This window comes from Rhipicephalus microplus, chromosome 6, assembly GCF_043290135.1.
Source record: "Rhipicephalus microplus isolate Deutch F79 chromosome 6, USDA_Rmic, whole genome shotgun sequence".
In the NCBI taxonomy this organism is placed as follows: domain Eukaryota; kingdom Metazoa; phylum Arthropoda; class Arachnida; order Ixodida; family Ixodidae; genus Rhipicephalus; species Rhipicephalus microplus.
Window position 1 is genome coordinate 174743217 of NC_134705.1, and position 103602 is coordinate 174846818.

The 103602-nt window shown below is 47.2% G+C and overlaps 3 protein-coding genes and 1 non-coding gene across 4 annotated transcripts; 3 read left to right on the forward strand and 1 right to left on the reverse strand.

Moving 5' to 3' along the window:
- The first annotated feature begins 12873 nt into the window (after positions 1 to 12873).
- On the forward strand, positions 12874 to 58552 carry LOC142765667 (uncharacterized). The gene is made up of 7 exons (XM_075867062.1): positions 12874 to 13227; positions 49482 to 49715; positions 50772 to 51039; positions 54049 to 54244; positions 55463 to 55839; positions 56919 to 57158; positions 57667 to 58552. The coding sequence occupies exons 1-7, from the start codon at positions 13224 to 13226 to the stop codon at positions 58178 to 58180; spliced, it is 1833 nt and encodes a 610-aa protein (XP_075723177.1). The 5' UTR covers positions 12874 to 13223; the 3' UTR covers positions 58181 to 58552.
- Positions 44794 to 44916, forward strand: LOC119168800 (U6atac minor spliceosomal RNA). Its single transcript, XR_005109489.2, has one exon. It is a non-coding gene; the product is annotated as a U6atac minor spliceosomal RNA (small nuclear RNA).
- A 9441-nt stretch (positions 58553 to 67993) lies between the features above and the next one.
- On the forward strand, positions 67994 to 89563 carry LOC119168299 (uncharacterized). The gene is made up of 3 exons (XM_075867061.1): positions 67994 to 68718; positions 83748 to 84067; positions 86451 to 89563. Exon 3 carries the CDS (start codon positions 86554 to 86556, stop codon positions 86872 to 86874), a length of 321 nt encoding a protein of 106 aa, XP_075723176.1. The 5' UTR covers positions 67994 to 68718; positions 83748 to 84067; positions 86451 to 86553; the 3' UTR covers positions 86875 to 89563.
- Positions 77027 to 79313, reverse strand: LOC119167110 (uncharacterized). The gene has a single exon (XM_037418532.2). The coding sequence runs from the start codon at positions 79284 to 79286 to the stop codon at positions 77736 to 77738; it is 1551 nt and encodes a 516-aa protein (XP_037274429.2). The 5' UTR covers positions 79287 to 79313; the 3' UTR covers positions 77027 to 77735.
- Positions 89564 to 103602: the final 14039 nt, after the last annotated feature.

The window sequence follows — 103602 nt, forward strand, 5'->3', positions numbered from 1 at the left end:
AAGTCTTGAAAAACGGCCGTCATCAGAACTATGGTTGTGGCGCCACCTAAGTAGGAATGTTTTCAATAAATTTTCACGTTTTCGGAGCCTATAGGCAACAAAAATAATGTAAAAAGTTTTAAAAAAGCGTAAACGCACCTATAATTAACCCTACGTAAGTGACGCCGTTTTTTAGCAGATAACTCCTTCAATACAAGGCACAACCTTTGAAATTAAAAGCAAACACCAAAATTGCCGATTTCACAGGCCAAGTACAAAGACCCTCATTTCTACGTAGGTAGCGCTGCCATAGATGACGGGCGTTTCGCGCTCATTCGGCAGGCAAGAGAAAACACTGGCATGCACCGAGCTTCCTATTCACGCCTTTAGGTGTCGCCCCTGTCGAAACGGTGACAGCCACGGAGGAAGGGACTTTTCCTTCCTCCGTGGTGACAGCGCACTGCCGGCGGCGGCAAACAAAACAAAATCGAAGCCTTTTTTTGACGATTTTATTTCAAGACTTAAGAGATGTACGCATAAAGAACTTCTCTTACGTTACCGCCTTCCAAGTGCGATGAACAAATGGAACCTAACAACTGATAATCTGCGTATATTGTCTAAAACAGAAATGTTAAATCGGATGTGCTGGTTGTGTTGTAAATGAATGTTGGGTGATTTCTGTAATGGTTATTCAGTTTTTATTCTTTCGTACATTGCTTTGTTATGAATATTTCTGTGTGTATTTCAGAGTTGTCATTCTATTATTTGCTGTCGTGGGCCACATGCGTGTTTCTTTTTGTATTGTCGCTTTCCGCTGCCTGTAATTTTTATATTTTTGTAAATTTGTAGTTTAGATTTTTTTCTGGGTGAAGGGGCCAGTCAAGGTGTGAAATGCAGCTTTTTTCCCTTCGCACCAAACCACGTATACAGTGTATTTTCGTGTACTTGTCACGTGGTTAAATAAACTCAAACTTTTCATTTAATTTTTGGCATTAATAGGCTTGAATAGTGCGAACGCGTAGAAGATTGGGAGGTGACCCACACTAGCTGGCAGCGCGAAGCCGAAAACAAACAGTCGCACCGCCCTGCTCTTGAAAGGCACGCGGATACATTGATATTAGTTAAGTTTGCCGAATACTGTCAACGAGGTGTTACGACAGCTTCAGCTAAATAAGTGCAGGAACGTTAGCGGTACACCTTTACTTACTGAAGCGAAGGTTTCGTGGAGTGCGATGTATACATCAGTGTGATGCAGGGTTCTTGTTGCTGATTTGTTTTTCTCCCGGGCTGAGCCTCAGAGAGTTTTGTTAATAAGGACAAAGCCGTTCGGTTTCCAAGAAACACACAAAAAGTTTAATTGAAAAGTAAAAAGGCAAAGATTCCTCACAAAACAAAACACTTAATAAACAGTTGACTGGACATGACGAAACACATCTGTAAACACCCAACAAGAACGTTCAAAGTCAGTAACTAAACCTAACGTTCGAAAGAGGCTGAGTGATGGGAGTAGCGCAAGAGTATCGGTGCAGTCTCACCCACAAGTTGGTTTTCGGCGGTGATGAGAAACCGGAACGCCGTGACTCCTGCGTCAGTGCGTGGGCTGGACGAGGACGAGGGAACGCTGGCTGCTGGCGACACGTCGAAAAGCCCTACCAAATCGTGATGGTTTCGGCTTGAGGAGCGTGGACACGTCGGAGACGGGAGAACGCAGGCTGGTGGCGACGCGTCCGGGAACTAGGGTCGACCTAGTCAAGCAGCTGGGCGCACAGCTCGGGCCCGGAGCCCGACGGCTGTAGCTCGCCTGCCGGAACCAAAGTCCGCAGGCCCTGGAAAGGAGTTCAGGACCGGATGGCCACGGTCCTTTGGAGCGGGAACCCGACAGCAGGAGGCCCCGGCCGGTGGAAGTCCTGTAGGCTCGGGTCCGGAACCCAACGGCCCATCTTCAGCGCCCGGTCCGGTGACGACCTTCCGCTTGCACTGCCTGCCTCGAATTCCCCTTGCTCTGGTCCCCCCAGGCTCCTGCTTCAGCTCTGGCCCACTTGTCTCGTTCTCATTGGAGATACTGCTGTTTCGTGGTGTCAAGCCATTGGGCCTTGAAATCTCCGTGTTCGCTGCCCATTGGATGTTTTACCTTTTGTCTACTTCACGTCCTGCCACGCATCCTCGTGCTTGACGCTCTTTAACGTCGTCATTCTTGTTTAAGCAGCACCGCACGTGCACTCTGGTATTTCTCCTTTTGTTTTTTTTTTTTCCGTGACGCGCACTTTTCGAAGGCGCGCACTTTGAACGCGCACCACACATCACATACGCCCCCCTTTTATTCAAGTTTTTTTTTTTTTTAGAAAAAAAAAACTGCCGATGAGTGCGCGTTCTGCACTACGTCACAATTAAACCACATATTTGCACCACGCAGTTCAACACATCACCGGGCTACAGTTCGCTACATCGTCCAAATGTCCACACTTAAACTTTAGATTCACCCAATTGCATTTAAAAGTTCTGAAACCCGGAATAAACCTTTTTACTACAAAATCGACTATGGACAAAGCTACTTGTGTCCGCATCTAAAAGTCGAAGTCCAGAAAGAGCTACCGGTTTTCTAACCCTACACTCAGGTTATCGCGTCCCAAACCAGACGCACTGCCCTTCTCGCACGTTTCGAAAGTAACTGTGGCAAACATGCTTTTATGCACTTTCGCTGAAACGCGTGTCTGCGCCCCCGCCGGCCACATGAACGCTTACCGGTCACAGAGGAACAGGGCGCGGTCTCGAGCCGTCGGCGTCGACACGAAACGCACTGAGACACGAATGTCCAAATGCCACAATCTCTCACACAAATGCTTTCTTTTAGTTCACCATCTAATGAACACAAGCTCGGGGTGCCCTCAGCAAGCCCAAACGCTCCGACAAGCGTGTGAGGTTCCTGGATTCTTGAGAAGGGATGCCGTTGTGCTCGGTCATTATACAGCTCATCTTGAGTGGACTTAATTATAGGTTCAAAACCAATCACGTTCTCAGGTTCAAGACCCTGTCTGGCATTCTCCATACCTACTATCGAGCCCACCTCCGATTCGATACTGTTTATTTTGAAGAGTGCTTCAGCACTCCCATCGTGTTTTCTCGGACAAATAGCAGTTACGCTATCCTGTGAACTAGAATCCCCTCTCTCTCTGAGTGAGATATACGTATGGTCTAGGACCATTGACGTGGTGCCTGCTGCTACCTCTGTCGGTACAAAACAATCAGTGGCCACTATATCAGAGCCTTCATGGCATTCGCTGCCGTCTTCCCAATGACGTTCTAGCGCTCCTTCCATGGAGCTATTGAGAGGTAGCCCTACCCCTTCCCGAAATGTGCTCGGCCTCTGCGACGTTCTGATACACACCTCATTCTGAATGGAGCGTCTTTGTTCCCTGCTATCGAAGCTTTGCTCCACAACATTTTCCACAGCTTCTAGGTCGCCCATATCCAGGCGCTCTTCTTCATAGGTGCTTGGCCTCTCAGAGGTCCCCAAGCAGCTAACGGAAGTAATATGTTCCCAGCCAGAGGAGCTTTCCGTCGCTTCAACAAACTCCTCATGACTCCTGCCTTCTTGGCTGTCCACCTCTCTGCCTTCCTCTATCTGAGCTTCTCGCTCCGAAGTAAGGCTGTCGCGAGGCTCGAGGCCAACCTTGCAGGAATCGACTTCCCTCCAGCAAACGCTGCTATCGGAGCAAACATTCACCGCTTGCTCGACCTTCTGCATCGCCAGCTGCCCCCTTTTCGCCATCGCAAGCTCGAGTCGCCGCTCGAAGTCCACCCTCTCTAATTGGAGCTGCTGCTTCAGTATGCGTGTCTGACGCTCTAGCAACACTTTATTTTCACGCGTTACGCGCTCTAGCTCCTCCTTCTTAGCTCTAAGCACCAATTCAAGCTTTTCCTTCGCCGCCTTTCGTTCTGCAGCCCGTTGCTCACGCTCCCTCTCCATCCGCTCCTCGTACCATACTCTAAACTCCGCTCCCGTCAGTCCCATTTTATCCGCCAACTCAATTAACTCCCACGTGTTCGTCATCGTGTTAACCGCGTCAAAAAATCTACTGGAAAAACAAACGACTTTGTCCTGTCGCGGACGCCAATTTGTGATGCAGGGTTCTTGTTGCTGATTTGTTTTTCTCCCGGGCTGAGCCTCAGAGAGTTTTGTTAATAAGGACAAAGCCGTTCGGTTTCCAAGAAACACACAAAAAGTTTAATTGAAAAGTAAAAAGGCAAAGATTCCTCACAAAACAAAACACTTAATAAACAGTTGACTGGACATGACGAAACACATCTGTAAACACCCAACAAGAACGTTCAAAGTCAGTAACTAAACCTAACGTTCGAAAGAGGCTGAGTGATGGGAGTAGCGCAAGAGTATCGGTGCAGTCTCACCCACAAGTTGGTTTTCGGCGGTGATGAGAAACCGGAACGCCGTGACTCCTGCGTCAGTGCGTGGGCTGGACGAGGACGAGGGAACGCTGGCTGCTGGCGACACGTCGAAAAGCCCTACCAAATCGTGATGGTTTCGGCTTGAGGAGCGTGGACACGTCGGAGACGGGAGAACGCAGGCTGGTGGCGACGCGTCCGGGAACTAGGGTCGACCTAGTCAAGCAGCTGGGCGCACAGCTCGGGCCCGGAGCCCGACGGCTGTAGCTCGCCTGCCGGAACCAAAGTCCGCAGGCCCTGGAAAGGAGTTCAGGACCGGATGGCCACGGTCCTTTGGAGCGGGAACCCGACAGCAGGAGGCCCCGGCCGGTGGAAGTCCTGTAGGCTCGGGTCCGGAACCCAACGGCCCATCTTCAGCGCCCGGTCCGGTGACGACCTTCCGCTTGCACTGCCTGCCTCGAATTCCCCTTGCTCTGGTCCCCCCAGGCTCCTGCTTCAGCTCTGGCCCACTTGTCTCGTTCTCATTGGAGATACTGCTGTTTCGTGGTGTCAAGCCATTGGGCCTTGAAATCTCCGTGTTCGCTGCCCATTGGATGTTTTACCTTTTGTCTACTTCACGTCCTGCCACGCATCCTCGTGCTTGACGCTCTTTAACGTCGTCATTCTTGTTTAAGCAGCACCGCACGTGCACTCTGGTATTTCTCCTTTTGTTTTTTTTTTTTTCCGTGACGCGCACTTTTCGAAGGCGCGCACTTTGAACGCGCACCACACATCACAATCAGCCAGCGCTGGACAGCTTCCGTGCTCCGGGAATACCTGCGTTGTGGCTATGGGAACTACGTACCTTGTTTGCACATGAACACTGATGCTTGAGGCATGCATATTGTTCACTGCTGTTCATGCTGAAACGTCACTTGCGTGGCCTTCATCTATGTAAACATCGATTGACTCGCAATAAAACAATTTATAGCTGCAAGCTTGTGTGATCAGCGTTGTCCTTTCGCTCGGCCTGTATGTGGCATCACTCACTACTCACTAACGCAAGCATGCAAGATATTTGTGAGCTTCTAGTAAGTGGTGTAATGAATCGTACTCCATGGAAACAAGATAAATTGAGAGCGGGAGCTGCTGCAACGAGCAGGGGTCAGCCACTTGACGCAGAAGTGTCGACGACGTTGTCGTCTGCTATGCGGCAGCCCTGCCGCCATATCGAAACGACCCGGTGGTTTTTAAACCTGTTTCATTTTATACGCAGCTATAAATTATACGAGCAATATTATTAGTTATTATTTGTTCAAAGAAGCTATTTGAGTGCAGAAGATAACAAAAACTTTTTCAGTTATCAGTAAAATTGTAATTCTCCTAATTTTCCAGTCTTTTTAAGACTACCGCCAGAATGAAGACAGCGCTCAGAGTTATTCGATAATAACTCTGGACAGCGCTGTCATCGCGTCCAATTTTCGGCCCCATTGGTCCTGCCAAACCGTGGAAATTGGGTCGCCATGCTTGTTTTGGTAACAGCCGATGCTGTGCATTTTAAAACGAATTGATATTGGAAAGTGTTTTCAAATGACGGGACAAGCGGGCCCCTCGTTACCGTTCGTAGAAACTTAATGATAATGTAATGCACAGATCATTACATTACATCCGAAAAATTCTTCAGTGTCTGCCACAAAGAACGGTGGCAAGCTTTCGCCGCCGTTGTCGTAGAGCGAAAATCGCGGAGCACTTGCAGTCCACGTGAAACGAAACCGCCATTATCGGCGGTTGCGAGCAGGGCGAAAGGAACGATTTTTTTTTTTTTTCGCTGCAATGGCAGCATCTCAAAACCACCTTAATTCGGGGATACCGAAGGAGGAACTATTTGTAGTGCAATGAAACCCAATCCTATTAAATGCTTATTCGGAGTGCTTTTCCTGACTAACTGGAAGTGACTGAATGATGAAATTGGGTGCGTTTGGGACTCCAAAGTACAATTTTTTTCCGTTAGGAGACAGAGGGCCGAGGTGAACTGCCGAGCGTTGGTCAGAGCGCAAAAAAAAAAAAAAGGAGACAAAAAAAGTAGAACTTTATACATCTGTAACATAGCACCAGATTACTGAGGAATGATAACCAGCAAACCAATTAAACACAGACGTCGCATATGAAAAGGTTGATGTTTTGAAAAGCGCGGGAGATTCAGTGACATTTTAAGAACTCGCCGCGATGGTATTTTGATTATAGGGCTCGACTGCTAACTACTGGAAGGTCGCGGGGTTGAATTCCGGCCGCATTTGTGGACGTACGTTGCGGAACCCCAGGTGGTCGAATGTTCCGGGGCTTATGGTCTCTCCGAGTAATGTAATGGCTTTGAGACGTAAGACCACAACAATTATTAATAATTATCGGTGACACTTGTACGGTTGCCTAGTAACACGCCACGCCATGGCTCAAACATTGCGACTGTGGTTATAGCAACGCTGCGGCAGAATAATAACAATAATAATGATTGTTGCTATATCTGGTATGTCCAAAACCATGAAATGATTATCGGGGTATACGTAGTAGAGGATAGCTCCACAGATTTCGACCATCTGGTGTTATATATAGTGTATCCCAAGTATCTCGCAGTACGATTATACACACACACACACACATACACACTATATATATATATATATATATATATATATATATATATATATATATATATATATATATATATATATATATATATATATATATATATATATATATATATATATATATATATATATATATATATATATATATAACTTCAGGGTGTGTTGCAATGACTGCTTGTTGTGTATGTATAGAGTAATATCATCGGTATAGGCAGTTACTTTAACTTCAGAGCAACCTGAGAGGGGTAAGCCACGAATCTGTGGATCTGGTTTGATAGTCCTTAAAGAATGGTTCTAAGGCTAGGGACGAACAGGATGGGAGATAGAGTAGAAGACAACCTTGACGGAATCACCGTGTAACCTGGAATGGGAGGCTCTCACGCGAATTTTTGAGTAAGCGTACATAACATGAATAAGGCGGTCGAATCAGTCAGGAAAACCGAATGCTATTAAGACGTTGAATAAATCGACGTGTTCAACAAAGCCAAAAGCCTTTTCCTGCATGGTCTAAAGAAACCAGTAACCCCTGGACGTATCGTCCAGTGGCATACTGTATTATGTCACGCGTGAGCCTGGTGTGGTTATGAATGTCCCTGCCCTGAATGGAGCAAACTTTGTGGGGAGCTACGAGCGATGGAAGAGACGGACTGACGGAGTGCGGCGCACCAGAATTTTAGCAAGGAGTTAGTAATCAACATTGAGAAGTGTGATGGGGCGCCAATCTTCGGGCCGCGTGGATTGGGAGTCATTTTTGGGTATCAGTGTGATACGGCCTCTGCGGAAAGAATGCTGGAGAGAAAGATCGTAGAAACGGCGCCTGATGACACGCGACATAAATGGGCCCAATAATGGGTCAAAACTCGGTGCAGAACTCAGGAGAGAGGTCGTCGTGCCCAGGAGCCGAAGCCTTTTTCATTGCATCCAAGGCGTCTTCAATTTCAGAGTCAAATGGCGGCGATAAATGAAAATCAAGATCTGTGTTGCAGTATAACGGGGTTAAATTTTGTAGGAGGCGATGCAAAGAACCCCCTGCTGCAGAACCGACGCCGGTAGCTGACTGAACCATAAATTCAAAGTGGCGCGAGAAAGGGTTCGTCTCTTTGCCTTCGAGCACTGCTGTTAATAAGCCTAATGCAGTTAGACCCACTTAGTTTTATTACACTGAAAGGCCTCCTTGCTCGATTTTATTATGCTGCTTATTTCTGCAGTCCTTTCATATAGCTTAACACATAACCTGCACGAAAAAAAAAGTGTCGGAAATAAAGAATTTATGTTTCACTTTCATCCCGTAACTAATAAGCGGCTGCGAGATAATGAACATGTCTGGAGGATCGGCGAAATACGTGTCAGTAGCCGAGCCCCTTAATCACGTGCAGCGTTGCGGACTGTCTCAAAGTATTTGAAGTACTATTCTCGAGTTCGTACTGTCGTGTTCTGTGCTACTACGTTGACGAATACGAGAAAGTGACTGAGACATCATACATTCAAGGTCGGGAGAAGATCACGAAGACTGTTGATGTAGTCAGTTGCAGAAGGGGCTACTTATAGTTTAAAGAACCCCCGATAGCAAAATTGTTGTGACATTTTACTGTAATTTCTAAGCCCTCTTTGTGGTAATGCCAAAATTGAATCGTAAATTCTCCACAGCACATACGATAAGTAGCGTCGTTAATTGTTTCAATTAAAGCGTCCATTCGAAACGACCGCCGAAAATCGTAGGACACTAACACGCCACAGCTGGGTAGCGCCTGAGATCACGTGCGATCGAGCTTCGGTGACGCAACGCGCAGTTTTCAAATAGGAAGACCCGTGCGCGGCGAAGAATGAAACGATAAGGGTGGCTTGAACGCGTCCCCCTCAACATTCCTGGTGTAAGCACCGAAAACCATCTTGAAAGCAGTCCGATAACATAGCCAAGGGGCACAGAACAACAGCAGTCGTAAGGGGGCAGTCTGGGTTTCACGCACGTCCCGAGAATGTTTGTGCGAAGTCGACAAAGTCTCTCTCTCTCTCTTTTGATGAAGCATTGATTGATTGATTGATTGATTGATTGACTGACATGTGAGCTTTAACGTCCCCAAACCACCGTATGATTATGAGAGACGCCGTAGTGGAGGGCTCCGGAAATTTAGACCACCTGGGGTTCTTTGACCTGCACGCAAATCAGAGCACACGGGCCTACAACATTTCCGCCTCCATCGGAAATGCAGCCGTCGCTGTCGGGATTCGATCCCGCGACCTGCGGGTCAGCAGCCGAGTACCTTAGCCACTAGACTACCGCAGGTGGCCTCTGTCTACGTCATACTAGTGACGATGTCACGAGGTGCTGAAAACTCAGATGTGCCCTCAGACTTACCTTAAGAGTATAATCCTAAAGGCAACGTTCGTTAGTCACAATCGCCCCACGCATGCAAGGCTATCGAACAACACAAGCATCTCGAGTTTCCGAATTTGGAGTCGGGGGTTCTTTTAAGTTGCCCTGCGCCTCCGTGCTTGATACGCTGCACAATTCTTCTGCCCTTTGAAGTAGCTTTACCTAAAATCTACACAATTAAAAGTACGCCGAAAGAAATTCATTTCGTCGTTTAACTAAACGACTGCTAGACAATAAAAACGCCTAGAAAATCGAACGCGTGTCTTCGGGCTCAGTAGCCGAGCACCTTAGCCACTATTTCGCAATACGAATTGTACGATGTAGTTTAAAGTGGTATACGTAAGCTCTTACGGCCATATTCCGACTACGGGTGTGTTTAGAAAAAGTGGGTAACGATTTAGAGTATTATAGGTACCCTACTATGGGAGAGCATAAATCCGTTCTGGGGGCCTCACACGTGATCAGGCCACGGCGAAAAAAATCGACGAAAATCACGCCGAGACCAGTGGTTCCACAGGAATGTGTTTGGAAGAAATGGTTAGAGTACTTGGCACTCTACTATGGGAGAGCATTAAGCCGTCCCGTGGGCCTCAAGCACGTGTTTAAGATAATTTTATTTCTGAAAGAAACACACATACACAGAATACATTCGTACATGTTACATTTCTCGTTCTCAAGACATTGCTAATATATCCTAATATACATTCAAATGCACAACAGGAACTGTTTGTACCTGTAAACGGAAATTGTAACGTGCACAAAGAAAATTATGCGCAGGGATACGTACACTTCATGAAAAGAAACAAAAAATATCATTATAAAATGCGTATGTGAATAAATAAATACTTATACAATGCAAAATGCAGGTTCAGTGAAATCACAAACACTATAGCTTATACCTTCTCAGTAATGAAGGCAAGGCATGGACACTTTGTTCTTTCCGAGAAATAAATCGTCTTGACCACCGCAGGAGGAAAGCTTCAACCCCAGAATGAATAACTGTTCGTTCAGGTGTGTTAACATCATGGTTCTTAAGCGATGTAGCAGAGGAAACATGGTCCTCTGAGGGCGTCCCCGCTGGCATGCCAGTCCCCTCCGCTTCCGCAATACATAAGCACCAATACACATTATCAACTCAACAAAAATGTCTCTGCGCCGCGACTGCCATTGCATGCCGACTTGAAACATGCTGGTCACCAAACGCCAGAAAGTACGCGCCACAGGACATTCGTGAAGTACGTCATTTAGAGTTTCCGTCCGGCCACATTGCGGACATGAGGCGGAGGGCGCCACGCCCCACGCCGCAAGGCGGTCGGCCGTTGGCAACGCCGGCCATTCTCTTAACCAAGTGAAGTCTCGGACTTCAGCGGGTAGGATCGTGATTTTCATGAACCAGCATCGACTTTTGAGGCATTTCTTGCGCTGATCATCGTTTAAAATTTTTCACAGCAATACATTCACATATTTCAGTGGGTGACATATCCATGAGTGGACAGTCCGGTAAGTTATTTTGCAAAAAAAAAAAAAATGCAGAGTTTTCACCACGTACATGTAGTATAGGTCGGCGGCCGCTCAGCCGCCGGTCCCGTCTCGTCTGCTAATCCATGCAAACAAACGACGGGAAGTTCTTAACAGGTACTTTGTGAGCTCTTGGCCTCGGCATGTCGTATTTGAGATGAGTTCCCATGTGATTCTCAAGGCGGACGCGCGACGCATAACTTCAAAGTCGGGAATGCCAAAACCTCCCATTTTTGTTGGTAGGCGGACTAGTGCCCTGGCGACGCTTTCCACATGGCCATCCCAAAATAAGGAGCCACATGCGGTTGCTACTCTTAGCAAAACTCGTCGAGGTGGCCGTGCGATTTTCGCTACATAAAAAACAAAAGCTGCTATTCTCCTCTTGATGAGATACGCACGTTCAGTAAAAGGTAAATGAAAAGTTCTCGCAATCTCAATACGCTTATCCACTTTGCGCTTAATTTCATTCCAGGTGGTACGGGCTACTTCACCGGACGCAAGGAAGCTTCACCCCCAGAACCTTTACGTCGTCTACCCAGTGGACTCCATCGGGAAACTGTTCAGCGAAGCTACCAAAGCGCATTGCTTTACTCTTACCTGGATTGAGTTGTGCTCCCGAGAGGCTGCTGTAGGTGTGAAAGAGTTGCAAGAAAGCCCTGTAGCTATCCCTATTCCCGAGAAAAAGTGAAATATCGTCGGCATAGGCTGCCACTTTCACTTAACTCAGGTCAGGAAGAGGGAATCCACGTATTGAACTACAGCTGTTGATCTGTTCTAGCAAAGGTTCGATACAAAGTACAAAGAGAAGCGCAGAGAGAGGGTGTGTTTATAAAAAGTGGTGAACGATTTGCAGTACTTGGTACTTTACTATGGGAGAGCATGAAGCCGTCCCGTAACGGAAATTGCCTGTGGTAAGAGTAAGTTGTTAGCGATTTCGAGTACTCGGTACTCTACTATGGGAGAGCTGAGAGCCGTCCCCAACAAACCATCCGAGAAAGCTCGCTTTTCCGGGGGGGGGGGGGTAGAAAAAGGGGGTAACGATTTAGAGCACAGGGTACTCTACTATGGGAGAGCTTTAAGCCGTCCCGTGGGCCCGCTATAGCATCATAGCAACTACATGCGGTGCATTTCCGTGACTCACATGATGGATACACGTTTATGAAGCCAAACATAAAACGTTACAGTTTATTCAGGTCTCCCTGAGAAGCCTCCATTCACGATCTGGTTTTACCGCTGAATTATTGCGTCTACTCATATATACTTATTTATGAATTTCCCAGAAAAAAATACCACAACCAAATATTTCAAGTTTTCATTTGATCCTTTAATGAAGCGTTTGAAAAAAAAAGAACGAAAACGTCTCAAAAAATATCCGCGACTTTTGGACGCAGTAACCGAGCCGCAAAACGGTGCACTTCAGGACTGCGACAGATTCGTGCGGCGGCCGCCATGATTCGCGCCGCGCCTCCTACGCTCGCGGTGATCAGCGCCGCCGCTGCCTCCCAGCTCGACGCTTTGCGCGCACCGAAAGAACCAGTTGAGGAGGAGGAGGAGGAAAACAGACGGGTTGCGTGGCGGGCGAGGAAGAAATCCCATTCAGGAAGGATGGGGAGCGGAATCGGGGAGGAGAGAAGGAAAAATTAGGGAAGCAGAAGAGAGCGAATTGGTGGCGCGTGGGGACATCACAAAGAGGAGGAGGAGGTTGGAAAGCGCGGCCGCAAAGGAGCGAGAGGTGGCGAGAGAGGGGCAACGGAGGGGACGCGATTCCGAGACGGGACGTCTCCGCGGGACGATCATCGTATTAGGGTCTTTTCTCTTTTCGGAGAGTTGCCTCCTTTCTCGAGCTCGATGCGGCACAACCGCCGGCAGCTTGCGCTCATCCCGCGAGTTTGAATATCGGCGTGTGGCCGCCCTGCGCGGGATCATCCACTTTTCGGTGGCGTGCCCCGATACAAGACGAGACAGGTTGGTGTCCGTTCGGGAAGCCAGGGGAGAACGGCTGTGCGAGAGAGTCTACTGAGGTACAGTGGAGGAAATAGCGGTGAACCCCGGTGTCGGACTCGCCGTCGGCCAACGCTCCATCAGCCCTGGCGTAGCGTTGGGTGTTCGTAGTGCGAGCCCTCGATTCGAGGCGCTATGTGCCGCGCCGCCCAGGCGGGGTGTAGGGAACCCTGTGTCGCTGGGACTGAGCGTCCCGGCCCCGGACAGCGTTCCCGAGGTGTCGCCGTTCGACCACCGTCTTTGCCGCGTCAGTCGCCGCATCGTCTTCTACTGCCGCTGCCGTTACACCCTTCGTCGTCGAGGCGAGCTTCGGGAGAAGTGTCAAAATGCGTGAGTAACGGCACTGCCTTTTCTAACTATTTAACTTGAATACACCGTGGTCGGTTATGATCGTGGTCGCTTGGAATTCGTGAAAGGAAGAAAGGAATGAAAGGAGAAAAAAAGCGTTAGTGTGCCTACCTGTATCCCTGATAAAGGTCACTAATGGCTTCTACAAGAACAAAAAAAAAAGCGTCTTAATCTATGCCGCCATCAACACTCACGGGCGGATTAGGTAAGGCAAGGAAGGAGGGTGAGAATCTATTCTCCCCTCAATTTCGGGTGTATACCCTCAAAAGAGAACTTTTCGGTGTTCAATCGTCTCCATACTCAGCTTTACGTAGAAAAGAAAATAGGAGGGAAAAAAACGGCAGGGAGGTTAACCAGCCTATAGGCAGCCGGTTTGCTACCCTGCGCATAGGAGGGGGTTGGCGGAGATTTACGTAGGTATCTGACTATACATAAGCTGACCACCCTCCTCTATTATTTCTCCGAAAAATCCGTATCTGCCCCCGAAATGTCATACAAATTTGCCATATTTTCACCTTGCTGAGAAAGTTTGTAGGTTCTTTACAATGTTCAAAGGAACGAGACGAGTGGTTCAGATTCATCCAATGAACCTCGGAGCTCTCGATGTGTTGCATGGTGCTCGGGATGTGGCTACAGCAACAGTTGCGGTTTCACCACATCGGCTTCTGTCGCATTCTCAATATTCTTACGAATGTTAAGTGCTACAGAGACTCAACATATCAGAAGTAGACTGACTGATCGATCTATTTCGTATAAGCTATCGAGCCCCAGGTCCTGATTACACCTAGTAACAATTCTTGGCAACAGTTTTCACACTCTGGCAACCAGGAAAAAAACTCACTACATAGCTGCTTTACTATTGCGCGTGATGAACGATCTTTGTATTCATTTTGCAACGTGCGGCATCAATCCCGAAAAACGCGCGAGCCCAACAAGCGCGAGTTTTTCTCCGGATACCTCGTAACGGCCCTTCAGCCATCTACGTATCATCTGGGTGAAAAATGAGCCGCATAGGCGGCCGACGTTTATCACCGCACAGGCGCTGCGTCGGCGGATGTTGCGGCGGTCTCACGCGCATGCTCTGGGGAGCTGGCACCGCAGCCCGAAAAGGGACGTTCAAAAGCGATGTCTGCGTGAATGAGAACAAGCCACTGACGAGCGTTTCCGATTCGTTCAGGTCAGGTGTGACGTCATGTGACGTTGCTTCGTAATTGAGAATTGGAATCGCGTTAGTGTGCACAGATCACATGCGTGTGTGACACATCTTATAATTGCGGGGGGAAAAGGGAGGGGAAAAAGGGGAGGGGAAGGGGAGGGGAAAAGGAGAGGGGAAGGGGAGGCAGGTGATTGCGGTAGCAGCTTTGTGAAGCTCATTCGAACAGATGGCGCAGTAAAATTATATATCTATAGATAACAACTCGGAAACTCGGTTCCCGTGGCATTATTGTCTGTTAGTTATCACTTATGTTGTGTCTAACAAAGAAAATGAGCCCTTTAATTCACACTTTCCTTAATTAACAACTTGGCAAGCAACTGGCAGAAAACACGTCGGTATGGCGACGACACATGTGATGTAATGTTGTCACACCAGTTTTTTTCCCCCAATTTGGCATGTTTCTAGAACGTGAACACGAATCGGTTTTGCTAATCTTGTCATTTAGAACATTAGGTTGTAAAACTATTCATAACCAAGAAATCACATTGTTATGTCAGTGAACATTTCATATCATGATCTGATGCATGTTCACCTAAGTCTTAAGCTTTGAATTCACGCTATTCTTGCAAAGGATTTTCGTGCAGGACTGTTCAACTTCGTCACGTTCCTTAAAAGTGGATCAGGCGGACTGTGCGATCAAGATGCTTATATGGCAAACTTCAAATGGAAGCCAAAGAAGACGATTCTTTTGTACACTGTCCTGTTGCATACAGGACAGTGGCGAAATTTTTGTACACTCACAAAATACGAACCTTTTCTACATTGTCCTGTTGCATGCATGAGTGGAACAAGTACAATTCCCGGTCAATCGGTTGATAGTCTTACTATTTACCGGATGCTCTATTACTTTTGGTGCCATACTATAAGCGGCCGTCCAAGGACGTGCCCTGGTAAGGCAGTGTTGCATGGCTAGAACATATACTGTTGTACTGAAAGTTTGAAACGCTAGCTCCAAAGCCTGTTATGTTGTCGCAGTTTTCGATCGTTGTGGCGTATACCGTGACCGGCGTGTATCAGGCCCGCCGCCCGTTGTGATGCTCTCAGCAACAGAATCCGACGGAAGTCATTTAATGAGTCCGCTGCTTCCACTCACCGGTCGAAGGAGCCCACATTTCAATTCGGAGAGGCAGCGCGGTTGCATGACGCTGACAGCTTTCGTCGAGTTCCGAACTAGCACACCGATAGAAAGACAAGAAGGAATACAAGAACAACCGAAAGCTTCAGCAGAGAGGGTGCAGATGTGCAGCCACTGCCGTACTTCGTATTGACCAATACCGTATCAGGTTTCGATCACGGAAATATTTGGTGTGTTTTGCGGAAGAAAGGGCGAAATTAGAAGCGGACATGGCGCAATACGACTGAAACAACAACGTAAAAAGGTGGGCCCCGTCGCTGTGGGTTTTAGTGGTTAAGGTACTCGGCTGCTGACCCGCAGGTCGCGGGATCGAATCTTGGCTGCGGCAGCTGCATTTCCGATGGAGGCGGGAATGTTGTAGGCCCGTGTGCTCAGACTTGAGTCCACGCTAAAGAACCCCAGGTGGTCGAAATTTCCGGATACCTCCGCTACGGCGTCTCTCATATTCATATGGTGGTTTTGGGACGTTAAACCCCACATATCAATCAAAAAGGGGGGCATCGACGCGACCGACGTTAACGCCCCCTCCAAGCGCATGTTGCAGTGCAAGGATACGCCATGTGCAGCCGAACATGTTTGACCACCACGCCTATAGCTGTCCAATGACGTGTGATGTGGGGAAGCAACGAAAAAAAGAACAATCAAGAGCAAGAATATTTAAGCAATTTTTTTTTCAAACCTCCTTGATCAGGAGTCCTCTTTCTGTGCTTGGAAAATGGCGCCACGTGAAGCTTGGCGCGCGCATCTCTGTCTGTCTGTCTGTCTGTCTGTCTGTCTGTCTGTCTGTCTGTCTGTCTGTCTGTCTGTCTGTCTGTCTGTCTGTCTGTCTGTCTGTCTGTCTGTATCTATCTATCTATCTATCTATCTATCTATCTATCTATCTATCTATCTATCTATCTATCTATCTATCTATCTATCTATCTATCTATCTATCTATCTATCTATCTATCTATCTATCTATCTATCTATCTATCTATCTATCTATCTATCTATCTATCTATCTATCTATCTATCTATCTATCTATCTATCTATCTATCTATCTATCTATCTATCTATCTATCTATCTATCTATCTATCTATCTATCTATCTATCTATCTATCTATCTATCTATCTATCTATCTATCTATCTCTATCATGGCGGAATGCTCCCTCTTAACCGTTTTCCTTCTTTCATGCCGGCATCCACAGGCTTAGCCAGCACAGCAAAGAAACCCCCTTTATTATACATGCAGCGACCACGGTCACGCGTTCACGTTTAGACGTCAATGGACTGTGGCTACGTGAAATGCAAGTCACCTCGACGACCCTAATAGAAGATGAGATCGCCTTACCTCAAACGGCTGATCGGCGACAAGCCCACGACTAAGAAAGCATCAATTAATGGAAAACGGCACATAAAAAGGCGCATAAGCCCGGCACATTTCGGAGGGCCGCTTTTCTTTGGGGCCGCAAGCCTGTCTTTAGACAACCGCTGTATTGCAAGTTCTTGTCCATGCCTATTTTCCCACACATTGTGACATTTCACCTGTTTTCGGGGCGCGTAGTCTCATCAGGTATGAGACCCAAGGGGCGGATTTGTGCTCTCCCATAGTAGAGTACCAAGTACTATAAATCGTTAACCACTTTTTCTACCCCCCCCCCCCCTCCTACTGTGGGGCAATTTTTGTTAAGGCCCAGGGCTGCGGGTGCGCCAGGGACGGCTTTCAGCTCTCCCATAGTAGAGTGCCGAGTACGGCTTCCAGCTCTCCCATAGTAGAGTACCGAGTACTCAAATCGTTAAACTATTTTTCTAAACACACTGTGGAGGTGGGCTAGAGTTTGTACCACTGTGAAACTCAAGGAGGATTAAAAAATTGCGATTTTATTTAATCCCCCTTGGTGAAACTATAGTGTAAATACTCCTTCTCTTTATCAAAACATGTCCTTTTTTGTGAATTATTGTTTTTGAGCCCGAGAGCAAATTGTCCTCATAAGTGGATGCAAAAACATCACCTTACGTTATGAAAGACTCCTCTGTTTTGTACACACAGCCTTTAATGATTATGTACGTTTCATCATCTCGAAGTTTATGAATGTCCCGCCCTTGCTGTACAATTTTTGCACTGTACATATGAACAACACTGCATACGCAAATAAGTCATTTTCACTGTACATAATAGCTTGCACTGTGCATACGCATGATCATCATTGTATATCTTTTGTGTACAGATAAGTTATGTAAGATACATCCGTAAATAAAATTATAGTAAACGAGCGTTGCTCTGCTCATTGCCGCATCGAGTGAGACGCCCACAGGGTGGCTATAGACCCTTGATGACATTCGGTATCGTCCACCAATGAGCCCTAATAGCATGGGTGGGCAAGAAGAGCTTTAGAAAATAGCCCGCTCATTTTCTACACCTTCCTTTTATTATTTGGCAAAATATATTAAAAAAAAGTTCTCTTGAGCTACATAAAAATTATAAAAAAATCCTTTGAACTTTGATGATGATGATGATGATGGTATGTGGGGTTTAACGCCCCAAAACCACCATATGATTATCAGAGACGCCGTAGTGGAGGGCTCCGGAAATTTCGACCACCCGGGTTTCTTTAACGTGCACCCGAATCTGAGTCCACGGGCCTAAAGCATTCCCGCCTCCATCGAAAATGCAGCCGCCACAGCCGGGATTCGATCCCACAACCTGCGGGTCAGCAGCCGAGTACCTTAGCCACTAGACCATCGCGCTGAGGCTTCCTTAGAACTTGACGCTCGTTCTTTATATCTGAAAAACTAAAAAGAGATTTTCCTTCCCCTTGAAAAAAAAAGCTTGAGGACGTGCTTTCAGTTTTGAAGTTAGAAGCTGGTATGAGGTGATTTTTTTTTTGGGGGGGGGGGGTACCATAGTAGAGTACCAGTACTTTAAATTGTTATCGTCTTTTATTCTGATCATACAAAAATGTTTTGTTGGAATGTTATTGGTGCTTGTGAAAACAAAATTTTCTAAAAAATGTTCTCCCACAGTAGAGTACATCCTACTCAGAATCGTCGAACGTTTCTTCGTAAACACATAATGCTCTGAATCGCCAACCACATTGCATTAAAACGTTTCATGTACCGCTGCCCATTTGTCTAACCTGAACGCGCGAGCGTCTACCACCCAGTCGATAAGCGGCGTTCATTCGATATAATGTTGCCTGGTCACACGCTCAGATAAATTGATCAATACCGATAAAGTGATTAAGCACTTTTTGTTCTGTCATACCAACACGCCCAATCCTACTGTCTCTTGAGATCAATGCAGACCTAAAGCGAGTCTAGCAGTGCTCAAAACACAGTTAAATTAAACGAGTAAGGCATGCAACAATATAATTAGCAGTAATAATCAAGAAGTAATCGCAAAAAATTAACTTAAATAGACTGCAAACGCTCCGGAACCACGCGGCTGACAACTGCACCGAGCGAGAGGGGGCGCCACCACCTCTTCAAACGTAGGGAGCCTTCATGTGCGCGCGTAACACGGAAACGCGCGCACATGGACTCTATTCAAACATGCGATTATTCTTCCCACCCAGCTGACTTCGTCGCTAAATATGAAACAACCTGAGAGAACTCGCAGCACACGACACGTATCTAAACTGTCGTTAACAAGCGGTATGTGGATAAAATCGCAGTCAAAGATGGCGCGCATGCAATAAACCGAGTTGGTCATTCTCCCTATACCCAGATTTTACTCGTGCGGGGAAATCCTGCATACGCTTACCTCGATGGTTTAAGTAATCGCTCATTTGCTAAACGGAGCAGTGGTAGCTGTATATACGAAAGGGAATCGCTGGGTGTCCGTTCAACGGACTCGCTCTGGTTTCACAACAAAGGGGTTGTGTTTAGCGTAGGATTTAGAACGCCCCCTATCGCTACACCAGATTCTTAGAACGAATCTTCAGTGCTGGGGCGTGGCCAGGGGGTGCCACTTCGGGCCCGTGCCCTCCCCCCTTTTCTCCAATTATTTTTTATTTTCGCCATGCATACATAGCTCAAAATGGCTAATAGCCTGCCCACCTTCCACGTTAGATTGAGGAGGTGCCCCAGCCATTCCGCCTTTTTTGACCCCCCCCCCCCTTCCGCCCACAAAAAAACAGTTCTACATACAACCCTGGCTTACTGGAAAACAATCATAGTATTACCGGTGCGAAAAATAAGGAAAAATGGCCGAATAGCGGAGAAAAGATAACCATATTTCTCCGTATAGTTGTGGACCAGTAGACATACAGCTCCTCGGACCCCGTCTTTTTTTTTTGTTTCTCTGGCTACAAATAGAAGACGCACACGACGACGGATTGCTCAAACTTGCTGATGATCCATCTATAGGTTATCGCGTCAATATCAGAGCGCGCTGTGCCCGAACACGAGGACACAGGGCACCAACACTTCACATATGGCGCACGTATGATTGCTCGCGATGCATGGATTGAAGCAGGCTTTCTGAATTATGTTGAAGGAGTAAGATAATCAATTGCTCCTAACTATATATGGACGCCCGCGAACGGACACCTTCGTTTGTTCTCGACAGTATAGCAACACATACAGATCCTAAAAGCATAACAACCTTCGTGGACGTCGATCTGGTTTTGAAGAGAACGCAAGTAATCGAACTACTCGACGAGTCTCCTTCGGAGAGACAAGTTTACAAAGCTCACAGGGCAGATACCGAGTCCACCCTGCAGAAAATGGCGTAGGCAGGGGTAGGTAGGTGTGGGGTTTACTGCAGGTCTTACACACCTTCTCGGGAATTTTACAATGTTGCATGCGTTCACGCACGCATTGAACACACACACACGAACATATACAGGGTGTTCCACATAACTTGAGCCAAGAATTTGAAAGTGAAAGGCACTTTGCAGGCGAATCGAACCAAACGCATGCTACTCGTACTAACCTGTAGGTACTCAGGCTATTCTTCATTTCTCCCCATACAAATAATTATTATTTCCTAATTAGATATTTTAATTATGTGCTGAATTCACCCATTACTTATTAATTAATAATTATGAATTACCTTTTTAATTATGTGCTGGAAAACCAAAATGTAAACACTGAGATGTAGGGCACTTTCACAAACCACCGACTAAATTGTTTCCTGCACGATAAGTCTCGCGCTGTTATTTTTTCCACGTTGTAAAGGAAGCCCGCGAAACGTGAAAAGAAGCCGTGTGACGGACCGCGAGCGCACTGCTATAGTGCTGCTATCCTAGGCTTTCTTTACAACTCGGAAAAAATGACAGCGCTAGACGTATCGTAAAGGAAACAATTTTGTCGGTGGTTTCTGAAAGTGCTCTACATCTCAGTGTCGATATTTTGGGTTTAAAGTGCACAATTAAAAATAGGCAATTAAATAATTAATTAATTAGTACGGGGAGAAATAAAAACTGCCCGAGTACCTACAAGCTAAGTGCGAGTAGTGGGCGCTTGGTTCAATTCGCCACTGAAGTGTCTTTCATTTTAAAACTCTTGGCTCAAGTTATGTGGGACACCCTGTATAACGGATGACTGACCGCTCTCTCCCCTCCGGAAGAAATATATCGCTACATCACAGCCAGAAGAGTACCACATATGGCATACTGTGCTGGGCTAAAGAAAGATATTCACTACAGCTGACGAAGCCCCGGTAGAACGCGTGGATACGTGAAAATTTGTGAAACGCTGGTTCTTCGACCAAAGTGAAACAACAAGAACAAACAGACAAACGAACAAAAGAATACCGCCAGCCGTAGAGGAAACAGCGGCTCTATAAAGAAAAAGCAACTTGCTTCAAGTGGTGTTACTAAAACTTTTTTCACCCGGGTTTCATAGAATAGAAAGCAAGTTCACGAGAGCAGAAGAATATGCGTCGTGTATAGACAGAAGGGAGCACGCGAAAACACTTGGGCAAAGAGAGTGACGTGGGAGTATATTTGTCCAAGTTAAACGGGAGTCCCGCACGCGACTCCTTTCTGCGACATCTGCGAGCGCATGTACACGGATATGCGTGGCGTAAACATCTTTTTTGCGTGTTGGCGGAACTTGATCCCTGGAACGAGGAGGGAACAAATTGAGAGGGCAAAAGTGCACGAGCTGTTAGTGGGGCGAAACAATGTGATAGATAGATAGATAGCTATATATATATATATATATATATATATATATATATATATATATATATATATATATATATATATAGATAGATAGATAGATAGATAGATAGATAGATATAGATAGACAGACAGATAGATGGATAGATATAGATAGATATAGATAGATAGATAGATAGATAGATAGATAGACAGACAGACAGACAGACAGACAGACAGAAAGACAGACAGACGTTCTCTTTATTTTGTGTGGCTTACGTTGGATTGTGCTTTTCGTTCGGAAATTTTGTTACATGCAGACGCGGTAGAAGTTACGCGGGAGTTTTCAGAAGCAATTGTACCTTTCCGTTTGTCTTTACAAGTGTCCGAATCGTTTAGTGAACGTTTACTGTCTTCGCTGCCTCAGTTTCTTCTCTTCGGTGCATTAATTCCCTCCCTTCATTTTCTTAATAATAATAATAATAATAATAATAATAATAATAATAATAATAATAATAATAATAATAATAATAATAATAATAATAATAATAATATCATCTGGGGTTTAACGTCCCAAAATGTGCCGTAATGGAGAGCTCCGGATATTTCGACTATCCTTTGTTCTTTAATGGGCACTGACGTCACACACTACACGGGCTTTTAGCGTTTCGCTTCCATCGAAATGCGACCGCCGTAATCGAACCCACGACCTTTGGGTCAGCAGCCGAGCACCTTACAGCCACTAATATATACTCGGCGACAAGTTTTCTTGGCACTGAAAAGGAGAGCTACGGAGGCGGAGCTTCAACACATGTATAGCCCTGCGCGAAGTAGTCCGTTTTGGCGCACGTCTCCTAACGCTGTGGAAAGAGATAGGGGGCGCACCATCAGCGTCTCGTGTACAACGCGGACGCCGCTTAGCGTTTGAGGTGCGCGCAAAAAAAAAAAAAAAAAAAAAAGGCGGGACTTTTTCACGCGTTCAAAAACGCGAAATCACAACAGATTGAGCTAAAAGAAATACGATTATCTTACAGGTGTGAGCTGCGTCCTGTCTCAAATAGCTTCACGTAGAAAAGAAAGGAGGAATATTTATATTTACTGTTGAATATACTGGCGCTACTTTGGAACTACCTTCACTGGCGGTAGGATGCATGTGATTTGGCTCCGTAGCTTTCCCTTCAGTGCGAAGAAAAGTTGTCGCCGAGTATTCACCTTTTCATAAACGCCTCCCTGGGCACCGCCATAGCCCTCCTTGGGCTGTGCAAATTGGCGCGTCCCCTCGAAAATGCACTGACAACGCTGCGCCCTTAGCCTTTGTACTCCCGCGCACAGCCCATCATGGCGGTGTTTTTTTTTCCTTCCTGTGAAAAGGTGTATACACCCCGGTGGACTCCCTTCATTTCCTTCACTTAATGTCAACGTATGCCCTAATTTCCTCTCGTGGCTGCCTCAGATTGGAACCGGACAAATATTTCGCCATACCTGTGTGTCGACCACGCTTTTCAGACTCTTACATTCTTATTGCGCTTTCTGTTTTTTTTTTTTACTGTCATGCAAAGACTATACGAAGGCAGCGACATCTCGTACAAAACATAAAAATAAAACTGAATGTTCAGGGTCTGGGTTTACTAAGCGCCCGACGGAAGTGCTCCTCGAGAAGAACCAAGAAAATAAAATAAAGAAAGACGAGCAGAACGTGTTCATTTTTTTTTCTTTGTGGTCATGCACCTCGCTACGCTTCACGAAATTCAAATTTGGTGTGTACGACCTCAGAAACGCGTTGCTGGTGATTCCTATAAACTCGCGCGAGCCGTTGAACTTAGAGAGATAAAAATAAAAAAAAATATCTGAAAGGTAGGGAGGTTAACTAGACTAAGTCCAGTTTGCTACCCTACGCTGGGGAAAGGGGAATGAGAGAATGCACACAGTTCAAAGATGAAAACGAGAGTCACCCCGCGGCTAAGCGACACGCCAGCGAGATGGCAATAAAAAAAAAAACAGAAAGAGAAGCTTTCGCAACAGCCAGTGCTCTGAAAGTGGTTTCAACGAAAAATGCACGTATAAAAAGGGAATGAAACGAGAGAGCGCTACGCCACTGGCTAGAAAGTTGCCCCTTGTCGGCATAAATGTGAACGCGTGGTTGAACGGGCGTCTTTATATTGAATTAAGCGTGCACACAGTCTCCGGTCCGTTTGTACAAACTCTGTTTACATATAGCTGACTGACACTAGAAAGGAAGTGGAGAGAAAGAGACGGGTAAAGGAAGCTGCGGTTGCTTATACATGATTTCAGGCGTTCCCAACTTGGGAGGCCGTGAGATCGCGTACGAGATGGGAGTTAAACCGAGCGGAGGTGACAGAAAAAGCCACGCCCAACGTTCAAAGCGCACGTGGCTTTGAAAGCGACAACTTGATAACAAAAAAGCGTGATAGATGAAAGATGTACAAGCAGATTTGTCTACACGCCTTTTCAGTCGGTGTCAACACAGCGATAGCAAGCACTACCAGCAGCCCGTGTTGCTTTCCAAGAAACTTCCAGTTACTTCTATTATCACGCTCTAACGCTGAAGCAGAAAACTTGTTTTTTTTTTTTAGTTGTGCCAGAATAAGGAAAACTCTCCGCTTTCTGGTAAAAGAAAGGCGCCTAAAGTTAATGACTAACTCCTATAATGTTGTGCTTAGCTTAGAGGAAAATCTCTTTCAATTATTCGGCCAGGCGAAAAATGTGCTCAAAATGGGCGTGCTATACTCGCTAAAGCATTCGTTCCTCACCAATTCTTCTAGGCTACGCTGGTGCACAAAATCTAAAGCCGTCCAGCAACTCTGTTAACAGCGAAAAGGTCTGTAAGTACGGCGCTACGAGTCCATTTTTTTATTTTTGAATAAAACCAGCAAGACATGTTCATCGTTGAATAAACTTAGGCGGCGTAGTCACACCATGTCGTGCTTCGGCGTCAACAGCAACGCCATCCACCCCCCCCCCCCCCCCCCGCCCCTGAATTCAGGGGCTTTACCCCTCGTTCCGGCCCAGGAAGACATCCGCAAAACTGTCGCTCTCCTTCCCCTCTCTCGCTTCGCAAGAGCGACGCCGACAGAGTCTGCTGGTAAAAAAAAAAAAAAATGACTGCTTGCGTCGCACAACCAGTCGCTGGCTGGATCGCGCGTGCGGAATTCAGTCAAGGGCGTCTTTACTTGGCTTCCACTTGACGTCGACGGCAGCGCTTCTCCTTCGTTCAATAAGTGAGAATAGTAAAGACGAAATAACACAAACCATACCCAATTACGCAACATTTACGCGATTCATCCACCACTCCTCGTAACGTGTTTTGTTTTCCGACGCGCAGTAACGATACATGCTCTGAAAGGCAATCTGAATGGACCAGAATGTTATAATGTATATGGTGAAGAAGTGATCGAATTCAGTGGAACATAAACCCAGAATATTCTACCTTTAGAGGCTGAAACCACACCTAACTTTAAGCAGTGCCGTAAATTCTTTTTTTCTTGCGAACCAGGACCTTTAACGTATCCGCAATAACTATTCGGGTGCACTTCGCGAAAACTATTTGTTTGTTTGTCTATTAAGATATGCAATTGTATACCTAGCTGTAAGATACTGCACTGACCTGTATGGTTTATTATCAACACTGCACCGGATACTAGCCATCCCAGGCTATCGGTCCAGATATCTTTATAATCATCATTGTAAGAAAAAATGAAAATAAGACACTTGATGCATTCACTAGAACTCCCCCTGTGGGAAGATGCAGGTGGCATTTTTTTTTAAATATTGAACGTTATAATTAAACATAGATGCAGAAAGATTCCTTTGAATACAAGGTATCTAAAGGAAACATCATTTAAAGAAATAAATAAATAACGCTCCAGATCTCTCATTTTGCGGGGCAGGACATACGTTGCGTGGCGGGGCGAAACGAGTCGGTGTGAAAAAATTTATTCCTTCAGTCCTTGAAGTAAAAAGACTTGAAATTCACTCTTTGGGCCCTGACGCATTCTTGAGGAGCACAGTCCTTAGACTCCACGCATTGAATCTAGACAGAACACGGTATTGTGTTGCTCCGAAACTCCTTGCAGTTCAAACACCACCATGTTCCTTTGTGTCAATGTTGTCTTTTGTTAAAAGCCGCACCTCATTGGATTATTCAATAATTGAATGCTAGAGATTTTTTGACGTATCTTATTCACCTCTATTTGCTGTTTTGACGCAGGGCTGCTAAGGAGTTTCATGGCTTTTAACTTCGTCCGCCGGGCTTTGTGAGGGAATGAATTTAAAACTGCTAGATTAGGATTTTCTAGCACTTGTTTATACACCAAGGCATCTGTGACCCGCGGAATATATTACTATCTGTATTGCTAGTGCATGCCAGAAAATCACTTGGCTTGATTTACATTTGAACGTAGAAATTGCCTTTTGAGTTGAGATGGTGTAGGAACACCTTAACACCTTGTTACGATGAGCCTGAGCATCTACATGTAGGCGTGAGCATGAGTACGTCTATATGAGTGCCCGCGTAGGCCGCGCAAGGCAGCGGTGTTCTCGGAGACGCCAAAAGCAACAGAAAGGTGAACTTTAAGCGATGGCCCGTGTAGAGAGCGCGTCGCCAGCGCAGATCGATACCGCGCCGTGGACCCCTCCTCAGCACGTGGGGAGAAAAATGGCAGGCAGGCGAGGATTGCCGCGGCTTCGGCCAGTAGGGGAGGGTCCTTGAAACGGTGCCAAGTAGCAGAACATCTGCCGGCAGCGCGCCCTGGCGGCGACGCCTGGTACACGCGTCGGCAGCAAGCAGCAGACGATTCAAGAGAAAGAGAAAAAGACGACGTCGACGAGGAAGTGGCGAAAGCGCAGCAGAACTCGCGGCTCTCTTCGATGGTCGGTGGAGGAGCCATTATTACCCGAACCGTAGTCGAAAGGGGGAAATTATCACACCGTGGGGAGACGACTCGGGGGGACGACTTGCACACCGGCGTCTCCGGGAGGACGGCGAGTAAAAAAGATGACAACGGTACGGCGAAGACAACGACGACGACTCCAGTTGAGGCACGACCACTCGCTACACCCTGATCCGCAAATTAATCTTTGGTGGGCACAGATATCACTCTTCTTCTTCTTCTTCTTCTTCTTCTTCTTCTTCTTCTTCTTCTTCTTCTTCTTCTTCTTCTTCTTCTTCTTCTTCTTCTTCTTCTTCTTCTTCTTCTTCTTCTTCTTCTTCTTCTTCTTCTTCTTCTTCTTCTTCTTCTTCTTCTTCTTCTTCTTCTTCTTCTTCTTCTTCGTTGCTCTCTGCTCATCGCTTATAACAATTTATGTTATTCACTTTTTTGCTTCACTTCTTTTTCTACTCTTCTTCCTACTTCTCCTAGATGTCTGCAATCAACTTATTTCATACTTCTTCTATTTCTTCACCTTCTCTTCACTACTTTTTTTCTTGGGAAAGAGGATGGGGGATACACTCATAGAAAAATTAATGACGATGCTCCTGAGGAGCGCCACTAAAGCTGGTTGAAGAGTGACCGGAGAGCGAGAGATCCGAGTTGCGATGACGAAAAAATAATACTTAACTTCCATAAACAGTAATAATCGAGATCACAGATAAATGAGGAAAATAGAAAGCGAGAATAAAAGAAGCAACAAAACCAAAATGAATCTACGACAGGACACTCGTAAGCGCGATGGACACGCTTATTCGTTTAACGGGCCACTTATTCGGACGCGAGATGACGCCAGCTCAGGTCTGATCGCTATAAGACGCCCTTGTTTTCTTTTTCACATTTTTTTCACGTAAAATTAGGTAGGAAGGGTGCACAGTCGGAACATGGATACCCGTGCTGTCTCTGTGCGAGTCCAAGAACTCTCTCGAAGTGCGCAAGGTCCACAGAAAAAGGGCTGCTTGATAAAAGTGGAAAAAGAAAGGTTCCAACAAACGCAATAAGAGAGAGAACGTAATATAGTAAAGCGAACAGGGCGAGCAGAAGCAGCACGAATGAGGAACAAGTGTCCCTCTTAAAAGACGATGATGCCACGACTCTCGGCTGCTGTCATGAAAGGCATTACGCAGCGAGTGATCTTTGAAGAGAAGCACCCGACGAAGTTTTTCGACACGCCGAGTGTAGGACGAGAGCATCGGAAACAAGAAAGAAAAGGGGTAGTGTGGGAGACGTATACAAGGGTGTCTCTCACGAATCATGGAGGCCATTATAAGGGGATCCGGTTAGCGACGCAGAGTGCCAGACGCGAAGAATAATGGGGATAAAGAGGGATGGAAGTGGCCGGAGGGAAGTCCTTCCGATGCCCGGTTGAGCAGAAAGATGGAAGAGCGTCGCGCCATGACGCAATGGGCACGTATGAAGTCGCTGCCCTACTGTGGCGGCCAAAAAAGAAAAGAAGTGATGAAGAGAGAGATAGCAGCAGACCACAGAACATATGATAAGGCAAATACGGACTCATTGTGTTATGAATGTCAAAACTTCGATAACCTCTGAATATTTTGGTGTTCCAATCAAATGGGTGTTTTCGTACACAGGTAAACGCATTTCTTGGCGAGCCGAAAGAATTTTGACCACATCTATATGTCCGCCTATCTATCCCGTCTGTCTGTCTGTCTGTCTGTCTGTCTGTCTGTCTGTCTGTCTGTCTGTCTGTCTGTCTGTCTGTCTGTCTGTCTGTCTGTCTGTCTGTCTGTCCGCCCGCCCGCTCATCTGTCCGCCCCGCCCGTCCGCCCCGCCCGTTTGTCCGCCCGTCCACCCCGCCCGTCTGTCCGCCCGCCCGCCCGCCCGCTCATCTGTCCGCCCGTCCGCCCCGCCCGTCTGTCCGTCTGTCCGCCCGTCCGCCCCGCCCGTCTGTCCGTCCGTCCGTCCGTCCGTCCGTCCGTTCGTCCATCCGTCTGTCTGTCTGTCTGTCTGTCTGTCTGTCTGTCTGTCTGTCTGTCTGTCTAGCCGCAAAGTCTGGGTGCTATTTTATCTAAATTGGTGTGTCGCAAAGTTGGCATCGGAGGAAATTAGTATATATGAGGGACACAAGATGACAGGGCACGACATGAATAACGTACATGTCATCCCTGTCACTTACGTCGCGGACCTTTTTCTCCAATAACACGTGGTACATGCTCTCGTATCATGAACCCTGGTACGCGGGTGTGCGCCAAGACCAACGCAAACAGGCACTGCAATGTTTCACGAGACAAAATCCACGTGGTTTCTTGTGCATCCGCCTAAGACAGGGGTCTCAAGCTTACCTCACTCAACGAGTGGGCCGCAGACAAGAAATTCAGTGCTATAGAGAGTTCGAGAATTAGGGCTCCAAGGAGCTTGGAGACCCAAGAAGTTTGTGCTACCCGCCAGTGCGCATGCGCAACACCCAAGCCAATCTTAGGCTCTTGCGTTTCTGTTGACCCATGGCTCAAAAACCGAAAACTCGCGTGGGCCCCCAAGGCATCTTGGGTCGCCAACGGAATGAAGCATACGCAGTGCCAGCCACGGGGCAGTATAGCCCGCGTCTCGCATAATTAATAATTTGGCCACGGGTGGCGCCCCATGCGTATGAGTGAACGCAGCCTTCGTTTGACCAAGGAGGATCAGAAAAAAATTGCAATTTTTCTTTAACCCTCCTTGCGTTTGACCCAGTTCTTAAAGTCTGCTGATCCTCTGAACGCAACAGCAGTCTACCCAACGCAGCTTGGGGACCCGGTACACAATTCTCAAACACTCCAGTGAAGAAGGTAAAATCGTGATCGCCTAGAGTTGCTTGTCCAAGCCCGAACCGCAGTCTTCTCCAATTTTAGGGGCGAAGCTCCTTATAGCGGCACCCGTTCGTTCCTCGTAGTAGTAGTAGTAGTAGTAGTAGTAGTAGTAGTAGTAGTAGTAGTAGTAGTAGTAGTAGTAGTAGTAGTAGTGTGTAACCAGTCTTACATTTTGGCCTCCAAGGTGGTGCCGTTGAGAGATTTCTTCTGTGCGTTGTTGAACAATAAAAAATTTGCAGCGTGCGCGTTAACTAAAAGCCGGATTCTCCTGTCTCTCGTTCCCCCTTAGCAGCCACTGGCATGTACATTGAGCACTATCTGTCAGGAAAAGGTTGCTACGTACGTTATACTCGCTGGGCGTAACCTCCTTGGTTTTAGCAAGGTTTAGCGAGCGTTGGGCCGCAGTGCCATGAATACAGTGAACTATAGTATATACCACGAACTCGAGGTGGTTAAAGGTGGGAAGTGGACACGAAGCGCAAACCGTAAGAAAGTGTGCGTGTGCCACCTCTCGTTTAGTCCTCGGAATGTCCGCTGGATGGCGGTGCATATGCGGAATATATGATGAAAAGATGCGAGATGGTGGTACTTGGAGTGTTGAACAGATGGACGAACGGGCATACAAACAGATGCATGGACGGACTCACGGATGGCTGCACCAACGGATGGACGCATGGACGGACGCAGGGGCAGGGGCGGATGCATGGACGAACGCAGGGACGTACGCACAGATGGACGTGCGGACGCACGAACAGACGCACGCACGAACAAGCGCACGCACGGACGGGCGAATGGACGCACGGATGGTCACACGGATGGATGCATGGACGGACGGAAGCAAGAATGAATGGATGGACGGATGCTTCGCCCCACTCTCCATCATTCACTCCGTGGATATGCTGCACTTTTTTTTTTTCGAATAAGGGTCATTTCTGAGGAGTAGTTAGTGAGAGGATTCGAAGAACGTATCGGTAACCTTTCTGAATGATCAAGATTTGGAAGCAGATTCTGAGATAAAGAGTTTTTGTTGCGCGGTCATGTTTCAACATGTTATGACTGCAAAAAAACGTTTCACGAAAATTCCGTAGAATAAAGGCAGCCTTTGTAAGTCCGGCAACTAGCAAAAGGTTGGTGGTCCGCCGGTTTGAGATCCTTTACCAAAGACAACTCTCACGCGAGAAAAGTTTTCTCTCTTCGAATCTCCCTCCAAACACACAACCCATACACGCAGACTTACGTGTCTTATTTTGAGTAAGGTCGGGACGGCTTTAAGCTCTCCCATAGTAGAGTATCAAGTGCTCTAAATCGTTAACCCTTTTTACTAAACAGCAGTTAGGCAGGCCCATGTAGAGTGCCAACAGGGACGGCTTTCAGCTCTCCCATAGTAGAGTACCGAGTACTCTAAATCATTAACCAGTTTTCATAAACACACTGGGACGGCTTTACGCTCTCTCATTGAAGAGTACGTATAGTACTCCAAATCGTTACCCAATTTTTCTAAGCACACCCTTGACATGTCTTTATCGCGCGATTCCACGCGTCTGGGACAGCTTGTTGCTCTCCCATAGTATGGGGTACATCGTACCCTAAATAATCGAACATTTGTTCGAAAAACACCCTAAATTGTGAACAAATTGTCTTTAACAGCACTGAGACTTCTAGGCATGGCTACGATAATTAAAGGCAGGACGGCAGAATTATACATATGAACAATAACCCAATATAGCCAACGCTTTGGCCGACATTAGCCGCAGTCAAGCCAGTAGACTGAGTGGTGGTAGGATCCAGGAAAAAAAAAAAGAGAGAACTTTCTGTGGCAGGCTGGCAGCACAGCCAAAGCTACATGGGCGGAGCTCCTGCACATGTGTTACTACGCCAACTATATAGTCTGTTTTCATGCGATTTCTGTTTCACAAGCGCAACCAATATGTACTTTTTCGCACGACCAACATACAATAAATATGCCATTTTTTGAGAGTTTATATATAAAATGTTCATTTTTGAAGAAAGAGAAGGAGAAGCATCTTTGGGAGCGTTGAAATTTATTTAAGAAAAAAAAAGGTATGGTCGAGCAGGTACTGGGCGATTGGAACAACGCAAAGTCAAGAAATCATTTCCCAAATTTCAGTGCATGCTCGGTCGGCGTCATTCGTTACCTTCTTTTAGAGACGCAAGAACTTTCTGAAGACGCTCATATCATTTTTTACGGGACGCGAAGGCATCGATGGGAGGCAGAAATTTTGGCACCGATCAGTCATGAGCGGGCGTCTGACGTTAGTAAATCCAAGTGGACGAAACGCAATCTTTACTCGGCCAAGAACGCTGTTTTTTGCGCAGTCAACAGGGTAATGTACATGCGTACATTAGAGCAACTCCCTCCGTAGACGCAGACGGGAGCGCTGTTACGGTACGCAATAGTCAGCGTTATCGTATCAACAATTTTAGGCAGCTGAAACACTTACCACGTATGCAACGCAATTTAGTAGTAAAATGGTCATTGGTTTTACGTGATGTTTACAATCGCACTTTTTCTTCCAAGAAGCAGGTGTTGCTGAGGACTGACAGATCACCGGTGTCACTTTCAAGGCGGCTATAGCAATTGGAGTCCCCCTTTCGCTGACGATATCACTGGCAATCAAATTCCGGCCGACTGAATGTGCTGGAAACAAAATATTTCACAACGTACCGCTGTCTTCGCTTCTCCCTGTTCGATGAGTACACATCACCTAACGAACACGCACTCAAACCCGCTCACAAGCTTCGAGGTGAACTTGCTGCAACCAAGCAGGGGCCATCGTTGTTTACCGGGGCAGGGAAAAGGTGAAATGTCACAAGAAAACCAGAAAACTAGAAACAGGAAAGAACAAAAAACCTACACGGGTAATGCTTCCTAATAATAATGCGAACAATCTTGAACCTAATATTCACATCTTTTCTTTCTATATTTTAAATTATGCTATACGCAGTATACTAAAGTTAGCGTTCGTGGACTACATGCAGAAGCGTATAGTAAAAAAAGGCGTGCGTGGACTTCGTAGCCTTGGCTGTGCTGCCATAGAAAGTTGTCGCCGAGTAGTAGTAGTAGTAGTAGCAGTAGTAGTAGTAGTAGTAGTAGTAGTAGTAGTAGTAGTAGTAGTAGTAGTAGTAGTAGTAGTAGAAAACTTTATTATGTACATAATCCAGACAGGCTAGAGCTCCAGTGACCCGAGGAATATACAGGGTGAAGAACGGTCTGTCCGGCAGGGTGGTGCCCCTATTCCAGGGCCCCACTGGCGCAAGCCATCCGCTCAACTATGTGGATCAGTCACAGCTGATCCATCAGGGCTGGGCTAGACAGCAGCGCCTCCCATTACTCCCATGTTCCATTGGTGTCGTGTTCTTCGTCGGGCTCTGCACCCTCCCACGTGATGTGAAAGAGTGTTGGGGGGGCTGCACACCACGGACATATATCTCTGTACGCCGCGGGATAGATCAGGTGAAGAGTGGGTAGATTTGTGTAAGTGTTGGTCTTTATTATTCTTAGCGCTGTTGCCTCCGCAGCGCTGAGCTTGCTATGAGGACGTGAATAGAGCTGTTTATTTTCCCTGTAGTATTTTAGAATCGTTGTTAAACAAGGGTCCAGGGGTGTAGGGTCATCTATTGCATTATCTTGAGTGGCTCGTTGATTTGTGAAGCCTCGAGCACATGAAAATTTTGGTGCCCAGCCATTGAAAAAAAAAAAAGAATTGAGAGAGGAACATGCTAGGAAGTGAGCCCCTGCCTGTAGAACGAAGGAGAGGGGGGGGGGGGGAAGCGGCGTCTGGAGAAGTTGGCTCGTGGACGCTATGCGCTCGTCCATTTTCCGTTTTTGTTTCCGAACAAATCGAAAAAAAAAATCACAGCATATCCAAGGAGTGAATGAGGATTAGCGAAGCGTTCACCAGTCCGTCCGCGCTTCCGTTCGTTCGTTTTTGATTCCGTCCGTCCATGCAACCGTCCATCCATGCGTACGTCCATCCGTCTGTCCACGCTTCCGTCCGTGCATTCGTTAGTTCGTCTGTCTGTCTGTCTGTCTGTCTGTCTGTCTGTCTGTCTGTTCGTCTGTCTGTCCATGCGTCTGTTCATGCGACCATTCATCCGTACGTCTATCTGTCCATCCGTCCGTCCATTTAGTGAACACTCCAAGTACCGCCATCTCGCATCTTTTCATCATATATTTATAATATACAAGTACCGCCATCCAGCGGACATTCTTAGGACTAAACAAGAGGTGTCTACTATACTAAAAACATGGGACGTAGGACCCAAGGCGTAAGGAGCTTCGCTCCTAAAAGAAATTGATACAGGTGCATCGTGCGAAATGAACACGAGTGCGAGGAGCAAGCGACTTCAGAGGTCGTTGGCTTGTGGACGCTAGGCGTGCCTCTTATTTTTTTTTCACTTTTCCTCCATCGATGGTGATCTGAAAGCAAAACATAGTGGTTTAAATAGGTCGTGTTACGAGGCTAATGCCATCTCTAACGTCGTTTCGGAGCGCTCTTGAGCACTCTCATGAGAGAGAGAGAGAAAGAGAGAGAGAGGCTAATGAAAGGAAAAGGACGCAGGCTCGCCCTCTTTCACAAGAGCGCTCCGAACCGACCAGTCAAAGATGGCATAAATGTTCTGTTGTAGACTGCTCTGCCTCCGAGATCGGCCCATCGGTGTTTCCATAGAGTTTCATACAGCAATACTGGGTGAAACTCTATGGATGTGATGGCCAGAAATCTCGCGCCGCAGCCTGTCGCATGTGGAAGATCTCAAGGACTCCGTTTTCGAAAAAACGACCGCTGAGAACTTCGTGTGTGTATAGAGTGAAGCAAAACATCATAACACGGCGAAATCGAATTTAAAAAAAAAACGATAAGCTCTCAAAAAGGAACCAGCAGAACTTGTATGAAACTCTAAGCAGCAGAAGTTCGCAAGAGTGTCCACGTCATTTCCGTCTTTCGGGAAGCGACTTCAATACGTGCGTCGTCTCGCGTTTGTCGCGTTTCAGTGTGCGCGCTTGGTTTTTACATAGCTTCAAATGGAGTTGGACACAGCGCAAATAAGAAAAATAAACAAAAAAAGAAAAGAAACGACGTGGAGAGGCTTCGTCTGTATTGCGGAAAAAATGCTCGAACACAATGAGCCGTGCTTCGGTAGGTGTAGAAACTGGATTGAGGCCGACGCGGTCGCAGTGTGAGAACGCGCGGAGTTGTACGGAAGAGAGACTCGTCCGAAGGCACCGCTGTATTTTCTATATCGTCACTGTCGGTCGCTATTGGTACATCGTTTCTATATCAGGCCAGCGCAAGCGCTGATCAGGCATGCTACTTCGCGGTGCACCCTATAACCACTAATTACTGTTGGAAACCACAAGTCGGGAGTAATCCTTCTTGCACGGCCATGGATCGCTGGTACTGTTATTAATTTGTTTTTGTTTTTCCATTTTTTAAAGATGAACTTTCTAACAGAAAGACTAGCTTCATGTAGTGTTCGTACTCACTCGTAGTATAAATAAATAATGATAGTATAACAATAAGTCTACAACTACCACATCGCCGTGAGAAGTTTTTGAAACGTTGCCGTACGTAATAGCATAATTGGACGCGTTCGATTATCTAAACGCGGCGATTAATTCTTTCACTCTACCCTTCGCTACCCGCCGTTAGTATCCTCTCCCGAAGCAGCTTTGCCCTCTCGCCGAGCGCCCCTCCCAATCTCACGTGGCGTACGTCATGACCGAGGCACTGCTCAAAACACCGTCTACTTCCGGTTGCCGCGACTGCGTCCCTCCATCGACTACGTCAACTCGTGCTTGCTGGCGAACCGCTGCTGCCATGCCGGCCCATGCTTATACGAATTGCGTCTGTCTGGAGTCTCTTTTACGGGCGCGCAGGAGCCGATTCGCAAGCGAGCGCACGCACGCGGGTAACACGACGAACAACAAGAAGCGCGGACAGCTGCTTGCAGATTAACCGGAAGTTGTATAGGCTCGACCAATCACAGCGTCAATGTGCTGCGCGTCAGAGATTCGAGTATTCGACGTCACGTTAGAGGCTCGGAGAGGAAGGAGGAGGGACTGTTTCTTTGAATTTGTGGCGCGCTGGCTGCACGTAGCGCTGCCACGTGTCGAATCGTTGATCGCGAGGGCAATCTTCGCCCGATGCGCGTGTTCACTTGAAATGTTTGAGAAAATACCGGAGGTGATTTAGGGACCCTTTAATTTGAAGCATTCGTAAAAGAGTATGACAATGCCAAGACAACGATTGTGAACACTTATGCTTTGACTGGCCGCCTTTGCGAGCTCATAGAGAGACGGAATTTTCTCGAGCCGTCTCTTAACGGCTTTTATACTTACGCCTCCCATTACGTGACCGTATCAATCAATCAATCAATCAATCAATCAATCAATCAATCAATCAATCGATCAATCAATCAATCAATCAATCAATCAATCAATCAGTGAACCTACAGCTGGCCACACTTCCAAGTTTACCGAATAACTCACTCATTCGACAACATTTTCAATCACTTCTCATTCAAAATTACACTCGCTTACAGCCTGTAAGCACAAAAGGCAGTCTTCACCCACAGAACTGCGACGCACCTGCATTTTACCCGTGAAAACCAGCCGTGCTAGCTTGTTTCCGTTCGAACCATGAGTGCCTTTTTTTGCGGGGCTAATGAAAATGCTATACGCTTATGAAAAGTTAGAGGTCAGTCGTTGCTATATACCTAACGCATTATAACTTCGGCTGAGCAGGGAATTCAGAATCCCTAGGGAAATTTACCGGGACATTTAAGGTTACCACCTAAAATAAGCGACATAAACGTGTGTTTTTATGAGGAGTAAACTATCCGAAACACTTCAGAAGCTCTTGACGTCATGAAAACGAACAAGCGTTATTGGACCAAGCATTTGTGGAAATTCTCAGCGAGAGGAACGACGATGGCGGTAGGCGGAGACGACATTTCTGTTTTAGGTTGCACCCGAGTGTTGTAAAAACGATCGGTGGCCAGTGAAAAAAAAAAGCAGTAGCTACATCTATGTTTTTACACAGACGCGTTTATGCGTTTTATACCTCTCCGTCTACCCCATGCACGAGGCTCTTTTCTCTTCGGTTTTGATCAGCGGGTCAGTTAAACCCACACGAGATGCAATTCGGGCATATATAGCACCAACGGCACACAATATGCGCATGAGTCAATTGACGCACGCCTCTGTTTTTCGGTGGGTGTACAGACACTCCGTGCGTGGGCGGATATGTTGGCGACGCTCCCTCTGGCGCTGTGCAACGACCCAATCGACAGCGCGAGACGAAGAGGAGACGCGCGTACCGTGCCGTCGTAGTTGGGTGCAGCGCATGTTGAAACTGCACAGCTCCGAGTCTTCCCACACGAGAAAAACGCATCAGCTGGGCTTTCGCAACGCTTCTTCGTGTGCGTCCATAGGGGCCTTCTGCAGTTACGTCGTCGAAGCCGTCGTATTGCTGCACAGTCAACACGACTTGTTTCGATTTACTAATTATTAAAACAAACAAGCAAAGAAACAACGCCCCAAATGTCCCATAAAACACCAAACGTGACTGTCGACGTCGGCGGCGTCCACACGAATCATGTCGGAAATTGACATCAAGTGAGGACATCATGTGGCGTCATCGCGGCGTCACATATGGTGACTTAAACTGATGACGTCATCCCATGCCACCATCAATGGTCATGACTGGAGACCGAATTTTAGGCAAATGCCCCTTTTTTGTTTCTTGAGTTCCCAGCTGTCATCCCGCTTCAATATACGCGTATGAGTTTAATGAGAGGTTAGGAACGGCATTTATAGTGTTCTTATTGGGCCCATAAAGACATATTGCAGCGTTTGCGCCTAAATTCCTATAAATACTAATAAACGTTCATTTTCAATATCGGCACCAATATGAACACCACCTAGCATCAAAGTTTGCTTTCGAATGCTGTTTGAGACCTTTATTCATGACAACGGAAAACGTTGACTGCTGGATCTCAACGTGCTTAAAGCTAATCCGGTTGTTTAACCAACACTCGGGAAATGACCACTATGTGAAACTGGAACCACCGGCCAGCGTACGACGTCACACCGTCATGGCCGATTCTCCATTCACATAGAAGAATTGCCACTGTTTTTGAACGATTAGCCAGTAACGTACCTAAAATGCACGGGCGAAGTTACAATCTTGGACATGAACAAGGGATTTTCTGTTGTTAAAGAAGAGTCAAGGGTCCTTGCCAATGAGCACTCTAGCATCCCAGCGCTGGTTAAGCTGTCGAATGTTCCTTAGTACAACTATACGCTCCAATTACGTCATTTGATATGTCGAGCGTTCCGCCCAGTGGAAAATCATCCGGGGCAGCTCACTGCTCTCCCATAATAGGCTACGAAAAAATCGAAGTCGTTAGAACGCACAAGAGGCACAATTTTGTATAAAAAAATCCGGAGATAGTGGTAGTTTGGTAGTTTGCTGTTTCCACAATTTTTGCAGTGATTCATAGATTCTACCGCAGAGTCACGCCGGTGCTTGCGAAGCGCGTTCCGAAGGAACAAATAAAGTCCGTCCATCCATCCATTCATACATCCACAAATTGCGTTCCGCGTGATCTCCAAACAGTTTTTTTTTAAGGGGAAAATCTCTTTAGGCGTGGGTCTGTGTATCTTCCATCGTTGTCGTACGAAGCCATCGGGATGCAAGATGGGAGATGGCGGTACTTGGAGTGTTCACCAGATGGACGCAGGGACGGATGCATGAACTGACAGGCAGACAAACTAGCAGACAGGCGGACCAATGGACGCACGCACGGAGCGGGTATGTGCCACAGGGGATGCAAGATGGCGGTACTTGTAGTGTTCATTAGATGAACGCATGGACGGAAGGACAGAAAGACTAGAAGGTGGATGGACATATGAACGGACGCGTGGACGTACGGACGGATGAACGCACGGACAGACGGACGATTGCATGGATGGACGCAAGAACGAACGGACGGACGGAAGCACGGACGTGCTGATGGACGCTTCGCCCCACTCATCATCATTCACTCCATGAATATGCTGCGTTTTTTTTTATAAATTGAAACATGTGTACTTCACGCGAAAAAAAAAAAAACTGCATATTTGGCTATCTTGGGATGTCTTGTCTGTACATTTCAAATAATGACATTCTATATGAAACAACTGACAAAGTTCTACCTAACAACCCTCATGTAATAATATGCTCATTTTTAAATAATAAACTGTCGTCTCTCTTGCATTTATTATTTGTACGTTTTTGTGGTGTTAACTTGATATCACCAGGCAGACAGGAGAAGCGCTTTTTGAAATGAGCTTTCTGAGATTTTGAGTACTCTTTTTTTCATACCTGTTTTGTTATATACGGCACCGGTATAAGCGACGGTGGCCATTGGGCAAGGGAGCAGTGTACTTGTTGAATTAAGTCAACTGATCGTCATCAGCCATGGGACAATCAAACGGCTATGATAAACTGTTCGAACCTATGTGCCAGCATAAATAATAACACTTTTAGCTCGAAAGCGTCATATGCCGAGGTCCACCACGACTTCACTGACGTATTTTCGTCACTTATATGACATTAGCAATGGGTACACGAACACATCGCAAAGAAAAAAAAAAACGGAAGTTATGCAAGTTTAGAAGACTCGGGACTTTAACTCGCGACCTTCCAGGCTGCGGTGGTATAGAGCGGGCGCTTATTCACAGACTGCGCCATCGTCGAATTCGCGAATAGTCAATCAAACGCGTCTTATATATATGTCACATTCCTTCAATTTGTAGCTGCGTTCTTTGTTTGTCGGGTTGGTGCTACCACCTAAGAGCGGAGAAGAGAAGTACTGCGTTATGACATTAACAAACACTGACAGAGAACAGTGTGGTAGTCTCAGCACTACTTACATAAAGGGAGGGGGGAGAGGGGTCAAAAGTTCCCAAGCCACAATTCCACGTATTTTTATGAAAGTGTGGCCTGGGAACTTTGGACCACCACTGTACATACTTACATACGTACACATACATGCATGCATACATATTTCAATACATGCGTACATACATCCGTGCATACGCACATGCCCATAGTACATACGTACACACAGCCAGTGCAGATTCTGATCACTCACAGACATTTTCCCCATGGAAAGGAGAGATATCATGAAGCCCTCGTAAAAGTTGGCTATAAGAAAAACTGATGCTTTGGATTCATGGCTACAGATGACGCCAACGTGCGTTTATTTCGCAAACACCACCTCCAAAATGCTTTCGCGCCAATCTGCACCGTAAGTTTTCCTTTGTGCGCGTCAACGCTGCACCTAATTAGGAAAAACATGACCATTTGTTATGGCGCACTCCTTGTACGCGAGGAAGCTACGCTGAAAGCCAGAGCCGTAAAGCTGTCACGAAACCCCCGTCACCGCAACGTCTTCTTTCTTTCTTTTTTATTTCTCTGCGATTGTTCGTTTCTGCTGCGCTATACAGAAGCGTTGTTGTACTAACAGCACCCTATCTGCGTGGGGCAGTAAAGCCTGACCATCCAGCTGCAAGGAAAAAAAAAAAGAAGAAGAAGACGACGATCTGCCGACATCCGCATCGTTTTAGTGTGAGCGTTGACCACATAGCCGGGCTGTTGGGACAACTCGGGCATTTCTAGTTATTTGAAGCTTGTATAAACAGGAAGCGGCGGAAGGGGGGTGGACGGAAAGATTGTAACCGACAGTAAGACCACAGATGACCACTGTATATTATGTATAATATTAGTTGTTGGGGTTTCACGTTCCAAAACGACGGTATTATCATGAAGGCCACAGTAATAAAAGGCTCCGAATATTTCGACCTCCTGGGGTTCTTTAACGCGCACCTAAATCTAACTACAAGTACCGCAAGGATTCCCACCTCCCCCGAAAATGCGGCCGTCACTGCCCTTGGGTCAACAGTCGAGTGCCACGAACGCTGGACCACCGCAGCGTGTTGTGTAAAGGTGTCTAAAGTAATCTGGGCCAACGTTTAAAATTTTTGTGGTTTCCATGAAGAAAATGAACGACGTGGTCTCCAATGAGGACCTTCGGGAGCGTTGGCGGACCGCGCTGCTCAGCTGAGGACTGGATAATCAACTCTGGGCGATCCAGCAGGCCAAAGAACCTGCTGAGACATGGTCTCTTGGCCGACTCCTAGGCGGGAACCCAGACCGGTAACCCGCAGGAAGTCAATAAAGTAATTCACTCCCTCCCTCCCTCCCTCCCTCCCTCCTTCCCTCTCTCTTTCCCTTACTCACTCATTCACTCACTCACTCACTTAATCACTCACTCCATGTAGTCGGACATGACCAGAGGTTAGCATTGTTTGCCGTCGCTTGGATTGATTGAGTCTGGCTGTGGGTTTCAAATAGGCTTATTCCTGAATGTATATGAACAGCGCAACCTAGAAGTAGTTACTTCGTAACTACGGAAGCGAAAAAACAAGGACAGATAGAAAAGAGTGCTCTTTTCTGTCCTTGTTTTTTTCGCTTCCGTAGTTTCGAAGTAACTATAGGTTGCACTGTTCGTATACATTCAGTTATGTCCCACCAACTTGCCCAAGTTTCCACGCTTCGTAGGCTTATTTCGTCGTAGTGCGCAACAAACACCTAGAAACAGTGTCTATACAACAAGGGCAGTAACAAACGCCTAAGCGCAGTATATGCGAAAGTTTATTACCGATACGTCCAAGTCAACAGGATGTCAGTAGCACTTGCTACTATACGGATGGCCACACGCTTATCACAAGAAACGCAAGTTACATGCCGATGTATGCACCCCATATATTGTGGGGTTTCGGGCTGCGGTTAGACGCCGAGACAGGCAAGCAGCCATCTTTACTCCGCCATCACCCGGCCGCTACTTTCCGTGGCCATTGGCTGCTAACCGCGTGTCACGAGCGCGCCCGCGACCATCTTCCTCCTCTTCTAACCACGATCGTTGCGCCCTTGGCCACCACATCATGAGAAGATCGAAACTTTATTTGCACAAAAGACTGCGTGTCCGCTAAAACCAGACAACGCCACGTGGTCGGGGCCCTATTCCGAGGCACCGCTGGCTCTCGCTATCATTTCAGACCAGACCTCCTGACTATATGGCCTCAGTTGGTCCTCCAGGACAGGGCTGGACAGCATTGCCTCCAACCTCAATCTGCCAATATCCGCCCTTCGGTGCGAACTGGGCATACTTAAATGTACAGCGACCCATTCTTTTAAACCTGTCTCTCAACCGCTGTGTCTGTGTATCGCCTTTTGCCGACGCCCTGGTGTCCGGTTCCAGGAACAGCCTGATGGAAGTCAGCTGCACAGGATTTGTTCATCGCAGGCATGCATGCATTGTCTTTCATTTTGAACCTGTGCTCCATTAAAGGCCGCTTATTGACTGGGCGGTCGACGTTCGCGAGTTCAGGTTAAAAAAAATGGGTGGCTGGACGTCATGTACACGCATAGAAAAAAAACACACATAAAAAATTCCGCCATATCCACGAAGTGAATGATGATGAGTGGGCGAAGCTCCGGAGGGAAACCTGGTAAACCATGAATCCTCTGTACATTTTGCCCACTCGATTTTATTACATCGCTCCCCCTAGCGTACGTCGCCGCACTAAATCGAACGATTGCCTTCAACCAATGACACGCGCCATATGTGACATCATTACTATTTTATAAGATCTCGCGTCTTTCATCAACTACAAGTACCGCTTTCTAGTTTATAACATCTTGCATCTTTTCATCATCAGCTACAAGTACCACCATCTAGTAAACACTACAAGGACTAAACGAGAGGTGGCTACATACAAGAGACGGTACCGCCATCTAGTGAACACTGCAAGAACTAAACTAGAGGTGGCTACATACAGGCTACAGGGGACGCACAGCCCACGCCCTAAGGAGCTTCGCCCCTAAAACGTTAGGCTGTAGTGAAAGTTGTGTGTTTGAAACAAATGTTCTGCGATTTAGCGTACGGTGTAATCTCCCATAGGAGAGCTTTGAGACGTTCAATGATTTACGGATGGGCCTTCATAAGCCACAGATCTCGGTGTCAGCGTAATCATATCGCCCAACACGTACCTGTCACCGATTAGTGTACAGTGCACCGGTCGCTCGCTGGATTTCGTGCCGACCGGTTGTGCCCTGCAGCGATCTCCGACGTCAGCGTAGCTCTGGCCGACTGAGCTGGCCTTACGCCATCTCCTGACGCCGATCTTCGACGACAGCGTAGCTCTGGCCTACTGGACTTCCCTTAGGCTATGCCCTGACGCCGACAAAAGCTCTCGCCAGTGGCGCCTATATTCCTCGGACTCCTGCAACCGTGTCCATTTTTTCTGTCTTCTCCTTACTTCCGTCGTTCGCAGTCCCTACGCCCCACTCTCTCCTTCCTCTCTCTCTACATCTATCTCTTTACCTTTCAATCATATCCTTTTAATCCCTTCCCTACCCCTGCTACTGTTGAGGTGTCCATCTGCTGTTGAGGTGTCCAGCCGCTGTTGAGGTGTCCAGCTACTGTTGAGGTGTCCTCCCCCTGAGGGACAGTTACGGGGCTCACTCTTCTCTTTTTTTAACTTAAAATCACTTCCCCCTGTCACATGCGCATTAGTATGTGCCGTTTTTTGACAATTTACGCTCTCCCAACCTTTTGATGTCCGAGTTATGGAATGGCTGAACAAATTTAAAATCGTTTTCACGTTCCAGCTTGAAATAGAAACATTTAAATGATTGCGCAGTTAAATGATCGTAAATGCAACTTTAATGCCCACTTTCATATATATGTCGCGAATTCTCCCTATATACCACAGAAGCAAGGACCTTGAAAAAAAAAAACGGTACTTCAGAACTGCACCAAATGTGCTACCTCTTGTGTGCGTACACACCAAAGAAGATTACTGTAGAGCCAGGTATAACTCACGCCACCTAGGCGAAATTTATGTTAACCAAGTGAGAACTGTTGCACCGCTCGTCGCCATCAGCTACAAAACACTTGGTTGTAGCAAGAAATGCCTCGGACGAGATGCCGCAAGATTTTTCGTGCTGAAAGCCGAATATACGTTCCCCGTGAGAACTTCAAAGCCAGCACGCATTTCGCGAATCGCTCGCTCGAAGTTCTCCGGTATGTCGCGAATTCGCGACGCCATATATATGCAGTAAAGCGATAAGCCGTTTCTAATGTGACAAAGCTGAAACGGGGCAAGCCACGTTTCATTGCCGCCGGGATGGGAATTCATGACTCTGGCTGTTGCCTGCAGCAACTAAAGTGTTGCGCTGCTAAATGCGAAATCAGAGACCCGATTCATGGCACTGAGGAAGGAAAAAGTCAGGTGGAAACATGGAGTAACGCAATGTAAATAAATGAATGAATGAATAAATAAATAAATAATAAACTTAGCAAATAAGTAAATAAAACATAAAAATATAAATAAATAAATAATAAATAAACCAATAAATAAATAAATAAATAAATAAACAAAAATTAGTAGGCCCAGCACGTACATTCCAAGCGACTTCTGCCCCCATTTTCCCACGCGAAGGGGGGGCTCACTCAATTTTTTTTCGGAGTATAACTACATAATAAACAAGACAGATGCAGCAAACTCTTTTTTATCGTTGAGTTTTAGTTATCGGTGTGTGTCCCTACGCCACTCGTTTACGTCCCGCTCTTGGACGTGCTATATGTACCAATCGCCGGTTGGTTTATTATACCACAATGCGCAAATGGTCATACAAGGTGAAGTAAACTTGTTAGCTCAACGGATGTCGTCGAAGCGCAATCAGTCATACAACACGTTATGCGGAAGAAGTTGTGGGTTAGATTCCTGTGCACCACTGGGCAAGTTCTGCCCGTTCATTCGCAGTTTATCGTTAGAGTCAGCACGTCTATTATTCTTATTTATTTATTTATTTATTTATTTATTTATTTATTTATTTATTTATTTATTTATTTATTTATTTATTTATTTCATTATTCAGCTCTAGAAACATCTGTAACAAATCAGTTTTAGGGATGCCACGCGAAACGAATCTGGCGCTACTTGGAGTCCTGTAGCTTAGCACATAACGCAGCTCCAATAATTCACGCGGACGGGCTTCTTGCTAAAGATATTGTTTTGGTATGCGGCATTGAAATGGCAAAGGTAGCGTCGGTTTCAATTAAAGGGCCAACTCGCAGCATCGTCAGTAGTCAGCGCAGAACAAAAAAGACCACGTAATAAACATTAGTTAGCGGCTCTTACGATGCTTCAACGGGACCACGATTGTAGAGAGGTCGCAGAAAGGTGCCTATATATACTCGACAGCAACTCCTTAACGGTGTGTTGTATAAAAGGAGAGACGGTTAGCACTCCCCTTGATAAGGACGGAATGGCCCCTGGGCCTCAACACACATTCGGTAAAGGCACAGCCGCTTACTTCGCGGCACTTAACCACATTTTTTTGAAAGGTCTTCGTTCGAGGTCAGTGCCCGCGGTAGCTCTCTACTTACAAATTCAGTACAAATACTGTCGCCGTTGTACTGGAAGCTTTATAATAATAGGGTTTTCAGAATGCCGTTGCTCCAAACCCAGGTTTATGTCGCATACATGCAAGTGCAATTAAGGTCCCCAAATGAAAACTTTGCCTTAAGCGGAATCGCAGCAATTCGCTATTATGATCTGCTTTAAATCCGGAGCAGGAATTCCCGCCGAAAAATATGTGCTTCGATGACAAAAATGTACGTACGTGGCATATGGATGACGATGTTGCAGCTCATTGAATCGTGAGGAACAGATTATTCCTAATACGCGAGAGCTTGGAAACATAATACTATAATTATTAAGAATGAATAATACATAATATTTCAAGTAATAATAATTCATAAATGATGAATTACTATAAAATTATCTCTCTCATTAGATTTCTCAAAGAAACTGAAACAATATTTCGTTATTAGACAAGTGCTACGCTTAACTGAAGCGAAAAATACTTGCTTAACATTGAAATAAAATACTGAAACCAATAAATCAACCTCAACTTCTGGGAGTTCTGCAGTTCTACACCAAGAACCGACCACTGCGTTCAGTACACTGCACACCATTCAAGTTTCATCGTTGAACGAAAATGTTACATTATGTGTGATTCTTCACTGCGTTGTGTATTGAACAGGTTAGCTCGCAATGTTAATTGCTTGTTTCTACATCAGAGAAAATTGCTTTATCGTCACGCATTACTCAGCTGAGCACTGAGAACCGTGTTAGCACATGCCTCCTGTCCGTTGCTTTTGTTGTGCGATTGCGCAGAGTTACCTGAGGTTTGGTTACTACGCAAAGGGACATTATGTAGTTGGAACGCGCTGTCAAACACTCATGTCCTTCGAACCGTTGCAACACTGTACAATATTCTTTTACATTCGCGCGCGGCCGAAAAGTGGTTATGCAAAAGAAAGGGACAAAATCAGTGATCAATCGTGCTCATTAACTAACCTTTTCAAGGGTCCCTGAACACGCGTGCATACAAGATAGGAGGGATAAGGATCTCGGAACACATAGCCGAAAGGCATAAATCAGCCTGACTGTGATCCTCGCTCTTTGTTTTCTCGTCGCGAGCCGGGACCGGTCGACTGTCTTTGTTGGTCCTCCCCCGGGCTCGAGCGCGTTCCAGTGAATCACAATAAGAGAAGAAAGAGAACGCCGGACGAACGGTTGCTGCCTTGGCGTATACGCACACGCTGTCCTTGAGTTGTCAGCCCGTAAGTACGAAGAACGCTCGAAGGTCTATTGCCTCGCTCGCGTTCGAAGCAATAAACAGCAACGTAAACGCAAGTCGTTCCGGAACTTTACTCAAAAGTGGCGTACGCACGATTGACATGCAGGGCTTGTACGCAATGTAGTTTCAATGGTTACGTTGTGAAGTGATTCGACGTCACAGTGCACCAGGGCCGGTTGGGGCTGGTTGAATGTAAAGTTCGCCTGTTCACACACGGTCGCTCAGTCGTATGCGACCACGAAAAAGTTGGGGCAGGCTTTACCGTGATACTAGTTTTCATATTTCCGTGCAAGCCGTAATGGAACGCTCCTAGTAACAAAGGCTTTGAAAGGATTGCCGCTGACTCTTATGTAAAACTCTGCGATTGTGTGTGTGAGTGAGTGAGTGAGTGAGTGAGTGAGCGAGCGAGTTTGTTCGTTCGTTCGTTCGTTCGTTCGTTCGTTCGTTCGATCGTAGCCTGGACTCCATGGTACATACCCACTCTGGGGGATTGGCCAAGAAAATATATAGTATCCTATGGACAGTAACTGCACTATTTCTTACCGCTATTGCTCTGCGAGTTCGCGGTGTAAACTTCGTCTTTCAGTAAGACAGCCTACGGTGATGATGGGTTAGCGGAAGCGTCAAGCGTCTTGTGGAACGAGAATGTTTCGAGAAAGTTGACAAAGCCCAAGAGGCTCGCTAGAGGGGCTCTAAAGGACATTTCATAGAACGCCTGAAGGGGTGCTTTCGACGTATAAAGATCTTGCTGGAACAATGCTTCAATGAGAGAGGGGACCATTCTCAAACTTCCGATTGTGTTGCAACGATCTAATCAACGATTGCATTTCACTCGACTCACTGACATTAGTTTTCAACCCTGCACTACTCACATATATATATAAGACACATGAAAATGCAGAGTGACTATATGATACGAATCTGTTATTACATAATGAAGCCGGCTAATAAAGTCGATGCTCTTTCTACGTAGAGGCAATTTCACTTATCTGCCACACTTCTAAGAACGCGAGCGGGCTCTAGTACGGGGCTATCGTTGTGTTTGCCGTAGCACTAATAGCTTGGTTCGTTAGCCACTTGTGGCATACAGGATGCTGGCTCAGTAGGTCTCCTACTGCTTTTTGTTTGGATTAATGTATTTTGCTTAGTGAAGAATTGTCTGCAGAACCAAATGACGAAGATCACTTCGCCTTGAAAAGTAGGGGTTGCCACGAACAAACGACCGTTTTGTATAATGCGGTATCGTTGCTTGCCAGCTTAGCCCCGCCGCGGTGGTCTAGTGGCTAAGGTACCCTGCTGCTGACACGCAGGTCGCGGGATCGAATCCCGGCTGCGTCGGCTGCATTTCTGATGGAGGCTGAAATGTTGTAGGCTCGTGTGCTCATATTCGAGTGCACGTTAAAGAACTCCAGGTGGTCGAAACTTCCGGAGCCCTCCACTACTGCATCTCTCATAATCATATGGTGGTTTTGGGACGTTAAACCCCACATATCAATCAATCAATCAATAAATCAATCAATCAATCAATCAATCAATCAATCAATCAATCAATCAATCAATCAATCAATCAATCAATCAATCAATCAATCAATCAATTAATCAATAATTACTTGCCCGCTTGTCCGCACCTCCGCAGAAACAAAAAAAACTAAACAAAAAGAACAAAAAAGAGGACAAGCAAGCCGCAAATGGGACAAGGCCGTGCTGTCATTGGATCAGCCTGACGTTCTGGCTTACCACTAGACTAAAGTTAAGTTTGTTTGTACTACCACTTCATGATAATGGAACATTGAAAAAAAAAATTAAACTCTTGAAACCTAACTTCTCTTTCACAGGTGCCTCACCCATTAGTTTAACCTCCAGTAATAGCAAGTGTTCGCCTCACTACAGCAACAGAATTTTCAATCTCTCAAGTTATAGGTACCCCGATTTCGATAATTAGAGCTTGTTAATGACGGGGTCGATTTGTTATCATTGCGATAGGCTTTCGTCCTGCAATGTTGATAACGTAGGCTACAACAACAACGATTATGATGAATGTGACAACTCTTAAGTTAAATATACGAGGGGTTATATGATTCAGGTGCGCAAACTCCTGAATTCATGTGCCTCTTTACAAATTAACGCTATAGAACCGTCAAAGGTTTGATGCATCCCTTTTTAGAGAATGTCAAGCCCGTGAAGGCATTGCATTAAAAACCACTAAGATACCATAACTTATCGAAGTCAATGCCATCACCGGCTTCTTCGAACTTAATTCTGTCGTGAGCCATCTCCGATTTCTGGCCAAATTTGGCTACGGTACTTACGAATACAGGGGCATGAAGGGCCTCACAAGCGCTATGACCAGTCAATGACTGTTCAAGTTAGCGCCTATGTTGGAAGATTACTTATTGAACCTAACTTTCAACGGTTGACAAACTGTTAAAAGACACGAGTGACTCCAACCGATTTCAGTCCAAAAGTGACACCGTGTCCCTCATGCATGCATTTGTTTAAGACAACTCGAACCCACAAAGCCTTCTTTCGATGATTTAATCCCCCCTCCTCACACACACACACCGAAAGCATTCTGCATCCGACGGGGTTTTGTAAGGCCTCCGGTATCGGATGCACTGGAAGCTCCCGGCACCTCGCGCGGTTTTTCAGTGCCTCCTCGATCGTCCTACCGTTGAACCAAGCGACGATGTCATGTGATCGCCGTCATACCACGTCAGCTTGTGTGATATCATTATGACATGATGCCATCATGGCGGTGTCATAAATTGAGGCGAACGGTGAGTGACGTGCGCGACTTTTGGAGATATGTGATAAGCATATAGTAAAACGATGACGTCATAGGGTAACACCGTCAAACATTTTTTTGCCTCCCCCGCGTTCGGTCACACTCTTCGCTCTTGATGAGACATCTAAGTCTGTCGCCTTAATGATCTAGTCGACTATCGCTTTTCTTAATCGTGTTCCGGTCTCGATTTCAAAAGAGAGAGGGGGAGAGAGAGAGAGAGTGAGAATTTATTAGAAGGCAGAGAGGTCGGCCTGAGCTAGTTCGCTCTAGTCTGCTACTCTACACAGGGGATAAGGGAAAGGGAAGGAAAGAGGGATGAAGGGTGATGATGGGGACAAGAAGACAAGAAGAAGTGGTGCGTATGTACCGTAGCACACACAAGGTTTCACAAGGTTTCATTGCGGCTCGTGGTGCGAATCTCTCGTTACGACTGTCCCGTTAACTGACTGATATTGGCCACGTCCTTTCCCGCAGCGCCGGCCATGCTCGTGCTGCAGACGCGCCCCAGCCGCCTGCTGGGTGGCGGCTTGTCGCGCGTCGTGCGCAACTCCATCACCATCAAGATGGTTCTGGGCATCGTGCTGTTCTTCGCCGGCATGAGCAGCCTGTACGTCAACCACCGGCTCGGTCTGTCCTTGGCCGGCGTCGGCCTCGTGCTCGTCTTCGTGCCTGCCGAGTTCCTCTTCGGACTGTGCATAGACTTCAAAGGTACCCCAGAGACTCCTGCTCCCGGTCCACCATGCGTGAATGCAGAGGTCATGACCGGATGTCCTGACCTCACCCCTCCCCTTACTCTTGAAAATTGTTTTAGTGTATACCCGAAGAGGACAAACCATGTCCTACAATAATACGATTCCCTCCCTTCTCATAAGGTTAGCTAACCAGATCATAATAACAATTACATGTGATTTGAATGGATCGCTGAAGACTGTTCGTGAAGAAATATAGCACGACCAATTGCTAGATAATCATTTGCGCAGTCATTGCATATGATCGTTGTAAAACACTGCACTGTCATTTTCATCATCAGCCTGACCACACTGATTGGACTACAACGGAATGAGTCCCTTAATACACTGTAGTGGAATAACTAGAGTGAACAGTGGAAGTGCCTCAGACAGGCTGGCCGCCGTTTCGATCAGAGGATCTACCTTTCTCAAAAGTGCCGTGTCATCCTTGGCGTGTTAGTTTTGAAGCGGTTAGTAGCGACGTCATCTCCTGGTGGTGGCGCGTGTCTCTCTTGATAATAACCGTCAGAAAAAAAGAAAACTTGAAATGAAGCGAGGACTGCACTCCTGTGCTTTAGAGTTTTTGTTATCTCTTCTGACGGCGATTATCAACAGGGACATGTGCCTCCACCAGGAGATGACGTCATTATTAACCCCTTTAAAACTAACACGCCAGGGATGACACGGCACTTTTGAGAAAGATAGATCCTCCTATCGAAACGGCGGCCAGCCTGTCTGAGGCATTTTCACTGTTCACCCTTATGAATACACTACGTTGTTTCCATCTGTCGGCTCCCATCTTGATTTTGGTTTTCCCTTAATACAGTGTATTTTACTCTAACACTTAAGCTTGATTTAAGTTTGTTTTCCAGAATACTGGTATCAAACTACGCAAGTTTTATGTATTTTTAGACGGTCCATCATTATGCGTGTTGCATAGGGCTAAAAGAGCTACACGTGCCGATGACGATGGTGGCGTATTTTTTAAACATAACGCAATCGCTTGAAATGAACGGTTCTCGACACCACCGCGCAGGTCACAAGGAGCACGGCAGGTGCTCCCGGTCGGGCAGCACCAAGTCCGACAACTTGCCGCCCACGGAAGTGGTGGTCGAGGACGACGGCTCCGCTTCCGGCGACAACGCTTCCACACTTCCGCCGGAAGTGGTCCCGCAAGGAGGCGGAAGCGGGGACGCCACCTGCGGCTCGTTGCCAAACGGTGGCAGCTCGCCCGGCTCGGACAGCAGGCGGACGTCGTCGCCCCGCTGCACGTGTCAGGCCGGGAAGAACTCGCCGCCGGACGCGTACGTGGACCGGACACTTCCGTTCCCTCAGTGTTAGAGATTTAAAAAAAAAAAAACATTTGCATCTAAATGCTTCTGTTTTACGTTTAATGCTAAGCATTAGAGAGCTTTAGTACTGCGGATCGGTGCTACGTACGCATCACGCAAGCGCCTTGCGTTACGTGGCGTCGTTTGCCACTAATCGGCTTTTAGTACGTCGTAGTACCCGCGTACGTAACGAGCGTGAAGCGTGTTATATCAAAATAGAAGCACGTGTTGTTGACAGCCAATGTGAGCCAATACAAGTGTTATAGCCAGATTAGGCCATATTTTAAGCCACAGAGCCGGTCGGTGCTTGCCTTCGATACCGCCATTCTGCAAAACGAAGTCTCGCGTTGTCGCGAACTTGTTCGAGAGCGGCGCGATCACCTCATACGTACGCACGCACGCATCTCATGCGTGCGTACGTAGCGGCTGCGTACGTAATGCGATACGTGTGCGTTGCGGTCTGCGCATGCGCACTACGCAGAACGTGGCGTCCTTACGTACGCAACGCCGCCACGTACGCAGCGTACGCAGTACTAAAACTCTCTTTTATTGGAGTTTTGGTGTTAAGTGGTTGTAGGATCTCTAAAGAACGGCACCTTTAGTGCTAAACAACGCTTGGTAGAGGAAGAAAGTGCTTAAAGGGGTACTGACACAAAATTTCGGGGCCGAGATAGCCTGCGGGATCAATCCTCGTGAACATTCGTATATCATCTGCAAGATATCAACAGCGAATGTAGCTATGGAAGGTATATTAAATTAATTTTGAAGTTTGCGTGAGCGACCGACTCCATAGCGCTATAGACACCCTCTGAGGTGACCCCCGAGGTGACCCCCTACTTCCCTCACGTCACCACGCTGCGGTCTACAAAACAAGTTATCAAGACGTCATAGCTGCCATTTTTCTATTGCCGCGTTAGTTCTCGAAGCCTAAATTTCTCGGCGGCTGGTTGCGAGTGCGTGGCCGTGGCGCATGCCTAGAAAGTTTTGTGTTTGGCGACATTCCCGTGCCGTTTCCTATTCGAAAGTAATTCTCGATGCGGATCATGCAGAAGTGCGTCACAGTTCTGTGGGCTGACGTAGTCAAGAGTTGCACACGCTAGGTGGCGACAGTTGTACCCAGTTTTTGGAACTTTCTCAAACCGAAACTGAAACTGATCGATAATGAGGGGCCTGTAAATAATTATCTATCGTGTGATGCAGCAAACAAAGTGTCGTGTCATGGCTAAGAACCCTACAGCAAGGCATTGCAGCAAAAAAACGCGAGGCCAAATATTTTGTGTCACTACCCCTTTAACAGCGCAAAAGACAGGAGGGGGTAGAAGAGACGAGAACAGAGCGCCGATGTTCTAGTCTCTTCTATCCCCTCCTGTCGTTTGCGCCGTTAAGCACTTTCTTAGTCTACCATGCAGTACCAACCAGCCCTATCAAGCACTTTGCTAAACAACGTGCCTTGCGTTTTATTTTAATGTAGCACATTATTTGAAAATTTAAGTGGCGTCAGGTAGTTTAGGGATTTTTCCTAAATAGCGGGACCAGAAGGTGAGACGAAACTTCAGTGAAGTATCAATTCTTTCCAAACCTGTGTACCAGCATTTTGTTCTAACAATGTGTGCTTACCATAGCGTGTTGAATTGTTTGTTTATTCTCTTTATTTTGTTTCATTTGTTACAAATTACATTGATTGTGCTGTTTTAAAACCTGTATATCCCCCCCCCCCCCTTTATGTAATGCCTTCTGGCCTTTAGGGCATGATAAATAAAGTGACATTACTGGGGTTTGATGTTCCGAAACCCCGATGATTGTGAGGGACCACAATAGAGAGCTGTGGTAATTTCGACCAATTGGGTTTCCCTGACGTGCCTCTAAATGTAAGCGCTCGGATAGCTTTAGTAAAATGAAGAACATAACCACAAAGAAAACGAAACTACAAACGCGACACTGAATACCATTGACCAGCTGTCAGTAAATTATGCATAGTTTTTAACAGCCTTGGAGGGAAATATTCGCATGCATGCTGACATGCCACTGCTTCACTATATGCAATAATTCGCACATTACGATAGCCTCTCCCTCTTCCCAATTTACGACAGCTCTCAACCCCCTCTGAGGCTCCCAAAGCGAAGGTAAAAACACAACTCATTTGTTCCATGCCTCCTCATTGACCACCCTTCTCCTCTTCCGAGGGAACTCACTTGCTGCATGGGCGCCCTCTCAGTAGAAATTCTGGGACCATTTCGGTCGCTTATCTGGCCAATAGAATCTATAGATATATCGGTGAAAAAAAAAAGTGAATTTTTACGCGAAGCTGCTGTGAGCGCGTGAATTCAAGGTACGTCTAAATAATCATGGAATGAAAAGGGTGTATTTTTGTCCCACAACGTTAATCATAATCTTACGCTCCCTTTCTTAAAAAATCGGCGCTGGCCACTTTCAAAAAAAAAAAAGCTATGTAACACTGATAACGCGCGTGTCGTGCGGGACCTGAAAGTGCAGGGCGCGCGGTGATAGTGCAATAAATGAAACGCAAGATAGATAACGATTATGGTTGAGGGACAAACGGACGCCATTTTTCGGAAAATAACTATTTTTATCCTGCGGAACGCGACTGGGTCGCGAACCCGGCTCAGTCCCACGTATAGAGACCAGCAAACCGAGCCTGCCGGCCACTTCGCTGGCCCGCTGGACAGCCGTGAGCTGATCACTGAGAGCAGGGCTGCGGAGGAGCATCTTCCACTTCCCCTGGGTCAAGCTGGAGTGCATGACTTTGCAAGTGCTGAGTATATGCTCTGACGTGGCTGTCTCACCACATGCCGAGCAGAGGTCTGGAGTATAGCCGAAGCGAGACATGCTTGGGGTCTATTGAGTTTGAGGTGCGGAGGAGGGTACTCGGCCTTTTCTGTGAGTGATGTTTTCGCAGCATTGTTGCACCTGTATTTGGCAGTACGAGCTTTGTTTTATTCCTGGACTGTTATCACCTTTTAGGTCCGCGCAGCTTCACCGGACACGAAGCGACGTTCTCAGGACTGGACCAGGCTCCGCGGCGGACGTCAGGAGCGACGCCTCACCACCTGCGGACGACGTCAGGAAGGAGGTCACGTCGACACCGACGTGCAAGTTCCACCGCACGCGGTCGGCCGTGCTTCGCGCAGAGGACCTGCCCAAAAACGCACCGCCGCAGGTGAGACAGAAGATGCGGCGCTGCGGCATTTCGTTTTAATCGAGTCATTCGCTCAAAAAAAAATAAAAAAAGAAAAACAGCTGAGAGAGAAAGAACACTCTAAATAATGATCGAGTAAAGAGGGTGCTTTTTTGTCCCGCAAGAATAATCGACACCTATCTTTGGGTTCCTTCCCTTGCTTTATTACCCCGCGCCCTGCAGTTTCCCGTCACGAACAAGATGCGCGTTATCAGCGTGACATAGCATTCTTGATAGAAAAATGGCCAGCGCAGAGTGTATACAAGAAAGGAAACGTGAGCATGCCCGATGAAGATTATCATCGCGGGATAAAAAGACACCCTTTTTAACTCGATCATCTTTTTTTAGAGCGAAGCACAGAAGAGAGAGAGGAGGGGGAATGCATTGAAAAATGAATTGGCTTCTAGTAAACCTGGTTATCGCTGATCACAGTGCCTCCTGTCCGTATTAAGCCAAATTATGAAACAGACTTCGCCACCCCCCCCCCCTCCCCATTTTAGGAGAATAGAGGAGGCGGCCGAGGATGAGCATGCGAGATATCTGTTGGTGGATCACGTGGTACCACATCTGCGACGCCTTTCCGCAGACCGTCACGTCGTGTGACGTCACGTTTACCAGACTGCCACAGTTGTGCTTCGTCGACTCAAGGTCAATGTGATGCGATGAATGAACTTGGTTGACATGTCGTAGCAGAGCTTTCGGTCTAAAACCGTGGGAATCAACTATCGGTAGCTCCCCTTGCACGAGTGCATTGTGTGCAGGAATAAAAAGAGAGGGAAAGAGAAAGAGCAGATAAAAGAGTGTCAAGCACAAACGACGTAACTATAGTGCAATGAACAGTGGTTGAGGTGGCGGTAGCGTTAAGGTTTTTGAGGCATGAGCACATGAGAGACCTTAGCCAGAACTTAGCTACCGGCGTGCTAGCCGTTTAAAGGCCGAGGACGAATTAGTCGCCAAGTCGAAACACGTTTAAACACTGAATACAGCAGGTCAGCCCCTCATCACGCAGTGTGTTGGAAGGGTCTTGAAAAGGCTTGCCAGGAGCAACGCCAGCGTTCGAGCCCCACACCAGGGCGTATACTTTTCGTCAACCAAAAAGTTTTCTTTCTGAGTGATTCACATCTATTTTCTCGTAGCATTATGGTACAAGTGGGGGATTGTCTACGCTGACTTGTAATTTTCTTGTCATATGCGTCGTAGGTAGTTCGCTTCAACGTCGGTTCGGATGCCGACGAGCCAGCTGCCACGGCCACCAGTGGCGTTGCCGCGAGGACCCTGCCCGGCGGAAGCCGTGCCAGAACTGCTGCGGGCCCGTCGTGCAGCGCGCGGTCCGCGCTCGTTAGGGGCGTGAGCTTCGAGCAGAGCAAGTTCCATCGGAGCAAGTCGGCCGTCATGCACCGAGGCAGCCTGTCGGGAGACGAGGCGACCATGTCGTCACCGTCCTCTTCGGCCAAGTATTCGCCGACCAGGTCCCCGAGGGGTCAGGTCAACAGTTCGCCGCACAAGGAACGCCCTCTAGCACCGGCGGTGGCCAGGGTTCAGCAATTGCAGCAAATACCCGCCTTGCGAATTCAGAGGTCTGGCGGTTGCTCAGCCGAGCATCGTATTTTTTTTAGTCTTTATTGGAAATCTGTTGTACTATAGCAAGGACCCGAGAGTGATAAAGTGGTTAGCTGTATACTCGCTGGTAGAGATGTTCAAGTCTAAAGAGGCAAAGTATGGTTACGGCGATGCCAGTGCTCATTAAAGAGCACCAGATAGTCGAAATTCGTGAAGCTTTCCTACGGCGTCTTTCGTAACTATATCGCCCCGCTGAGGTGGTCTAGTGGCTGAGGTGCTCGGCTGCTGACCCGCAGGTCGCAGGATCAATTCCCGGCTAGGGCGGCTGCATTTTCGATGAAGGTGAAAGTGCCATAGGCCCGTGGGCTCAGATTTGGGTGCACGTTAAAGAACCCCAGGTGGTCGAAATTTCCAGAGCCCTCCCGTATGGCGTCTCTTATAATCATATATGGTGGTTTTGGGACGTGAAACCCCAGATATTATTATTATTATTATTATTATTATTATTATTATTATTATTATTATTATTATTATTATTATTATTATTATTATTATTATTATTATTATTATTATTATTAATATTGTGGTTGTTGCTGCACTATAGCGATATGTTCATCTCTTATTGCAACAGCTCATATAGCACTCTCTTGTTCGCGCCACGCGATGCGCTAGGCAGAAACGTGCAACAATAGAACGTTACAAAAACTGCTGGTAGAACTGCTTGTAATAACCAAAGATAATTGCCAAGGTCTTTCTTTGAGCCTGGTTCGGTTGCTGTCAGCTTCATTCCAAAGTTTGTCGTCATCTATTGTTGCTTGCTTTTGTACTAATGGTGTTCGCCTATGGACAAGAACAACGTTTCCGTAAAGCGCATCCCTGATGTTTTTTTTCCCCTCTGTAAGTTTGGTAGAGTAGCGTTAAATTTACACAGAGGCAGAAAAAGAAGGAAGGGAGGTCAACTGGACGCTTACGAGTAATCATTTAACCCGGTTCATTTTAAGAACAGTATCAGCGCCAGCATCACTTTGACTGCGACGTACAGGGCCACAGAACCAACTAGACCAAGCCAATGTTTTACTGTATCTTATCTTCGCAGCAGCTCCAAGGCTGGTGCCGGGGCGGTAAGCGACCCTCGAGTACCGACGATGGCTGTGCAGTTGTACGACGCGCCTTTCGCGAGGACGCCCATCTCGGATCTGAGCAACGAGAATTACACGCGGTTCCACCGCATTCGAGCCGTGCAACAGCAGCAACAGCTACAGGCAGCCACCGTCGGTGCTACGGGGGTCACGGCTCGCCGTAAAGAGGCAACAGAGTCGCCGAACTTGCTTCTCAGGTAACTTGTGGTCTCAGGATAATTTTCCCGCGTCCTCACTCATCATAGGCGGGTTCACAGAGAGTTCATGGAGCACACAATCACGAAATTTCCTCTCATACCACCGAAAGTTTTAGCGCGGAAGTTGGTCTTAATCGAGGCTTTTGTGTCCAGGGGCTGTCGCCGATCGGAAACGGGTATGTGCCAATACAGCGCTCGCGACTCTCCACTATGCCTATACTACTCACGCCCCCCCCCCCCCACTTCTTCAACCACTTCGTTCCCACTTCAGCTAACTTCATTCATTCAACTTAATTACACTTCATTGAGCCGTGCTTAGCTCAGATCGCTCTTCATTAAACCGGATTACACCAGCTAAGACAATTTGCGAAGCGAAGGCTTCCTTGTAAGCCACCAGCTCCACTCTTCAGAGTTCGTTAGGCGCACCTGGTTGGATTACGGCGTTAATGGAGGATGACCTTTTAATCTAATGTTACGACACTCTGACTTTGTACGTCAATACACGCAGGACAAGGTCGATGACAACTTCCCGATCCTCGACAAACCTCGCCCAGCGTCAGCAGCAAGACGGCCCTAGGACGACTGGCAAGCCGAACAAAGACAAGAGCGGGTCCCCCAGTCAGGACGCGAAGACACGTTCTTCGCCGAGCGACGCCAGTCAAAGACTCGCGGCCGAAGCCACGACGCCGAAGCTCCGAAGGACGTCGTCGGGACCTTCCAGGAGACCGGCCCGGACGTCGAAAGAACTGGCGGTGGCGATGCCGTGGACTTCATTGGCAGTCCAGACAGCCGCCGGCGTGATTACGCTTCTGTGCAAGCCGCAGCGACAAGAGGCGGAATCCGCGAGCCTGTTGCCGCCAAAGCCGGCGAAGGCGGTCGTCCGAGAGACCAGCGGGGTGGTGCCTCGCATCGTTACAGTGAGCGTCAGCGGCGACGAGGACTCGAGCGCCGACCGCGAGGACAATGCGTCGCCGTCGGGACAACGGGGCTCCTCTTCTAGTCTTGCTCAAACTTCCTCGTAGCAGGGGTTCAATCGCATAGGAAAGTACGAAAAGGAAGTGTTGGTGTCCAGGTGGACGTGCTATTTGTCCGTAAAAGTCGCTATAGCGTTGTCGGCATACAAGTTGCATGGCACGCATGCGGTCTCCGTCCGGTTGCATGCTGATTACGAGCGTTGCAGCCATCGTGCACTCGTACGCACATGGTGCCAGAGTACTCAGCCGAAGGCTCGCCACAGCCACGTCCACGCTACGTGCAGGTTCATCCTAACCGGACACTGTTTACGAATTGTCTTGGCGCTAAAGCTCGGAATGACACACTAGGCCGCCACCTGTTAGTAGTGCTTACTTGGGATAGTGTAACCTTGGGTGAAGCTTGGGTAAACCCCATGTAACTTTGGGAATCACCCAAGGTTACAGAAGCCCCTACATGGCCAAGTGAGCTTAGTATTCACTGAGGGAGTTGAAAGAAAGCAAAAGGGGCGGTTGTGGGCCAGGCTTGGCCCGTACAGCCACCAATTGCCCAGGGAAAGGAAAGTTCACACTAGGCAAGCATACCGAAACGTACGTGTAGAGGCGTTTGGTTTTCAGGCATTCACAAGCTGGACGTACAGGCCGATGGATCTCTATTAAAGTAGCAGCACAGTTGCGAAGTTTCAGTTTCAGTTTCAGTTTGAGTTTATTGGTTTATATGCATCAGTTATAAAACACTTGTATGCAGATGATGATCTCAGAGTATAAATACTAAAACTATACCCAAAGTTAAATTTATGACACTATTGAGTAAAAAAATGGCACCACATTAACATGTGGTGTACACGCAGGAACAGTTGAAACTCGAGACGAAATGTTAAACAAGTCGTGACAAGAATACAAGACATGGGAGCGATCAGCAAGGAATAATTAAAAAACTGGCATATACGTGGTCTTCAAAAAGTGAATAAAAAATCACTGAACCTGGTGTGTCGATGGAGCCTATCTTTTCACAAGTGTGGTCTTCCTGTCTTGTTGGAGACTGCTGTCTTGAAGTAAGACCATTCGTCGAAACGATGGGCCTAGAGGCGCGCCGGGTTCAAGTTTTGTTTTCATCTTTACAAACCTTCACGTGCTTCTGAACTCAGCAGGTATTCCTGAAAGCCTTCATGTGCTTCTGAACTCAGCAGGTATTCCTGAAAGCCTTCATGTGCTTCTGAACTCAGCAGGTATTCCTGAAAGCCTTCACGTGCTTCTGAAATCGGCAGGTATTCCTGATAGTTACGCGGAATAAAACAAATCGACGAGGTTGGCGCAGACGTTACCAGTATAACTAATTCCTTTGGTGCTAACTAAGCAATCAGAAATGGGTACCAGAACAATCCGAAAGTATTGCCAGATTGAGTCAGTTCCGTGATGTCCTATGTGGCACATTTGTAGGGCGTCGATCATAGAAGGGATTTCGTATGCAGATTGTGAAAAAAAAAATTATTTCCGAGAGATAATCCTGGCAACTCACGAGCAATAACTACCACAGAATGGTTCATTTCATTAGGAACAAGCACCCGGAAACCTGCCAGGAGACATCATATAGGGTCATCAGAGTGTGCAGAAATGTGGTCCTCAAAGCACAGTATGTGTGATCGCCGACAGCGGATAGTTTCTAGCTTTATAGATATTTGGCTATAAAAGTCGGTTGAGGCAGTAACTTTCTCTTTCTGGTTTCATACTTGCGAAGCAGCTGATTATGCATTAATTCACAAAATTTTAGCAAGAAGAAGAAGACTGCGCTAGATGACATGGTTTGCAGCGTTCTCGAAGCTTTTGTTTTTGTGTGAAGAGCATTTGAAGTCATGCCAAGATAAAGTATCATTTCGTAGCATGATGAATCAGTCTCTGTTCTTCACTTAACTTCCTTCCTTCTTCACTTCCTTCTTCTTTAGCTTACATGTTTCGTATTTCTCGCCATACATTGTAGTCACTTCTCACTTCCAACAGTCTCGTATTCAGAAGTTAAAGGGGTACTGACATCAACTTTAGAAGGTGAGTTTACTCTGCCATACAATTCTCCTGCATACAGAGAGGACTGTGCGCGAGTTGGAAGCTCTGTAAAAGCTGATAAGATATATCATTTTAAAATAATGTTGATTTGCGCATGACACACCAGTTTACATCGACATTATCATGGCGTCAAGCTACAGCGTCCATTCTGGTGACTTCACGCTCAAGAACGGGTAATTGTGATGACGTGAGATACCAAAACTTTCAAAATGGCCGCTTGTGCGTAGCCAACGGCATATATAGTTTCCTAAAATTAACTAGAGGGGACTCTGGCGCTGCGATCGTTCGGCGACCAGGGGAATGTTGGGTAGTACACACATTTGCCTAGTCTTAATTCGTACTTGCGGGCGGCGAATCGCACTTGCGGCTTCGTTTATTTCTGTATTTCGGTTTTGTTTTGAAAGAAAGATTCAACCCTTTTGAACTTCGTGACCCGATTTGGAAAGGTATGTCTAAAAGAATAAGATGGTGAAGCGCAACCACTGAACATTTGCTAATATTTGTTTCGTGAGAAAACAGCTCCAAGCCACACGAACATACATAGAGCCAAAAGCAGGCCAGAAGTACGAATATTTTACCCCTGTCACACGGGCACCCGTGAAGACCGTTTAGCTCCCTCGTCTTTACGACAACGAAGATGCGGTCGGTGTCACACGGCCACCCTTACGCAAACGAAGGTGAACGGAGCATTTCGCAAAGGACGTTCAACGATCTCCCTTCGCAGCGAAACGAGGTACTCTCGTCCTCAGCAGTCTAGAGGTCAGAGAAAAATTTCGAGCACTAAGCGGCCGCAGTGAAAGAATAATACATTTTAGCAATATTAAACGTTCTTTCGTTGTAGTACTCATTCACAACGCGTGTTTGTTTACAATATTTACGCCCGCCAGAGTTCACTTACTCTCAACACCGATGCCCTACACACCGTGCCTCACGAGTCGGGCCGGCCGGTGCCAGCCGATCAACGTCATTACCAGCGCAATACCGCACCACTTCCTCACGTCGTCCGCTGTGTCACTCATGGCTGAAGAACACAAAATGTGCGCTCACGAGGCAAGGAAGCATAAGAACTTTCGTACCGGGCATGTACACAGGCAACAAAACAACTAAAAGCACAATGTGGCCAGCGTCACTAGCAGCATTGCTACATTTAGCAAATGCATTTTTATTTGAAATTATTTTTAATGGGTTGTTAGTCGCATACCTACTTAATAGTGCTTTTTTTGTAAAAACCGCATAACGAGGATTCACAAAAAAAATCAATAGGGATCAAATTAGAATACTTTTCCGAAAATCAAACAGCGCCAGCTGAGCCCCCTCGCGGCAACTGTTACAACCTTTTCATTGCCGTGTGCACTGCCACAACTCCTTCTCCGTCGAACCCCCTAGGGGAGATTTACGTTGACGGTGTTCAACGGAGCTTGGTGGTGGCCGTGTGACAGGGGTATTAGACAGATGTGTGTGCTACACATCATTCCCATGCTCGCTGAAACGCCGTGCGTTGCAGCTCCCACAGACACTAGCGCCAGAGTTCCTTCTAGTGTATATTAGGAAACTCTATGGCCAATGGAGCCACGAAGCAGAAAAAGCCGTGGAAACGTCACGGCATATTATGCGAGCACGTTGCGAAACACTCACACCGTGTTGTGACGTCAGGGTACAGCAGAAACCGAAATATACAGACAGACGTGGATAGCTGCAGTCGACAAATCATGTATTTCAGAAGCTATTTTGTCAGACGCGAACCGTACAAGAGGCGTAGCTTTCCCCCCCTGTTTATGCCTTGATTATTGGCTCCTACCCAATGCGAGGGATGGGCCGCGAAACTAGAGGTTAGTATTTAAGAGAATTTCGAATTTAATTGACATGAACGACGACAACTACTTCTGTTTACTATAGTGAATAAACGAAAATTCATGAATGACGAGTTTATATAAAGGACAGATAAGAATAACAAAGTAATTGTTAAAAAAAAACAGTCAATCAGTGAGAGAAAACTCAAAGTTTCCAAATTTTGATTGAGAATCATATTGACAAGGAATTATTCTTGAGTCCCCCAAAAATTAGCATATGGCTAAGTAGGCGTTCTCATTGCTTTAGCCCAGCGAAGAAGCCCGGAGGGAAAGAATGTCTTGAGTGTTCAGAACAATTCTTAAGTTTCGGAATAGTATTTCGAAAGACTTTTTTTCTGCGGCTAGTTAAATGGCGGAATGTATGTGAAATATCATCTTCGTTTTCAGGATCTTAACAGTGATATCATAGAGGAGATAGCATCATACCAGACCGGCATGAGTAAAATTTGAGTGGTGGTATGCAGCAGAGAAATTTTTTAACAGACATTTCCAGCTTGCCAGTGGGACACCATTTACTCTCCCAAGGAAGAGAAAGATCACCATACTCTGGAATTAGTTATTTCGTATCCACAGAATATTGACGTAAATAAAATTTGCGGAATCTAGACTCAGTAACGAAAGAGTTGTCACATTGAACATTACAGGACCACACAGACCACCACCGCACGAGAGCATCAGTCACCTCGTTTATAAACACGCCATGATGACCTGGCACTTACGTTAAAACACTTTTGGGTAATTAATGATGTGAATGCATTCGTAACCGTGAATACACGCAAGGGGCTGCTGAAGAGAGATGTACAGTACGTTCCAATGTCAAAAAGAACACTCGAATGACCGCCTTTCATATCGCTGGCCACGTACCTGCAGTTGGATGTGCAAACAAACTTTTTGCAAAGCGCTATAGTTTGTCAAAAGGTGCCAAACCTGTCAAACATCAGTGGTGTTATGCAAATATTAGCCATCATGTTCTTATACAAGAGGGCCGAATGTGTTACCTTTAACAGTGGACCCATAGGTACACACAGACAACGAGCCAGTCACTATAACTGCTTAGTCATGTACTGAAAATTTTCCAAACAATGACGAGCTTGGCTTCTCTTTTTATGCACGGATTCTTGTGGCACACAATAGCGTGCTACAAGTATACGTGTAAGAAACACTTTGCAAAACTGACTCACCTAATGCGGTAGCCCTATGAACGACTGTATTACTCTTTTTGCAACGGCTTATTTCACATCGTGGGGGGTGCGTATAAGAACCCCACTAGGTCACCGTGCTGGTAATCCTTTCGAACGGGCATACTGGGCCGTCCAGCGACCCCGATCAGCCGACCATAAGAGCTCGCGTAAAATGGTAAGATCGTGCCCCGAACGCACACTATCTCCGCGAATACACGCAAATAAAAGAGCACACACGCGCAAGCCTCGAAAAGAATCCCGCTGCCCGTTAGCAGTGCGTGACCAAGCCCCCCCCCCCCAACCCCCCCCCCAAAAAAAAAAAAAAAAAACTGCGTATCACGCCCCTGAAAGCGCTCCATGCACTGCAGCTCTTCAACGCTGCTGAGGTGTCCCGGTCTCGTGGACATTTAGGGTAAACGAGTAAGACATAGGAAAAGGAAGAAAAAGAAAACGAAAGCAGTGTGTATACGAAAGGGCGAGCGAGAAAGTGCAATCGGGAAGGATTAAGATTGGAATTAGGCCTACTTGACTTCACGTTTACGTCAACGTTTTTGCTGCTTGTGAGTGCGCGCGCGCGCGTGTTTGTGTGTGTGTGTGTTTGTGTGTTTGTGTGTGTGGTGTGTGTGTGTGTGTGTGTGTGTGTGTGTGGAAATAAAGTCAACAAACATTCAATCAATAAAGCCAGTTAAAACAGGTTGAACATTGTCAATGAAGGACCTCGGCCAAGCAGATAATTAATAATACATTTATATAAATGTTTCATTACGCATTTGATAGATGCATTCATATATTTCAATAAACGTATATCTGCTTTTGAAAGCATTTATAAATACAAACAAATTGTTGCTTGAGAAAAAAATCATCTTGCTAACTTACGTTCTCACCAGAAATAAATATATGAAAAAAAAGGTATGTGAAAGACACTTAAAAGTATATGACTGGGATTCTGCGAGCAAAAATTGTTTTGTGTCACGCACGGCGCAGTAACAGGGTATAGTAGCACAAGAGGCTTTGATTGATTGACTTGTAGGGTTTAACGTCCCAAAACCACGATATGATTATGAGAGACGCCGTAGTGGAGGAGTCTCCGGAAATTTCGACCACATGGGGTTCTTTAACGTGCACCCAAATCTGAGCACACGGGCCTACAACATTTCCGCCTCCATCGGAAATGCAGCCGCCGCAGCCGGGATTCGATCCCGCGACCTGTGGGTCAGCAGCCGAGTACCTTAGCCACTAGACCACCGCGGCGGGGCGCACAAGAGGCGGTGAGATTGCTGAAAATGTGCGAGTAAATTATCACAGAATCTGAACGAGCAACGTAAAATATGCGGCTCGCGCCTTTCTCGCGTGCAGATACAGGCAAACTGCGGGAATTTCTCAGATGACTCGGACACGTCACCGGTGATTGAGAAACTGACGACCTCGATGTCTGGACGGCGCGCGGTCCCCGCTGTACACGTTCGGGACGTTTTCGGCGATGACGTGTGGACGTGATGTGTCATGTTGCCTCGCGAATTGCTGAGCGACCCCTGACGACGGCTCGGTGTAGCTCGATGCGAGAAACATAAACTCGCACCGTCTCTAATGCGTTTGCCCTTAGACGACTCGAAAGCCGTCTTCTCCATCTTCTACTTCTCAGTGGATCGTATGGCCATGCAAAACGACCCATAACGTGGTCTCACACGGCCTTCAAGATCGGAGGCATTGCGTGCGTTCTGCCCACCTCGTTCGATTTTACACGGCCTCCGTGATCATGGGCCCATCTTTGACCAAGCGACGGTGTCATGCGATGACGTCCCGTCATGCGATGCCACCGAGTGGCGATGATCTTAAAGAGCGAAGATCTCAAGGATTTCCGTTGCGCCGGGTAGAGCGGAACAGAAGCTGTCATTGTCATGAGAGGCAGAGAGATATGAGGAAAGAGAAAACTTTGGCGAAAAACTCGATACTCACGGGGCGACGGTATTCGAACCCGCGAACCCACGGTCCCAAGGATAGCGTCTTAATTACGCAGCTATCCAGACACGCTGAGAGAACATAGCAATATTACAGTATAGCACGGTGGTAGAGGAGGATAGCTGTGAGGATGGGAAGGAGGGATAGTAACGCATCAGATATAAAGAATGAGAAAGAAGGAAATAGAAAATGAAATGCAGAAAGAAAGAGACAAGGAGATAGAATAAAAAAAAAAGCAAAAATGGAGAGACAGAAAAATATAAGAAGAAAGAAAAGGAAAGAGAGAAATAGAAGAAAGAAACAGGCAAAAAGAAAAAAACCGAGCTGAGAGAAAAACAAACGAAATAGGGTATGAAAGGAACAGAAACAAAACAGGCCGTTTTTTTTTTAGTAGTAGTAGTACTCCTGTTGAAACCGGCGACGCTGACTACGGTCAGTCATAGCGTTTGATGAGGCGTCCCAGGATTTCACCTTAATGACCGTCGCATGCACAGTCGGTATACCAGGTATGCCGTCCCACGGCGCCACACGCACACTGTTGAGAAACCCTAGGCGACACGCTGTTCAAAAAAATCTTTACTATAAGTGTAGTAACGAGTTAACTTGCTTGCCACTTTTTCCCTCCTTGTGCGCATCCGAACAGCAGCACTGAGCGGTGAGGCATATACCGTTGTAAGGGCAACAGTGAACAACGAAGCTCGCAAGACGGAACACTAAAATTCATTCTGCACTAAAAATAAAGCCCCGCGTGCCCCCTTTGTTTAACTGCGAGCCGAACATGAATGCGCTCGTTGGCAACTCGGAACGCCCCGCACAACGAGAACAATGCCAGAGCAGCGGGCGTTAACTTCACGCGAGCAGCGACTCATATAAGTGGCTGGAAAGCATCACGAGAGAACGATGAAGTGGCAACTAATAACTGGGAGAGGAGGAAGTCCTACTTTGGCCGGCTAAAACGGTTCAACGAGGAAGAAAGGCTTTTGGTATACTCCGGGGTATCTATACTGGAGACTGTTGAATTCGGCCATGTTTCCAAAAATTCACTATCCTGGAAGACCTGATTGATTATTGTGGGCGGAGCCGTACTTTGCAGGAAGTACACATACCGATCCGAAAAGCTTGGTTGTTGAGGAAGCGGGAAGGAAACTAGGTGGCATTGAATGCGAGAATACGTCTTTAATTCCACTTACTAAAAAAGAACTTTGCTATTTTGATGGCTTGCTTGATACAAGCGGTTGAGTATAATGTCGCTTGTCTTGTCTTCATCTTGTCTCGTGTTCGTTTAGCGCGCTATGGTTTATGAAGTGAGATGAACTACCAGCAAGTTCAAACACCCTCCCTTCTGATGAGTAATGATTGGCTTGTCAAGGCTTGTCTGTTTTCTGTTTGTTTCTTTGTACATTATACATTTAGACGCATCTACAATTAACTTTTAGTTTAGGTAAGCGCTTGAGATTTGTCCTTTACATATACATCCTTCCCAAAATTTTGCGTTACCTGCAATGACGGATTATTTCCGACTAGCCCGATCAAATTGTCTGTCAAGCTCCGATTTGATCGGGGAGCTGCTCCCGCTCTGATTGGTTCAAAATGCCGGCCGAATACCTTGGCGTGTAGAACAGCAAGCGCGATATCATCCAGTCTGCTATTCCGTATCAGTTACTCTCGATGAAGCGGTTCAGTCTAGACCGTAATGGACGCTGTCATGCTCCGCCATGTTGGTGCTTTTCAGCCAATCGCAGAGGCCACAACCGCGCTCCGAACCAATCTAAGTTGACGTGCATAGTTCAACAAGGCTGAATTAATAACGATCATTGCTTAAAATCTATCAAGTTTATAACTCGAAAAGTTAATCACATTTAGGAGAGAAAACGCTGTGATTTGCCCGTGTGTTAAGTGCAATTCTTACCGTACATTGTCACAAGTCGCTTGCGCCAATCCGTGACGAACTCACCGGTTCGGTCACATAGAGGCAAAATGCTTGAGCTTTGTGCACAGTGCTTTCACTGCTCATTGACAAATACTTGATAGCCCTAACTTCCGAAGACCTCCACTACACCGTGGCTCATGATCGTATCGTAGTTTAGGCACGTGAAACACCAGAAACTTTTATTTGATCTGTGACGAACCACGACGACGTAGGCCACTCACTTCGAAAGCGTGTCCGCATGTAAGCGTCGGTCACTCACCCGCGCTCTCTGCCTTTCCCAGAGCTGCACGGTTTTGCAGATGACGCGGGGGTGCAAGGAAGCGCCACCGCCTTTCGGAAACGAACGTCGTCACGCTCCGCGCTCACGAAGAACGCGGACAGCCCAGCTAACCCAAGCAAACAAAAGAAAACAAACACGTCCAACGTATCATACGTGCAACTTCGCCGAAACAACAAAAGGCGACAAACACGGCGTGCAAGAAAGAAAGCAGGGTGAGCGAGACACGCGATCGAGGATACGGCGTTAAGAGAGAGGATCTGGATCATTAAAAAAAAACAAAAAAACCGGAGCAGTCACGTACGAAGGCGACGGCAAATTGCCCTTCCGCTACGCCTTCCGAGCGTTGTTACACCGCGGTACGAACAATGGCCTCTTCGGAGAGGAGGTTGCCAATGGGAAAGAAGGCGGTCCTCCCAGAATCACGGCGACGATCTAAGGCGAACGCGGCGGACACGCAGTCTAAACAAAGGAGAGTCAAGCCCCCCTCGACACAGGCGGCAAAAAACTATACACTGCGCGCGACAAGCGAAACGCGTGGCGGAACACTCCTCAACCTAACTGAGGGAGGATATCCGGTGGCGTCCTCGCTAGGCAGCGCTGCACAACTACAGCTGGACGCGACGTTACGAGAATGGGAGCGACAATGCATCTTTTCCTCTCCTCCTGGCGGACGACATAGAAACTGCTAGAGAGAGGGGGGAGAGATCGACGTTGCTGGCGCGGAGGATGAATGCACGAGTCCAGAGGAGCACGGCACCGCGAATTCTCGTCACGCTCGGCTGGGAGTGCGCGAAGCCCTCGTATCTGTACGCGCGTGCGTGCGTATACCAGGCCGAGCGAAGCGAAAAAAAGGCGGGGTCCCACTTCTTCAGAGTCCGACGGGCAGTACGCCCCATTCAATTGCGCTTCGTCCTCACTATACGGTGACGCTTTGCTGCCTGTGATACGACGTACCGACGGATACTGGCGACGTCTTGTCCCGGGAGGGCGAGTACATGCGTCAAGGCGTCGCTAGAGTGGTCGGCCCGTTGCCGTCAAGCGTTCCGTGTCACGACATCTCGGAAGCAGGGTGGTGAGCCTAACCAAACGTCTTGTACGGCCCTGTGGGCGGTTTAGACGCCGTCGTACGTTCAGCAAGCAACCCCAGTACCAGGGACGTGTCGTTCACCGGGATATGGCAAATCGGAGCCTGCGTCAGTGATGAGACCACTCCGAGCACTTGACATGAAGCTTGCTTCACGTTGTGCCGTCGTGCTTCTGTGAATTCTCTGTTTTTTTTTTATTATGTGCCGGTTATGAAAAACTGCGCGGACGATCGGACTGCACAGGTGAGTCGGCTTCGATGGGTGCCTTGTGCAGCGTCGAGCAAACTAATCAACTGAAATATTCCAGGAAGTAACGTTTTCATGGCCTCACTGACAAACCATGAGTACTTGTGTAACGCTACTTGTGGCCAAAGGTCGGTGTTACGTGATGCATCAGTTGTAACTTTCGCAAGGCTTCTCAGCTTTTGTCGTTTCACGTGGTCTACATCTGTGCTGATAAAATTTTAACTACTACCACTGCCGGATCTCTGTAGGTCAGTCATTCTGAAAATTTTCCATGCCACATAGCGTGTGCTGAGACTTGAGCTGCTGCTACACCATGAAATAGGCATTTCTGTAAATTTCAAGAGAGAGAGAGAGAGAGAGAATAAGGTTCGGCAGGGAGGTTACCCTGAAGGAGATTTCCGGTTTGCTACCCAGCACTGGTGTAGCAAACGTCAACCATGTACACTGTCGTTCTTCATGAAAGGGAACATGCGAACGCATGGCCTGCACTCTGCGGCGGCTGCCTACAGCACCCTCAACCGACAAGTGAAGAAAGCACGTTCGCTTTTGGCGTCATCTATGGCCAAGCAAGATAACGAATCATGGGCGGTAGACAAGCGCTTCTTGATTACGTTCTCTCATCGTTCGCGCGGCGAGCGATAACGGGGGATTACTGCAGCTTGTGCCGTGGTCGCGAACAGCGTTTTATATGTTGGCGGTTGACTACGCACTGCAGGCATGAGCAGAGAGGGAGTGCAATCTAGCAGCGCTTATCTACCGGCCATAACTCTTTTTTTTTTCTGCAAGAGATGACGCCAAAAGCGAACGTGGTTTCTTCACTTGTCGGTTGATGGTGCTGTAGGCAACCACCGCAGAGCGCAGGCCACGCGTTCGCGTGTTCCCTTTCATAAAGGACGACAGTGTACACTATACTCACGGATTTAAACGCGAAAACTTAGGGCTAGCTAATGCACGCACTTTCGGTTTCAAGCGTCTACAGTTTGTGTCATACTGGCGTAATTTTTACTCAAACATTTACATCATAGGTTATATTGATTCGATGTGGTATGACGTTATTGTCACGAACAGCTGTTTATATAGCACTCGCTATAGAAAGAAAGATTAAGAAAAAATTCTGTAGCTTGCACTGAAGGCGCAATGATAAAGAGACAGCGGAGCTGATGGGCACATATATGTTGTCCCGGCTTTTTCTGTTGCTAAGTTTTGCAAATTTTCGTCCTCTGTGTCTTTCTTCTCTCTGTTTCTCTGCCTTTTTATTTCTGTTTGTTCTAATTGATTTTTACCTGTACACTTAATTTTTTTGTCACCGCTCTCTTAGTCGCTACCTCTGTCTCGTTTTGTCGCTTGCTTTCTCCTCCTTCCTACCATTCTCTCTAAATCTGATCCTCGTTCTCCGATTATCTCTGTGCACGCAGTTGTCGCGTTTCAGTTCATGAGTATATACTGTCTGTATGTGCATGACAAGACTAAGGTAGGGCTTGAAAACTATGCACATTTACATCTTTCGAAGTCTTCGATTCTCGGTAAGCTCTGACAATCCGAGGCGAACCGCGATTGGACAATCAATCTTGGCAATATATCATACCGTACGATAATATGCTTCACAAAATACAGGTGCGAAAGGAAATGGGACGCGAATGCGTACATAGCAATCATCGCTGACGTTCCTGTGACTTTCATTGTCGAAACCTGTTGGCCCTGCTATGTCGACAAGGCTTCGAAATGAATGCAGAAACGAAAATTAAGCGGTGATGTGTTTCTGACCACGACCTGGCTTTGGTGCTCGGCTTTCAGAAGATAACAGGTGGGAAGCAAAAAAGTTCCTGGAATGCAGCACCAGGTGTCCTTGGCAGCCATATCTATACCCTCTCCTACCTGGTGTACTTGTCTTTCTCTGCGGATCCTATGGCTCCAGCCAATCAGCAGCACCTATCGAATGCGTATACATTGTCGATCAGTCTCGCCCATTCTCGTGTGGCGCGGTGTATGGCGTGGTTCGGTCACTAGCCCGAACGATTGACAGATAGACAGCACATGGATTTCTCTGAAAATTTGTCGTTACGGCTTCAAGCGAACTTGTCACTCCGCAAATCGATTATTGTAAAAAAACAAAAAAAACACGTTGCTTGTTATAAGTGTGACTATTCGCAATGCGCATGCGAATGTGCAAAAACTTCTAGCTTATATACGTCAAGAAAAATACCACTTATTTAAAGCTTATCGACGTCATTGCGTAGTAGTAATACTATAACGCCGCGAAAAAAAAAGGAACACAAAAGTTCTAATATTGCACGAATGCGTGTGCTGTAAGCATCAGTTATATATAGTGGCTAAGCATTGGCGGCAGAGTTTCCATTGGTAATTGTTGTAGCAGACTGCATGGAACCCAAAGGGAACGAACCACCGGTGAGGGTGTTGTCTGCTACAATATATGTTTTAGCCAAAACGCCCCCCCCCCCCCCTGCATGCAGTATCACTGCATATGACTTCATATGGGAAGCTCTCCTCTGTTGGAGCCATATGCAGATATGCAGCAGCAAGATACTCTACTCGGCGGCAGCTGTAGAAATTTCCGTGGCTTGCTCCACCCACAAAAACGGCGGTGGATCAGTCCTCCCCTCGCTGTGAGATGTCTGGCCCAGCCGGCGTCCACTGATCGCTTATAAGTGTCCTTGCTGTGTTAGTGCAAATGTACTAGTTTACCTTTAAATAATGGCTTGGAGTCCGTACGTACATTGCTGTATATTTTTTTGAATACGGTATGATACAGGACGCTCAATTTCAGTTTAAATGCAGCGCCACGAAGGCACATGTATAGGTCTTCAACTCGCAAAGGCTCTAGACAACACAAAAATTGGTGAATCTCATCTATAGCTCGAACATCTATAATTTATCTCAGGGTTAGACAGCGCTATATATCCGATGACATGTTAAACTTTGGTTTTCGCTGACACTGAAACGCAACAGTAAACCCCCGGCAAGTAACGCGACCGGCAAGTAACATTCGCAAAGGCCGTTGTTTGTATACGCCCTCGCTTCGCTGTTGCTTTCTGGGGTTTCCCGCAGTTGCTGTAAACAGAGCTTTGCACCATCACATTCTCGCATGCCCCCTATTATTCAAATTAAAAGAAACATCAAGTGTAAGCACTTGCGTACAATTAATGCATGGCCGTTCACACTGTGCTGTAGCGTCGCGACCGTCGGCTATTCTATACGGCGAGCTCATCTTGTGCACGCTCGACCGTTGTCGTCTTGCTTGAGATCACAACAAGGCTGTATATACGCGCGTGCGTTCTCATTGACGCTGCTGAAGTCTGAATGCAAAGCAGTGCCCAGCGGACCTGAACATTCGACACACTCAAACGTGCTTGACTGCTGACCCAAGGGTCGCCTGATCGAATACCGACCTCGACGGTTGCGTTTCGATATAGGCGGAACGCTAGAAGCCATTTGCATAGATTGGCGTGCACGTTAAAGAACCAAAGGGGGTCTAAATTTCCGGAGCCCCCCCCCCCCCCCACTAAGGTTTCTTTGATAGTCATATCGTTGTTTTGGGACGCAAAACACTAGAAATAAGCAATTAAAGGCTGGGGTATAAGTGAGCTTCAAAGACTGGCGTCAGTATACCCTTCATGAAAGGGAATCCGTAAGTGACTAACAGTGTCACCTGCTACGTTTATAGAAAAAGCGGTGAAAATTGAGGTTACCGACTATAATGTGTAGGGGTGTAATAGCCCTTCCTCAAACGTAAGCAAATGCTGTTTCGAAGGACTTAGCCTGGTGACGTTCTTGGAGTAGTGAGTATTATACTTTGCGAGAGTTTGACTTGTAAGCTGTTCCGCGCACTTAAAAAAAAGTAACTCACATGATTTCTAATGCATTCGCCTAAGATGACTTAAGGGCAAAATCGCCTTTTTTTAATGCTTCTCCAATAATACGTTCTGGCGGACTAGTTCGCTCATTACTGTTAAACCTTCTTTATGAACGCGAATTAACCAGGACACGAGTAAGAAAGAATAGCTTGTTAATCCGATATTTTATTGAGTTAGTATATAATACTTTACAGAGGAGTTTCAGTGCCACTATGTTAGGCTGAGAATCTTTGTGTTCTGCGCTTAACAACAACAACAACAACAACAACAACAACAACAACAACAACAACAACAACAACAACAACAACAACAACAACAACAACAACAACAACAACAACAACAACAACAAACTAAATGAAGAGTGTTATGGTGGATGCATACACATGAAAACATTTGGGTTGGTACATACGATGTTTCATGACCTTATTAATACATATCGCAATATAAAAAACAGCAAAACATCGGCTTAATAGCCCAAGATGGCGGCGATAACATGTCTTAGGTAAAGTATATCTCTATATCGCGAAGTCAGTTTTTAAGGCCACGAAAAACGTTTGCACCGACCCAATCATTTTCACACGTGTTTGTCTGCCGAAACACTGTTTGTTTAGACGTTAAAGATCAGGAGCACAAAGGTTAACAACCGAATGCGGCGTCACTGAAACCCATCCATAAAATAGTCTCCTCAACCACCCCTCTCCGAAAGCTTCCTGTACCTAAAGTGGTACGGTGAATTTGCGCATTTGGTGTGGCTTCGAAGGGTGGTTCCGCCCTAAGCCATCAGATGCCATCATAACGTGACAACACACACACACACACACACACACACACACACACACACACACACACACACACACACACACACACACACACACACACACACACACACACACACACACACACACACACACACACACACACACACACACACACACACACACACACACACACACACACACACACACACACACACACACACAGCATATTCACGGGGTGAATGGTGATGAGTGGGACGAAGCTCCCGAAGGAATAATCGGTCTTGTGTGCAATTCGCCCCCCCCCCCCCCAATCTGCGCGCCAACAGGGAACGGGTTTTATTACACCACGCCTCATATTGTACGATTGTTTTCCACCAATTACATGTGCCATATGTCACATCATTCCTATTTACGTCTCGCATCTTTCATCGTAAACTACAAGTACGGCCATCTATAGTTTCCCGCGTCTTTTCATCAACTGCAAGTACCGCCATTTAGTGAACACTCGAAAAACTAAACTGGAGGTGCCTACCTACTTCCACTACATACATCGGGAACGACCAACCCACGCCTTAAGAAGCTTCGCCCCTTAAAACACACACACACACACATCACAAAGACCAATGTTGTAACTACCAGCACGTTGTGTGTTTAGAACAAATGTTCAACGATTGTTAGCATGCTGCATTCTACCTCGGAAAAGACTTGAGCTGTCCCGGACCAAGTGTGTTTATAAGAAATGTACGGTGCTTTAGTGTGTACGATGTGCTCTACTACGGAAGAGCAATATGCTGTCTGAGCAAAGCAGTGTGCTTAGAAAAAGTGGTCAACGATTTAGATATGGCAGAGCTGAAAACCGTCCCTTCGGCCTCACACTTGATGAGGCCGCACTATAGATTACCGCACCACCCCAAAAATGCCCTCGCCGAAGGGAATAGTGAGCAAATGCGAATGCATTGCGTAGCGTCCATAACAGCGTATCGCACGTGAGCACCCAGCTGAGAAGAACAATGTTTTCTTCTTTTTTAGACCGCGCAGCCAATAGCGCCGTTCGCCGCACGTGGCGTTTTTCTGTCGCGAGAAACGCGGTATGCGTTTCCACGGTGAAAATAAGCGCGCGCGCCCCGCAGCTGTTTGTATAAAAGCGGGTGGTGGACGGATCTTGACGGACGCCTGACATAGCCCGACTAGGGAGGGGGGGGGGGGGAGATTGATTTTTAAATGCGAGAAAAAAAAAGAAACTACAAAAGTGAACCCCGTAACTGCCTGCATCTAGTGAGTGTGACACCTCCATAGTGGCTCACGGGGGAAGGGGATAAGGAGGGATTAAGGATAGAGCGAGAAGTAAAGATAGAGAAAGATGGGGACACGGTCGAAGGAGTCCGAGGTACGACTCGGCGATAGCTTCACGGTGTCAGGAGATGGCGGAGGGTGAGCTGGTCGGCCAGAGCTGCAGCGCTGTCGTCGGAGGTCGCGGGGGCACCACAATTCGGCACGGAATCCAGCGAGCGAGTCGCGTAGTCTGACTATGAAATCCATCTGCATTTAAAACATACAGATTGGTTGCCAGCACGGCTACTGCAGACCTATAATTAAATCTGTCTAATGGCAGGCTGCGTCCATATGGCCGGTGCGGACGCGCAACTAAATTTATATATTGCCTCAAAAACTAGCGCGCAGTTGCTATGTGTTCGTAAAAAGTGCTTAACGATTTCGAATACTCGGTATTCTACTGTGGGAGAGCTGATCCAACAGAATAGTCTAGGTGGTGTTCGCTGAACGCCGTCTTTCTGGCGCGTGTTTAGAAAAAGTTAACGATTTAGAGTACGAGGTACTCTACTATGGGAGAGCAGAAAGCCGTCCCTTGGGCAGGAAAGCAAGTCAATGACTGCTCTTGTATTGAGGCTGCACTCTTGAATATTACGTTCATTCCTCATTTCGAGAAACCACCGTTATGTCCACAGTTTTAAGCGAGACATGCGGAAAATTGTACGTATATTATGTAAGAACCAACACAATGAAAAGCAAACTCGTGTTGAAATGTTTACACACAGAACACGTCTTTTAGTTGACTATGCAGATAGCTTGCATTTTTTTTTTAGATACAGGTAACAAGCGGCGTCAAGGTCTTTTTTGAACCACTTCTACTCTCCTCCGGATAATTTTGGCATACGTGGTAAATACAAACAGCTCTTCTTGTGCCTTTATAATCAGGCCTTCTGAACCCCCCCCCCCCCCCACATTCGAAAAAAAAGGCATCTAAATAGACGTATACTTGCATAACAACCTTATTTCCGCCGTGGTTTGTTTGCTGTCACGAATACCTCTCTTTGTGTTGTTTCACCCATTTTCTAAGCGCAGGATAGTGAACTGGGTGTGTGCATAGTCAACCTGCTTGTCTTTTCTTGCTTCCTGATTTTTTGCTTTGCAGATTGCATATTACCAAGGAGGTTGAAAAAAAAAAAAAGATGCCGAAGCGGAAGCTCCCGCAACGCATTGCCAGCATTAGGGAAGCCAGGTTTTGCCCTCCAAAGATCTCAGAAAGATGTTTTTTCTGGTGGTGCCCATTTAGGCATCAAGTGGATTTGGCCTATTAGTTTAAAGGCTACGTTAATCATAATTTAAAAGATAGTTGTTTCGGATTAACTAGCCTCAGGAGACGAGTATTGCTGACTTAATCACGAATAAAATTTGCCTTGAAATCGTGGATTACTAAAGAGATCTAGTAAAAAAAGCACGCACTTAGAACACAGAACACTTTCTAGTTAAAAAGGGTTGCCACGTTAAACTGGCTCGGCGTGCAAGAAAAACACTCCTTCTTAATCGCCGAACGCCAACAGCTCATCGTGCCCCTAGTAAGATGGCTGCCGCCGCCATCTTACGGTGGGTACGGCTTCACTTATGGGGATTAATTTTCACTCCAGCAATTTTTCTAAAACCTCCTTGCATATTACCGCGACTATATGCTACATTGGGTGTTTTTCAAACTCATCTCAGCTAGCTGACCACTGTCCCGGAACTTAGTCCAACAGGGGCAAGGACCGTGACGAAAGTTGAAGTGGAAAGGCGGGGGGGGGGGGCGCTGGAAGGGGAGTGTTTGAACAAAATGTTACCTGACGTTTCCACTTGAAAGAATGCCTTTCTCATAATATCAGCAGGAGATGGGACGTAGGTTTAGAGAAAGACATCGGCACCCCCCTGTCCATAAATGCTCCTTGACTTGACTTGAAGCCGCCTTCAATGCAGCACGTTTAAAACGTGTCTGTGCATTTGTGCTGCCTTGGCACCAAGGAGGTAAAAAAAAATTGCTGGAGTATAAATCATTGCTTAGGAGTGAAGCCGTGCCTATGGCAAGATGGCGGCTGCGGCGGGCCATCTTACTAGGGGAAATGGTAAAGTATTACCATTGAGCGTTTAAGAACGGAGCGTTCGAAATAGCGCGTTCTAAACGCGTTTGTGCTGCATTGAAGTCGGCGGCAAGTCAAGTTCAAGTCAAGCAGCGCTTCTTTATTACGGGGGGTAAAATTCTGAAGTAAGGCTTTTTTGTTCTACGGCAATGTTTCGACTATGTCGGGACCACTTGGGCTGCCTCAGAAAAATAAAAACACCTGAGACTTGTCCCGTATCCATAGTTCTTCCTAAAAAAGCGTAGGGAACAAAATAATGCGAATACCATTTAGCAATTTTACGAAAGTTTATTGTAGCGGGCCACTCCGGAAACGTTCACGGGCTGTAAGTTTTAGACCCCTGCTTTATCTATATATTTGAGAAAAAAAAGATGTAAAAAAACAAGAAGCCAAAAGAGTACTCGATCAAACACGTAATATACGTTCGAAGATGAGCACTGTCAAAACGACTGTCGTAGCGACACCAATGACAAAATTGCCCAACAGTGATAAAATTTGCTACTTGGATCTGATCCCTCGTGCAAAACCACCTATACTTGAACAAAAAGAACGATGGATTCACTTATATGTTTTCTGACAGAACACTACACTGGCACTTCGCGAGACTTACAAACGCTGCGATTGGGAGAAAGAAGCAGCCGCCAAATATCTGAGCTATTGTCCCTACAGGTGTGTTTATTCACACTCTTGAATTTAGTAAACCATATGGTACACTCGTTTGTTGTACACTTCGAACAAATCTGCAATGCGAGATTCTACTGCGTGTTTAAATGCTTCGTGCAGGATATCCATAGCTGTACCACTATAAGTACTGTTATATGCACAAAGAACTCGGATCGAAGCCAGCCAGAAAGCAATCTTCGAGTTACAGGCAAATGGCTTACTCGAGATTAAAAGAGTCGGGATGTTATGTCTGAATTAGCCTGGCATGCATTTAGAGGCAAACGTTAATTGCACTCGTTGTTGGCAGAACGAGCTTATTGGTCGAGGACATCAAACTCTCGCTTCGACTCCTCCATCGCCGCATTGTCAGAGTCGGAGCAGTGGACTTCCCTTATGCTGCCGTAGAAGGGTCGGAAGAGGCATCCGGCGGGCCACACTTCCGCCTTCAGGAGGCTCTCGAAATCGGGCTCGTCCACGGCCACGTGAAAAGAGGCGTAGGTGTCGTGCTTTGACGGCAACTTGGTGCACACGCACGGGGCGCCCGCCGTCACGCCGTCGACGAAGTCGGCGACGCTCTTGGACGTCGTCAACGGGTGCAGACGGGACACGAACAGCGCCCGGCGAGCGACACGCCTGGGCGCGGCCGACAGAAGCCCGCTGTTGGGGCACGTTCCCACGCAAGACTGCGGCATGCGGCCACGTCGAGCTACTGGAAGACCTCGGGGTTTCTTATAGGAGGGAGCGTTGTTCTTCCCGGCAGACGATGTGGAAGAGCTACGTGGAGGCGGAGCCCGTTTTAGGGCGGTAGATACGCGGCCGTCTTCCAGTTCTTTCGAAGTCTGCGTTGCGATGCTCCGCTTCGACTCGAGCTCTTTGGTGGGCGAATCAGGTGTCTCGATAAAGGTTCCTCCGACGCCCTGACGGGCGTCGCCTCTCAAAGCGGCCGCGTAGCTTTTCGGGATCGCAGTCGTCGCTGCGCACGGATGTGGAGGAGCGGGACGCTTTTCCTCCAAGCCAAGCGCAATCTTACCTAGAACCTCCGTGGTTCTGGCCAGGTGCAACCGAAATAGCTCACTTTCGCTGTTGAGCAGTCGTACGTCTCTCGCGAGGGCGTCCACGTCCCGCCGAAGAAGGGCTACTTGCTGGAACAGTTCGCAGCCGTCGCCGGTGCAGGCGCCATCTCTTTGTTCCACACAGACCACGCCCTTGTTGCCGCCTGGAGCGAGACGTTCCGCCACGCCTTTCCTGGCAAGCTGGCAACAAAGGACTTCGTTCCCGTCGTTCAAAGGACGCAGCTCCGAGGACGTCATGTCGATATTTTGACAGAGCAGACCATTCTTGCTTTGGGCAGCCCGGTTACGGTCTTGCGCGTCCCGTTCCACAAGTCGCCCGAGAAGAGACGCGTTGTCGTCTTTCAGCGAGCGCACGTCAGCGGCCACGGCGTCGACTTTGCGACACAGAAGCCGTACCACTTGTATCAGGTCCGAGTCTCCGGCTGGCGGCGTGACTTCGGGTTGGCGGTGAGGTCCGCGGACCACAGCCGGCGTGTCCACGGCTCCGCCCAGGACGGCGGTGCTCTCCGGGTCGTGACGTCTAGTGCAAGCGAAGCACTTGAACGTTCCGACGACCAAGTCATGGTCCTCATCCTTGATGCCGACGCACATGCAGTGGAACTGCCTCAGACACTTTCCGCACGCTACGACGAACGGCTGGTGCGCGGTGGGTGCGGAGCAGGCTGCGCAGACGTCCTTGCTTCGCGGCATCGTCGCCGAGCCCGTCATGGATGCGTGCGCTGCGCATCGCTGCATGGGCGCAAAGCAGCCAGGTATGGGTGATATAAACGGCTCGGCAGTGCGAGCTTGCATCCGGTGTTGCGGGCTTATTGGTTATGCAAGGCGAGTCGACCGTCGTCGACAGCGGCATTTTTCCCCGGATTGCGCGCGTTGCATGGGGCACGTGGTCTCCACCACAGACAATTAAAGCAGTGGTTTACGGACGGTCTCGATAGGTTTGTCCTTGACAGCGAGCGATACGCCGTGGTGGCGGCGACGTGTACATAATGCAGGAGACAATACAGATAAAGAGGTAGACGAAAACACAGGCATACTGCACGCAGGCCATGAGGCGACTGCGTGAATCTTACATTAGTATGGCGACCTTGTCAATGCCTTTACTCGACTATGCCGTGGTATCACTTAGGTACAAGACAGTTAGCCAGTGTCACATAATATACTTCCTTAACTGTATAAATGTACCAATCTGAAGCACTGAGAAGTATTACACGATCTGACAGGCATGTGATATTTTATACAGTACAAAAAGTACCCGAATAATAATGATTGCTGGAATTTTACGTCCCAAAACCACAATATCATTATGAGATGCGCTGTATAGGAGGACTCCACGAATTTTGCCCACCTGGGCTATACATTAACGCCCCCCAAAAATCTGAGCACATGGGCCTCCACAGCATTATGGATCCATTGAAATGCGACCACCGTGGACGGTATTCGATACCCCGACCTTCGACTGCACAGCACCGTACTGGACAAGCAGATGGCGAGTACTTGATAAAGTTTACCGTGAAAGCAGGCGCCTGCACAGCCAATTTTAAAGCTAGCCATAAATGTGAACATCCCTCTTCTGTTAATGTATACTAAAGCAAGAATATACTGCACGGCCGATGCAGATGAAGCGACAGCTGCGGCGCCATGATGATGACCATGATGAAAACTTCATTCAGGTGCCATAATCTTCTTCTGAACATGTCAGTTCTTACTATCTCGAACTACTTTTAATACCAAACCTAATTAAACGTTGATGTATTCGTCTCATTTGTGAGCTGATGTATAACGGAGATTATTGTTTAACTGGAATACCTGCGTGACCAGACTATACCACGCGCAAGAAAAAAAAAAACAGAGCATATCCACGGAGTGAATCATGATGAGTGGGGCGAAGCGCTGTAGGGTTTTATCGCTAATCCGTGAACCATCCTCGAATATCGCCCACTACATCATACGACGTGACAAACACTGCATATATTTATACAAGAAATTTTATTATTCGTACATGGTATACCTATACGTCGCTTCCGTTCACGCTTCATTATAACGGCTTTATGGTCGGTGAAGTGGTGGATGGGGCGTGGCATGTTTATAAGGACGAAATAGTGGCCAGTTGGTAAAGGTGGAACTATAGGCGGTCACGTACATATACATACAAGGGATGGACACACCCACGCCTTTAGGAGCTTCGCCCCTAAAATTTACTCGAATACCACTAGTCCGCGACTGGTATACACTTCGCAAAAACTATGACCCCCTGCGATACCGTGTCCTTAAATTTGTATACACGGGTGTGTTCGAATTCAGTGCCAGTCTAATTTCGGTCTCCGCGGACTGAGATCGAACACGTGATCTCGAGAATGGAGAAGCTTAACTCAGATGCGATCCGAGCCAGTATTCTTAAAGCACCTTTCACTCTAATTCTTCTTAAGAGCAAACACGCAAGATAATCGCGGTGCTGGACATACTTACGGCAAAGTTTGCATGGTATAAAGCTCAGGAAGAGAGGTGCGGTGCATTTCTGGTATTAAAATAACTGCAGCACTGTTTATGTAGTGTTCTATAGCGCTATATACTGCTGTACATATACAGCCTGACCTCCTTGAAAGAAACAGAAAACATTTATCAAATGAAAGCTTTGTGATTCATGTTCCAATACGCCTACACTAGATCCTTTTTTTATATAGGTAGAGCACGGACGTGCCAGCCGTTAAATAAAGGGTCCAGCAGCGGCTGAAGCACTCGACCTTCGGCATTCTTTCGTCAATGTTCAGGCGGCACAAAGGCGCGCGTATACAATTGTACACCTACAAAAAACGAACCACGCACAAGTCGGATCGCTTGGCACCGTACACAAAAGACGACGCTCCAGCTCTCGGTAGCCGAATCGCGCAACAACGACGAGCACGCGCGACGACCAGCCACCATTGTGCGCTTGTGAACCATGCGTATCCTTTCGTTTGGAACACAAGTGAGCGGCAATGCTGCCCTGGACGCTCTCTCTCTCTGTCACATACACATTCAAATGAAGTGCATAGTCCGAGATTTGTCGGCAGCCGCGGTGGCAGGTCGACGGCCGCACCAACAAAGCCGCGCCGAGAGGGCCTGTTATCGTGCCACGCTCCGATCATCCCGACGGATGGCCGTTGTTGTGACCGGCGCCAGAGCGGAAGAGGGAGCGGCGCTCCTTTAATCTTCAAACAAGTAACCGAACGACCGGCTGCCTACTGTTAGGACCGGCGCCAGGTCTGACAATGGATCGGCGTTCCTTTTGATGTTCCTTTTTAGTCGCCAAACGGGCTGGCGGCCTGTGTCCGCCATGTATTGTTCCCCCCTGGCCGGAGGGTGCGGCGTCTTGCCGCCGCGACACCGTGAGCAGTTCGGGAGACCACAAGTGCCGCTTCTTCTTTGGAAGATGACGGCGGCGGCGGCGGCCGGAAATCGTCCCGCTAATTGAACGAGTCGTTCGGCGACCATTTGAAGCTTGTTTACGGCGGCCCTTTCGATGGATGCAGTCATCAACTTCAGACCCCTCGCCCAGCGACACCCCTTGACGAGGAGGAGCCACGTTCGTGCCACATGGCCGTGCAGTGACCACGCTTCAATTTTGAACGTTCACGTGGACCGTGCGTGCTCGTCACCCTCGCGGGTAATGTGTGATCCGTGGTTGGACGGTGCCCTCTGTACGCGGTCCCCGATCTAGGGATCTGGGGAGGACAGACCCTTTATAATGAGCCCCCACGGCTCATTCGTGTGTGCTTTTTTTTCGAGAGCAGAACCGAGCAGAACCATGTAGAACCAAGCACCATGTAGCGCTATGTTAGGAGACATGTAGAGGCCTGCCACGTTTGAGAGCTCACCGTGTAGGGAGTTCGCAATGTACATATTGTAAATAAACCCTCTTCAAGTCTCTCTTCCTCCTGCCGCGACAACTTCATCCCGGACCTCCGGTGTCTGGAAACCCCGGTCGCAACACCGTGCGCTTGTGCACGCGGAGAAGAGGGCGTGGCGCAGAACAAGAGGAGGCGGGGGTGGTTGTAGGTTGTTGACTGACTCGCGTGCGAGCGTGGAGGTTGCGGTTCGCTGTCCGAGTGGCGCATCTACGCGGGCATAGGTGCGAGCGACAAAGCGAGTGCTGAAAGCGGGAAAGCCCGCTTTATTCGAACTATCGGTTAATGCGAACACCTAGAAATGTACATACATAAATGTATGTTGTTCCTAACAGTGTCGTTAGGAACAATGAACCATTCCCAATTTCATTACTGTGTATTCCCCGACGCCAAACGAGGAACCAAACTTTTAACAACTTTAATACACCCCCCATAAAAAACGCCTATAGCAAACGTCTACTACAATATACTGGAGTGAAAGTTTGGAATGCCATAGCGCGTTATATAAAAAATACCCAGAACTTTTCCAGATCATTGAAAAAATATTACTTTGAAGCAATTTCTTCTGCTTGAGTTGACTGATACTTTAGGTTGTAATTTTTCATTATGTATATATATTGCCCTTTATGTGTTCAGTGTTTTCCTTGAAAGATGTTTTCTTTAAAAGATGTTTCAATACCCTGGTTTTCTATATTAAGCCATATAAGAGAACTACTATTGATACTTGCAACTACAAGTATCATTCTTCAGTTCTGTACGCCACTAATCACCAAATATTTGTGTTTACTACAAATTATGTACTTTCCCTTTTTTCTGTTTTCAATCGAATTCATGTGACTGTTGTTAGCAGATAAACATTACTTGTTGCATACCAAATTTGAATTGTTTACTTCTGTTTACTTTTAATTAGAACTATTACAGTTTCACTTATGTATACTTTCAATGGGACCCGCACTAGCCTTTGGCTATGGGACCATACAGTTTTTGCTTATTTTGTATAAGATACGAGTGCAATAAAGATCGTTCATTCAAAAAAAAAAAAATGCTGAGCAACGAAGCCACCAGGTTCACTACTCATTTGCATAAGACGGCTTGAAGGCGACAGCTATCTGTTTATATTTATATTTTTATATTCTTGCGTTGTATCCATCGCAACTGTGGGACATTAACTTGGCGAAAAGTTAGCGATGTGAGGCTTACCGTATACGTACTTGAGTGCTATCAGCGCGAGTCAGATATTGTCTCGCTGCGTCAGTCCCCGAGTCAGTCCCCTAGTCCCCGAGTCAGTCCCCGAGTCGCTGCGTCAGTCCCGGTCTCACTTAGCGAGACCGACAGGGTGGTTTCTCTGACGTCCCCCGGTCTTCCGCAGGAACCTGGAGCGGGAGGGACGCCCTCTAAGGAAGGTCGTCGGAGCGTGGCGGCCCCTCACCTCTAGACGTCGTCCCCGGTCGACGACGTCGCGGCCCGCACTGCGACGGTGGCGGCGGACCCGGTGCGTCGGCAGGCGGTGCTGGGTCTGGTGGTGCCGGGCCTGCTCTTCCTCGTTGCCGGCACCGTGTGCGCCTTCTACGCCTTCCTCGTGGGAGTGTCGCTCGTCGCGTTCGGCGCGCTCCTGCTCCTGCTGCCGGCGGCCGTGTGCCGCATCCTCAAGTCGCTGCCCGGACAGGAGGACCCCGAACATGGACGCAGGTCGGCCTTCGAATGTAACACTAATGTGGTTTGGCAGCGCTTGCGCCTGGGCGAGTTGGTGCGCCCCTTGCGAAGTTGAATGCAAGAGGGCCATCGCTGAACTAACAATTGAGTGTTATTCGATATTGCTGGCTTTTTATAGTATCACAAGTCAAGAAGCCGCACACCCAACACAAAAGTAACCGGCAAGAAAGAAACATGACGGCTATCCCTTAACGAAAACCGGGCTGACAACGCAGTTGATCGCATCCCCACTGAAACGATCCGTATGCGATATCCAATAATTCCGTATGTATCCGTAAAGATCTTACGGAAATTAATGGAAAATATATGGGAAACATATGTATTCTTACGGAAATATATGAAAAATATATGGGAAACATATGTATTCTTACGGAAACATACGAAATTATTGGACATCGCATACGGAACATTTCAGTGGGGATATACGCGTGTGCCAACTGTAGAATCTTATTAAAGACAACTTATCAATGAGTAATATGCTGGTGCGCACATTCGGAATCTCGTTGAAGCACGGCAATGGGCGCGTTCCTTCCAAACAGCACAAAAAAAATTGCGGGTCATTATAAAAGCTTCGGAGTTGAAAGCGATAGTGATGTACTGTTCCCAGTACTTCAAACGCTTAGTGCATGAAACCATTTCGAACTTTACCACGCACCCACTATATACGTGGCCTTAAGGGAAATAGGTGCAGTAGCGTGTGTACCTTTAGTACTGAGTGACCGGCTTTAAACCACGAAGCCATTATGATAATCACATGTTCCGACGCTTGCTGGAAACGGGCGCTGAAAATTACTGGAATATTTCATGTTGAATTGTGAAGCATGTATACAGAACGTGTACCTTCACTCAACTTTCAAGGAGAGGAAGTTATTTTCAATGTATTCACAAGCAGACACGTGGCCCTGTGGTAGAACGTCCCGCTTGCCACGCAAATGACTCGGATTCGATCCCCGCTCGGACCCAAACGATTCTGGTTCGGTCCCGTTTTTCTTCCGCAAACAGCCCTTGAGAGTTAATGTTTCACCTGAAACACCCTTCAGGAACTAAACATGCTATGAATTATCGAAGCACCCGTTCTCCATATGACAGCGTGCCATATAACAGGGACTCGCTGGTTAAAAGATCGGTAGCTTTTAGGGTGATATGCGTAAGTTTACACCTATTCTGGCGAGATTTATTCTTTATTTATATTGATCGGGAATAGCTCCACCGGCACTAAAAGGTTGATTGATTGATTGATTTGTGGGGTTTAACGTCCCAAAACCACCATATGATTATGAGAGACGCCGTAGTGGAGGGCTCCGGAAATTTTGACCACCTGGGGTTCTTTAACGTGCACCCAAATCTGAGCACACGGGCCTCGACATTTCCGCCTCCATCGGAAATGCAGCCGCCGCAGCCGGGAATCGAACCCGCGACCTGCGGGTCAGCAGCCGAGTACCTTAGCCACTAGACCACCGCGGCGGGGCCCGGCACTAAAAGGTGGCGTTAGATTCTGTGGTGATATATATACCCGATGGTCGGTATAAGGCACTGTACCGCGAGCGTTACGCCCCCATATAGACCTTTTCACTCAAGGCTCCCTGGGTGTTCCCATAGTTCTATCTGGGATCTTGTTAATGTGCGTGAACCCCCCCCCCCCCCCCCCCCCCCCAAAACTAAATGTACCACCGAGGATGTGACATCGGCTTTTGTACTCTTGTGCAACAGCCCAGAAAGAATGAATCCTCCTCTCAGTAAAAAAAAAAAAAAGGTCCATATAGGGTATTTTATGCAGTGCTTTGCGTGTGTATACGTGGTTGAGCGCCTACGTGTACCTTTGATGATGTCATCTGTAATCGCATCTTCCGTGACTCGTCGCCAATTTCTCACGGTTTTTCAGTGATACGCGTGCTTAAATCATTGGCGACACCCCAAGATATGGGCGCTTTTCGCATGAGTGGCAACATGCTAGAGATCGTGTGGCTTGGGTTGTGGGGGTGGCAACCAAGGAGGTTTTGGGGGCAACGGCTAGTATGGGTTGGGGGTGGCAAGTGACCTTCTCGCTCTCCGCGGCCGACGCACATGTTCCCAATTTATGAGCCATCTTGTTGGGAGGCAAATGCTTGTAACTCAAGGGAGCAACTCCCCCACCCCCTTCCCACCGCTCCGGCCCGTGCCCAAGCCTATGTATCCGACTTATGTGCCATCTTGGGCGTGAGTGAGGAGCAAGTGCTGGTATTGCTTGAGGGGGCAAGTTCAACTTTTGCACCCGCTGCCAACGCGCGTGTACTTGAATTATATGAAAAAAGTATTGCACTTAACAGATACAAAAGATACGTACGCTGAAATCTGGCGTCATGTAAATCTCTCGTTGCAGCGAAAAGGAGAGCCAGCGGAACATCGCGCGGGACCACCGGCCGACCTACGGATCCCGGTACTCCGCCGCGTACGTGAACCCTGCCTTCGAGCCCAAGGAGGTGATGGTGGACGACGACTGCTCGGGTTACACTCGCGTAAGCTCCATCAGCTGCGGCAGTCTGCACCAGGACCCGTACAAGTCGCCGACGTCGCAGAAGCCGTACCATCTCAGTGGCGCGCCGCCGCGCAAATACGCCAGCACCAACAGTCTGGCAGCAGAGCTGCACGACGCCTGCCGATACCAGCGCGGCGGCGGTGCCAGAGATGCTGCCAGACCAGTCAATCACGGCTTCCGGCACATAGAGTTCAACCCCGAGTCGCCTCGCTTCGGAGAGCAGCCCCCGAGATACTCGACCGTCGTACGAGAGAGTCCACTGATTTAGCGCATGCGTGACGCGATGCACGCGCTTGAGAACAAGAATACAGGCAGGGCAAATGATGGCAGACATTGGATTGGATTGGATAAACTTTTATTTGGTCCTCCAAAACACAGATCACTGTGTTGCGGGCAGCTCCCACGTGGGGACTGATAGCGTTCCCGAAATTTTTAATCGCTTTCTTAAACTGCTCTAAGTTAAAGACGTGGAAATGGTCACATTTGCTTCTCGGTGCTATACGGACATGCCACATTTTCGTATTAGGTGGTGCACGTGTGCCTCCTTTACTGAAACGGAGATATAGAGGGAGTACGCACGTCTCTACCGCTGCGTTTATGTGATGGAGACAGATACGCACTACCTAATATGGGCATGTTCCAGGCTTTCGGTGGAAACGCTTCCGTCTTTTACGTCAATACAGCCCCCACTACAGTGTCATGAACCAGGATAATTGGTTGCACAAAACACTGCTTTCAATTCGCACAGAACAGTGACGGGACTCGCAGTGCACATGTAATGCATATTGTCACGACGCAGACACAGCAGGAGTCCGATATAGAAGAGCTCACGTTAATTAAAATGAAAGGCGCTCGTAAAGAGGACAGGGCAAGAGCTTCGTCTTCCTCTCTGGCTGCGCGAGCTCTCCTCTGCAGGTTGAATGCGGCATTTGCCTCCCTCCAGGAAGAGCATCGACCCGATGCTCGGCTACAGATTACGCGGTGTATGTAGTTGACGTATATTACGCAACTGGCTCACTGCATTATGGCTTCATCCGCACAACGTGTACGATTTCAGATTTTTGAGCTCGCGAGGAACTGTCAGGGATGACCTCATAATTCACGTCACTTAAGCGCCGTACAACAATAAGCATCAGGAAGTATACCCTATCGGGTATTTTCATTGCAATAAGAAACAACTGTGCATTTTCAGGTTTAAAATTGCCCCCTTCATCGTTTTAGGACCTTTCATCTGAAAGCCCTAGAATAAAGACTTTCACGCAACGAAACAGGCCTATTATTTTACTACGTAGCCCTGCTGGGATAAATTTCAGTTTTGCCACCCGGGTAAAGCGTGTGCAACGTGGCGTGACGACGCAAAAAACTGTTGTGTGGCGAGGAAGACTAACTGCGTACTGAAATTGCCGGTGATATTGAGAATTGATTGATTGATTTCATTGATTTGTGGGGTTCAACGTCCCAAAACCACCATATGATTATGAGAGATGCCGTAGTGGAGGGCTCCGAAAATTTCGACAACCTGGGGTTCTTTAACGTGCACCCAAATCTGAGCACACGGGCCTACAACATTTCCGCCTCCATCGGAAATGCAGCCGCCGCAGCCGGGATTTGAACCCGTGACCTGCGGGTCAGCAGCCGAGCCACTAGACCACCGCGGCGGGGCTGCTATTGACAATCAGGCGGCTAGCTCTATACCAGCGTTATACGTTTATCGCTACCAAATCAGAAGTGGACAATGGGCATGGAAGCTTAGCAGGGCGAGTGCCAAAACGCAGAAGTTGCTTCCTCTCACGCGACCACTTCCAGTGTCACAACGTCGCGACATGTATGCTTTCTGGGAAGCAACCAAATTATAAAAAAAAAAACACTACCCAAAGCAAATTATTCAGGAGTTCTTGAAGTCTTCAGATGAGGTCAAGTTGAAGTGAACAAACTTTATTTGTGCTGCGGTTATTGTCACTGCTGCGACTTTGCCGCTTTTTCGGCGCTCGTCTGACTCAACTCCCATGGAGGCCCTTCATGTATAGCATATAGGAAATGTAGGCTGAACAACTTCGTGTCAACAGTGAAAGCGCTTACGAAGCTTTTGCGTAGCATGTGAAGTTTGCACATGCTGTACACTGCACATGCTACTGTATATACTGTCACTTTAGAGTTTCAAACAACCATAATAAGACCTATTAACTACAGCACCCACGGAGCCTGCAAATACGTAGCATAGAAATGCGGACCGAGTTTATATGTACCGACGGTCGAACAGGCCTCAATTCACACACGCGACACCGATTACACAACTGCCAGTGCCCTCACGCATGTGGAGCGCGTCGAGGAGAAACTATTCAACGTGACATGTTGCTGAGCTAGTTCGTTCACTACAGAAGGACAATAAAAGTGTCTCTACAGGTAACACCGCTTGTTCTCTAGAACAGGAGAAGCGGCATGGTACAAAGTGTTCATGTAAGCATATGTCACTGCATGCTTTCACAAATTCATTTTTTTATTTACAGAATACTGTCAATCCCCCCATGGGGATTATTACAGGTCCCCCAAGGGGGATTGTTTATCCCCCATGGGGGATAAACATTTCGTTGTGAATATCAATGTATTGTTTTGTCCTGGGATATCTAAGCACCACGCATGAGCTTATTGAAGTAAAACGTATCACAGATGCAGCACTGTCGACCAAGTTGAAAATAGTGCTGTAGAAATAGATAATTACCCTAAATGACACAATATAGTAAAACGAAAAGTATCGGCTGTTAAGTTATTTTTTGAGAACTATACTGCTAATATCGTAGGTATATATTCATTGTAAAGAAATAAATGAAGGTTCAAAGCTATTTTTTTTAAATTTACTGCTGGAACTTCGTGTCATCTTGACTACACCAATATTTGTCATTCATTTTTCTATACCGCAATTTCCCCACAATGGCCCAATAAAATATCCCGAAACCTTCCATGCGATGCCTTTCCGGATTTCTTAGACCACACAACGTAATACATTCACACCGATAAAGAAAAATGTGCGTACTGTAGCAGTCACCGTCAAAATCAATAACGTCACGACAAATCTATAGGTGGGAACGCAAATACAGAGGGGTGGAAGCCATGAGAACACTAACGAATAACACAGAGGGAGAAAGCGTTCGCAGAGTAGCTGAATTCCACACAACAACAACAACAACAAAAAAAAGCTCTGGGGATTTTTTTTGTATTAGTTCTTGGAATAGTCACCGTCTGAAGCTGCCAATCTCAAGTGTGCTGAAGCCTCTCGATATCGCTTAAGCTCTCGGTCTAAGGCAACCAGTTTGTCGGTAATGTTGTCCACGGTGAAGGACCGTGTGACCGACTTGATTGGGGCAGCACGCAAGGGACACACGCAGCTAAATTTCCTCAAGGTGTTAATGCAAGCGGAGCAGAACGTGCGACCGCACTGCAGCACGACGGCGTCCTCGAACAGCTTGCTGCAAATGAGGCATGTCAGATCGCTTCTCATGATGCTCTTCACCGTGCGCGAGACGTGGTCGCCGGCGGACGGCACGATGTTCTTGCTGTGGTTCGAAGAGGCGTCACTTCGGCCCGCCGCTGCGAAGCTGTTGGGTGATACACCCGGCTCCACTAACCCGTCTTCGCCAGCTGCCGCCCCTTGCTCGACTTCCGTGCCTCCGTCGAGAGCTCTTGGGAGCTGGTTGGCGACGCTGCCGATCAGGACGAGGAACGCCGGAGACGTGTAGATGACAGCGTCTGGGGCCCGCTGATGAGCATCGCCACCTCGATTTCAGATGTCTTCTGCGAGAAATCTAAACACGGCGCCTGTTGTCCCCGGGTGGACCAAGTGATCTCCCTGGCGCAGCAGACGCGGCTTCTCGACTCTCAGGCCGTTCACGAACGCCCCGTGCTGGCTCGAATTGTCCTCGACTCGCCACAGACCCGACGCGTGGCGTGTGAAGACTGCGTGGCACCTGGACACCGAGGGCGAAAGCACACAGATGATACAGTGCTTACTGCGCCCTACCGTCACCTCGTCTCTGTCGAGCACCAGACGACTGGGCAGGGGACTGCCTGGTTTCACTATTTGAATACCAGGCCAGAAGAAACTTCTTCATCGGGCATTCTTACGGCGGCCATAATTTCCACGTTGCCACCGCTGTGATGATGATGGCCTATATGTATGACCCACACCCACTGTGGAGAACTGTCCATGAAGCAAACCATGAGATGAAAGCCACCCTGATTCAAACCCCGCTGTACAGGTGCTCTTATTTTTGAATGACACTTGTCAAGACAAATTAGTAGCAGGCACCACCCTTCTTAAATTTATTACGTTGCCAGAACAAGAAAACAAAGACGCGATATAAAAGTGTGACAAAAAACTACACTTCACTATCACCATCACTAGCTGAGAGCAAAAACAAAATGAAACTCTCTCTCAATAGCAACAGTTATATATTTATTTATTAAAAGTTACCTAGCTTGTATAATTGTTGAAGTAAGGTGCAAGTCTCTGTGTCTGCTTTTGAAGGGTAGAGACACTTGTAACCAGTGGAAGTGAAGCCCCTTTCAACCTGCAGCTCCCCCTTTACCACTCACATTTCTGGGGTGCAATGCAGGGTGGCAGCCGAGTTTGCTCCGAGCTCGCTTGCGGTGGCAGTGGCATGAAGACAGTGCGGAGCGCGTGATAGCAGCGTCGATAAGAATGTCTACATGAACGCGCGTGGCGTTGGAAACGCATGTGCGACATTTGCGGCGGTTGTCAAGGAAACACCGTGTGCGAGTACATAAGGGCAACAAAGAGACTACCCAGTGTATTTTCATACATTTGAATACATTTTCATACATTTTCACACATTTGTTTCTTGAAATCAAGAATTCAACGCTTCCAATTCAAGCTTCCTAGAGTGACAGCGCAAGAGAGCATGCAAAAAAACTGTACCAAGCTTGCGCAAGCTGTAAAAGTGTGAACGGGTAATTTTCAATATCGATGCGTCATGAGCACCGGAGGGTATATATATATATATATATATATATATATATATATATATATATATATATATATATATATATATATTGAAATGAATCTGATTAACGGACGCTCTCCTGGTAATGAAGAAGACGATGATGATCAGTGGCTGAAGTAGTAGCTCGCGCACGCCGCTCGCCATTAGCCAGACTTGCCTGATAAAGCACATTTTGCCAAGCTGCTCCTGAACTTTTTTCGACGTACAACACCTGTATATATATATATATATATATATATATATATATATATATATATATATATATATATATATATATATATATATATATATATATATATATATATATATATATATATATATATATATATTGTAGTGAAGAAGAGGAGCTTCAGCGGCATTTCTCGGCGCATCAGGGGCATCGCCATCAGCATAAGCTCGTGCTTGCTGCGCTTGGCCGGACGCTGCTGACTGCTTCGCTTTCTGCGTCCTGCGCTGCAAATAAACCCCGTTACAAGTGGTGGATTCTGCTGGGTTTCGATCACCCTGGAGCTTCGGAATCGCATTTTACCATCCATTATGCCTACCGACGCAGGCGCCGCTCCAACTCCTCCACCGGCACCGCCTACTGTTCTCTGCGCTGGTTCTCTGCGTCTGCGAGATCCCCCTGTCTTCTCAGGCACAGAAGACAAGGACGTTGACGACTGGATTTCAATGTACGAGTGAGTGAGTACTCACAACAAATGGGGTGACACCGCCAAGTTGGCCTACGTCTCTTTCTACCTGTCAGACGTGGCCAAGCTGTGGTTTATAAACCACGAAGCGGAACTCCCTACATGGTCGGTCTTCAAAACGAGCCTCATACAAGTTTTCGGGCGGCCTGAGGTACGCAAACGCCGTGCCGAACAACGCTTACATACTCAGTCCCAGCAGCTTGGTGAGAATTTCACAAGCTATATTGAGGACGTTCTGGACCTTTGCAAGCGAGTGAACGAGTCAATGTCCGAAGAGCTTAAGATCAAGCATATCATGAAGGGCGTTGAGGACGACGCTTTCCAAATGTTGCTTTCAAAGAGTCCTCGCACTGTCCTAGAACTGACCGAGTTACGCCAGAGTTTTGACGAGTTGCGCAGGCAACGTCTTTCCACCCGACGTCCCTCGGTGCTCGACGACTCTTCGTCCAGCCTTTCCACCCTTGGCATAGGAGAAGACCATGCCCCTCTTCTCTCCAAGATCCAAAAGTTCATCCGCGCTGAGGTCGCTCGTCAGCTCTCTTTGATGTCCTGTGTACGCGATCAACCACGCAGATCGCCGTCTACACTCCGCGACTTCATTCAAGACCAGGTCGCACAAGTTCTTCCTCCCGCACGTGAACCTCCCACAGTCGCCGCACCTCTCCCGTACGCCGAAGCCGTTGCTCGACCTCGACAGCCTGCGTTCCAGTGAGCGCCTATGTATTCGCCGCCGCCCTTTTCGCCGCCGACCTATTCACCGCCGACCTACTCACCGCCGACCTATTCACCACCGCCTATGCCGATACCACCTCGGCCGCAGTTTTCTGCCCCCAAGCTGCAAGTCGGAGTCTACTCCGACCAATGGCGGACCTACGACAACCGTCCCATATGTTTTTCTTGTGGTGGTGTTGGCCACGTGGCACGTTATTGTCGTCGTCGCCAGGCTGCCCAGAACATTCGACGAATGCCCTCTTTCGACCCTCAGTTTTCGTCTACGCCTTCAAGCCCTCCTTCCCCTTCCTTTCCTTCTGATCGTCCACACGGCCCGACCCGCCGCTCCCCATCTCCACGTCGACGTTCGCTTTCCCCTATGCGTCGCCGTTCCGGACCCACCGACCAGGAAAACTAACGGCCGCAGTTCCCGAGGCACGAACTGCGTCCCCGTCGCCATGCACAAGTCCTCGACCCTGTCCAGCTAACGTCATTGAAGTGTCAGTCGATGGTATCGTCGTCATGGCGCTTGTTGACACCGGAGCCGCTCTATCCGTCCTGTCCATGAACCTGTGCCGCAAACTCCGCAAAGTTCTGACGCCATTATCCGGCCTCTCTCTTAGAACGGCTAACGCAGAAAGTGTAACACCTCTCGCAGCCTGCACCACACGAGTCGTCATCGAAGGGATTGTGTATATTGTCGAATTCGTAGTGCTGCCCTCGTGTTCCCATGACATTATACTCGGCTGGGACTTCCTTGCGAATAATAATGCCGTCATTGACTGCTGTCGCGCTGAACTTGAGCTATCTGCACTTCCTGATGTTGACGCTGTCGAAGCCTCCCTGCCGTGTTATAAACTGTTTGTTTCCGACGACACCACCGTACCACCGCGCTCTTCTCTGCTGGTGACTGTGTCGTGTGACGCTATTTCCGACGGTGATGTTTTATTTACGCCCTTTGCCCTGTTCATTCAACGGAAATGTTCTCCACTGCCCATTGCTCTCCTTACTCTCCACCATGGCGTCACGAAGATGCTCGTGTACAATACGCTAGAAGGGCCTTTACCTTTATTCTATGGTGAATGTCTCGGTCACGTGCATCCGATCGACGCCCGTCACATTTTTGACGCTCCATCTAGTTTACTTTCTACGGACCTCAGCGCACTCATTTCTGACTCTGTTGTTGACCAGTCACTCCTTGACGCTTTCCACCGCTCCATCGATGTCGCAACGTCTTCGTCAGAACGAAGCCAGTTAGTGAACCTGCTGCAAAAGTTTCGTACTTCTTTTGACAGCCACGCTTCTGGCCTCACTCGCACATCGAACATATCTCACAAGATTGACACAGGAAGCCATACGCCTCTACGGCAGCGCCCCTACCGAGTCTCAGCGTCGGAGCGCCGTGTTATTGACGACCAGGTTGCTGACATGCTCCAGCGGGGTATTGTACAGCCTTCTAACAGTCCCTGGGCGTCACCGGTAGTTCTTGTTAAGAAGAAGGACGGCTCCATTCGGTTCTGTGTGGACTATCGACGTTTAAACAAGATCACCCGCAAGGACGTTTACCCGTTACCTCGAATAGACGACGCCCTTGACTGTTTGCAGGGAGCAGAATATTTCTCTTCGCTGGATTTACGGTCTGGATACTGGTAAGTTCCTATGGAAGCATCTGACCGACCGAAAACAGCATTTGTCACACCTGATGGGTTATACGAGTTTACCGTTATGCCTTTCGGCCTTTGTAACGCTCCAGCCACTTTTGAAAGAATGATGGACACTATTTTACGAGGCCTCAAGTAGAACACATGTTTATGCTACCTCGATGACGTAGTTGTCTTTTCCACCGATTTCGACACCCATTTAAATCGTCTCGAGCACGTCCTCATACGTCTCACCGACGCCGGCCTTCAACTCAACCTCAAGAAGTGTCGTTTTGGTGCCCGGCAGCTCACCATTCTTCGCCACGTCGTATCGTGGGATGGCATACTTCCTGACCCCGCCAAGCTTCGAGCAGTCGCCGATTTTCCGAAGCCAAATAACTTGAAGGAACTTAGAAGTTTTGTTGGCTTGTCATCATACTTCCGACGCTTTATTAGAAATTTTGCTTCTGTATGTGCGCCCCTTACGGACCTCCTAAGCGGCGAGAAGGACCTTTCCACCTGGTCACCAGCATGCGACGATGCATTCACCAAATTACGCCACCTGCTGACTTCACCACCCATCCTCCGCCACTACGATCCTGCCGCTCCCACGGAGGTTCATACTGATGCCAGCGGTGTTGGACTTGGCGCTGTGCTCGCGCAACGAAAGGCAGGGTTTGATGAATATGTCATCGCCTACGCAAGCCGTACTTTGACGAAAGCCGAGGCTAACTACTCCGTGACCGAGAAAGAGTGTTTAGCTATTATTTGGGCCCTTGGAAAATTTCGCCCCTACCTGTATGGTCATGCATTCGACGTCGTCACTGACCACCACGCCCTTTGTTGGCTATCCACACTTAAAGACCCTTCCGGACGACTTGCTCACTGGGCGCTCAAACTTCAGGAATACGACATCCGCGTTATTTACAGATCTGGTCGTAAGCACACGGACGCCGACGCCCTTTCTCGCTCACCCATATCGGATGAAGGCGTTTGCCTCTCTTCCCTCGAGCCTGCACTTGCGTCATCCGCCTTGCGCAACATGACGGTGGAACAACGAAAGGATCCCTGGATCAGTGGCCTCATAAGCCATCTTTCTGATCCTCTCACTCCTTCGCCGTCTCGCGCTCTCCGCCGCCAGGCTAGCAACTTTTGCCTAAGGGATGATCTTCTTTGTCGACGCAACTACCTTTCTGACGGTCGCAAGTGTCTCCTTGTGATACCCCGCCATCTTCGAGCTGCCATCTGCGAAGCTTTTCACGCGGACCCACAGTGCGCCCACGCAGGCCTCTTCAAGACATACGCTAGGCTTCGACTCAGATATTATTGGCGTGGCATGTGTAACTACGTGCGAAAGTTCATTCGCTCGTGTGCTCAGTGCCAACGACAAAAGTTACCTCCCGGGCAAGTCTACCCGTCACAACCTCTTCCTTCTCCTAGTCGACCTTTTTATCGCGTCGGCATTGACATTTACGGACCACTACCATCAACTCTAGCTGGTAATCGCTGGATTATTGTTGCGATAGACCATCTGACACGCTATGCCGAAACAGCCGCGCTGCCGATTGCCACAGCCCTGACGTTGGAACGTTTCTGTTGCAACGTTTCATTCTGCGTCATGGTGCCCCTCGCGAGCTCTTAAGTGACAGAGGCCGTGCCTTCCTTTCTGACGCCTTGAAGGCATTACTCAACGAATGCCGAATCGTGCACCGCACAAGTACAGCGTACCACCCTCAAACAAATGGCATGACGGAGCGCTTCAACCGTACTCTTGGCAGTATGCTGTCGATGTACGTCGCCTCTGATCATTCAAATTGGGACCAAGTTCTCCCGTTCGTCACATGCGCGTATAATACTGCCGTACAAGCTACTACTGGGTTTTCGCCATACTTTCTTTTGTACGGACGAGAACCTTCAAATACAGTAGACACTATTCTTCCATATAAACCTTATGAGTCCGAAAGTACAACTCTGTCCGAAGCTGCCCGACATGCTGAAGAATGCCGCCAGCTTGCCCGCTCTTTTTCTACCGAGGACCAGTGGCAGCAGCAATCCCGCCTGACTGGGGACCGTTCGGCTCCAAAATTTCCACCTGGTTCATTAGTATGGCTTCGGGCACCTGCTACCGCGCCTGGCCGCTCCGCAAAACGTCTTCCCAAATACATCGGGCCATACCGCGTTGTAGAGCAAACGTCACTCGTCAACTATATCGTGGAGCCCATCATCCCATCCACAGACCTACGCTACCGCGGCCGCGACACTGTCCACGTCTCTCGTCTCAAGCCATATTACGACCCATTAGTCGTTTCTTCTCCCTAATCCGCCAGGATGGCGTCTTTTTGTGCGGAGGGCGATTGTAGTGAAGAAGAGGAGCTTCAGTGGCATTTCTCGGCGCATCAGGGGCATCGCCATCAGCATAAGCTCGTGCTTGCTGCGCTTGTCCGGACGCTGCTGACTGCTTCGCTTTCTGCGTCCTGCGCTGCAAATAAACCCCGTTACAAGATATATATATATATATATATATATATATATATATATATATATATATATATATATATATATATATATATATATATATATATATATATATATATATTGTTAAGCGGTTAATTGGCGGACACTCAGCGATGATTAACGACAGCGACAGTCAATGCGGGGATCGACTCTCTGCGCAAGCTGCTCTTCTTCTTGTGAAAAGGGCGACCCACTAGAAGGCGCTGAAGAGGACGACCCACTGTTCAAAGGCTTTACCACAATATATATATATATATATATATATATATATATATAAAAGATGATGATGATCAGTGGCTGAAGTAGTAGCTCGCGCACGCCGCTCGCCATTAGCCAGACTTGCCAGATAAAGCACATTTTGCCAAGCTGCGCCTGAACTTTTTTCGACGTAAAACACCTGTATATATATATATATATATATATATATATATATATATATATATATATATATATAGGAGAATAAAAGGAGTTTGACTCACAAGTGAAAAGATTTTTTACTTGACGTTTCGACCGTGGGCCCGGCCTTCGTCAGAATGAAACAAAACACAGCAATGGTAACCACTTATATGCCAGTTGGTCACATGGATTGTAGATAGGTACAATCAATACACGTGGAAAAAATGCGTTCAAAATGTATCAACATACTGTTCGTCAGTAACATACTCGCGTAACAAGAAGATTCAACAGCAATTGACAGCTCATGTGGTGACGAAAAAAACACCGATAACAGAAGATTAACACGTGAAAAACAGCACCTACACTGTTACGGACAATTTTCAAGGATATAATAATAAAAGGTGATCAATGCGCATGACATATTACTGGCGCAAGAACGTTAAGGTGCCGGGATTTTCGTTGAGACCGAAAGCAATGGTACTGAATTTGTGGATGAGATATGATTCCCGGACTTCTCTGTCACGATGGGAGCTAAAGCCTGACTCTAGAATTGTAGCTTTTATCTTGCTGAAGGAATGACCTGGAAGCGCAACGTGTTTCGATAACGGTAAGTTAGGAAGGGAAATCGCGTGTGCTTTATGATTATTAAAACGTAGACGAAAGCTGGTCTCGGTTTGTCCAATGTATTGCATACCACATACAGAGCACTCCAGAAGATAGATTACGTTCGATGTGTAACAGCAAAAGTTACCCTTTATTTTAAGACTGAAACCGGAGGCGGTACTCTGAGCTGAAAGTGATGTTGTCATATGTGCACAAATTTTGCAGCGTGATTTATTGCATGGATGGCAACCCGAATATTGCGGTTTAGTAACTTTAGAGGATGTGACTAAGTCGTGTAAATTTTTAGAGCGTCTGTAGATTACTTTAGGTGGAATCGGGAAGATTGTTCGGAGACGTTGGCTTTGCAAGAGGATATTATGATGCTTTTGAAGAATACAGTTTACTCTGGGAGCCGAAGCTGAATGAGTGAGGACCAGGTTGGTTAGGCGTGAGGTGGCAGTCTTTTTCGGTGCCTTTAATAAGGTCTTGCGTTCGACGAGGTCAGCCTTTTTGAAAGCGTCTTCTACGAGACGGACAGGATAATTCTGTTTAACTAAAGATTCCCTCAGGGAAGTGCAGTTCTGGTGATAATCAGACTCATGTGTACAAACGCGTTTGAAACGGAGTGCCTGACTGTATGGAATGCTGGTCTTCCAGTGCTTTAAATGACTACTGTGAAAATGAAGATATTGGTGCCTGTCTGTGGGCTTCTTGAAAAGCGTGGTGCTTAGTCTGCCGTTCCGCAAAAAAACAGTAATGTCAAGAAAATCTGCGCGCTTGTCCGAGAATGAATGGGAGAATGATATGGAACTGTGAACATTGTTGAACGCTGTTATAAATGAAAGTAATGCATGCTCCCCGTGTTCCCAAATCAGGAAGATGTCGTCAATGTACCTTTTATAAAAAAGTGGCGTTAATGTTTGACTACTCAAGAATTCTTTCTCCAGCACACCCATGAAGATATTAGCGTAATTGGGGCCAATTTTAGTCCCCATGGAAGTCCCGTTCACTTGTACGAAATGGTCATCGTTGAATTCAAAGTTATTGTATTGAAGAATTAATTTCAATAATGTTGCTAATGTTGCGCCATCTATAGAATGGTCGGAGGCCGAACGCTCGTATTCCTGACGAACAGCTTCGATTCCGTCCTTGTGTGGAATGTTTGTATATAGGGAACAAACATCCAGAGTAACCAAGAGGGATCCTTCAGGAATAATTAAATCGGCAATGTCGCTCAAGAATTGGCCTGAGTCTTTGATGTAGGACGGGTAAGTTTGCGGAATATGGCTAATGAGGGTGTCAACAAAACTGGAAATCTTCTCAGTTACGGAACCGATAGCCGAAACTATTGGTCTGCCGGGGTTGCCTGTCTTATGAATTTTGGGTAGTAGATAAAACCTTCCTGCTGAAGGACTTAGCGGGAGCAAGAAAGATAGGTCCTTGACTGTTAACTTTTTATCTGCCACGAGTTGTTCTAATTCTTTTTTGATGACACATTTAAAATCGTTAGTGGGGTCCATTTCCAAGCGTCTGTAGAAGGTGTCATTTCGTAACTGTCTGTAAGCCTCTGAAATATAGTCAACTCGATTCATAAGAACAATGGCGCCTCCTTTGTCTGCTTGCTTGATGACAATGTCGGTATTGTTAGCCAAGCTCTTTATTGCCTCCTTTTCCTTAATAGAAATGTTGCTCTTAAATGGTTGTTGTTTTTGATATGCTTCGAGTAGATCTCGCTGGACCGCTTCAATGTAAAGATCTAGGCATTTCTCGCGTTGAATTGGAGGTGTCCATCGCTTATTCGAAAACAAAGGAGCAGTAGAGTTACTCGACGTAGGCATATTATAGAAAAATTCTCGAAGCCTCATGTTGCGGGCGAAGTTGTCTAAATCTTGTAGGAACTGAAATTCGTTATACCCACCGGAAGCGGGGCAAAAATTGAGGCCACGTGATAATACAGACTTCTCGTCATCTGACAAACAGTGATTGGAAAGGTTTACTATGTTATCATGCTCGGATGTTCTACAGGAAGTTCTTGACGTAGCCCGTGACGCGACAGTCGTCAGAGAGGCCGGTATAGGTACATTATCACGCGCAAGTTTGCTCATCTTAATCTTGACAATCTCATCTCGTTTCTTAAGCCGATACTCATCGAGAAGTATTACTTGTTCTGATGATAACCTTGATTGGGAAAGCAGTTGTCGTACAGTGTTCGACAAAGATTTTGCTGAGTGTTCATAGTGATTTAGGATGATACGGGTCAAATTCAAGGACGCATTCTTTAGTGCATCGTCCCATTTTGCTTGGTGAGTGGGCGACAATTTAACGGCTGGATGATGCACAATCATGAGACCTTTAGGAACCACTGATTCTGACACGTAAGCATTCAATGCGGAAACATGCAACTCTGATCGTATCGTTTTTTCAACTACCTTTCTAGTGCGCAAAAAATAGGTATTGTTGGAGGCAGAATACGTACCATTGCTAACATGTAGTCATTCGGGCTGTAACGTAGTGGCATCAGAGTTTCTGCACTGAACGAATGGGTTGCCAAGAAAACCAGAGGATGCAGCGCTTGGGGGAGAAGCGGTGGCCCGATGGCCACTAGGTGGAGAGGAGGTCAGGTTAGGTCGGACAGGTGGGGGGCTTGGAGAACCAGAGTCAGAAGGACGTCGAAGACGCTTGTTGGTCCTCGCGGGAGGGGCACAACTAGAAGGGCCAGGAAGAAGGGCCAGGGTCTCTTGGTGCACACCGTCAATCCTCTTCGCTTCCTGGCCCTTCTAGTTGTGCCCCTCCCGCGAGGACCAACAAGCGTCTTCGACGTCCTTCTGACTCTGGTTCTCCAAGCCCCCCACCTGTCCGACCTAACCTGACCTCCTCTCCACCTAGTGGCCATCGGGCCACCGCTTCTCCCCCAAGCGCTGCATCCTCTGGTTTTCTTGGCAACCCATTCGTTCAGTGCAGAAACTCTGATGCCACTACGTTACAGCCCGAATGACTACATGTTAGCAATGGTACGTATTCTGCCTCCAACAATACCTATTTTTTGCGCACTAGAAAGGTAGTTGAAAAAACGATACGATCAGAGTTGCATGTTTCCGCATTGAATGCTTACGTGTCAGAATCAGTGGTTCCTAAAGGTCTCATGATTGTGCATCATCCAGCCGTTAAATTGTCGCCCACTCACCAAGCAAAATGGGACGATGCACTAAAGAATGCGTCCTTGAATTTGACCCGTATCATCCTAAATCACTATGAACACTCAGCAAAATCTTTGTCGAACACTGTACGACAACTGCTTTCCCAATCAAGGTTATCATCAGAACAAGTAATACTTCTCGATGAGTATCGGCTTAAGAAACGAGATGAGATTGTCAAGATTAAGATGAGCAAACTTGCGCGTGATAATGTACCTATACCGGCCTCTCTGACGACTGTCGCGTCACGGGCTACGTCAAGAACTTCCTGTAGAACATCCGAGCATGATAACATAGTAAACCTTTCCAATCACTGTTTGTCAGATGACGAGAAGTCTGTATTATCACGTGGCCTCAATTTTTGCCCCGCTTCCGGTGGGTATAACGAATTTCAGTTCCTACAAGATTTAGACAACTTCGCCCGCAACATGAGGCTTCGAGAATTTTTCTATAATATGCCTACGTCGAGTAACTCTACTGCTCCTTTGTTTTCGAATAAGCGATGGACACCTCCAATTCAACGCGAGAAATGCCTAGATCTTTACATTGAAGCGGTCCAGCGAGATCTACTCGAAGCATATCAAAAACAACAACCATTTAAGAGCAACATTTCTATTAAGGAAAAGGAGGCAATAAAGAGCTTGGCTAACAATACCGACATTGTCATCAAGCAAGCAGACAAAGGAGGCGCCATTGTTCTTATGAATCGAGTTGACTATATTTCAGAGGCTTACAGACAGTTACGAAATGACACCTTCTACAGACGCTTGGAAATGGACCCCACTAACGATTTTAAATGTGTCATCAAAAAAGAATTAGAACAACTCGTGGCAGATAAAAAGTTAACAGTCAAGGACCTATCTTTCTTGCTCCCGCTAAGTCCTTCAGCAGGAAGGTTTTATCTACTACCCAAAATTCATAAGACAGGCAACCCCGGCAGACCAATAGTTTCGGCTATCGGTTCCGTAACTGAGAAGATTTCCAGTTTTGTTGACACCCTCATTAGCCATATTCCGCAAACTTACCCGTCCTACATCAAAGACTCAGGCCAATTCTTGAGCGACATTGCCGATTTAATTATTCCTGAAGGATCCCTCTTGGTTACTCTGGATGTTTGTTCCCTATATACAAACATTCCACACAAGGACGGAATCGAAGCTGTTCGTCAGGAATACGAGCGTTCGGCCTCCGACCATTCTATAGATGGCGCAACATTAGCAACATTATTGAAATTAATTCTTCAATACAATAACTTTGAATTCAACGATGACCATTTCGTACAAGTGAACGGGACTTCCATGGGGACTAAAATTGGCCCCAATTACGCTAATATCTTCATGGGTGTGCTGGAGAAAGAATTCTTGAGTAGTCAAACATTAACGCCACTTTTTTATAAAAGGTACATTGACGACATCTTCCTGATTTGGGAACACGGGGAGCATGCATTACTTTCATTTATAACAGCGTTCAACAATGTTCACAGTTCCATATCATTCTCCCATTCATTCTCGGACAAGCGCGCAGATTTTCTTGACATTACTGTTTTTTTGCGGAACGGCAGACTAAGCACCACGCTTTTCAAGAAGCCCACAGACAGGCACCAATATCTTCATTTTCACAGTAGTCATTTAAAGCACTGGAAGACCAGCATTCCATACAGTCAGGCACTCCGTTTCAAACGCGTTTGTACACATGAGTCTGATTATCACCAGAACTGCACTTCCCTGAGGGAATCTTTAGTTAAACAGAATTATCCTGTCCGTCTCGTAGAAGACGCTTTCAAAAAGGCTGACCTCGTCGAACGCAAGACCTTATTAAAGGCACCGAAAAAGACTGCCACCTCACGCCTAACCAACCTGGTCCTCACTCATTCAGCTTCGGCTCCCAGAGTAAACTGTATTCTTCAAAAGCATCATAATATCCTCTTGCAAAGCCAACGTCTCCGAACAATCTTCCCGATTCCACCTAAAGTAATCTACAGACGCTCTAAAAATTTACACGACTTAGTCACATCCTCTAAAGTTACTAAACCGCAATATTCGGGTTGCCATCCATGCAATAAATCACGCTGCAAAATTTGTGCACATATGACAACATCACTTTCAGCTCAGAGTACCGCCTCCGGTTTCAGTCTTAAAATAAAGGGTAACTTTTGCTGTTACACATCGAACGTAATCTATCTTCTGGAGTGCTCTGTATGTGGTATGCAATACATTGGACAAACCGAG

Bases quoted from the DNA above. Each gene is read 5' to 3' on its own strand.
- LOC142765667 (XM_075867062.1), top strand. The intron at 51,040-54,048 runs GTACGTGGACCG...ATCACCTTTTAG, and splicing joins AAGAACTCGCCGCCGGACGC to GTCCGCGCAGCTTCACCGGA. The intron at 54,245-55,462 runs GTGAGACAGAAG...TATGCGTCGTAG, and splicing joins CCAAAAACGCACCGCCGCAG to GTAGTTCGCTTCAACGTCGG.
- LOC119167110 (XM_037418532.2), bottom strand. From the start codon at position 79,286: ATGCAAGCTCGCACTGCCGAGCCGTTTATATCACCCATACCTGGCTGC.
- LOC119168299 (XM_075867061.1), top strand. From the start codon at position 86,554: ATGGTGGACGACGACTGCTCGGGTTACACTCGCGTAAGCTCCATCAGC.